The 144,179-nt window shown below is 37.9% G+C and overlaps 6 protein-coding genes across 9 annotated transcripts; 3 read left to right on the top strand and 3 right to left on the bottom strand.

Annotated features, from left to right (window-relative positions):
* The first annotated feature begins 41,316 nt into the window (after window positions 1–41,316).
* Window positions 41,317–46,192, top strand: fkbp3 (FKBP prolyl isomerase 3). 2 transcript variants are annotated; one of them, XM_063001389.1, is made up of 7 exons: window positions 41,317–41,433; window positions 43,099–43,200; window positions 43,342–43,440; window positions 43,796–43,931; window positions 44,974–45,038; window positions 45,135–45,232; window positions 45,944–46,192. In XM_063001389.1, the coding sequence occupies exons 1-7, from the start codon at window positions 41,329–41,331 to the stop codon at window positions 45,996–45,998; spliced, it is 660 nt and encodes a 219-aa protein (XP_062857459.1). In that variant the 5' UTR covers window positions 41,317–41,328; the 3' UTR covers window positions 45,999–46,192. The 2 variants fall into 2 exon arrangements, with proteins under 2 accessions (XP_062857459.1, XP_062857458.1); XM_063001388.1 differs by having other exon boundaries at window positions 44,971–45,038.
* A 495-nt stretch (window positions 46,193–46,687) lies between these two features.
* Window positions 46,688–49,722, bottom strand: faua (FAU ubiquitin like and ribosomal protein S30 fusion a). 2 transcript variants are annotated; one of them, XM_063001386.1, is made up of 5 exons: window positions 49,656–49,722; window positions 48,310–48,392; window positions 48,079–48,223; window positions 47,735–47,790; window positions 46,688–46,866 (listed from the first exon to the last, which is right to left on the bottom strand). In XM_063001386.1, exons 2-5 carry the CDS (start codon window positions 48,382–48,384, stop codon window positions 46,741–46,743), a joined length of 402 nt encoding a protein of 133 aa, XP_062857456.1. In that variant the 5' UTR covers window positions 48,385–48,392; window positions 49,656–49,722; the 3' UTR covers window positions 46,688–46,740. The 2 variants fall into 2 exon arrangements, with proteins under 2 accessions (XP_062857456.1, XP_062857457.1); XM_063001387.1 differs by having other exon boundaries at window positions 48,310–48,389; window positions 49,656–49,716.
* A 2,422-nt stretch (window positions 49,723–52,144) lies between these two features.
* On the bottom strand, window positions 52,145–62,592 carry prpf39 (PRP39 pre-mRNA processing factor 39 homolog (yeast)). Its single transcript, XM_063002277.1, has 14 exons — window positions 62,479–62,592; window positions 61,416–61,918; window positions 61,203–61,328; window positions 57,886–58,004; window positions 57,629–57,796; window positions 57,018–57,189; window positions 56,511–56,618; window positions 56,221–56,385; window positions 55,699–55,825; window positions 54,975–55,243; window positions 54,417–54,601; window positions 53,503–53,577; window positions 53,266–53,377; window positions 52,145–52,568 (listed from the first exon to the last, which is right to left on the bottom strand). Exons 1-14 carry the CDS (start codon window positions 62,489–62,491, stop codon window positions 52,488–52,490), a joined length of 2,223 nt encoding a protein of 740 aa, XP_062858347.1. The 5' UTR covers window positions 62,492–62,592; the 3' UTR covers window positions 52,145–52,487.
* Window positions 62,593–66,035: 3,443 nt separating this feature from the next.
* On the top strand, window positions 66,036–69,010 carry arf6a (ADP-ribosylation factor 6a). 2 transcript variants are annotated; one of them, XM_063002275.1, is made up of 3 exons: window positions 66,036–66,101; window positions 66,725–66,958; window positions 67,187–69,010. In XM_063002275.1, exon 3 carries the CDS (start codon window positions 67,796–67,798, stop codon window positions 68,321–68,323), a length of 528 nt encoding a protein of 175 aa, XP_062858345.1. In that variant the 5' UTR covers window positions 66,036–66,101; window positions 66,725–66,958; window positions 67,187–67,795; the 3' UTR covers window positions 68,324–69,010. The 2 variants fall into 2 exon arrangements, with proteins under 2 accessions (XP_062858345.1, XP_062858346.1); XM_063002276.1 differs by lacking the exon at window positions 66,036–66,101 and having other exon boundaries at window positions 66,640–66,958; window positions 67,190–69,010.
* A 12,871-nt stretch (window positions 69,011–81,881) lies between these two features.
* Window positions 81,882–94,400, top strand: LOC134320085 (E3 ubiquitin-protein ligase pellino homolog 2). Its single transcript, XM_063001385.1, has 6 exons — window positions 81,882–81,978; window positions 89,300–89,429; window positions 89,582–89,683; window positions 91,049–91,243; window positions 92,152–92,337; window positions 93,398–94,400. Exons 1-6 carry the CDS (start codon window positions 81,905–81,907, stop codon window positions 93,989–93,991), a joined length of 1,281 nt encoding a protein of 426 aa, XP_062857455.1. The 5' UTR covers window positions 81,882–81,904; the 3' UTR covers window positions 93,992–94,400.
* A 20,244-nt stretch (window positions 94,401–114,644) lies between these two features.
* LOC134320084 (homeobox protein OTX2-like) lies at window positions 114,645–117,209 on the bottom strand. The gene is made up of 3 exons (XM_063001384.1): window positions 117,113–117,209; window positions 116,351–116,502; window positions 114,645–115,292 (listed from the first exon to the last, which is right to left on the bottom strand). The coding sequence occupies exons 1-3, from the start codon at window positions 117,207–117,209 to the stop codon at window positions 114,645–114,647; spliced, it is 897 nt and encodes a 298-aa protein (XP_062857454.1).
* Between the last annotated feature and the right edge of the window lie 26,970 nt (window positions 117,210–144,179).

Genomic DNA, 144,179 nt, shown 5'->3' with positions numbered 1-144,179 from the left:
CACACTGCATCAACTCGGTCTGCATGGTCGTCATCCCAGAAGGAAGCTGACGCACAAGAAAGCCAGCAAACAGTTTGCTGAAAACAAGCAGTCCAAGAACATGGATTACTGGAATGCCCTGTGGTCTGACGAGACCAAGATAAACTTGTTTGGCTCAGATGGTGTCCAGCATGTGTGGCGGCACCCTGGTGAGAAGTACCTAGACAACTGTATCTTGCCTACAGTCAAGCATGGTGGTGGTAGCATCATGGTCTTGGGCTGCATGAGTGTTGCTGGCACTGGGGAGCTGCAGTTCATTGAGGGAAACATGAATTCCAACATGTACTGTGACATTCTGAAACAGAGCATGATCCCCTCCCTTCGAAAACTGGGCCTCATGGCAGTTTTCCAACAGGATAACGACCCCAAACACAACCTCCAAGATGACAACTGCCTTGCTGAGGAAGCTGAAGGTAAAGGTGATGGACTAAACCCAATTGAGCACCTGTGGCGCATCCTCAAGTGGAAGGTGGAGGAGTTCAAGGTGTCTAACATCCACCAGCTCCGTGATGTCATCATGGAGGAGTGGAAGAGGATTCCAGTAGCAACCTGTGCAGCTCTGGTGAATTCCATGCCCAGGAGGGTTAAGGCAGTGCTGGATAATAATGGTGGTCACACAAAATATTGACACTTTGGGCACAATTTGAACATGTTCACTGTGGGGTGTACTCACTTATGTTGCCAGCCATTTAGACATTAATGGCTGTGTGTTGAGTTATTTTCAGAAGACAGTAAATCTACACTGCTATACAAGTTGTACACTGACTACTCTAAGTTATATCCAAGTTTCATGTCTATAGTGTTGTCCCATGAAAAGATATAATAAAATATTTGCAGAAATGTGAGGGGTGTACTCACTTTTGTGATACACTGTATATAGAGAGAGACGGTTGGAGTCAACTTGTTCGTGACGTCACATGTTTCACGAATTTCTGTTCGTAATCCGAAATTTGTTCGTACATTAAGTTGAAAAAGATGAGTTGAATCATCTTCAGGTGGTACCAACATTGGTGGATTTTAGCCTTATATTTATAAATGTCATCTGTCTTTTAAAAATGTTAAATCCTCCCATAAATTAATTCATTCATCAGTAGCCATCCTGGTCAAGTGGGCCAAATTGTGTTTAAAGCATATCCCAGGAACAGCTTGCTCAAAAGCAAAGATACACACCAGACAAAGCACCAGTCAATCACTGGGTATCACACTTTCACCAAATCTCACTTACTTACACGTAGAGAGAGTTTAGAGCGTCTAGTCCACCTGGTATGATGTTTTTGGCATGTAGAAAGAAAAACAAGGTCTCCAGAGGACACCCACACATACAAAGAAAGTCTGTGCCATCGTACTGCCCTAACACATCATCCCACACAGGCAAAATGATTTCAGAGGGATAATCTCTCAGTTAAATAGTTTTGAGAAAACTTGAGTTACCTGAGTCTCTGTGATGGAGTGGTGACATGGACTCTCTTGTTCAGGGTGTTTCCTAGCTTTTGTCCATTGAATTGTACCCACCGCAGGCCTGAATAGGATGAAGTGGTGGTACAATAAAAAATTTTCAGTTGAAAAGAAACCGACTTTTTTTCTATATCCTGTATATTTATTTCTGTTTTTCAGTCTGCCAATATGCCACCCATCTCCATACAAAAACTGTGCAATGATGTCATTAGGGCTGGATTTCCAAAGGTCATGTCAACCAACTAAAATTGTAATGTGATCATTTACAGCTTTTGTTTAGCCCCAAAGGAATCTGTGAGCTTGGAACGAATATGATCAATTAATAACTATTTGCAGTTGGCATTCTAGTTTATCCCAAATGAATGAGAATTCAGAACACTTTGCCAACCAGTCATTTTATTTCATACCAAAGATTAGTAAATCATTTCGTTATTGAACTTGCTTTGTGCATAGAGACATGTAGAGGGATAGATAGATGTCCCCTCTCATCCTGGACATCACCTCTTTCAAACACTTCCGTCTGGCAGGAGACTCAGGACAATAAAAACGAAAACAACCAGACATGCTAACAGCTTTTTTCCAAGCGCTGTGACAATTCCTAACCACAGTTGCTTCCTTGGTTAATACTTATTTAACAGACTAGATAGCACACGGACTGTTAACATGCTACATGTGTATTGTGTACTATTATGTGTACTATTATGTGTACTATTATGTGTACTATTATGTGTATCACCAAAACAAATTCCTCATATGTGTAACATACCTGGTGAAATGAAGTGATTCTGATTCTGAGATAGATGTAACAGACAGACAAGAGGGGGCGAACACATACACAGATACGTTATAACTGAAGTTTATTAATAACCAGACAAGACATAACACAAAACAAGACAAATGAACACAAGACCTAAGCTAAGCTAAATGCTAATCTAAACATGCATGAACAAAGCTAAGCTAAATGCTAACACTAATCTAAAGACACAAACAATGCTAATTCTAAACTAAGCTAAATACTAAATGTGAACTGAGCTAGTAATAACATGGAACAAAACAGAACTAGACAAGGCTGAACAGAGCTAAACAGAACTAAAGCTAACAAACAAAGGGTAAGGCTAACAAACAAAGGGTAAGGCTAACAAACACAGGCTAACTAGACGAAACAGAGCTAAACAGGCTAAACGGGACTAAACAAAGGCTAAACAGGGTAAATAGACTAAACAGGACTAGACAGAGCAAAGCAGTACTAACAAGACAAGGTGAATCAGGCAAACGGACAGAAGTCAGAGTTCAAACAGAGTTCAAATGCAAAGTCATAAACAAATCCAAAATAGTCTCCCAAGTCTGATTTTCCAGCTCCCCTCTTAGCTGCTCTCAGATGAGGTGCAGCTGGGCCTAATTAGCAGGGGAACCAATCATAAATGGGGTGTTGGCTCAGGACTGAGAGTGCTCCCAGAGAGGTGGGTGTGGCACATAAACAAGTCCCTCAGGAGAACAGAGGCTCCAATCGTGACGATAGATAGATAGATAGATAGATAGATAGATAGATAGATAGATAGATAGATAGATAGATAGATAGATAGATAGATAGATAGATAGATAGATAGATAGATAGATAGATAGATAGATAGATAGATAGATAGATAGATAGATAGATAGATAGCATTCATTGAACTGCTACTACAAAGTTGGAACAACACAATTTGCTATGATTTTTGTTATTCCCTCAAAGCTTTTTCTATTCACTTGAACTAAAGGGCCCAGCTCAATCCACTTAAGTTTATTCCACACAAGTTTATTCTGGATTTTAAACATTAAAATCGGTGCATGTGTCAACAGAAAAAAAAACATTTAATACACTTGTGCTTTACAGCAGTATTAGTCCTAAGACCCTGGGTTTGATTTTTGCTTTATTCTTGGTTAAATTCTCCAGGCAAAATCCTTTGTTTCACTTTTAAGAAAAAGCTCCATAAACTCTTATGTCACACTCTCGACATTGCAAACCCCAGTTATATGGTAATGCTTTAGAGGTTCATTTTTCATCCGCCCTGCTCCATTTTGCTGCATGCGACTGTTGCCTGGTGAAGGTTATAGTGCCAGCCTAAGGTATTTGTGTCCAGCTATGCTAAGTAAAGATTACAGGTAAAATGGATGGCATGGCAAAGACTGCTTTTGCATGATCAAATCCTCTGTTGTAACCCTGGACCTTTTTTAACTCATGGATTGAATATCAATTATGTTGCTGTGTCCTATTCTTGACCCTGTTCTTGGTATCCTCCTTCATTAGTGGCTGTGTCTCCATGAAGGATCTCTCTAGTTTTTCTGCACTATTTTTACAGCTTCTTGTTGGATTTTTGTCTTTTTTTATCTCTTTTTTTTATATTGTCTCTCTTGTTCTCTGCCATGCCCTCAGGACAAACACACTTTGTTCTGTTGTGTTTCTCTCTTCTCCATTTTCTATTCTGTTCTTCTGCTTAGATAAACCCTTCTGTTCTGTTGGATTCATCAGTAAATAAAACTTTTTCAGTCTACTTTGAAATATTGTCTTAACTCGAGCCAAGTGTTTAACCTTGTTTACTCTTCTAAGAAGTGGCTCAGAGACTGCTACTTTTTCACTGGGAGCACTATTAAATAGCCTTCTTTTGACCATAGTTTTGCTGATTGGAGTCTCTTGCTCTTTATTTAGTACAATCTGTTTCTGTGCAGATGTTGTTGTTCTGTCTATCAGTTTACAAAACATTATTGGCCACTCAGGCGGTGCAGCGGTAAAAACACACACTGGATCCAGAGCTTGGATCTCAAATACATCGTATCGAGACATGAACAATGACTGGGATTAAGCCGGATAGGGTCTCTCTCATGGCTGGTGCAGTTACGACCTCTGCTGGCTGATTGATGGCGCCTGCACAGAGATGGAAAAAGAGTGCTGTCAGGGTGTGACTCTCCGTACACAGTGTTGAGCTGCACTGCACTCGTCAAAATGTAGGTGCATACGGCATGCTGCCCACGTGTCGGAGGGGGACGTGGGTTAGCTTTGTTCTCCTCATTCAGATTGAGCGGGGATAGGCATTTGTGGAGAGGAAGCATGACGAAATCGGGCAATTGGACACACTAAAAGAGAGAAAAAAGGGAGAACATGCATAAACAAAATATAAAACAAAAACAAAGCATTATTTACTGGTCATGTTGTGGTCACATCTGGTCACTTTTGGTTTTTGGTCTATACATAAAACACAGGTGAACCTTGTATGTTTACAATCAGCCTTGTTAGTATACAATCACTAACCAGATGTTTAGAGTGCTGCTGCACCTGACACAATTCTAGCAGTACACCATATTATCTCATGTGGTTAGCGAGCGTCCCTTTGGGAGAGATCCAACAATTTTTGGGGTTTTCTAGCACTGACTTGAATAAACACAGTTACTGAATCATTCACTTACAGAAAAAGTACAGCTGCAAAAATAATTAAAATTGGACTGCCATTATTTAATTATTTACTGGGATTTTAAAGTCATGTTTTACACATTTTGGTTACATTAATGACAGAAACGGTAGTTACTCGTAACACTAGATTCATCAGTTCACAAGTTTAATGTCAAACACAGTCATGGACAATTACGCATCTCCAGTTGACCTCACGTGCATGTCTTTGGACTGCAAACATGCAAACTACACACTGAAAGGACCCGGACCGCTCCGCCTGGGGATCGAACCCAAGACCTTTTTGCTGTGAGGCCACAGTACTACCCACTGAGGGACTGCCATTACATACATGTACCACACAAGTGTACATGCATATTTTTTCCCTCACCTGTAAATGTGCTGCTTTATTGATAGGCATACACAGCTGCATGCTTGGTGAAATATTACACAATTAAAAATTGATGTAAAGATTGAGTTAAACACCGGTTTTGCTGTTCTGCTTATGATGACACATTTATTCATTCATGTATTATTATAAATTTCATACAGCAAAGGAGAGCGATCAATACAGCATTCTATTTGATATTGATTTTGGTGTACTCACCCTCATGCTTATGTTAATGTAAAATGAATGCACAGTTTGAGCCGAAATAAACAATGCAACATGATTAACTTCAGCATAAATCAAATATTTCTCTATGTAGGGAAGTTATATAACAAGTTCTGCATGGAAGCCGCTCAGGTGGCACAGCGGTAAAACACACTAGCACACCAGAGCTATATGAACAACGATTGGCTTGTTGTTCATACAGGGTGGGAAGCCGGATAGGGACCTCATAACTGATGCAATTACGACCTCTGCTGGTTGATTGATCCCTGCACAGAGTCCAGGGATAATGTAATCAGGGTGTGGATCTCTGTACACAAAGCTGATCCGCATATGAACTCGCCTCTTGAAGGTGAAAAGATGCAGTCGGCTACTGCACACATGTCGGAGGGGTCGTGGGTCAGTCTCGCTCTCCTCAATCATCAGTGGGGATTGGCATCAGTAGAAAGGAAGCGTAATGCAATCGGGTAATTAAATACGACTAGATAAATACTAGATACAACTGGGAGATAAATTGGGAAAAATGCAAAAAAAATTTGCACAATATTAGTTAATGCATTACACACTATTACACTTAAAGCATCTTTTGTTTGATCTACAGTATTTGAATAGTGACACAAAGCTGTATTTAATGTTTTGCATCACTTGTATACCACACTGTGCTTGAAATAAATCAGTCACTAATATGTTAAAGCTTTGAATGGGTGAGAGAAAAAGCATGCTCAGTAGTTAATGTAAGTTGAGCTACATGTAAAGTACATGTTTGAAAATTCATTTCCACAAAATGTCTAATTAATACAAAAATATAACTATAAATTGTTCAGCAGGCATTTTGTTGACAGACCCAGAGAGCAAAGGTGCCAGTTATTAACCCAATCAGGTCTTTCTTAACCCAGCTGCTGACCCAATAAACTAAGCAAGTGGGATGTAATAATTTGTATTTACAAAAAAAGAATGATACTTATTAATAATAAGGCAAGACTGTTACAAGTAATACAATGTGTGATTGTGCATGCTCTCTCTAAATCTCTTAAAATTACCCTGAATGAGGCGCGTCTGAAGTTCCAGCACGCTGCATTCAGGATGAGGCCATTGGGCAATCACTGCCCATCTGAGCTCACAAAATGAGCCTCAAATTGTGAAGAAAAAGAAGGCAAGTTTTTGACAGTCGATGTGCAAATATGAGGCAATAGAATCTCAATGAAGCCTGAAAAAGGGAATGCATAAATAGATTAGATTGAAAGTGCCTGAGCTGCATGGAAAGCAAATCTAATTATGAAGCTGCTGTGTCTCCTGATTTAGAAAAGGCAGCTCAGCTTTGCCCAACAGAATCAGCAGATCCACTCAAAGAGGCAAGAGTCATCGCTGATGAGACACAGAGATTTCAGGCAGTTATGAAATTAAATCCAAGTGTGGAAGTCAAAGATTCGAGGTCTCTTTGACACACGACGCGTTTCTGATATGAACCAAAGTAATACAAATTCACCAAACGTACTTAAGACACAAAGCACAGCTAACTCAATGAGTCACGCTGGCCCACATTTCTGTGTGTTAAACACGTATTTGAATCCTTTAAATTTAAGAGTACCTCAGATGGTATCTGTTCATCTCTTTTAGACAGCAAATAAAAATGTCTGGATGTGAATTAACCATAAAAAGTTAATTACTGCATGTTAAGTGAACCATGTCACAGGCCAATCCGGATAAGAAAAAACGGTTTTCTATCAGTTTGTTGCCATATTTCATCAGAAGTCTCTCTGGAGTATTTAAGAAAAGAATATAAGAATCTTGATGAGAATCAGGTGGGTAAATTGGAAATTGATTTATAATGAAAAATCAATTTTCATTATAAATCACTAATGGCAATATACTGGCGGCACGGTGGCTCAGTGGGTAGCACTGTTGCCTCACAGCAAGAAGGTCCTGGGTTCGATCCCCAGGTGGGGCAGTCCGGGTCTTTTCTGTGCAGAGTTTACATGTTCTCCCCGTGTCTGTGTGGGTTTAAAAAACCCATGCAGTCAGGTTAATTAGAGACACTGAATTACTATAGGTAAATGAGTGTGTGTGTGTGTGTGTGTGTGTGTGTGTGTGTGTGTGTGTGTGTGTGTGTGTGTGTGTGTGTGTGTGTCTGCCTGCGATTGTCTGGCACCTCATCCAGGGTGTTACTGTGCACCTTGTGCCCATTGAAAAGCTGGGATAGACGGTTAAGAAAGTGAGTGAGTAAGGGTATTACAACTTTCCATCCCTGTGCATATCACCACTATATATTTTATCCTTTATAATCTACATCCACTGAGTAAGTAATGTTTAATCATTAAAAACAATTTTTGAGCAATAAACTGTTTTACATTTTAAAACATAAATGCACAAGAAACATTTAAATCTTTACACTCATGTTATTTAAAAAATTCCACGTATTCCTGCCATCTCATATTACAAATCTACTTAACTGCTAATGAACTACAACAGCAAGCGGCTAGCTCGGTAAAGGCTAAGATGTAAACAAACGGCTATCTTGTTTTATCCAGGGTTGCACTGCTGTTTATGTCAGTACAGGCAGTGGGTGCTTTATTTCCAGATGGCTAAATCATTCATCCATTCATCTACAGTATTTATTCAACCTCACTTGTGGTGTTGACTTGATACAGCTACAATATATGTAAAATACAGGTACCTTGAAGGTACCTTTGCATTTAAATTTTATATAGTGTGCACTTTCATTGCTGTATAATGCTACTGGGGCATATTTAATTTCCTTTGGGATCAATAAAGTATCTATCTTTCTACCTATCTTTTTTTCTACTTTATTTATGCATTTTCTCCCATTTTCTCCCAATTTAGTAGTTAATTTGTCTTCCAGCAGCTGCTGAGGGAGCCCTGATTCTCCTCCGACCCTTAGCAGAACACTTTTTCACCCGTGCATTCTGCACAGGTGCCTCTCTATCTGCCAATCAGGGTCCTTACACAGCGTTTGAAGACCCCACCCACATAGTCCGGTCATCCCGCCCTAGCAGAAATGCTGCAGGCACTGCCAATTACGCCTGCTAGATGGCGCCCAGCCGACCGGTAGCAACGCCGAGTTTCGAACCGAGGAGTTCAGAATCTCTGCGCTGGTGATGGAGTGTTTATAAATGTGTAAGGTTAATTTGTGATGTTTTACTTGTCATTTAGTGTAGTTTGTTTTTGTTTATTCACGGTCCAGATGTGTTTTTGGTTGCCCTAACCCATTTGTGTGTGGAAAGGCATGGTTAATAGATCTGGCCTTCTCCACCCTTAATTTCACAACAAGAGCAGATTTCCTTTTTAATAAAAGAGTGCAAATATTTCCTTACACCTCATCTTGGACTTTACCGCTGCCACACTTAATTAGCTTAAATATGTCAAAGTTAAACATGCTAAGGATTTCATTACATTAATATAGCCTTTAGAACTGATTGATTAAATATTCTAAGCCAGATTGACAGAATTGCTAGAAATAAAGCTGAACATCAATTTGAACTGTTTTTCTAGTCAATGATATTGTCACTGACACATCTAGTGTGTAGTATCTGATTTGAAATGCATGCAACTTAGTAGGCCAGGCTAGCTCTTAGCAATTCTTAGTGGAGGTATCATAAGCACAAAGCTAACATTTGTATGTAATCAGCAAATAGCAGCCCAGCTAGTTTTTAATAACCATCAACGATATAGGGCATGTGGGTTTTATTACTGTAGTGTTCATTTACATGATTACATCTCATGAAATTTTAATATGAGGAAAATATACTGTAATATACAACAAGCTACAATACACAAAATGCTATTATACACCGATCAGTCATAACATTAAAACCACCTCCTTGTTTCTACACTCACTGTCCATTTTATCAGCTCCACTTACCATATAGAAGCACTTTGTAGTTCTACAATTACTGACTGTAGTCCATCTGTTTCTCTGCATGCTTTGTTAACCCCCTTTCATGCTGTTCTTTAGCATCACCCCCACAGGACACTACAGAGTAGGTATTATTTAGGTGGTGGATCATTCTCAGCACTGCAGTGACACTGACATGGTGGTGGTGTGTTAGTGTGTGTTGTGCTGGTATGAGTGGATCAGACACAGCAGCGCTGATGGAGTTTTTAAACACCTCACTGTCACTGCTGGACTGAGAATAGTCCACCAACCAAAAACATCCAGCCAACAGCGCCCCATGGGCAGCGTCCTGTGACCACTGATGAAGGTCTAGAAGATGACCAACTCAAACAGCAGCAATAGATGAGCGACCGTCTCTGACTTTACATCTACAAGGTGGACCAACTAGGTATGAGTGTCTAATAGGGAGGACAGTGAGTGGACACGGTATTTAAAAACTCCAGGAGCTGCTGTGTCTGATCCACTCATACCAGCACAACACACACTAACACACCACCACCATGTCAATGTCACTGCAGTGCTGAGAATGATCCACCACCTAAATAATACCTGCTCTGTGGTGGTCCTGTGGGGGTCCTGACCATTGAAGAACAGGATGAAAGCAGGCTAAAAAAAAGTATGTAGAGAACAGATGGACTACAGTCAGTAATTGTAGAACTACAAAGTGCTTCTATATGGTAAGTGGAGCTGATAAAATGGACAGTTTTAATGTTATGGCTGATCAGTTTGTGTATATATATATATATCCCCAATATTAACATCTGAGACAGTAAAGTGACATTGTTGTACAAATACATTAATTTAAGGTGGAGCTTGATGCACATTGTAATTGAATTTTAGGGGCAATGTAATAATTAACATTCATTTACATTCATTATATGTCATTAAATAAAAGCTAACTTGTATTTCTCTCAAGGCTTTAACACAGTCTCTAATGCATGTACATAATTGAAATATGTAGCATCCTAATGGGTCATGTGATTCAAATTAAATTGGTTGGGTCACATCATTTACATTTACATTTACATTTTCAGCATTTAGCAGATGCCTTTATCCAAAGCGACTTACATTACAGTTACAGTATACAGTCTGAGCAACTGAGGGTTAAGGGCCTTGCTCAAGGGCCCAACAGCAGCAACCTAGCAGTGGTGGGGCTTGAACCAGCAACCTTTGGATTACTAGTCCTGTGCCTTAACCACTAGGCTATGGCTTGCCCTATCACAACTACTTAAGCACATTATAGAGTATCACAGGGATTTACGCCTGATTGGGTGGGTGTAATGAAAAAAAAAACAACCACTTTGGTTTTACTGAAATGAAACAGCTAAGAAATCCATTCATTTACTTAACAATCTTTGAACCAACCTATCATTGTTATTGTGGTATGTTGTCTATCTAGGGAACACAGAGTACAAGGCAGAAATGCCTTTTTTTTTTTTTTTTTTACAATTTAATCATTGCTAATTTTAAACCAGGGTGTCATTAGAGCACAGTAGGTAGCACTGCCTCCTCAAATAATAAGAGCCTAGGTTTGATTCCCCGGGCAGGCTTCCAGGATCCTTTCTGTGTGGAGTTTGGATGTTCTCCCTTACCCCTTTCCCACCGACGCAGATCCGGCTCCGTTATGGTTCGCGAACTTGATTTTGAACCGGTTCCGCGTGTTTCCACTGAAAAAAAGAGGTTCCAGAACTAATGTTCTAATCTGGCACCACAGAATACCCGGTTTTTCAGTGCGAACCGTGACGTCATCTGTGGGCGTGTCACAGTGTAGAGCAGGGGTCCTCAAACTTTTTAACCAAAGGGCCAGATTACTGTTCTTCAGTGTTTCGGGGGGCCGGACGGCAGGTGAAATAGTAAACACGCCCAAAAAAGCTATTTACTATGTATACTGGATGTATTGTCTGTGCTTTGTATAATTGTAGTTCATAATGATAATGCAGAAATTGTATTTATTTTAATAATTTCCAGTATCCTACCTCATACAGTGCTTCCTTAAAAAATCAGTGTGAACTGTGAGCCTGCTTTTGCCCGACGAGAGTAAGCATCAGGTTCCATATTTGTTACTGCCAGTCATAATAGCTAATAAATGTGCGCCAATCACTCCCCTCATGCTTGGAGTGCCACCCGTTGGATCGCTGCCGTATAATCTACTAAAACTCCGGGTGGCCAATTTTTGTTTCCTCTGTTATTTTTTTCCCCGTTATAATACTGTGAGTTCGAAGATGAACAGTGACCAGACCACATGTATTGCTGCTGTGGTTAAAGGGGCCGGTCAAATTAAAGCATCGGGCCGTACACGGCCCGCGGGCCGTACACGGCCCGCGGGCCATAGTTTGATGACCCCTGGTGTAGAGGTTTGGGTAAACTACTTTTGCGTTAAACTTTCATCTTTTAAAGTTCACCTGATCCAGTTTGCCGCTGATATTTGCTGATATTTTCAAATGAGATGAACTGTGTGATATGACGTGGTAAAAATGACCCGGACAGAACGAATAATGCTTAACGTGAAAAATAAAGAGTAACGTGGCTTGTTGTACTAAAACGAGGAGCGATGCATTTGGGCAGCACAGAGCACTTATAATCAGTAATAACAGAGAGAAATTGAGTGTTTCTGTGTCGTACTTTTAGTACATTAAGCCACGTTACGCTTTTTTTAGGTGAAGCTTTTTGCGGATTCAGAACCCCAAGCAGCATAAACACCACACGTGAAGTAAAAGTGAAGCTAAACACAGATACATGTGGAACAAATTGATGTTCATATCATGGAACTTTAGTGATGTTTTATCGCTCAAGCCGAGCGCTGAGCAAATCGGCTATTTGCGCCAAGGGTCACGGTGAGAGCGAAGCGCAAAATGCTTCTCATGTCAATAAACTTAAGAAAACGACAAACACGTCTACGTCTTCTTATCACCAATAGTTGAGCAATGCTTTTTTTTTAACAATAGCACAAATGCTTGCACATAATCTACACACTCCGCCATCATGTTACTACTCTTTACTTTTGTTGATGACGCAGGCTTGGTTCCCAAAGACTGGTGGAAATGCACGTCGGTTCTCTACAAAACACAAAGGTTTGAAGAAACTTGAACAGAACCGGTTCAAGAACCAGGGTTCTTTTGGTGGAAAAGCGCTACCTGTGTCCCCATGGGTTTTCTTCCGGGTGCTCTGGTTTCCTCTCACAAGTCCAAAGAAGCGCAGTCTGACCAGTTAGCGTACTAAAAATTGCCCCAATTGTGTGTAAATATGTGTGTCTGTCTGTCCTGTGATAGACCGGAGACCTGTCCGAGGTGTATCCAGCCTTTTGCGTAATGAATCACATCCACTGTGACCGTGACCAGGATAAAGCGGTAATAAAACAGACAATAACTGAATGAATAATTTTCAACCACTACTAGAAAACAAAAAATGACTCACTCAGCTACATCTGAGCAAAGCACCACTCAAATACTTATTCATTTGTATTTGCAGGCTGTTCATCACCGTGCAGATAAGGCATTGCTTAGTGTCCCTTCAGGCAACAAGAAAAGCATGTAAATGATAGAAAACTACACAGATGAATAATCGTTTTGCCACCACCACATGAAGATTAGCTTCAGCTTGACTTTTCAAGGAAAAAATCTATAATTTAGGGCAGAGCAACTGGAGAAAAAACAGGAGCTGAAAATTATTGTTTTATGATTTTTTATGAAAACTATTTTTCAAAGCTCCAATTGTTTAATAGAAACCTTGATTTCAACAAGCCAGCATTATAACTACAGCTGGCAGTACAGTAGAATGGGTTGTATGATTGGCCCTGTCAACCATTCAGTTTGTCTATTTTTTCGCTTTGCTTGACTCGACCTAGAGCTGCGTACGTTCAGCTTTCAACTAGATATTCAACATTTTAGTTTGCATGTTCTTCCTGTGTCCGTGTGGGTTTCTTCCCACATGTCCAAAGACATACAGTCTGACCAGTTAGAGCTACTAGAATTGCCCCAATTGTGTGTAAATATGTGTAGTAAATATGTGTGTCTGTCTGTCCTGTGATAGAATGGCGACCTGTCCAGGGTGTTTCCTGCCTTTCACCCAATGAATCAGATCCACTGTGACCGTGACCAGGATAAAGCGGTAATAAAACAGACAATAACTGAATGAATAATTTTCAACCACTACTAGAAAACAAAAAATGACTCACTCAGCTACATCTGAGCAAAGCACCACTCAAATACTTATTCATTTGTATTCGCAAATAAGGCATTGTTTAGTGTCCCTTCAGGCAACAAGAAAAGCATGTAAATTACAGAAAACCACACAGATTAATAATCGTTTTGCCACCACCACATGAAGATTAGCTTCAGCTTGACTTTTCAAGGAAAAAATCTATAATTTAGGGCAGAGCAACTGGAGAAAAAAACAGGAGCTGAAAATTATTTTTTTATGATTTTTTTTATGATTGTTTAATAGAAACCTTGATTTCAATGAGCCAGCATTATAACTACAGCTGGTAGTAGAATGGGTTGTATGATTGGCCCTGTCAACCATTCAGTTTGTCATTTTCTTTGCTCTGCTTGACTCGACCTAGACCTGCATACTTTCAGCTTTCAACTAGATATGCTTACCAAATACAATACAATTATAGAGATACTGTAGAATGACAATGCCCTTGTGAGCAAAGTGAAGTCCACAGAAAAACTGTTCGCCAAGTTTGGAATTTATCTGGCCTTCAAAGATTTCAGGTCAATTTTTTTGTCTATTGTAACTCCAGATTTGCTCATTATGAGACTCTGAAGCTGGATTTTAAAATAAAATAAAGCTGCTTTAAAATAATGTTTGTTGTATTAAGCACAATACAAAAAAATTTGACTTGACTTAATCCCTATCCAACTGTCACATATCCAGCCTGTCTATGCTCCTGGAGTTTGTGTATGTGCCACGCCCCTCTCTCCAGGAGCACAGGCTGAAGGCAACGCCCCTCAATGTGATTGGTCCCCTGCTAATTACCCACAGGCATATAAGAGGACAGCTGTGGGCCTGCTAGTGGGGACTATTTTGATTAGCTTTGCCTTTGTCATACGTTTGCTTCCTAACACATGTTCTTTTGGTTTGACTCTGTCGTGTCGGTTTGATTTGCCTTCATCATGTCGGTTAATTTAAAGCTCATGTTTGCCCTTGTCTGTTAGTTGTTGGTTCATGCTTCTTGTTAGTTCATGCTTAGCTTTGTTCATGTGTGTTTAGCATTAGCATTTAGTTTAGCTTAGTTAGGTTCATTGTATGTTTTTTAATTAAATTTTAATTTTAAATTTTCTAATTTTCTACACTTTTTACATTTCTATTTTTTGTATAAATATATATTTTATTTATTTTGTAACTACTGTGGTCGAGCAGTCACAAAAGCATTTCACTGCCAGTTGTACTGTGTATGACTCTGTATGTGACAAATAAACCTCGATTTGATGTTTAGATTAGCATTTAGCTTAGTGATTAGCATTAGCATTTAGGTTAGCTTTAGCATATGTCATGTTTTAGTGTCTTGTCTTGTCTTTGGTTATTATTAAATACATTCTGAAACATCTCTGCGTGTGTGTCCGCCCCTCTCGTCACTTCTAGCCCTAAATTCGTTACAGAAACATCTTTGAGATTAATTGGAACACCAATTGTTAGTCAGGTCTTTTTACTTTACATCAGTGCCTGATCTCACTAATGCTTATAGCAGAATAGAAGTGTCCAAAAATAAATTCAGATATGGCAATAAACAGGGACCAACTGGTTATTATTAATAATTTTGGAATAGGATATTCAGCAGGCTCATGTAAATGTGATATTTGGGAGTCCTTATATTTGTGAGGGGTTTTTTTTTTTTCAGAAAAGATTTTTTTAATTTGTACTGAATCAGGTAGGAACACCCGTTGGTCCTTAATAAAAGTGTTCACCAGGTGCTAGTCCTTGCCTTAAGAGTGCAATTAAGCTTATATCCAAACATGCACCTCGGAGATGTAATCAGCACTAAGTGCAAAGCTTCATTCCAAACCAAAATTCATGCACATCTAGTTAGCAATAAAAATCAACCTAAAGTGTCATCCCAGGTGTATCAACATGTCATCACAGTATGATCCTGATTTACTATTGTAGTCACACACATGACGATGATTACCCCAAATTATCCTTTCATTATGAATCAGACTCTTCACATTTTCACATTAGTCACAATGAAGTCAGATATTTTGCTATAGACAGTTAAAGGTGAAGGAAGTATAGCATGATGAGATCAAAATATCAAAACATTACATGCAAGTCATTGACTGAGACTTATCATTACAGATCTTGACGCTTGTACTTGTAAACTGTAATCATAATGTGTTATTTTCTATTCTTCCCATTACCACAACTGTTGTAGTTACACCCTTTTGCTCCAGTGAACATCTTGCATTTACAACCCCAAATCAGAAAAAGTTGGGTCAGTATGGAAAATGCAAATAATAAAAAACACAGAGTTTCTTATATTTACTTTGACTTTAATTTGATTGCAGACAGGATGAACCTGAGATATTTCATGTTTTATCTGCTCAACTTCATTTCATTTATTAATCCATTCCTGCATTTCAGGCCTGCAAAACATTCCGAAAAAAGTTGGGACGGTAAAGCATTTACCACTTTGTAAAGTTGCCATTCCTTTTCACCACACGTAAAAGACATTTTGGCACCGAGGAGACCAAGTGATTTAGTGTTTCAGCTTTTATTTTGTCCCATTCTTCCTGCAAACACGTCTTAAGATGTGCAACAGTACGGGGTCGTCGTTGTTGCATTTTTCGTTTCAAAATTCTCTACAGATTCTCTATTGGGGACAGGTCAGGACTGCAGGCAGGCCAGTCCAGTACCCGTACCCTCTACTTCCACAGCCATGCCTTTGTAATGTGTGCAGCATGTGGTTTTACATTGTCAAGATGACATCTTGAAGGCAGCTTATGTTGCTCTAAGATCTCAATGTACAGTACTTTTCTGCATTAATGCTGCCATCACAGAAGTGTAAGTTACCTTTGCCAAGGGCACTGACACAGCCCCATACTATGACAGACCCTGGCTTTTGGACTTGTTGCTGATAACAGTCTGGATGGTCCTTTTTGTCTTTGGTCCGGAGTACACGGCGTCCAATTTTTCCAAAAAAAAAGACCTGGAATGCTGATTCGTCTGACCACAATACAAGTCTGCACTGTGTGATGGCCCATCCTAGATGCCTCTGAGCCCAGAGAAAACTACGCCGCTTCTGGACATGGTTAACATAAGGCTTCTTTTTTGCACAGTAAACTGTCTGCAATCAAATAAAAGCCAAAGTAAATGTAAGGAACACTGCATTTTTATCTTATTTGCATTTTCCATACTGTCCCATCTTTTTCTGATTTAGGGTTGTATATTTACAGCATTTGGGCAGATGCTTTTATGCAAAGTGACTTACAATTGTGACCCATCACAATTTCAGCACGCAAGCATTTAGGGCCTTGCTTAGGGGCCCAGCAGTGGCAGTTTGTTGGTGGTGGGGCTTGAACCGACAACCTTCTAATTACTATTCCAGTACCTTAATCGCTGACCTACCACTGCCTTGAATATTGAATTATTTTTTGGCATATAGCAAATATCAAGACATTTACATTTAATTCATGTTATTTAAATGATTAAATTATATAATAATAATCTGATTTGCTGTAAGACTTATTAGTAACTTATTAGCAATTATCTAGTTGGCCGGCTATCATGGGATAGCCAGTTATCAAGAGTAGATTATTGTTTTATATTTGCGTATTTATGTTTATTAATAGTTCAGCTCCAGCTCAGCCCTATCACCTAACTTCACTTCTTTTAATGTCTGTGTGACGTGTGGCATATTATTAGCATATCTGCTTGTTTTAAATGCTGCATTAATGCTACTTTTTCAGTAAGTGAGTGAATGGGTGAATTAACCTGATCAAGATAAAGATGTTAAACAGTTACATAGTTATTAAGAATAGAATAGAATAGAATAGGATAGAATAGAATAGAATCTTTATTGTCACTATACACAACAATTAAGACATCTTTCTAAATGGGCGGCACGGTAGCTAAGTGGGTAGCACTGTCGCCTCACAGCAAGAAGGTCCTGGGTTCAATCCCTAGGTGAGGCAGTCTGGGTCATTTCTGTGTGGAGTTTGCTTGTTCTCCCCATGTCCACATGGGTTTCCTCCGGGTGCTTCGGTTTCCTCCCACAGTCCAAAGACATGCAAGTGAGGTGAATTGGAGATGCTAAATTGTCCATGACTGTGTTCGACATAACCTTGTGAACTGATAAACCTTGTGAACTGATAAACCTTGTGTAATAAGTAACTTCTTGTCATGAATGTAACCAAAGTGTAAAACATGACGTTAAAATCCTACAAACAAACTTCTACCTAAAAATAAACAAACAAATATCTTTCTAAATGAATGTATTTTTATAAGTATAGCTTGGGATTTATTGGGGAAACAAACAAAAAAACGTATTTATTATTTTGCTAGATTAGCATGGTCATGTGTTTACCAAATATTGACAGCTGCTTACCAAACTGCGAATAGTTTAAAATGTGTTATAGAGTTCATTCAGGTTTTAGAACACAATGCAATTCTTGTTTGTGTCCATGTTTCATTACTAAATCATGAGTTCTTGGTTTCTATTTTTGTGTATTTCTGAGGGTTCTAACCTTAGCCTGTTTGTTTGTTATCCTGTTTGTATTACTGAGTAGATAGTATGCTGGATTCTACTTGTCTTGTCTGTCTGTTGATTTTTTGCTTTTGTATGTGCTGGCAACACCAATGCCTCATAGAAATTCCCTAATGAACCAGCTTGTTCATTGAACCACTGATTGTTGCATCTTTTATATGTGTCTGTCTCTCAGAAAGCTTTGCCCTTGAGCCAGACCTCAGTTCCACAATCATCTGCAGATCCAGGGTGCGCAGACAGCTGTGAACAGACGGCGAGCAGCTTCAGCCTGAGAGAATCTGCTAAGCAGATGATTGATTACTATTACATGCTGTCTTCCACACACCGAGATGCTGCATAGAGTACAGAGAAGCAGAGTTTCCTCCACCGAGTCCTCTAGACCTCAACCTCAGATCAGGTACGCACATCCTGTTTATTCCCATCTGTTTTCCATGCAAGCATTAAAGCCAGTGGTCTCTTAGATAAGGCATGATGAATGCAGATTGTTCACAGCCCGACAGTTCTCATTAGTCTAGCACAAAGTTAGAGCTAAGCGTGACAGGCCATGTTCCGCATTACTCCTCCTCATGCCACAGGTTCAGGGGAGTAGCAGAATAATTGCTGCACTAAGGACAGTTTCAGTTGTGGGGAGGAATCGAATCAACTTATACAATTTCATCAAACAACAGTTTTACATTGATCGTTGTGTGAATAGTGTAGGGGTTGATGATTCAGGCATGTAATCAAGGGTAACTAATGTCTCTACTGCTCATTTAATACGCTGAGTTGGTTCAATAAGTGCTTTCTTCGCTCTGCTACATGTGGGTTACATTACAGTCTATGAACAGTAAATGAAAATAAATGTCTGCAGAGGGGGTCAGTAATGCACTACATTTATTTTATTACATTTAAATCAGTAACCTTCTCAAAAGCCACACAGCATTGGTCCTGAGACATTGGCTATATTCCTTACTTCAGTAACAAATGGTTGCAAATGAGACTTAATGTGTCTAAATGAGACTTAATGTGGCATTTTTTAGAATGGCTTTATTTTTTGCCACCCAGCTAAAAGGCCAGCCTTGTATAAAAGCTTTTGAGATTGTTGTTACATGCACATATTGACCAATCTCATCCATGAAGACATAAATTGGCCTTTTGGTAGCTTCCCTAAATAATGTATTCCTGGCTCAGGCATCCAATTTGAAGTGATGGCTCAATCTGATGGAGCAATACACTTTTCATTTCCTAATAATATTGTAAATGATTCTCAGAAGGGTAGTTAAACCCTCCAAAATCTGTCTCCTATCTTGTGCTTCTCCACAACTTTATCCAGGAACGATTTTAAAAGCACCATTCCAACCATGAAGAATTATTTTGTGTTACAATGCACCTCTAGTGGTAGACTCCTCAAAAACATCTACTTGTATTGTAAAGTAATTAAAAGCCCTACATTTAATGTCAGGTGAGCCGTAGCCTAGTGGTTAAGGAACTGGATTAGTAATCAGAAGGTTGTTGCTGTTGGGTCTTTGAGCAAGGCCCTTAACCATCAATTGCTCAGACTGTATGCTGTAACTGTAAAGTCAGTTTGGATAAAGGCGTTTGCTAAATGCAAAAATGTAAATGTGGTGAGGTGGGGGGGGGGGGGGGGGTTGGTTATTAGACTGCTGATCAGAACGTGATTGGATGTGCCTATGCAAGTTCACTTAGCTAACTCTGACACGTTATTTGGGATTGAGGGGTGTAATGTGTAAACTACAGCTGGAAAAGTACGATTTAATTAATTTTAATCTTCAGATTTCATTGTTACAAAGGTTAGGATTTTGACAGAGCATGATGGTGTTATGTAGGCTCTGCAAAACATCACAGGGAATTTCATAAAAGACAGAGACTCAAAGTGCAGCTTAACTCTGTAGTGAGAGATAATTAATAAATGTAATGAACAAAGTCACATGTATTAGGTGCCTAATTGCTTTTAAATACATGAGATTAGTATAACTTTATTACATTTAAATTTGTCAAAAAAAGCACTTAAAACTTGCCTGAATATAAAAAAGTGTCTAAAGTAAAAGATTGCCTCTTCTGGGCAGAAAAAAAAAATGTTTTTTATGGCAGATGAAATTACTTAACTGAGACGATTACAATTTAGATAGAAAGAATGCTGATTCATCTGACCACAATAAATGTTTCCACTGTGTGATAGTCCATCCTAGATGCCTCAGAGCCCAGAAAAGTCGACACCACTTCTGGACATGGGTAACATAAGGCTTATTTTTTGCACAGAAGAGTTGTAGGTGGCATTTGTGCATGGAACTCTGTATTGTAGTGCTTGACAAAGGTTTGCCAAAGTAATCCCTCACCCATGTGGTTATATCAGCTATTGTTGAGTGGCAGTTCTTGATGCAGTGGGTTAGCTTCGTTCTCCTTAATCAGAGCAGGGATCGGCACTGGTGGAGAGGAAGCATGACGCAATCGGGCAATTGGACACGCTAAAAGGGAGAAAAAGGGGAGAAAGTGCATAAACAAAATATAAAAAATAAAATAAAATAAAAAAATGTATGCTATTTCTTATAGTAAAACTACTTCAAGTTGTTACTCTGCATAAATGGCATTGTATTAGTGGCGACATGTATTACGTTTTGTCAGTTTTAAATTATGGTAATTATACGGCTTTTCTTTTCTGCTATCTAAACATATCTAAAGATATTTTCTTATTTTAGTTATGCTAAATAAAAGACATACATTTGTTTTTTATTCAGCACACTGTTAGTGCACTATACCCTCTTTTGAAGGCATAATTGTGTACAGTATGTGACAGAGGCAGACTGCACTGTATTCCACCATGTGGGTTCTTATTCCACTAGAGTCTAATTAAGTTCTTCAGTCAGTGCCAGGATAACCTCATGTGTGATCCACCAGCCTCAGAGAGGATAATGATGCCTGAGACTTAAGTGGCTCGTTGTCAGAGGTCACCCCTGCTCGTCACCCCTAACTTCTTCTGAAGAGCTTTTTTTCCCCTTTCAGTATATTTGCCAAACAGTCTCACTGGGCTACTCTGGATATGGATAAACTGTAGGGGCAAGAAAAGTGAAGGATATTTGGCAACCCTCAAATACTTAAATAAGGTTCATGAATTAATCAATAATAGGACAGGATAAATGAAGCTAGTGGTGGGAGCCAAGCACAAGTATGGGGAAGAGGCTGGGAGCCCACCGAGCAGGCTCGGCTAAATTAATCATTTTCCGCAAAGCTCTAGTTTAGTCCTGCTGGATGAAGGGCGACTGATGTCAACACTTATCACTGCCAGCACCTGCACAGACTAAACACAAGGCCATGCACATGAATAGAGAGCTCAGTCTTTGAATATTTGCTGTAATGTCATGCAAAGGCTCTACAGCAGAAATATGTAAGTACACATTTTATCTGCTAAGATAAAGAATTTTACTTAATTACTGATTAAATGACTTTAAATGAGATAATACATGTATGTAGTTAATAAAAGCTAATAAAATAATCTCGACATCATAAAGAATCTATACATGGATATGCCATTTGGAAATGCTAAATGTCCTCCTGCCTTTCCATAAAAGCAAGGTAGCTAGAACGCTTGTTTAAAGCAATACAGTGAAAACCTTAATACTGCTTATTGGTTTTGTGAATAGTGTACTCCTCTACAATTAGTCTTATAACAAAATTAACAGATGATTTTTTTGCAAATGTACTTAAGTAAAGGTCCCCAAGCCACTCAGGTGGCGTAGTGGTAAAGTACGCTAGCACACCAGAGTTGGGATTTCGAATACATCGTATCGAATCTCAGCTCTGCCTTCCGACTGGGCTGGGCGGCTGCATGAACAACGATTGGCTGTTGTTCAGAGTTAGAGGGTAAAAAGTTGGATCATAGGTCTCATAACTGGTGCAACTGCTGCCCCTGCTGGCTGACTGATGGCGCCTGCACAGGGCTGAGGAATAATGCTGATGGGGGTGTGGCCCCCCGTACACAGTGCCCGTCGGTGTATGAACTCGACTCGTGCAGGTAAAAAATGCAGTCTGTACTGCCTGTACGTGCCAGAGGGGGCGTATGTCAGTTGAGAGGCGTCCTCAGTCAGCGGTGAGGGTGGAATCAGTATAGAGGAAAAATAGAAAATTCAAAAAAAGTAAAGGTCCCCAGATGTAAAATTACCTTTATACATACAGTACAATTTCATTATTAATAATAATTTATTATATATGGGGCGGCACGGTGGCTAAGTGGGTAGCACTGTCGCCTCACAGCAAGAAGGTCCTGGGTTCGATACCCAGGTGGGGCGGTCCAGGTCCTTTCTGTGTGGAGTTTGCATGTTCTCCCCGTGTCCACATGGGTTTCCTCCGGGTGCTCCGGTTTCCTCCCACAGTCCAAAGACATGCAAGTGAGCTGAATTGGAGACACTAAATTGTCCATGACGTGTCTGATATAACCTTGTGAACTGATGAATCTTGTGTAATGAGTAACTACCGTTTCTGTCATGAATGTAACCAAAGTGTAAAACATGACGTTAAAATCCTAATAAACAAACAAACAATTATTGAATATGTATCATATAGCACTCAGGTGGTCTATTAGCTAGGCCACCACAGCTGAGATCTGGGTTTCAGCCGTGCTTTCGCCTGGCCAGGCGTCTGCACAGACATGATTGGTTTAGTCTGGGGAGGGGATGGTTGAAGCCCTGTGATGGATTGGTGCTCTGTCCAGAGTATACTTGCCTCATGCCTAGTGAATTGTGGTGGAACCAGGCCTGCCGCAACCCTGATGAGGATAAAGTGGTTGATAAAAAGAAAAAAAGTGTAACATAGCAAATTTTGTGTTAACATCTACTGAATCACCAACTAGCTATCACTATCTGTAGTCAACCATATATATAGTATTTTCCTATGCAGTCTGTCATCCTCGGCTTGCTGCTGGCCATGGAGGGACATTGAGAGTCTCAGCACTTTTCTGTGGAAAAGTACCTAAAACAGTGGTCTCTCACAAGGTTGGGAAAGAAACCTAAACTCCAAATATCCATCCAAAAAATAAATAAATACACAGAGCTGCCAATAATTATTAGCTGCTGAAACATAGGTGACACTGTCCACAGTCAATGCGCTTTACATTTAGCCCCAGCGTCTGCTTAGTTTTGTCAGTCTGATTGGCAACTTGACTGAGATGTCAAGTCGACTCCAAATCCTGGCGAACACGTGAATAGTGCTTCTCCAGAACTTCCTGCGTTCTGGTGGCGTCTTCAGGCTTCTTTATTCAGTATTATTCTAATTGTATCTATCCAACTAATAGCTTGGCATCCTTTTTTATTTACCTTCAGCTCTTCCAAACATAAGACTATTTAACATTAATAAAATTTCATAATTTAAAAAAATGGCGTCTCTTCCGCCAATCAGGGTCCTTACACAGCATATGAAGACCCACCCACCCACACATAGTCCGGTCCCCACCCTGCAGATACGGTGGCCAATTAGTATCTGCTGCAGGCACTGCCAATTATGCCTGCCAGGTGGCGCCAAGCCAACCGGTGGAACCGAGGAGTTCAGAACTTCGGTGCAGCTGTACTAGTGTAATATCCCACTGCGCCACCTCGGTGCCCTAATAAATATAATATTTTAATACATTTAATTCATACAATTTTCTGTGAAAAAAATATATATATTTTCAGACATAGAAAAGAAAAAGTTGACAAAATTAATAAAATATCCCTTACTAGAAAATGTTAACTTTTCAATTAAAAATAATAAAGAGGACTTGTGTTTTGCATATAAATAAAAAAATAGAATGCATACTTTTTAACATTATTGGTGTCTTTACTTTTACTGCAAGTAAATAAACAGAAAATCATCACTAAAAATACATTATAGTCTGTGCTGTACAGAACTACAAGACATCCATCCTGAGTCGTGTATCGACTCTCCTGGGTGTCATTTCCACACTATCTTATATACAGTAATATATACACACACATTCACACTAATACACACAAACACAGACACTAATATGCACACAATCTTCCATCCTGACACCACTGCTGATATTGGTGTGATTAGAGAGCAGAGGCAGAAGAGTGGGGCACTGGAGGGTTGAAAAGAAATGGGGGTGTAGATCCTTTCTAAGGCTGTAATTTGAAAATGTCTGCACCATGGTGAGAGCAAATAAAAACATGAAGTGTAGCGTGTACGCTGTTATGTTTACTTCATTTTAGCACATCAGCAATCCTGCTGCAATGAAATAAAACTGGTCTGGTGCCTTAAAATGAACAGTTTCGGCTGCACATCAACGTTTTTCAACTTAATGACTTTAGAGATAAATAGATATTACAGAGCAGACCTTAGATGGAGCTGGGCTCTCAGTATTTAGGTGCAAGCAAAAAAGCCTGGGTTAGGGTAAAGAAAAATATATACACCGATTAGCCATAACATTAAAACCACCTCGTTGTTTCTACACTCACTGTCCATTTTATCAGCTCCACTTACCATATAGAAGCACTTTGTAGTTCTATAATTACTGACTGTAGTCCATACATACTTTTTAGCCTGCTTTCACCCTGTTCTTCAATGGTCAGGACCCCCACAGGACCACCACAGAGTAGGAATTATTTAAATGGTGGATCATTCTCAGCACTGCAGTGACACTGACATGGTGTATGAGTATGAGTGGATCAGACACAGCAGCACTGCTGGAGTTTTTAAATACCGTGTTCACTCACTGTCCACTCTATTAGACACTCCTACCTAGTTGGTCCACCTTGTAAATGTAAAGTCAGAGACGATCGCTCATCTATTGCTACTGTTTGAGTTGGTCATCTTCTAGACCTTCATCAGTGGTCACATGACGCTGCCCACGGTTATTTTTGGTTGGTGGACTATTCTCAGTCAGTTCACTGCAGTGCTGAGAATGATCCACCACCTAAATAATACCTGCTCTGTGGTGGTCTTGGGAGAGTCCTGACCATTGAAGAACAGCATGAAAGGGGGCTAACAAAGCATGCAGAGAAACAGATGGACTACAGTCAGTAATTGTAGAACTACAAAGTGCTTCTATATGGTAAATGGAGCTGATAAAATGGACAGTGAGTGTAGAAACAAGGAGATGGTTTTAATGTTATGGCTGATGGGTTTATATCCTACAGTAAATAAATAAACACAATTGGAAGACAGCTAAACTGAACACTTGAGATATTACGTAGTAAAAATGGTTACTCTGTCAATCAATAACTGATGCAGCTTGCCCATTCCTATTATATTTTTTTTTATAAAAAAAATCATAGGTATAATTGAATATTATTTTGTGCATACTGTTGTGTGTACCCTCCCAGCAAAGTTTAAAAATTGGGTTGTGTGAATACCCTCCAGCTGCAGGTGTCCAATATAACTGGTTAAAAAATGGAAATGTATGAGGAGCCCACATAATACTGAGTGCATCACAGCAAGGCCATTTAATTAACCTCTACTGCAACACTGTTTTTGGCTTCATGGCCATTTCCAGAGCATAGCTTCTGCAGCTAAAATACAGGTATACTATTACTATTAAACCTAACCCTGTTTCTGTAATCATTCCCATGTTGATAAATGATTAAAATGCAGCTCCTGTGTCACCTCATATTTATAACCCATATGTATACTAAGCAGCAGGAAGTCATGCATGGTTACCTAAAGGTAAATATAGATGTAGTTTTTGTTTGAGAGATTGTTTTTAGAAGGAAAGGACATTACTCTTTACCTATTTATAGACTTCAACAGCACATATAAATCCAGTCATATAATCTTAATAGTGACCTCACAAGCCAGTAATAATTATTATTTAACTATATGGTTTATAGTTTTCTTACAATTAAGAGCACATTTCACTCTAAAATGCTCTGATAATCCTCTGAATTTATTGTTCACATGTATGTAACATGTTTAAGTCCTCTAGTTCCAGTGGCAGCCAAGCAGCCCCACAACATTATGGATCCTCCACCATGTTTCACGGTAGGTAGGGTGAACTTTTCTTTAGTCATCTATAAACATAACCCTGGTATGCATTGTGAAAGAGCTCGTTTAATTTAATTTGTCCATAGAACATTTTCCCATAAGGATTGTGGTTTGTTCATGTGAGTGTAGGCACTCTTTTTATGCCTTTCTTTAAGCAATGGGGTCCTTCTTGGCCTTCGCCCATAAAGCCCTGTTGTGTTCGGTGTGCTGTGTATGGTACAGGTTAAAATCATCACTCCTGATGTTTTCAGCTCAGCCAGGAGTTATTTGGATGTTGTATGTTGTTTCTTTGCCACATTTTGTACAATCACATTTTGTAAGGATCTCTCATCAATTTTCCTCTTTTCACCCCATCAAAGAACAGCAAACTTCTTGATAACATTTTGAACTGTTGAAGCCTGGAGTACCCTTTAGACTGCTTGTGCTTGGTGATAATAGCATTTCTGCTCTGCTCAGACAGCTCCCATGTGTTTGCCATTGTAAACAAGGGACAAGGAATAAAAGTGGCCTTTTAAGCAGCAAAGCCACCATTCACAGGCTAATTAAAGTCATGTGTGCACCAAAATGGGGGCAGGTGAGAGTAATTTAATTAATCACAGGTGTCTGATCTTGTCTTTGGTTTCAAACTGAACAAAGGCCGCCATTAATCATGTCCTGGCATCATTTTCAATTTTGTATCCTTTTTCCTGCCACATTTTTGTGTCTTGAGCTTTTCTGTATCAAACATATGAGTTTATATAAATCCAAGTACAGTAGACCCTTGATGTTTAACATTTAAAAAAATGTTTTACCATACAAACATTTTGGGTTACGAACAATCTTTTTCAACTTAACGTACAAACAAATTTCGGATTACAAACCGAAATTGGCGAAACACGTGACGTCACGAACAAGTTGACTCAGACCGTCTCTCTCTTCTCTCTCTTCTCTCTCTCTCTCCTCTCTCTCTCTCTCTCTCTCTCTCTCTCTCTCTCTCTCTCTCTCTCTCTCTCTCTCTCTCTCTCTCTCTCTCTCTCTCTCTCTCTCTCTCTCTCTCTATATATATATATATATATATATATATATATATATATATATATATATATATATATATACAGTGGGGGAAATAAGTATTTGATCCCCTGCTGATTTTGTAAGTTTACCCCCTTACAAAGACTTGAACAGTCTATAATTTTTATGGAAGGTTTATTTTAACAGAGAGAGACAGAATATCAACAAAAAATCCAGAAAAAAAACATTAAATAAAAGTTATAAATTTATTTGTATTTAGAGATACATTGATACATTTGTATTGAGATCATTGACAAGCTCCTCCCGTGTAATTCTGGACTGACCTCACCTTTCTCAGAATCATTCTTACTCCACCAGGTGAGATCTTGCATGGAGCTCCAGAGTGAGGGTGATTAACTGTAATCTTGTATTTCTTCCATTTTCGAATTATCGCACCAACAGTGGTCTCTTTCTCACCAAGCTTCTTGCTGATGGTCTTGTAGCCCATTCCAGCCTTGTGCAGGTCTACAATCTTGTCCCTGACGTCCTTTGATAGCTCTTTGGTCTTGCCCATGGTGGTCGAGAGATTTGAACGGAAGAAACTGATTCTGTGACAGGAGTCTTTTATACAGGGACAGGACTAATTTGTGTGCCTCATGGGCACATAACCGGTCTGTGGGGGTCAGAATTCTTGCTGGTTAGTAGGGGATCAAATACTTATTTCCCTTAATTAAATACAAATTAATGTATAACTTTTATTTAATGTTTTTTTTCTGGATTTTTTGTTGATATTCTGTCTCTCTCTGTTAAAATAAACCTTCCATAAAAATTATAGACTGTTCAAGTCTTTGTAAGGGGGTAAACTTACAAAATCAGCAGGGGATCAAATACTCATTTCCCCCACTGTATATATATACATACAGTGAGCGAACATTCGGACATTCTGTGTTTTCTTTATATTTTGTAAAATTCTATATTAAAATGTCCCCAGAGAAGGTGCAGAGAAAGCGCAGTTTTTTGTTGTTGTATAATTACTCCTGCCAGTAGCTGTCACTGTGTATCAGACAGAGGGGACATTGAGTAAGAGAGAAGAAGGAAGTTATTCTTTCGTGAAATTACACCTACAAAATACAACACTATTGAAATAAAGATGGAAATAATAGAGAAATATGAGAGTTACTGTTGTTTCTGGTAGATACAATGTATTATGGTGTATGGTACAGCACACGTACTGTACTGAAATGTGATGTGTGTTTATGGACAGTACAGTACTACTGTGTATTGTTGTTTATTATTGTTTGTCACAGGAATGTCTATTCTATAATTTAAGATTTAAGGCAAATATACTGGTATTTATAACAAAAAAGACCATTTAAGACATTAGAAAGGTTAAGTAAGGGGGTGGTTTGGGAGGTCTGGTACGGATTAATTCTATTTACATTATTTCTTATGGGAAAAATAGGTTTAACTAATGAACATTTTGACTTAAGAACAGCCCTTCAGAACCAATTAAATTCGTAAGTCAAGGGTCCACTGTACTTAAAATTCGGGGGTGCCAATAATGTTTACCAGAACTGTAAACTTTACCTATTAAGCAAATGATTTAATTACACACCAAATTAAGCTGATCCATTTGACCCAACCTATTGCCAACGATTGTCTATAAGGATTGCTGTGTGGTTAATGTTAGGTAAGACTTAAATGATTGGAGTGTTTTTTAAAAAATTTTTGGAGTGTTCATATGTTTTGGTAATTTATCGTAGGGAGGTGAAATAAAGTTGCTTAATTGAGAAATATATCATGATTAAATGTAATAACTGTATAAAATTAACAACACCCAGTTAAGGCAATTTGATGGGGCTATAAAAGGTATATTAGTAACTTTATTGGGCTTTCTGTCCGCTATGGCCCTGCTTTATTACTCTTTTGTATAACATACTCAAAACTCATATCTAATATTTGGAAGAAGCAACTTTCTTTCTGCCACAGCCCATAAAACTTTGACAAAATCGCTCTAACACTGGACAACTCCTAGCCCTTCCCTTTTCAGTCTGCCTTTCACTCCTCTCTTACGCTCTCCCAGGAAGTCTTCAAGACTGTTTCACTTGATGGATTAGGCCATCAGTAAGAAATAATTAAGAATGTGCTGGAGGCTTGTTGGATCGAATACAGCATCAGTTCAAGAGCAAGGGTCAACTCCTCAAAGCTACATCTTTCTGTTCCACTCTGTTAAAGTGTAATAGAACTATATTCATTTACCAAACTCTAAATACAAGGTTAAAGGGTAATGGGGTTTGGGTGAAGATGAATAAGCAGTGAATGCAAGCACTATACACCCACACTTGATCCTTTGTTCATGTGAAATGTACCACAGCTATTTGTCGCTGCTAATTAAGTTCTTATTGTATAAATTCAATAAACAAGTTTAAAAATATGGAGTTGTAGATTGCTTGGTTTAGGTTTCATTTAAACAGTTTTGCTTTACACTGTGCATTTAATATGCTGTTTACAAAACACAGGATGATAAGGTACAAGTTTTCTAAGACCTAAGTATTATTTCATTTAATTAAAAAAAAACTAACTTTCAAAAAGTTCCAACTTTCTCACTGCATCTGTCATATAATTTATATAATATTATATTTATGAGCATCTTTATTGGAGACTTGCATGAAAACCCATGAAACCATGCTTCCAGGGGACTTTGGATTAAAAGAAGTTGCAGCACCACTTGCAGCCATGAAGCCAGACTGATACTGATTATGGAGGTCATTTTGCATGAGAGAAACGTGTAAAGGATTGTAGATACCCCATTCAAGATCTAAGGGCAGAATAGAGAGGAGTGATATTGGTCTGTGTGTATGTTTGTGTTGTCTAGTGTGGGTTTCTTAAGTAGGGGGATAACCTTTGCCTACTTGAAAGCTGTAGGGACAATGTTAAAAAGTTGTTGATGATGGGCATGTTGAAAAATGTGGTCATAATAATAAATTTGGTCAATTATTTGTTATGCAGAAGACAAGGACCTTGAAGAAGACTTGGGAATGGTTTAGGTCAAACCATAGCAGACACTCAATTTAAATCAAGTAAATCTTGACCCCTAATCGACACCATTTAGCCCTGCAGACCATTCAAAATATTATCAATGCAAAGTTTAAAGGTCAACATCTGCTCTTATGTGGGGGTGAGTAAGTGCCAGTGGCATTTTTTGCATTTTTCTCTCAATTGTCCTCCCAATCTAGTCATATCCAATTACCCTATTGCATTTTGCTTCCTCTCTACTGATTTAGACCACCACTCTTGGCCGAGGAGAGCTTTGACAAACAGACGCCCCCTCCGACACGTAGCAGTAACCGACTGCATCTTTTCACCTGCACAAGGGAGAGTCACGCACTGATCCTCATTATCTCTCGTTTCTGTGCAGGCACCATCAATCAGCCAGCAGAGGTCGTAATTGCATCAGTTATGAGGAATCCCCTCCAGCACCCTCCCTACAAACGAGCCAATTATTGTTTATGTAGGTGCCCAGCGAAGGAATCATTAATGCTGAGGGGTAGAAAAGCATTTTGGAGCAGCATATGTAGAGTGCAGACGACATGTTTTTCCATTGAAAATGTATGAGGCATAATAAGGCGCAATACACAAACTATTTAATATCAAGCAAGAATGGAAAAAATCCTTTTTTAACTAAAACAATGGTGTCCTCAATTCCCAAACAATTACAGAAGTTTGTTAAAAGGTAACAGTGGTAAACATGCCACGGTCCAATTATTCTGGAATGAGCATAACATTTCTCTTTGTACTGTTTTCAAATGAATACAGTTTTTATGTAAATTGCTGCTGCCTGTGGTTATTCACATTTATTTCCTGCTCCAACTTTTTTAGAATTAGGTTTTTAAAAAGTTAGTGTTGTTTTAAACTTTTGACCTGCTGTGTATGTAAAACTTGCAATGAATGAACAGAGGCACAAGGAATGTCAGTTATAGGAGTATAAATGCCTGTCTCACAATTTAGTTTTTTTAATAACTGTGTTGGTTTATAATTTGGTTATAGTTGTGAAATGCTTTGGTTACACGTTCATCAAAAATCTTTGGCAGTTAGCACACTCTGGTCTTTTTACACAAAATAAATTCTCATTTCTTTCTGCCTTTCAGATGGAATTAGACACCTCTTTGCTCAAAAATGTGTTTTATTTCATATCTTATACTGCTATTGTGCAACAACGGCTCACAGAAAAGAGCAATAAATGACAATAAAAAGCGGTAAAATGAATCAAACTTTGTAGTAGACAGACACAGTATGTGCTCACTTGAGACGTCTGTCTTTCTATTTTTAGTTTTCTATCAGCAAGTCGTACTGCTTCATTTGTGCTCCGCACTGACAAGCAGGAGTGAGACACCTTGCCAACCTAAAAAATCATGTCTGTTTTTTCAGACATTTCTCCAGCTGTCAAGCAAGGCTATCTCTCACCTACCTATCCCCGGTGCCACTGTGTTCCTGCAGATAACACTCAACCTGGCCTACCTCCTGTTCCAACTGTGATCAGGGAAACAAAAATACATAAATAAAGAAATAAATAAATAATAAGGCCATTGGCAGGTCACACCAGTCATCAAACATTGATATGGAGCTTACTTCTTATCAAATGAGAAAGAGAAAAGCTTGCTGTCACGCTAGGGAAATGGAGGAGATTTGGAAGAGAGGAGTATTAGCATGGGTGGTAGAGCAAAGCAAAACACAGTTCTCTGTTTACCACATGTTTCACACTCGGTGCACAGGGACTATCGCTGAAACTCTGGAGATGAAACCCTGCCTTTGCTTTGTGCACTTTAACAATTTTAGAGAAGCACAGCAAGGCAGACTGAAGGGGAAAGGGAAGGGGAATCTGTATGGACACTGAATCATCCTTCTTCAATAACTGCTTTATCCTGGTCTGGGTCCCAACAGATCCAAAGCCAATTTTGAGAATACAGGATGCAAGGCAGAAATACACCCTGAATACACCCATTCACTTACTAATGTAGAAAAGCCAATCCACCAAATGCTGTATTTTGAAGGTAGGCAAAAAATACACAGAAGCAACCCATGAGAACACCAAGAGAACATGGCAAGCATCTTACTGGAGACTGGAGATGTACAGTATAACAAGAGCAAACACACTGCACTTAATGACAGACTGAAAACAAGAATCAAACCCAGTTCCTCAGGTCCCATGTTCCTCTGTGCAAGACTGATACAAGTCCCAAAATAAATAGCAGAGAGGTCAGGATTTTTTCTTCAGCCACTACAAAACCTACACAGTGAAAATCTCTCCTCGTCTTGTGGACTAATTGTGTAATTTATTGGACTAATTGGTGGACTAGTGGACTAATTAATGTCATTTGCTCCTAAAATGCACAATTACAAAGAAGACTTGTAATGCAGCAGGTAGACAATGAACCCAGAATTGCAGAAAACTTAACGAAGGCAGAATAAAACTCTTAAAATAAATCAATAACTGACTAGACCAAATGATAAAACTCGAGCAGTAAATGAAACAAAGCCAAACCATTAGCTGCAGCCCGAGGCTGGACTCAAGAATAGAAAAGACAGGCAAGAGTATAACAAGAGCAGACACAACACAGAGCAATGTGATCGCCAGAAAACACAGGGACAGACTCAAAAAGAAACATAAGAGCGCTTGGGTGCAACTCCCCCAGCAGACACTTACCAGGGGAACAAGGCAGCAGAACTCGAAAAATATGCAGTGGCTAAAAAACCCAGAAAGCTGTCATGGCACCCAAGGGAAAAGTCAAAGTATCCTGAAAACTGCTACTGTTTACTAACCGAGTTCCCAGAAATCAGAGCTGAAAAATACGTACTAGCAAGGGAGCCAGTGGAGGAGAGATTAACTCTGGGACACTTATAAAGCTTTGACCCCAGGTGTAGCAAGTGACCTTTAATGAGGCACAAAAATTTTTTTAATATGTAGTTCAGAGAGAACTACACTTTCCATCAAACTGTGCCCCCCATCTGCCAGCAAGTGTGGAACACCTAGGGTCAAATAAAAGTAGCAAATTCAGATAGACCAGCACTAGACCAGCACTACACCACATACACTAGAGCTGACTGAAGTACTGGGGTTTATTCAGCTGTCACATTGCAGATTTTTGGTGCCTTGAGAATTGTGATTAATATCATGTTAAATCTATTAATCTACTAATCACAAATGATTTACGCTAATTAGACAAAATAGTTCACTTATTTTAATAACATTTTAAGAGGTGAGAGTAATCTAAATCCCCAGAGGAAACCCACAATGACAAGAAAAACCTATAAAACTCATCACATATAAAACTCATCACATGTAAAACTCATCACAGACACAGACTGAAAACAAGGATCAAACCCAGTTCCTCATGTCCCATGTTCCTATATGCAAGACTGATACACATCCCAAAATAAATAGCAGAGAGGTCAGGATTTTTTCTTCAGCCACTACAAAACCTACACAGTGAAAATCTCTCCTCGTCTTGTGGACTAATTGTGTAATTTATTGGACTAATTGGTGGACTAGTGGACTAATTAATGTAATTTGCTCCTAAAATGCACAATTACAAAGAAGACTTGTAATGCAGCAGGTAGTGTTGCAGCCTCACAGCCTCTGGATTAACTGTGACACTGATCGGGATAAAACAATTACTGAACATTAATGAGGCAGCACGGTGATCCAGTTGGTAGTGTTGGTGCAGTAAAAATCCTCACAAAACAGGGTTTGATCCTAGCCTCCGGGTACTATCTGTACGCCATGCTTTGAGTCTGCGTTAAGTAATTCAGTTTTCTTTCAAATCTAAATAACATGCAAGTAGGTGGATTCCCTATATTACGTAAATTTGTTTATTATTGTTTATTAGGATTTTTTACATCATGTTTTACTCTTTGGTTGCATTCACGACAGGAACAGTAGTTACTCATTACACACAAGATTCATTACTTCACAAGGTTATATCAAACACAGTCATGGACAATTTAGTGTCTCCAATTCACACAGGTTTAACAAATAATTTATGCAAATCAATGTGAGTGGGTGGGTCGGGTGAGTGAGTGAGTGATGTGAAAGTGTGTGTTGTGCTCAAACAGACTGGCACTGTTCAGGTTGTATTCCAAAACAGATTTTCACGGTGCCTGACTTTCCGAGTAAAGAACATTATTGTCATATTTTTTCTTTTTCTCTTTGATGCCAGGTTACCTAAACTATGGCAGCTAAAGTATGTCAACACCACAAGTTTGTTGGAGTTTGTTGGACATCCCATGTTAAAAGCATGTGTATTAATATTTAATGATTTACCTTATCAGTGTTATTAAATATATGCTTATTCCAAATTTAACTGCAAAATGTTTTTAAAGGATGGGATCAAAATATTTTATTTTATCGAAAAGGTTTATCCCTTTTTTAAACAAATGATCCACAAATAATCCAGCAGTTTAAGAACATTCCAATACAAGCAGGTGTAAGGTTTGAATGTATTTCAAGCTCTACAGTACATAATATTATCATAAGCTTCAGATCCATTCTAAAGCTATATTCTATACTCAAGACCAGCCTGCTTCTATGATGTATAACAGCACATGGTCTTGGGAATTTATTTGATTAACCATTATCTCAAAACATCATTTTCTCTGCATCAACAAATATAATTTATAACTGTACTATGCACACATATGTCAACAATGTCCAAAAATGTTGCTGATGTCTCTGGGCTCAAGCACACCTAAATTTGACTGGTGCATTGTTTGCAACGAATGCAAGTTGAGACTGCAAGGCCAACAATGCTGCTCCTACTAAATGTGAAGGGCCCTGGCGTGCTCCTACTAGATGGGACTGGAACCTGGTGTGCTCCTACAAGATGGGACGGGAACCTGGCGTGCTCCTACAAGATGGGACGGGAACCTGGCGTGCTCCTACTAGATGGGACGGGTATCTAGCGTGTTGCACCAAAAATGTCCAGAACTTATAATGTCCATCTTTACAGACTGGATTGAAAAATAAAGAACTCCTCCAGGCCACCCAAGAAGGATGGGTCCCTGTTGAGTCTGGTTCCTCTCAAGGTTTCTTCCTGTAATTTTTAAGGGAGTTTTTCCTTGCCACTGTCGCCCTCGGCTTGCTCAACAGGGGTAAAGTTGATTTGAGATGATGTTCATTGTAAGAAGCGCTATATAAATTAGTCTGACTTGACTTAATACACATAACTTATTCTGTCCAATACCTGCACATCTGGACATTATAAAATTATTCTAATTCTAAACTGAAACGTTATATGCTCTAGTCTCGTCTTCCTTAATTACTCTAGATTATAAATGTCTTTTTGTATTTATTTTTAGGCTTTTCTTGTATTTATTGTATTGTTGTCTATCTGCACTGTGTATTGCACTGTCCTGCACTTTTGTTCTATGTTGCACCCTGGTCCTGGAGGAACGTTGTTCCATTTCAATATGTACTCGTATACAGCTGAAATGACAATAAGGCCTCTCTTGACTCTTGACTATTGATGTGTTTGCATACATGACATCCAAAAACCAGCCAAGGGACCACCCAGAGTGTTACCAGCATTAGGTTCAAATACCATAGTTAGGCACTGAATTGGGGTGGGCTGGTACTAATGGTATGGGTAACTTGCACAAGAAAGTGCAACATTAAAACCACATATATGGTAATTCCTTATTATTTTTCAAATAATTATTAAATATTGTTAAACGGTAATGTGACAAACTTGAAAAAAACATTTTTCAGGCATCAGTTTAAATCATCGACTGATTAAAAATCATATACAATATTGTGCTTTTGTGTTGTTGTAGTTAATACTAATGACTAGAGATGGGACGATCGATCGGCTACGAATCGGTATCGGCCGATTTTTAATCAAAATATGCTATCGGCGATCGGCGATATTTCCTAAAAGTAGCCGATCCGATCGTGTGATATATAAAGATCACGTTAAGTTAACAGCTCAGTGGATTGATCCAGACTTTGAGCTACGAAGCACCAACCATCACATCACCATTCATCAACCATCGTACAGAAACCATCGTGAAAGCTCTTACGATGTAATTTTGCTGATTGTAATATTTACTTTAAAAAGATAATTCAACCCGGTCACATCTGAGTCGATTCTATCAGCACGTTATATAAACTCCTGGTTCACTTTGGTAAATCGTAAGCGGTTCTTACTTGTGATGTAGATGCGAACAGAAAACGTTACAGAGCCAATCCGAGGCAAAAGTTTATTCATTACCAAATTCGTTAGTTCAGGATCATCTGCTGAACTTTTAGAAAACTTTTAGCTCCTTAGACGGAACGAGTCTGACTAATGTAAGAGAGTCACACAAAAAAACACGGAGAGATAACTGAGAAGAGAAACTTACGCTTCACATAAAAACGAATCAACTCATGAATCAATGAATCACTTATAGCGATACTGTGAACTCTGTGTCTCTGTAACTCTGTAACTGCGTCTCTTCTAAAGGCACAAACACACATGCGCGCGCGCGCTGCTCCGGTTTATCTTTACTGTGAGGCTCTTTTTAAGTTTATTTACTGCTAATAAACCCCCAAATCGGAGATCGGAATCGGTGCCAAAAACCCCGATCGGTCCATCTCTACTAATGACGCAATTTACACATCACAGAAGTTCAGTTCATAGATTTTAGAAAAAAAAGCACCGTAAATTTGAGTGAAGTATCTAAAACTTTTCAGACTAAGGTTACCTTAGGGTTCAAACCCAAATTCTTTTCTGACTTTCAGCTGATGCAAGCTTAGGCAAAAGAAATAAAGAAATGTGTAATTCAGTGAATAAATCTATGACAGATTTAAATGGGGGTTAAACTGAAATCTGTTAAACACTTAATAAAATGATTTTGCAGTTTTAGAGCTGACATTGAAAATACCGTTCTGCACAGAATTTATAGTTAGGGGACTTTGTATAAACAGTGAAAAAAACTGACTGTAGTCCATCTGTTTCTCTACATGCTTTGTTAGCACCCTTTCATGCTATTCTTCAATGGTCAGGACCCCCACAGGACCACTATAGTGCAGGTATTATTTGGGTGGTGGATCATTCTCAGCACTGCAGTGACACTGACATGGTGGTGGTGTGTTAGTGTGTGTTGTGCTGGTATGAGTGGATCAGACACAGCAGCGCTGATGGAGTTTTTAAAAACCTCACTGTCACTGCAGGACTAAGAACAGTCCACCAACTAAAAATATGGTAAGGTGTAAAAAAAAAAAAAAAAAAAAAGTGGTACAACTAGGTAGGAGTGTCTAATAGAGTGAAAAGTGAGTGGACACCGTATTTAAAAACTCCAGCAGCGCTGCTGTGTCTGATCCACTCATACCAGCACAACACACACTAACACACCACCATGTCAGTGTCACTGCAGTGCTGAGAATGATCCACGACCTAAATAATACCTGCTCTGTGGTGGTCCTGTGGGGATCCTGACCATTGAAGAACAGGGTAAAGGCAGGCTAAAAAAGTATGTAGAGAAACGCATGGACTACAGTCAGTAATTGTAGAACTGCAAAGTGCTTCTATATGGTAAGTGGAGCTGATTAAATGGACAGTGAGTGTAGAAACAAGGAGGTGGTTTTAGTGTTATGGCTGATCAGTGTATATATATAATTTTATGTCATTTATTTAGGGTTTTCTTTGTGTTATCTGTATTTCATTAACATCTCTGAACAATTAACTCCAGTGCTTGGCTAGATTTCAGACCATATGTGGACTAAAAATCCATTACCAAACAGCCTGTGTAAACACAAAATTGGCCCAATAAAAATAGTACCACATTCCCTTAAGGTTTGTCTGTGATTGCATGTTTAAGGACACATTTCTTTATAAAAGCCCAGAGAACTTTTGTGTAAAGGCAGCCATGCTTGCTTTTTATTTTTTGTGCATTTTCTCCTCATTTTCCTCCCAATTTAGCACACTCAATTTTTTGCCCTCCGCTGCTGAGAGATACCAGATTGCATCCAAGGAGAGCATGTCACTGTACACGCCTCTTCCGACGCCTGTACAGCCCTCCTCTTCTCGCCCCTGCATTGTGCACAGGCGTCTCTTCCGCCAATCAGGGTCCTTACACAGCGTAGGAAGTCCCACCCACCCACACATAGTCCGGCCCCCACCCTGCAGATACGGTGGCCAATTAGTATCTGCTGCAGGCACTGCCAACTATGCCCGCCAGATAGTGCCCAGCCGACCGGTGGCAACAGAGAGTTTCGAACCGAGAAGTTCAGAAACTCGGTGCTGGTGTGCTAGCGGAAAATCCCGCTGCGCCACCTGGGCGCCTACGCTTGCTTTTTAATAAACTGCAGGGCATAATTAATAAGAGTAATGATTTTAATCATTATTTTCCAGCCCCAGCTTCTCCACACTCGTACAAAGCTGGTATGTGGCAGATTTTTCAGCTGCAGTAGCTCAACCTTGAGAATGTAATCGAGTCATAAGCAAGAGGTCAGGGTGAGGAGCTAAGTCACTGCATGCCCTAACATTGAGTTACCCTGCTGAACTGTAAAAATCTGTTTCAGTTCTCCTCTAGGGTTCAGCTAACACAACAACCTGTGTGCAGACACTCTGAGCAATTGTACAAACACAAATTTGACACTAGCAGCTACAAACAAGACCCTGTACATCTGAAAATCGTCATTTTTAAGGCAGTGTATAAATTAATGCACATTTTAAAAAGATTATCTCCTGCCATGCCTCTAAATTTGAATCTTCACGTTTAAAACATTGAAAAGCAGTAAAAATCTGTGTGCCTCTATTGCCCCCATGTGCTTTGACCAAGGAACAGCAGCAAGAGGAATAAAAGCTGAAGTAATAAACCTGTAGTGCTGTAATGCTACAAAGATTTGTTTTAAATTTTCTAATAGAACAACATGAGTGGGCAGCACAGTGGCTCGGTGGGTAGCACTGTCGCCTCACAGCAAGAATGTTCTCCCCGTGTCTGCGTGGGTTTCCTCCGGGAGCTCTGGTTTCCTCCCACAGTCCAAAAATATATATTATATATACTATATATATACGTACTTAAAACAGGATTACACTAACAGAAAAAAACATGGTATAAAACTAAAAATATAAAAACCTATAGAACTATAGAATTAAAAAGAAGCAGCAAAAAGGCTAATAGCTGTGGTCACAGTAAGGTGCAATTATGCAATGTATATTTGTGTATGTAGAAGCAGTCATTGTTAAGGTGATGCTGCTTGCTGCTGATGCATCTTTGGGTCATTCTATAATTTGGGGTACATTTCACATCACCAAAAAGTACAAAAACAATGTTCTTTCTCAACAGAACAATCAGTGGTTCAAGTTAATATATTCCTTTAGTGTAACATATCCACTAGTTGCAAAGCTTAAACATAATTATTTTTTATTTTATTTAAAAGGGCAAGTAGATGTAGACTACTAGGTAACTTAGTTGACAGGTAACATAGTTGACAATTTCCCTATATTGACCCATAACTTCAGTGGTAGACCTTGCCTGGCTGACCACATGTCATTTCTTGAACAGAGTAATGTCTAATTTGAACATACATTTGAATTAAAATTATAAATAAAATTGTAACCATAACAATGTATGTAACATATTTGACGGTCAATTAATATACTCATTGACAATATTCTATTATAGATAAAATATTTTTAAAAATAAGAGGACATTCACCACAGTGTGTTCAATATACCCTCCACAGAGATGAATGATATCATGTAATGCTGGTCACATAGTTTTAGAACAAACCATGTTTGAGTTGCTGAGTGGAGTTCTGTTAGTAACATAGTTGACAGAACTTTTGCGGACATTAATAAATTAAGATATTTAAATTATCTAAAAGAGAAACTCAATTAAAAAAATATTATTTTTAAACTATAAAATATTATTTAAACTATTGAAATAAATAAAAAATAGATGTTGTTGCCCTTAATAATTGTGTATCATTATTTTGAAACCAAGGCACCCTCAACTTAAAAAACAGACACAGCAAAAACTGTTCATTTAGGAACATCATGACAAATTTCAAGCTAAATGAAGCATAGGATGCACATCATGTTTTTGTGATATTACAACATGTTTTCCATTAACAGGTAAAATATGACATTTTTAACGAAAATAGTTAGAATAAATATAATTATTATCATTGGACATGGAATGTACCCCAAATTATAGAATGACTCCTTTATTTCCAGGACCAAGACTCATTTGTAGCCACACCTGATGAAACCCTTAAGTACAACAACTAAAACTGGTACATTGCTATTTATTTCTATAAACTGGTACTTCACATTACTATTAACATATTAGTCCTTGTGTTCCACTGATGTTGTATTATTATGGTATTTAGTAATGCAGGTATTTAACACAATGTGCATATATAATTATTAATTATTAGGTATTTTTGTGTACCTATTTAAAATGTACAATAGATTTGGGGTTAAACTAAATAACCCTCAATCCACTTTCATTACATAGGGTGCCATGCTACAAGCATGATCTTATACAAACCAACAAATATGAAATTAATTTTATTGGCAACAGTGCCCCCTATTGTGCAAACAATTAATATTGAGGTTGTGCCCAAAGTCTAGGATGATTAATCCTTAAAATATACTGTGTATAATACAGACTGTAAAGCTAAAATCTACCCCATTTATACCTCGAATACATAGAAGACTTTTTGTATGTATATCCATGGCATTTGGCGTATGCTTTTACCCAGAGCCACTTACAACTTTGAGCAATTAAGGGTTAATGGTCGTGCTCAAGGGCCCAACAGTGGCAACTTTGTACTGGTGGGGTTTGAACAAACGACCCTCTGACCACTTAGTCCATTATCTTTTTTAAGGAGAATAAGTCTACTTACCACAGACCATTCAGGACCCGTAGGATGGAATCCTGGAGACAACTGGACGTACTCTTTATTAGATCTGTGAAGTTCTTCATGTTTTAGATATTTTGTCCACTATATTATATACTTTATTAAATCCTACAATGGGATGTTTGGATTTTCAAAAGTACGGAGGATTGCGTTTCAAACCATACAGAATCCTCCTCAATAGTGTGCTAAAATTGGTCCACTACCCATGGACTCGTTACATACTATTTAGTGTGAAGCGTATGATTTGAAACAAACCCATAGCAAAGCATAAGACTCATGCTGATTGGCTGTTTCGGGTAAAGTCAAAGTTAAAAGCAAAATGGCTGCTGAACCGACACGAGAATGGAGCGATGAGCAGCTGAACAGTGATGATCTACCAAAAAAAGATCTGATCAAGTTTCTACAGGACAATGCATCACATTCGGTACTTACAGTTCAGATTCATGCCGACATGTTTTGCATTAAACAATACTTTAAACTGATGCACTACTATTGTAGGCTAAAGTCGGGGGTCCATATATAGGCTGCATCCCAAATGACTTCGTGCTCCCTCGCTAAGTGCACTACGTGTAATAATGAACTGGTGGATTAGATGCCTATAAGGTGCACTTGAGATTCTTGGTAAAGCTTTTTGAACGTCAGCCTGGTTCAGTGTTTTGTGTTATAATGAATCCACATAAACATGCAGTGTAGCAAAGCTGTTGAACTAGATTGTCCAATTCGAAAGACAAACAAAATTTACTTATTAAATATATATTAGAGGACGTCACGGTGGTTCTAGAGACCTGGATTCAATCCTCCCTTTAGTCCCGTTTTCTCCCATGTTCTCGCTCAGGTAACTTAGTTTTTCTGTTCATCTCACAGAATCACGCAGAAGGTGGATTGGCGTCTATAACTTGCCCTTAGGTATGAGAGTTGTATTGTGTAAGCGTTGGTTTATTCTTGCTATGGATTGCCGCCCTACCCATGATTTGTTCCTGGCATGTGGTGAGTGTTTTGTGGTGTTGCAGGACGCACTGCTACCCTGACCAGGAGGAAACAGTAACAATGAATATATAAATCTGCATTAGACATTGTTTATTTATTTATAAGGATTTTAAAGTCATGTTTTACACACTTAGGTTACATTCATGACAGAAACGTTGTTACTGGTTACACAAGATTCATCAGAACACGCTGTTCACCAGAGCTGAGATCTTGAATACATCGTATCGAATCTCGGCTCTGCCTGCCGGCTGAGACTGAGCGGCCACATGAACAACGATTGGCCTGTTGTTCAGATAGGGGCGGGATTAAGCCGAATGGGGACTCTCTCTCAGACTAGTGCGATTACAATCTTTGCTGGCTGGTTGGTGGTGCCTGCACGGAGATGGGAAAGGAGTGCGGTAGAGGGTGTGGCTCTCCGTACACAGCGCTGTACTGCACTGCACTCATCAAGTGTAGGTGATAAGACGTTTGATTGCTGTGCACGTGTCGGAGGGGGTGTGGAGCAGCCTGGTCCTCCCCAATCAGGAGCAGGGACCAGCATTAGTGAGATGATGATTGACAGGCAGAAATTGGATGTGCTAAAGTGGAAGAAAAAGGGGAAAAAAAAAAATTGTAATGTCATGGACAATTTTCTATCTCCAGTTCACCTCGCTTGCATGTTTTTGGACAGTGGGAGGAAACCCATGCAGACACGGGGAGAACATGCAAACTCCATACAGAAAGGACTTGGACCGCCCCACCTGGGGATCCTATCATTTATCTGGGCTTGGGACCAGTACTAAGGGTGCACTGATGTGTCCATCCTTTCCCCCAAGGTCTAGGTTCATGTAATGCCATGCTTCTTCTGTATTTGTAAGCCTAACGCAGGATTCAAACCCTGGTGGCTCTTACCATTACGGTACTCAAGCATTCAGTCTGTTGACTAAAAACCATGTGCTCAAGACCCAGTGATGCATAAAATCTAAGCCAGTACTGATCTAAAACTATAGGTCTGTAAAACCCTAACACGAGTACACAGAATTTACGTGATGCATTCTTAGTAAAGCATTTCAATAATGTTTAATATTGTGCACTGTAGAGTAATTTTTCTCTTTACTTTCAGTTTCTTGCTGAGCACAAGCTTCTGGGAAACATCAAAAATGTTGCAAAGACTGCAAAAAAGGAGCAGCTCATTGTTGCCTACAACCAGTTGTTTGATGGCAAGGTATTATATAATATGCAATTCTCATATTGTTTGGGGACTATTTTTAATAGATTTTATTTTCTGACATTTTATGCACTAAGATGCAATAATGATTACATCAGCATATGATGACTAGCTAACTGTTTATGCTGGTGTTTGCAGAGGTTTAAAGGTACAGAAGTGGAGCAGGTGACTGAAGAGGTGAAAGCTGTGAAAATTGAAGACAAGCCCAAAGAAGCAAACAAAGACGTTGTTGATGAGGTATAGAACTGATTTACAGTCATTCATTCTCACTAACTGCTTCCAGGTGGGTCTGGCTGTAGCTGGAAACCCCAGACACAAGGTGGGAACACACGCTTGACATTGTGCCAGTCCATCACAGGGCAACACACAAACTTGGCCAATTTATGTTAGGGGTCGAGGAAACTAAAGTACTTACTAAAGACGAAACTTACTCGGGTAGGGAGAGAACACAAATACAAAGAGGACTGAACCCAGCACCCATGTTGCCACACTACCTGCACCACTGAGCCACCCATGAACGGCTTTATGACATGCTATTAATAACTTGAATATAAAACTAACATTGCTTACACAATTGTCTGTCTCTGCACAGGGTCCACCCAGATTCACAAAGGCAGTGTTAAAGAAGGGCGACAAGACTAACTTCCCGAAAAAGGGTGACGCAGTGTCCTGTTGGTACACAGGCACACTTGAAGATGGCACTGTTTTTGATACCAACATCCCTACAGGTTCTACTTTCTTACTTACTGTATTTGCACAACTTGGGTTTGTAAATGCTTAAAGGTTTTTACAGCCTAATCTCTACTTATCTACAGCATCTGTTGCACGTTTGCATTAAAACATTAAACAAGTGTGACACATTTAACTGTCCTGAAAAAAGTACCTTTAACTGAAGTAAAGAGCAGTTGCTGCAACAATCATTAAACTTTTCTTTGAAGTTATTTTACATTAATCACGATGTAACCCAACTTAAGGTCATTCAGACTAGCAGCAGATTTTAAGATCAGCAGTATTATGTAGGGGTTAAATAATTGTGGCATGGTAGTATTAATATCCTGCTACTGTAAAATACTTATCATTCATTTTCTTTGTTTATTTGCTGTATCATTCAACTGATAAAGACTTTGTCAGTTTAGAGTTATAAATCATTATTTTCTTGGGGTGGGGTTAAATATTTCTGATTACAACTCTATAACTAGGCATAAGCCATGTTCATACAACTGGCCTCTGATGAGCTTCATGCAGATTGGCTTAAAATCATTGCAGCTGCTCTTTAACACAGCTATTCAATAAGCAATATTAAACCATTTAAATGATTTGTACACTATAAGGTTTGTGAACACCTGACATAAGCATGTTGAATATCCTGCTCCAAAACCATACTCATATGAAGTGGCCCCCATTCCTCCAGGAAGGCTTTCTACAATATTTTGGAGTGTGTCTCTGGGTATTAAGTTTAAACAAAATTTGTTAGGTCAGGCACTGCTGTCACATGAGATTTCATTCCCACAGTTATTGTTCCAAATTCCTCCAAAAGGTTTTAAATGGGGTTGTTGTGAGGACTCGCCAAACTTGTCATGCCCCGTCTTTATGAATCTTGCTGTTTGCACAGGGACCCAGTCATGCCGCAACAGGAAAGGGCCTTCCCCAAACTGTTTTAACAGGGGAAAGATTTTTATACACTGTTGGGCTGGTAAACCCCTAAACTCAAGTGGAATACTCTTAGGCATTTGGTGGACAAAAACAAATTTCCACTTTTTTTTGCAGCAGCACGGAAGAAGAAACAGGCCAAACCACTTTCTTTTAAGGTTGGGACGGGCAAAGTTATCAGAGGGGTGAGTTGTATTTATTTATTATGTGAAAATATTTAATATTTAAAAAAAAGTATTGACTTTTTTATTATTATTTTGACCCTTATCATTGTCATGTAGTGGGACGAGGGACTCCTGACCATGAGTAAAGGTGAGACTGCACGGTTGGAAATTGAGCCAGAATGGGCCTATGGTAAAAAGGGTGTTCCTAATGCCAAGTATCCTTTCATAGTGGCTGCAACACTTTACTCTTAGGACTTGACGTTTTAAGATTTACATGTTTGAGGGAGAGATTCTACATGACTGTGCACTATAGGAGCTGTACTTGTAACAGAACTCATACAAAAATAAATACCAAGGAATACAGCTAGCTGTTAGTAATGTTTATAAATGGGAGTTTAAAGTCCGTATGTAAAATAGATTATTTAGTTTTTTTACTTCTAAATGTCACTATCTTAATTTTGACCAGCACCTTGTTTATTTCATTAGGATTTTGACGTCATGTCAATGTTTTACACACTTTGGTTACATTCATGACAGGTAATTACTTAATTACACAAGATTCATCAGTTCACAAGTTCAATGTCAAACACAGTCATGGACCATTTTGTATCTCTAATTCACTTCACTTGCATGTCTTTAGACTGTGGAAGGAAACCGGAGCTCCCGGAGGAAACCCACACAGACACGGGGAGTACATGCAGACTCCACACAGAAAGGACCCGGACCGCTCCACTTTCTTGCTGTGAGGTGACAGTGCTACCCACTGAGCCACCCACCAGCACCTAGTTTAAAAATGTGAGGGGTTAGAGCTATTAAATTGTTATTCTGACTTTTTTTCACGTTTTATCACTTCCACTTTGTCAAGAGAAATTCAACTGAGTTTTTGCATTTTGGCTTGAATTCCTCCTTAACAATTTCCAAACCAGAATACCACCAAATGCCAAACTTACTTTTGAAGTTGAACTCGTATCCATTGATTAATACCCAGATGACACGTCCCTAGACTTCCTCTAATTTCACCAGTGAGGAATTAACCAAGTCATGCTTGTGGAACAAACAGAACAATAATCAACAGTAAACACTTCAGTACTTCAGGTGGAGTACATTATCTGCTCTGATGGTGTCAACATCGTTATGTCCATTTGAGAAGTTCCAATAAACGAAGTGAACTTAAATGTGTGTTAATTCATTTTTCCTAATTCATACTCAATATAAAGTTGTTTATAAATTAGGCACAATAATAAACAGTAGAACTATAACTTTTGTGTTGCAACTGCAGCATAATTTTTTTGTATTCATATTTTCATTTAACCTCCTATTTGGCTCAACTGAATTGTCAGCAGCACTGCTTTAGTGTTCATATAAAGTCAATTATTTTGACAGTAAATCTGGACATGGTGACAAACTGTGTGTTGCATAAAATCAGGCTACTCAGAATGGAACGCAATTTAAAACATGGATTCTTAATTTCCTGGATTTTTTTTATTTAACATTTTTTAAAACATAGAAGGGTGGCTGTGCTGCATTTGACTTACTAGAAAAAAATAACATTCCATAACTCCTGCATAGACAACATTTCATGCTTTATTTTCTTTTAATGTGTAATTTAGTAAACAACCAGTTTGGTCCCTGTAGAAACTGAACTTTGTGTAAACCAAAACACAAACAGCTTTATATTGTTCAACCAGAAATTTTATTATGAACAGGTTATCTCCACAACTACTTAGGAGTTGGCATTAGGACCCTTCTTCTTTCCGAAGGTGGGCACTACATTGACAAAGCGACGGTTGTACTGGATGCGGCGCTTAGCGCGGCCAGTCTTCTTTTTCTTCTTCTCCTGTTTGTCCACCTGAAAACAGCAAATGAGAAAGACAATTAATATTTTACATTATACTTCTGTGGCTATTCATTGTGAAGCTATTTGTAAAACATGATAGGAATGACTAACATGGTTTACATGTAAAGAGAACTTCAGATAAATCAGATTAACATTTTAACACCAGGTTTAACTGCGCTTCAATCTGTGAAAAGATTTTTGGAAATGGTATTTCCAGGAGTCAGTTTTAAACAGCATTGCATTAGTAGGCAGTAGTGATGCTGTGAATTTACTTAGTAAAGTGGCAGCATCTTATCAGTCTTATAAATTACTTTAGATAGACGTTTCCTTCACATCAGTCACTGACAGCTTTACAGCTACTGATAGTTTCTTTGTAGATTTTTATGGCTGCATATTGGTGGCCAACACTGGTCCCCATACTATCTGTTTAAATCCAAACAGACAAAAACTGTTCCAAATTATGCAACCACACTAAACATGCAACAATTAGTGCACCTGTACTTTTTACATTCATCATACACATTTTACCCACAGCAACATAAACCAGCTGTATGACTCAAACAGCTAAGTGTTAAACCCCTTGCTTAAACTTGAAAAATTAAATAAATACAAACAAGCTTTATCAATAAAATATACAAGCCTTAAATGACTTGACTGCAGGCCTAAAATTTATACTGCCTAAGTGATCAAAGTATGATGTTTAAATGACCATATTAAGCAATATGATGCAGCTATCACATCAGATAAATACAGTACATGGACTCTTTCCTGAATCTACTGCACAAAAGCACCTTGCTAGTGAAGACTAAATGACGATTTTTTTTCACAGCCTTACACACCCATGTTATTGTGGCACATAAAAAGTAGCCTTAGCACTCACCTTTGGCGTCTGTCCTCGTACCTTACCAGCACGAGCCAGGGAACCGTGGACCTTACCTAGAAGAACACACAGTTAGTATGTTTCCTTCAAATATACAATTAACATTCAATATCTATCAACAGTGGCGAGACTGGTAAGAGAGACAAAGTTTAAAACTCAATAGCAAGTTACATGTTACAAGTCATGTTTAGATAGTAAAAATGTATGCTGTTCACTTAAAGTATACAACCTTTTTAAATGGTAATATCATGAATTCTTTTGACATTAGAAATAAACCGAGTCAGAGATAAATTATTTTGTAGGCCTTCTGTGTAAAATATACAGGTCAGTAAACATGTACTTGCCTCCCAGAAGCCTGCCAACCACCTCCAGAGTGCAGTGCTCTGAAATGCCACAGCTTACAAGAGAAGCAGCATCTTCCAGAGGGGTGCCAGCCAGCAGAAGCACCTGGTCCTCCACAGACACACCCTCCAGTGTCTGAACATGGGCCTAAAACAATAATTTCAGTCAGCTTTCTTCATACAATCAAAGTGCATCTGGAAACCATCGGGATGTGTGTATCTGTAAAATCTTACCTTGATGTCCTGGACAGTCTCCTGTCCGGTCACCTCAAGGGTGTGTAGGTCCTGTGCACGCACAAACAGCTGCATGTTGACTGCTTTTGAGAAAAAAAGATGGTCAGATGAGCTTTATAACTACAATTAAAACAACTTCTTGATTAACATGTTTCGAAATTCAGTAGGTGTTATTTTCTTGGCAAGTTATTTGGACCCTTTAACCTTTTTTTTTTATTCAATATTTAGTTTGTTATGTGAAATATCAGCTAAGGTCTACTAAGTGACAATGGAAACAATGTAAAACTTTGCTAAGGAACTCGAATAGAAAACTTTTAAAGGTCTTGACTTTATAAAAAGCATGTTTATGTAGTTAGGGTCATTGGTCACAAGCATAAGACTTCATAACCACCTTTTTAACTTGGACTACAAAGAAATATTAAGCATATTACAACTCAAATGATATGCTTTTAGGCTTATTCAACCGTTTGGCTGGTAATAATTGGACATGGTCATTGTGGGTGATAAGATTACCAGCCAGGGTGCATCACATTACAAAATCCCTAACACCTATTAAAGATATCTATTACAACTATTTAGTAGGTGTAGTATTTATGGAATATCTTCTTATTTTTTTAAAACTGACCAGAGATATAAACATACAAGCTCGCTATAGATAGACATTGTTGCATTGCAATGGGACGCCAATGAGTAAAATGTTCATTTACTGATAACTTATAACGTTCAAACTTGGGACTAAACAAGTGTAGGATTAAACTGGCTTTAGGATTGTGGACTAGCGGGTAGCTTTCACTTACAGTGTTGAGTACAAATGGGCTTAGTGTTCAGCTTCTATTCGTACTTTATCGATGACAGTAACACTAATATCTCTACACAGTGTTTTTAATCTCAAAAGCAAAGGGGATAGTTTCACTGTACCAGAACTCGTGTACAGAAACCGGATCATATTGTTAATTATGGCCACGTTTCCTGCATAGTTTAGAAATTTGAAGGATCCATTATTAAGACTGTTTAAGTAAATGCTCTACTCTAGACAGACGTGTAAATCATATTGTGGGGAATAAAATAACAGTATTTGCTACAGTACATAAAGTTAGATTTTGTAGAGAGCTTGACTAATGTGCTGTGTGCAGAGTTAGCTTTAGCTGTTAGCACACACCCTGCATTACTCTACCATACAGACAACACGCGGTTAAAAAACACTAAAAACGCCCTTAAAATACCGACACACCATCCAGAAAACTAACAAAACACATATTATAAATGTAAAACATCCACTTCTGCCTAATAAAAGGTGAATTTAACCTTAAAACACAAAATTAAAACGATTTTGAACGAGGCCTTACATCTGACGATGCTAATCGCTCCACACGCACCGAGAAAAGGACTCGCGCATAGTCCGCTCTGCGCATGTGCAATAATAAGAATGCTGGGAAAAGAGCTACGTCACTTGTAGAAAACGCTCAGTGTTCCTTATCCAAAGTTTAAACTTAAATAAATGAATGAATTTATCTACATTAATGAATCCATATTCAAAGTTATTGAATTCAGACGGGATTTATGTTGTCAGCCTTCTCTTAATATTATCCAAGTATCACATTCATTGTTGTAAATGTATAAATAATAGACCAAATTTCAACACGTTTCAGGCCTTTATATCTCACATTAATACATTAAATCTCTGTAAAAATGTGAAGGCAAGAAGTACCTTAACACTGCTTAAAAACTTCTCTTTCTCTTAATGTTTATAAAAATGATTAAATTGTATTATTTATAAATGTAGCTATTTTTAGTTCTGTTTTATTTTTATTACTTTTATTACATCGAGCAATTTTTTAGTTATTATGTGTACTTTGTATTTTGGCTGTGATTTGATGTAATCTTATATAATATATGTGTGTTTTTCAATAAAGTTGTTAAAATCCTTATCCAAAGTTTAAAATTAAATAAATGAATTAATTTTAAAAATCCCTATCCAAAGTTAAATCATTTTGCACCCGACTTGGAATTACCTGTTCAAACCTTAAATTAAAGTTATTTTATATCATTTTATAATAATAATAATTCAAATAAACGTCTGAAAAATATAGTTTATTTTGTATGCCATTATTTCGTTCATAAACAAAAAAAAACACTCTCCAGCTTCACAGAGAGTTTTATGCTTCATTATTTTGACTCTAAATGATTGTTAGGTGTTATGTTATCTGGAGAAAAAGCTTTAAAAATAGTGATTTCCAAGATGGCTTTTAAAGGTTTAACCTTGAAACCTAGCAAACACTAACACGGCCCAACGTTACGACCATTTACCATTCATATTGTTCATTAATTGTCTCACAGCAAGAAGATCCTGGGTTCGATTCCCAGGTGGGCAGTCCGGGTCCGTCCTGCATGGGTTTCTTCCAGGAGCTCTGTTCCCTCCCACAGTCCAAAGACATGAAAGTGAGGTAAATCGGAGATACAAAATTGTCCATGACTCTGTTTAACATTAAACTTGTGAACTGGTGAATCTTTTTTACATGTGCACACAGTGACTGAGAAATATTTAATGGTGGTCTAATACTTTTGAACAGTACTGTATGTATGTATACAGTATATACACAAACATACTGTATACACACATGTAATATACACAAATGCATACACATACAAATGTATTGGGACTATAACAACAAATAATTCACATCTTTTTTGAGAATTCAGCACTTGTTGTTTACTGAAGTCTCAAGGTTTCTTCCTGTAATTTTCAGGGAGTTTTTCCTTGCCAGTCGCCCTCGGCTTGTTCAACAGGGGTTTTTGTATCTGTTAGTCCTGGATTTTGTAAAGTTGCTTTGAGACAATGTCTATTGTAAAAAGCGCTATATAAATAAAGTTGACTTGAAGTTCAGGATGTGATGAGAGAACACATTCAAATGTCCAAGACACTGCTCCTGTTTTACCTTTCTTTGTTTAGGTGCTAACAATTTTCTTTTTACTGCTTTTTTTATTACTCCCAATTTAGTGTGGGTACATTTGCCTGACACAGGCACAGTCCACCAACCCCTTCTTATTTGCCCACGCTGAGGTGGATTCATACATGAGGCCAGTCATGCCTGTTCCTCCACTTCAGTACAGGTGCCTCGGGCTACTAACCAGGGTCCTTATACAATGTTAAAGAATCCACCCCTTTTTTGGTCCGGTTTTTTTCCCACCCAGTAAACTAGTGGCCAAGTGTGTCCACTAGTCTTTCCACAAGTGTGTTATGTCTTAATCATAATCTTAATCATCTAAATATAGAATCATCTTATTGATATCATGTATCCTGTACCAGAATTACATTCATGCAGTCTTTCAAAATCATACAATCTGGTGTGTGGGCACTCCTCATGCACGAAATCCATCTCAAGTAAACCACATAAAGGGCCTGCATGTTTAATCTACTAAACAAGGAAATTACAGTCTTTTTACAGTAAGCCAAACAACTAAAACCACACATTTTTTGGAAACCAGTTAAAGAACGTCATTTGATTTCTTGGACAGATTTGCTTGCTGTAGCTGTCTAGAACATGTAGTTTTTAGGATTTTAATGCTATTTAACTAGGGTAAACCACAGTTCCAGACTAAGATTTTTCTAAATTTTAAATAACCTTAGCAGCAATCTAATAATAATTGTTTAATGAAGCAGTAACTTTGTCTCCCCTGCAGAATTGTTTTAGTTTTAAAATATTCTTGGGCTGCCCTGCATGCATAGCAGGTTTAAGATCTACCAACATTTACTTCTGTTAGTTACTTCTTTGAAAGTTTTATTTTACCTTTATAGTAACTATGCTTTATAAAGAAACATAAGCCGACAACCCAGTAAAACCAATAACAGTCTCAACCACCTCTTTATTATGAAATCAGGTCAAAATAAAAGCCTTTAATTCACATTTGGCTCTGAAAATGTGGCATTTAAGGGCAGAGACAGTTTCAAAGAAGTATTCATACCCCTCAATACAAATGTAAATCTAATAAACAATGACATTTCAAAAGAGATGACACTAAATCAAGCTAAAATTCAACTTCACACTTTCACAGAAGGACATTTCATTTCCAACTCATGCTCAGAACACAAAGTAATGAGTCATGAAGGTATCAGAACGTCAAGAAAACGCAGTGAGAATAGGTAAAAACTTTTGTAGCTTTGTTCACAATGCAGGTCATCATGTGGGGGGTGGGGGGTAGTACTGGTTATACTGTCCATACTGACCCCAGGTGTTTTGTGTTCCCCAGGAATTGTACTGCTGTAAAAGAAGAAAAAAGGTTTGTTCTAAATAACGTTCAACTATGAACAGAACAGTATTTCATGAATCCAAAATCTATCTATTCAAATTACATTTTGTGCAACATTTTCCTTTTTTCTACCAACATAAAAGTATCCAACTGCCAGTTGCATCTCTCCTTCACTGCTGCAGATCTCCTATCCTATCCAAGAAAGGTCATGCCTAACAGACCACCTCCAACACACACGCAGTTCCCAATCACTTGTCTCTGCATTCGACCAGTCCATAGCACAGCTAAGAATTAAACCAACCAAGCTTTCTCTTTCTAGTGTTTCAATTTAATTTATTCAGCTCAGCTAAAATGTGAAAACACTGGATGTCATGGTCTACTTTATGCTTATTTTGCACCCACCAAGTATTTCTAGTGCATCATGACAAGAAACAGCAATCACTCGTCATGTTACAGGCTCAAAAATCTAATCCTAATGTCAGTCACATTTAGCTAGCCAGACTGCACTTTCATAAATGTATTCTCACAGCCTGGAGATAAAAATAGATGTAAAATGGGGTTATTAGAAGGAACAGTTTGGTCAGAAATTTAATTGACCATTTTATTACTTTAAATGTAAAGTTTTAGCTAATCAATGACATTTTTCATGCAACCTTAATTTTGACAAATAAAAAAAATGGGTCACATGAAACCCATGTAAACACATACCTGATACCAATTGTTATAATTGTATCCTTGGGCAGCCTGCATGTCAGGTGTCATTTGGGCTGCTGCTGCTCCATCATCCATGCGTTGTCTCTTTGAATCTGGTTCTTCAGATCTATGTATGTGAACATGTTTAGAAAACTTAAATTAGTTTCATTCAGTTTTTTTAATTCAAACCAAATTGAAATGTCCAACAAATAAAACAATAAATAAATAAAATAAAATCTTAGGCTAACGTACCCATTCTCTGCTTTTCTCTTTGTAGACTCTTGCTCTTTCAGAAGCTTCTGATGATAATCATACGCAGCTACAAGCCTAAACAGTGAAAAATTTTGGGCATGTATGAAATTGTACCAGAAAAAAAGAATTTACTCTTAAGTGGCTCATATGCATTAGGGATCCCCAAAGCCTATGAATAAGAATTGGAAAAGTGGTGCAGCTGTAAGTAATAAGTGATAATAAGTGACTTGGCCAGGGGAGGAAGGACCAGAGCTAAATACGTTTGATGGACTGCACCTGAACCTCATTTGAGCTACCTTGGTCTAAACTGGTATTTTTGGCAGCATTTATGCATCTTTGTCCTAATCCACATGTGTGTAACTTTCCTGTATTCTGGATATTAATGGGCAACATGCATTTTAAATTGAGTCCCAACCCATATCATTGTCCTATACACATGAAAAATTAGTACAGCACCAGAAGTGTAACTTATTTTGAATACTTTGGTTTCTAGACTTATACATGCTTAAGCAATTTAATCAACACATATTGCCCATATCTACACTTAAACAGCTAAATTTGGCATTCTTTGCAGCGTCACTTATAAAGCAGTAGCCTTTGGATCACTAAAAATGGCGTAAGCAATTTCAAATGAACAAGTAACACGTTCAGGTACATAGTAATAATAAAAGTATGGTTAGCACTACTTTTATAAAGTCTTGTTTTGCAGTACAAGCTAATGCTGAGTGTAATCGAAAATATTACCTATTCTATGAATAGGCTTTTTAGACTAAATTCGTTATAATAATGCTTAAATTCTCAGCTACATGAGCCACAGTTTTTAATTTTAAGCCCACATGCCAGCAATGGAAAAGTGTAGCAACACATCAAAGAAACACACCATGGAAGAAGTGACAATTAAGTAATGAACTTACGTGTTTATATCACTGCCAAAGTCCTCAAGAAATTCCACTTTCCGCTGAGAAAAAGTGACACACAACTCTAAAGGCATTGAGCTGTTAAGCGCTTGGTCAAAGCATGCCAGAATCCCTGCCTCATTCTGCTGCACATCTCCACTGTACTCCAGCTCCAGAAGGTTCAGGTACAGCTTGGGACAAGTCTGAAGAAAAACCCACAAAATGACATATAAAAGTTGGTAAATAAAAGGTAATGTTTAAAGACCTTCTTAAATGCATTAGACTCATTGGTGGAAAATATTTAAAAGTTAACAAATAAATAAAGCTAAACTATGCATTCTGACAGCAATGTCCCTTATTCACACAAACACACACAGGAATGTACAAGTAAATCACCAGGTAGGTGTAGGGTAAGCATGATTGCTTAAATCCAAGTAAATGACTGTTCAAACAAATGCTGGTTCCATGTTGGACAAGACATTAGCACAAGACATTGCGGACGATAAAGGGGAAAACACACACATACGCAAACAAAAGATGTGTGATGTCTGAAGGTGTAGCTGAAATCAGTTTTACCTGATCTTTCTCGATGGCCTCTAGCAGTACTTTTTTAGCCTTTTCAATACTCCTTTGGACTTTTACAAATTGCCTGGCTAGTTTTACAGAGTAAAAAGATGATTCGCTGGCGTTTTTTGCATTAATAATGGCATCCTGCAGCAGAGCCTCAGCTTCAGCCAAGTTTCCGTGACGCCGCTCTAGGCTTACACGCCGTAGTCGCACCATGGCCAGCCCAGGAACTGCCTCCTCTAAAGCCTTCAGGATGCCTCGAGCCTCCTCAACGCTCCCTGAAAATGCACAAAGTTTATGGTTTAAATACAATAAAATGCAAAAAGTATATGGAATACCAAAGCAGAAGAGTATTACCTGTGCAGTCCTCCTCAGGCATGACTTTAAAGATATTTAACCTGTCTACAGTCTTCCTCATGATGGATTGTTCAAATTTAAAGTGGTGAGTGCCATGGGACGCCAACATGTGCACAATACACTAAGACAGGACTGGGTGGAATTTAGACACTTAGAAATTAAGTGATCTTAACATCTTTGAAGTATGTTACCTTCTGGTACCAACTAAAATACTACCCTGTGCACAATTAACCTAGGCATCAGGAACAAGGCTTCATGTGGTGATTTAAAACAAGGACAGCCTAAGGCCTGCTGGTTCTCTAAGCAAGCACAACAAGCAGTACTATGCAAATAAAAATATTAATAAAGGTATAAAATCACTATAGGGAAAATCTACCTTGTTGCTCTTCAAACGCTGCCCAGAGAACATGGATGATGGTCTTCTTGGGTAGATGGATGGTGCATGCTTTCTTGAACACATGTCTCACTCCTTCGATGCTGTAGCTCTCAAGGTACTTTGCATACTTTAGAAGTAAAGAAGGAAAGAGTGGGAAATAGACAGACAAGGAGTAAAAGGTAGAAACGGGGGAGAAAAACAAAAATTAAGCTTTTATTTCAGATTCCTGCACCAGTGAATTTCCATTTGACAAGATCGTTTTGAGAATTTCTGTTTTAAACCCATCAGCACCTTTATGGAACCAATAAGATAAGTTTCTGTAAGGTAGTGGGAGACGGAGAGATGCAACGAGATGCTGGAGTCATATCTTGTGTGGCAAGCTGGCCATCCCCTAATACAACAAATACAGTCAAATATCAACGTTACACGCAAAGAGTGCAGGAAGTTTTACTGAGGAAGTGAAATCGTTGATTGGGGGGGCAGGAAGAAAGTAAATATCTGCAAGCTGGGAGCTCAATTTACCTTTAGCCAGAACTCCTCGTAAAGGGCACAGGCAATCAGGCAGCGCTCAAACAGAACCACAACACGCTCAGGTGTCCCGTTCTCAATCTCAAAATCCAGATACTCCCTCCAGTTAGTGAGCTGAGTCTTCTCCAAGGGTTTCACATGGAAATATGGCCGTTTGATCTATGCAGAAGGTTTTAAAAAAAATTGTAGATGCTTAAAGGCAAAACACTTTTAATCATACATTTAAGAACCCTACGTTTAAGTAAATAATTTAACTACTAGACAAGAGATATGCTAATACTTACCCCTTCTTCAAAGGCCCAACGCTTGCTAACTTCATGCTCATTCTGGTTAAATATCTCTTGCCGTGTCTCAATCACCTTATGCCGCATGTTCTCAATCTCTGTGACTCTCTGAAGGAAAAAAGAAATTTCTATGAACATTCACGCAGTAACAGATCCAACTATTCTCGAGTGATGAGCAAACTTCATGTTCAGCTACCAATGGGTTACATCACCATGTGTTCGAGAGACATAAGCAGCATCTTGCGCTGAGATAAGTACGGTATGCACACGCTGCACATCAGCTGTGGCCCAAGTTGTACTGCTGGGCGGATTGACCATTCCGTCACGGTCCCATCACACATTAAGACTCTGATTGGATGCCAACTTGGACCCTCAGGTATTCAATGGCTGCTAACGGAAAAAGACCTCTTCAAACCTATACACACTTGCTTCTCTTCAGGATCAGGTAGGATCCTCCCTATCTCTGGCATGTTTAATATTCATACATACTGAGGCTTGGCCACTTACCTTGGCTGGGTCAGGAAGGTCTTCTGTGCCGGGTGGAAGCTCCTCATCAGGGGTTTGCTCCTCTCCCTCTCCAGTGGGCTTATTGGCAGCTGCCAGCTCCAACCGCAGTTGAACAAACTCCTCTTCAGATAGGAAGTGCTTAGGATGATTGTTTTGTACATGATCTTTAAACCTTTAAACAAAACCACAATGTGCATTTACCATGAAATGTGCTGTTTTACTTACTCAGAGAGCAGAATCAGTTCACAAATCCAACCAGTCTTGTTTCATTTTTTTGTTATAACTAGAGCCTGCACAATGTCTGTTCGGTTCTTTGGGACCAAAGGGAGAACTAAATGCAAATCCGGATTTAGGGCTGTTTAGTGAGCTGGGAAAAAATTGTGTTTGTTAAAAAGTATGTAGAAATCCAACTGTTTATTAAAAAATTAAGTGTACAGGAGTAAGACCATACATGAAATATATAGCCCTCCCTAATCAAATGTACTACACACAGACCAAATAATTAAATCACTACCACTGCCTAACCTAATTCAAAAAGCCAGCCAGTAGGAATAGTTTTTCTCCAATGTACACAATGATTATACAAGCAAACAAAGACAATTCTAACTAACCTTTGAAAGTGCTGAGAGTACAGCTGAGTTGGAATACCCAGAATACGGTCATAAACTGCAGTAACATTGGCCAGGTTATTCTGCTCCGTTTCCCAGGTAATATAAGCATTCCATAGACGATCTGACCCAAAGTCTGTACCCGCGGCAAGGACTGCATGCTCGTATGCCCTGAAAAAAAAAAAAAGTTTAAGATTCTCCTTAATTTAACCATTTATTTATTTGTTTTGGTTGGAGAACAGGTAAGAAGGTATACTTACAAGCGTATGCGGTTCTCTGCTTCTCCATCACTGGTATCTTGGTTCTCCTTTAAGAAGGTTATGTAATGCAGCCAAAGGTCCACACTTAGCGGGATGGCCTGCAGACCTCTACGATAGACCTGAGAAAGTGAGTAAGATTTAGCAAATAAAGAAAATTTCATGCAAGTGCACAACATAGCTTTCTACTGATCAACACAGATTTGATTAGTTGGGACCAAATGAAGAAGTTCAATGTTTATTACAATTTCCATATACATTTTTTTAAATAATAATAGTAATGTCTTCGTTTTGATTATGTCAGCGACATGCTGGAAAACTAATGTCACTTTAAAGTGACAAAATATGAATCAAGGAAATTTGTTACAAATAAGTTCATCCCTACATCCCTGCATAGTTAGGAATCAAGAAAAAAACGAACAAGATGGGACACAATGTTTATAAAAAATGGACTTTGTTTGCAAACCTTAAATGTGCCAATTTATGATTATTCTCTCCATAATACAGTGGGGTCAAAAAGTATTTAGTCAGCCACTGATTGTGCAAGTTCTCCTACTTAGAAAGATGAGAGAGGTCTGTAATTTTCATCATAGTTACACTTCAACTATGAGAGACAAAATGAGAAAAAAAAATGAGGAAATCACATTGTAGGATTTTTAAAGAATTTATTTGTAAATTATGGTGGAAAATAAGTATTTGGTCAATAACAAACAAGCAAGATTTCTGGCTCTCACAGACCTGTAACTTCTTCTTTAAGAAGCTCTTCTGTCCTCCACTCGTTACCTGTATTAATGGCACCTGTTTGACATGGTTATCTGTATAAAAGACACCTGTCCACAGCCTCAAACAGTCAGACTCAAAACTTAACCATGGCCAAGACAAAAGAGCTGTCGAAGGACACCAGGAAGAAAATTGTAGACCTGTACCAGGCTGGGAAGAGTGAATCTACAATAGGCAAGCAGGTTGGTGTGAATAAATCAACTGTAGGAGCAAGTGTAAGAAAATGGAAGACATACAAGACCATTGATAATCTCCCTTGGGGTCAAGATCTCATCCCGTGGGGTCAAAATGATCATGAGAACGGTAAGCAAAAATCCCAGAACTACACGGATGGACCTGATGAATGACCTGCAGAGAGCTGGGACCAAAGTACAAAGGCTACCATCAGTAACACACTACACCGAGAGGGACTCAAATCCTGCAGTGCCAGGCGTGTCCCCCTGCTTAAGCCAGTACATGTCCAGGCCCATCTGAAGTTTGCCAGAGAGCATATGGATGATCCAGAAGAGGATTGGGAGAATATCATGTGGTCAGATGAAACCAAAAAGGAACTTTTCGGTAAAAACTCAACTTGTCGTGTTTGGAGGAAGAAGAAAAACCCAAGAACACCATACCTACTGTGAAGCATGGGGGTGGAAACATCATGCTTTGGGGCTGTTTTTCTGCAAAGGGGATAGGACGACTGATCTGTGTTAAGGGAAGAATGAACGAGGCCATGTATCGTGAGATTTTAAGCCAAAACCTCCTTCCATCAGTGAGAGCATTGAAGATGGAACGTGGCTGGGTCTTCCAGCATGACAATGATCCCAAACACACCGCTCGGGCAACGAAGGAGTGGCTCCGTAAAAAGCATTTCAAGGTCCTGGAGTGGCCCAGCGACAGCCCCAAAACATCACTGGTCTAGAGGAGATCTGCATGTAGGAATGGGCCAAAATACCAGCTAGTGTGTGCAAACCTGGTGAAGACTTAAAGGAAACGTTTGACCTCTGTCATTGCCAACAAAGGTTATGTTACAAAGTATTAAGTTGAACTTTTGTTATTGACCAAATACTTATTTTCCACCATAATTTACAAATAAATTCTTTAAAAATCCTACAATGTGATTTCCTGGATTTTTTTTTTCTCATTTTGTCTCTCATAGTTGAAGTGTACCTATGATGAAAATTACAGACCTCTCTCATCTTTCTAAGTAGGAGAACCTGCACAATCAGTGGCTGACTAAATACTTTTTGACCCCACTGTACATTAATAGTATATTCTTACTGATTCAGACTAGGGATGTAAATCTTTTTCTATAAACCAACGATCAGCAAGCATCAAGTTTCATAACAAGTCCATGTTTATCTTAATGTTCTACTGCCAATTTCAGTATGTTGTGCTCTTTTTAATAAAGAATAAGCAATGTACATTTTTCATTAACCACTTTATCCTGGTCAGGGTTGTGGCAGGTATGGTTTCACTAGGAAACACTAAGCTGAAAGCAGAAAAACCCTGAACAGGGCCTCCCCCAGACATAAACCATCATGTCTGTGTAGACGCCTGTCTAGCCAATAGCACTACCAAAATTCAAACATAGATCTCAGCAGATGTGGGCTAGAATAATATACCTCTTCTGTCTTATTACCACAAAGTCTCAGTCTCTGCTTTTCAATTTCTTCTTTTAAAACTCAGAAAATGTACATTTTCTTTTAAGTCTTCCTTTTCCCTTATCCACCCTAAGTATGTGGGTTTTTTCCACCTTGGGTATAAGAAAGGAGCTATAATAACCCAAATGATTGTTTTATAAGATACTCAGACTTTTGCCTTCATAGTGGAACATGCAAGATAATAATACTACAGTCTCACATGTGCACAATTTAACATTTAGTCATACTTCATAGTGAACCAAAACAGCTTTCTTCGTTTGTGATTTCAGTATAAATACATAAGTGTTCAGATTAAAAATTACAAATGCATTTGTACACAGAGCTGAGACACAAACACAGAGGAAGTCAAGGTGCCTTTCAAATCTGCCTTCTTGCTCTTCTGCCATCTATAAATCCACTCTTAATTGTAATAAGCCAGCTGATGGAAATGAATTTACATGGCATTTATAACCAACAACATTAATTGAAAAAATTACCTATTAGTTCACCGGTTAATCAATTACATCTAAATAATAAATGTATTCAACATGGCTTTATTGTTAAAAGCTTTTCTTCACAAGATGAACTTGTTTCAGTTGGAACTGTTTACAGAGCTGCCCTCAGCAATAAGAATATGCAAAACTGTGCTTAATTCAAGGTTTATGTTCGTTAAACCCGCTTTCTGCAATTACCTCACAAGACTAGTACACTTTATGCACAAATTCTGTGCTGATTGCAAACTCAGGCAAATATATTTGTTAATTCTTGTGATCACAAGATTTTCAGATTGATGATTAGTGTACAGTAGAATATTTGCAACACATTCTATAAAAACAGAACTTAAATAGCAGCACTGCCACATTCAAATCAAGTGATCAGATTTTTGGAGGACCTCCAGAACTCCAAATGCCTTACCTCATCTGCTACTTGAATGCAACCATGTTTTTTCTCGATGTCTGCATATTTCTTCCAGTAGCCATAACAGTATGGATAGTGTAGAAAAAAGGCATCAAATGCCTTTCTAGAAGTCAATAGGTTGTTCTGGAAAAAACACCACACATTAGCTTTTTAAACTTCAAGAAACATTACTTTGTGCTTGATATGTTTACTGCCTTATGTGAACCTCACCTCTTGTTCGATATGCTGCAGGAGGTAGACCCAGCCATTAAAGTCTTCAGGGTTGTCCTCTACTACTTTATAGAGTCTCTCAAATTCAGAGGGAACAGGTTCTTCTGGCACCGGGGCAGCCTCAGCTGCATTTTCCACTTTTTGAGCATCCTCTAGCTCCATATTTACAGGGCTTTCAGTGCTGTCAGTGCCGCTCGGCTGCTCTAGCTCTTTAAGACTACTTTCTGAATTGTGTCCATTCGTTTCTAGCTGATTTTCAGTGAATAAAGTAGTATTATTGGCCTGTTCCATGACATTCTCCTCAGAGAGACTAGATTTTTGCTCTGCTGTTGATTTTAAACACCCATTTTCTGAGATCTGCTGGTCCGTAGTGGCCTGGTTTTGTCCTGGATCCACTGACCACTCCGAATCAGAGGCTTGCATTTCCATAGATGTGGCACCCCCGTTTTCAGGAGCATCTGCACCAACCATTCCAGTCATGGTCTCATCTGGCAGAACCAAATCTATAAAATTGCAAAAATTAGATGAATGTCAATACTAAAGTTACAATTTACACAGCTTTAAATACAATTGTGTAAATCAATTAAACCTTATAACGACACCATACCGAACCTGACCACATACAAGTGTGTAATATTTAACACTTTATAAGTTCTATTACCTGTACTATAGCTACATCTATCCACTTAGCCTTCTACAAAACCGAACGTGTGTAGCTAGCTACTTAGCTACCTAGCTACTCGTTTAGCTGGCTAAGTTCTAACCACAACAAACAAGCTAATACTTTGTTGTACTTTTCATATAACAAATAAAAATACTAACCTTATAAGGCGTATTAAATGATTAAGAATTATATTGCAGGTCATTGATATTTAATGACACAACAATATCAAAAATGTTAGCTGGCTAACTAGCAACACTTACGCATCGTATGCAAGATGAGGCCTACTGTACTAGCAACACGGCTAAAGCATTGCGTTCATTGCAAGCAAATCCAGCCTTACAAACACTACAGAAGTCATATTCATTTTAAACACAATTATGTAGTATGTAAAATACTTACCAGAGGTTTCCATTAATTTGAGTTCTAAGCAGAGTTTCTTTCAGTTTTTAAAGTTATGCGTGAAACAACATGTGGTCGAGTGAGCGAGATCTCTCTACACAGCCTCACCACAGAAGGACGGGAACGTTCTGCGCATGCGGACTATGTTCGCAGTTGCTGGAAGGCGGGCGGTATTTGGTGTGAATGAGTTGGCATGGCTGGGTTTTGCCAATGCCATAATAGTGCGTTTTGTAGAAGTGCTTGATGTTTTACTTAAATGGATTTTGGTATTAAATATATTACCAGTGCATGCATCAATTTTAAACACATATTTTTTGTTATGAATATAAACCACAACAATATAAATTCAGTATTATGTTCAGTTCCTGCACAACGGTTGTCACTTTCGCACACTTGGTTCACTTTAAATTACTTCTATTTTTAAATTATATTTAAGCTTTTATTATTTCAATTTTTAAATTTTTGTATTTTTCTGCACTTTTTAGATTTAAAAACATTCCTATTTTCTTGTATAAATATATATATTTTTGTCTACTTTGTTTATTTTGTAACTACTGTGGCCAAGCAGTCACAAAAGCATTCCACTGCCAGTTGTACTGTGTATGACTCTGTATGTGACAAATAAACCTTAATTTGATCTGATTTGACAATGTTTTAGCATAAACACTATGTGAGTCAAAGAGGGACCTTTGTACTTTTGGCCATAACTTTAGCAAATGTTGATCAATTTTTAAAATTCTTTTAAGATCAGTGGCATTATGTTGTTTGGAACTTGCATTTGCAATAAAACAGATAATCAACGTTGAATTTGCTCATAAATTGGCAGTTGTAGCCTAGTGGTTAAGGTACTGGACTACTAATTGAAAGGTTGCTGGTTCAAACCCCACCACTGCCAGGTTGCCACTGTTGGGCCCTTGAGCAAGGCCCTTAACCCTCAATTGCTTGAACAGTATACTGTCACAGTACTGTAAGTTGCTTTGGATAAAAGCGTCTACTAAATATAAATTGACATTTTGGTGTTAACAGCTGAAGTTGTCATGTATCATTAATATGAAGATATCACTGTGAAAATTATTCACAAGGTATTGTAGCGACATGCTACAATGTGGTGAGCGATATAACAATATCAAATTTAATTCTAAATGCAACAGTGAAATCATTATTTGCAAAGGTTATGGGTAAATGTACAAAGGTTCCTTTTAGACTCACAGTGTAGATGTTTGGACGAGATAAGCTACAGAACCTTAGCACCTAAAACATCTCTGTCAGAACAGTTGGTGAAGTTAATTGAACCACAAATCATTTTCAGACTAGTGTACCACACATGATTTACAACCTGGCCTCACGCAGCAGTCAAGTGTTGCATGATAATCTAACAGCAGGAATAATAACTGCTCATTGATCAACAAGCAGTGACCTCTAATGCAATAATTTAGGTTTATTCACCACTGCTAAAGAGAGTTTTGGCATGTGTGAAAAAAGAAGGGTTGGGAGCATCATTGCTTCTCTGCAAACTACACTGAGGCGTTTTTAAGAAGTCTTCAGACAATAATCCTACTAAATATTAATTGAGTCAAAACTGAACCACAATGCTGCAAGAAGTTATTTATTAAAGCTAATCTCAAATTGTCAACAATGTTAATAAGTTGTGGTTTTATCATTATAGATCTACAACAGCTTAAGTATACATTATGCTTGGTGACTATCTGTTAAGTATATTGGCATCCTGGTGCCACAGCAGGTAGAGTAGTTAAGTAGCTTAATAATTTTCACATTAAAATTTTCAAAATTAGTAATTGGTTCTGTTTATGTAGCTGATATTTTGAGTGTGATTTTGATTTGAGTGTGAATGGTGCTCCTGACTGAAGTGACTGCCTGCTAAAATTAAATTATGGCATGCTGAACATTTATTTTTATTATTATTTAAAAAAAATATTTTGCTAGATTTATTTGCCCAAACCACTGGTATAAGATATCAGTTGGGGTGTTCTTCCTACCTTGACAGAGACCACTGTCCATATGCTTTGTAATAGGAGTAGTTAAACTAGCCCTATTTATATGGACACAGAGAAGTGAACCAGCTACAGATAATTATATACATTAAGCAAGAGTTAGGAGGACATGGCACAAAGTTGCATATTATGGTACTTCTACACAGCCAAGTAAATACTTTAAGTTGCTGAATGATTATTGTAGATTTTGCCAAACTTGAGTTTGGTTTAATCATTCTGTTACTAAAAATGTATGTAAACTTTTAACATAATTTGTCAAACGTGTGATAAATTGATATTACTGTCCAGTATTTCCGCCAGAATAAACAGGTGGCAATCATGTTTTACACACTCTGGTTACATTCATGACTGAAATGGTAGTTACACAAGATTCATCAGTTCACAAGGTTATATCGAACACAGTCATGGACAATTTTGTATTTCCATTTACATTTTTATTACATTTACATTTTAGGCATTTAGCAGACGCTTTTATCCAAAGCGACTTACAGTACAGTTACAGTATACAGTCTGAGCAATTGAGGGTTAAGGGCCTTGCACAAGGGCCTTGCTCAAGGACCCAACAGCAGCAACCTGACAGTGGTGGGGCTTGAACCAGCATCCTTCTGATTACCAGTCCAGTACCTTAACCACTAGGCTACAGCTTGCAGTTCACCTCACTTGCATGTCTCCCCAAGGAAACCCACACAGACACGGGTAGAACTTTACACAGAAAGGACCCGGATCGTCCCACCTGGGGATCAAACCCAGGACCTTCTTGCTGTAAGGCGACAGTGCTACCCACCTATAGCCACAGTGCTGCCCTCGGTAGATGAAGATCATTCAGATTTTAAAAATGTATTCAAATACAGTGGTAAGTTACAGCTTTTCTCAATAAAGTGGAGTTGCAGCCTACAGCGGTTAAGGTACTTGACTAGTAATCAGAAGATTGCTGGTTCAAACCCCACCACTGCTTAGACTGTGTACTGTAAGTCGCTTCTGATAAAAGCGTCTGCTAAATGCTGAAAATGTAAATGTAAACCACATAGACTATCACCTAGTAGCATGTCCGTAAAAATCTGTTTGTCATTTAACATCATAATCACACAGAGATATAATCAGGGGCGGCTCGTTCCTTAGGGCGATCGGGCGACGCACCACCAAAGGGCGAAAGGGAAGACATTTTTCTATCACAGCTGTGACTGTTCTGGAGTCTGTCTTGCCTCTGAATATCGTAGTCCAATCAGCGTCGAGTTGTGTTCCATACAGTACCGCCCTTTTTCGGGGCGACATCAGCCTAACTGAAAATCGCCCCAGATTGCTCTCATAGACTCTCATATTAAGGCACTTTTTTTCCGAACTGCAGGCGCTGCAATACATTCTGAATGAGTTCCGGGAGGGCTCGCACTTACGTGCTTGCGTCACACGTAACCTGGTGTCGCGATCTCGTCACCATGACTACCATCACCTCAGTTCGGAGCAACTCCATCGTGTCATTAAGGGAAATGCCATTCAGTCGTCGTAGTAATCAGGATAAATTAGCAACTAAAGAATTAGGGCCACCCAGACCAAATTTAAATATCAAGTATCTACAAAGGGGGGAAAATCATATAAGTAACAAGTAAATTACAAGTAAGTAATGTAATTTTTAAATTGTGAATTGTGATTGCACTTATTGTGTCTCCCCAATTGTTTAATTGTACTTCTTTATTTATTGCACATCAGCCCCGATGCCCCGATCTTTATTCTGGATCTGCTGCACCTAAAATAAAATGCTATCTGATGAAGACTGAATTAAATTGTTAGGGTGAATGCTTAACTTAATTTTATGATTAATGGTAAAGCTGGTCTCTCTCCATGTTCAAAGTTATTTGTGAGGGCAAACTGATAGATGACTTAAGATGTTAATTATTTAAGCTTTAATTTACCCATTGAACGGGTCACCTTGGCCATCATCGCAACAATTGTCCCCCCTGAGAGATTTGGCAGGACCCGCCACTGGATATAATATATATTTTAATTCATTTAAAGTTAAGATAATTTGCCCTAATTGTGTAAGTATGTTTTAGGGAGATACTTTTACTTTATTCGAAGCATTATTTAAAATGTACTTGACGTCACCGCGCCCCGCCCTTTCACGTCACATGACGCCACCGAATGGTTTCCTCTGTGTTGGATCATCCAGATATTAAAACACATGTGATTTTAGAACACGTTATGAATCTGTTATGTATTTAGGATTTTTTGTTTCGAAGCGATCTGACGGTCACATCGGAGCCGTTTAGAAGCAGATATTCGGGCCTGAGACAGACTGCTGCGGATTGTATGAGCGTTGGAGAGGAAGTGGCGGGTGAAGCAGGTCCGCACCTTTTCCGGTAACAGAGCGCGGCTGAGCTGCGGGGCTGAGATCTGATCTGATCCGGTCCGATCTACTGGAGAACAGAACAGAAGAAAGGGATCAGATCTGAAACACCCGCTTTATTATACAGGTAGGGTGAGTTAACACGTCAGATCGCTGTTTGGGTTATTGTGTATGTGGAGAGTGGAGTAGTGAGCAGAGCGGGCTGGTTAAAGTTAGTGTGTGTGTTAGTGTGTGTGTGTGGTGTGTGTGGTGTATGTGTGTGTGTGTGTGTGTGGTGTATGTGTGTGTGTGTGTGTGTGTGTGTGTGTGTGTGTGTGTGTTACCCCTCCCTTTTCAACCTTCTCTTGTGTTTCAGAAGAAGAGAAGAGCGGCACAACGGAAACTCGGATGAATCAATGACCTTTGGAAGACTTGTACAGCTTCCAGTGTACGGACATGATGGTCAGGATGGTCAGAATGAAGTCCTGAAGGGGGTCAGAAAGCCGGTGCAGAAGGAGGAAGTCGAAACTACTGCTGGCTGTGACCGGGCTGTGACTAAACCGCTTCTGAATGAAGTCTGTCATAGCCAAGGCTTCTCCTATTGTGCTGTGAAGAAATCTGGATAGTCCTGAGGGCTGACTGGAACATACCAACCTGGGCTTGGAAGGGTGACATGAAATAAATGTTAGGTGTTGGTTGTCCTTTTGTTGAGAGATTCAGAAAAGCTACACGCTCACCTTTTTGACAGTGTTTCACTTTTTAGATTCAACGACTGAACAGCTCTTGTATTTAACATCAACACAGTTTTACTCTGGACCATTTTTGTAAACTGTAACTTTTTGAAACTGTTACAGTATCTAAGCATTGCAGTTTTACACCTGGAAGTATTACAATAGCAAATAATCCAGCCAAAGTTAGGCTACATAACCAAAACCTTCCTTGTATTTTCTTCTTCCACAAACGTAATATATGCACAGCCAACAAGATGGGGAAAATGCTTTCCAAGATTTTTGGCAACAAAGAAATGAGAATATTGATGCTTGGACTTGATGCAGCTGGTAAAACCACCATTCTTTACAAACTAAAATTAGGACAGTCGGTGACCACTATTCCAACCGTCGGCTTCAACGTTGAAACAGTCACCTACAAGAACGTAAAGTTTAACGTCTGGGATGTGGGAGGTCAGGACAAGATCCGACCCCTTTGGAGGCACTATTACACAGGCACGCAAGGCCTCATCTTCGTGGTGGACTGCGCTGACAGGGATCGCATAGACGAAGGGAGACAAGAGCTGCACCGCATCATTAATGATCGGGAGATGAGGGATGCCATTATCTTGATTTTCGCCAACAAGCAAGACCTCCCGGATGCCATGAAGCCACATGAGATACAGGAGAAGCTTGGTTTGACCCGGATTCGAGACAGGAATTGGTACGTTCAGCCTTCGTGCGCTACCACAGGTGATGGACTATATGAGGGCCTGACCTGGCTTACTTCAAATTACAAATCTTAATGTACTGTCAGTTAGACTGGTCAGTGCAAGAGATGATACATAAAGTAAAACGATGCAAGAAAAAACAGAAGCATTTAATGTTTTTTGTTGTTGTTGTTTATGAGTCAGATGAGTTTCCTTGTAATTCTTTTGACTGATCATGCCCTGCAACAGTTTCTTTTACAGTACATATTTTTGCTAGCTCTTAAGTTTGCTTTTCGCAGCATAATTCCAATACAAGCAAATCATACTCATTGTCTTACGTTATCACAAAGTATTTTTTTAAAAACTATGAAGATGTAGATTTTTTTAATCATTGAAAAAGTTTGGTTTGATTGCTGATATTTTCTTTAAACCACATAACTCTTTTTAGGCTGGTATTCTGCTTGCATTTTGCATTAATGGAGGCCAGGTTTTGCCCATGAGTGAGGTGGGAGTACAAGGGCCTTTTGCTGAAGTTTGCAATTCAGCATTTCTGGACTGACCTTGGACCTCTGAAAGTGTTTACTAACCTCATGACTCTTAGTCACCTACTCTTACATGGTGCTCTGGATTCTGGCCAGTGAGTAGCCTACAATATCCATTAACTGCCCAATGCAATCGGACAAGCTTATTTTTGTTTTTATTAAATTTAATAATTGCTTTGATGTATGTCAATCGATTTGTTATGCTAAAGAAATAATAAAAAATTATATCCTTGCAATGAAATTGCAGCTTCTTGAGATGAAACCAGCATGACTTCAGAAAAGTTTTGTTTTTTTAAAACCCCAAATTAAAAAAAAAAAAGTGTATGCCTGGTCATTTTCATCTGAATTTCTTTTTGTCAGATTCTGGCCAGAGATTAGAGACAGATATTAGAGATTTTTTTTACACTACCAGTTGCTCTATCAGTCTTCAGGTTCCCAGATTAAAGCCATTTTTGCGTGCAGTAGTATGCACGTTTCCTTATAACGTTGGACCAATATCTTCTATGTTGTACTTATTTTAGTTTTATGCAAAAGATAGGTGCTACATAGGCCTGTTGCATTATATAAACACTTAATCTCAATCATTTGAGATGATTGTGATTACCACACTCATTAGGAAATATGCATTAACATACAGCATGTTAAACGTTGATAGCTTTAATTATAATTATTATTTATTTTTAATATAAAATGACTCATTTTATTTTAGTAATTGTTGATCAAATGCCTTTGTATGTTTCCATTTTGTTTAAGGTCAATTTCATGAATGTTTATATTGACAGTACTGTGTAATATATATATATATATATATATATATATATATATATATATATATATATATATATATATATATATATATATATATATATATATATATATATATATATACAAATATTAGGGTAGCATAAAATGTAATTCACACGTGAAGGCTTTACACATAAGTTCACCAGGTAGCACCCACATGTAACAACCTGGTACATGTGATGTGACATTAATTCTACATACAATAGATCTGGCAAACTCTATGTTTATATGCTTTAGATTATCACATGCATCTTTAATGTGCTTAACTAATGCACTATTACTTTTGATTTACTTACAATGATTCCTTATGACATCTTACTGGGCTACATGTAAAGCTTTTATATTTTAAATCACATATTTGTTTCTGTTTGGTATTGATTTTACGTCACAAAATGATTAATTAGTTATTACTTTTGTTAATTTTGTATCCTAGTTTATGTCATTTACATGGACTGCATGTTTTGTGTATGGTTAGGTTTACATCATCTTTATTATAAAAACAACCAGACAATTAATTTTAGGTAATATTCAGCCTCTATGAACTGAACTGATATGTTGAGGATTTGTCATGCCATATGAAATATTTCTGCAATATAGAAGCACTATAGGAAATTCAGCCTGTTTGTAACGACTCACCACAAGTTATAGAAAGGAAAAGTAAATTATGGATGGCATAAATGCTTTACAAGATAAGTGAATGCTGTGTTTCTACTTTGGTAAGTTTCAGTCAACGAACTATTTAGCTTAATTAGGTATAGGGTCATAATACAGACTTCCTATGGTAAGGTGCAGTTGCATGTGCAAAAACCCCTCACCCATGTTACCCATCAGAACAGTTGGTTGTAATGCTTCATCCTGGTGTCTCTTTACTATGTTAATATGTAAAACACTAGCCTTAGTATTTATCTTACCCAGTAACATATTAGCCTTTGTTCACTCACAAACTATTGTGTTATACTAAACGATCTGGTGTGCTTTTACACATAATGCCAACTCAGTAAATTAACCAGACGTATGCCCTGGTTAATGCAGTAGCATAAGCTGCTGTATTTGTATTTAAAACCAGTAAACCTTTGCAGAAATAACTGCTATGCCACATGCACTGACAATTCTGAATGTTTACAGATATATGAAATATGTATTTTATTTGGTTACCATCAAGATTAGATGCATAGCCTTTTTGTGATATGTGTCATTGCTCTCCAGATTTACTCTACTCCTATCAAACCTAATACAGTTTGTAAACTTATTGTCAAGTCATCCCAGTTGGATCAGATGATTATGGGTTGGTTACAAATCAAATCAATACATTGTGACTGAATAATGTGAAACACTCTTTCTGTAGTCTATGTTGAAGTATGTCTTTGTAAGATGACCTTACAGTCTACAACAGTGTACAGTCTGTGAGGAATGCCTCAGTACTGTTGCCTATCACTAAACGTATTTGTTTAGTGAAAGTTGCCATGGAGTTTGACCCTTCACTGTGTTGAAAGAGCTGCGCCGGTCAGATAAAGGTTCTTTAGACTTTGCTGAGTTATTAAATTCCAAAACAACTGTTAAAAGTACATCTTTCTGGAGATACTATATAATCTAAAATATTATCTATCTAGCTAACATTGATAATGAGACATGTTGAAAATACCAGTTTCATACATATTATCTTTGTGTGCTATAAACAGTGGTTTGCAGGTAAGGCTCTGGGACCTTTGGGAGTCAGTGATGTGGTGGTGGGGAGTTTTTGTAAACCAGAATGAAGATTGAAATATGTTAATCGAAACATGATACATGACAACATGACAGCATGACACATCACTTGTTAATGCTTGAGTACAAAGTTTATAAATAGCCAAATAGTAAAAATGTGAATTCTATTTGTCACATAAAAAACAGACTCACTGGCCGCTCAGGTGGCGCAGCGGTAAAAACACACGCTGGAACCAGAGCTGGGATCTCGAATACATCGTATCGAATCTCAGCTCTGCCTGCCCGCTAGGCTGAGCGGCCACATGATTGGCCTGTTGTTCAGACATGGGCGGGACTAAGCCAGATGGGGTCTCTGTCTCTCATAACTAATGCAATTACGATCTCTGCTGGCTGATTGAGGGTGTGTCTCTCCATACACAAGGCTGAGCTGCACTGCACTGCACTCGTCAAAGTGTGCGTGATAAGATGCATACGGCATGTTGCCCACGTGTCGGAGGGGTTAGCTTCGTTCTCCTCAATCAGAGCAGGGATCAGCATTGGTGGAGAGGAGGCATGACGTAATCGGGCAATTGGCCGCACTAAAAAAAGGGAGAAAAAGGGAAGAAAATGCATAAACAAAATATATATAAAAATAGACTCACTGAAATAGACTCAGAAATTACTTTCATTACAACAGGAAACTTTTGATATCAAAACTCTTTAGTTACCATTAAGTTCATCACTTCTGCTTTACATGTAGAGAAAAAAGGCTTTGCAATGATCACACATCTTTAATCATTTGAATTAGTAAATGAGGCTGGGGGCACAGATACAACAGTATTTACTGTTTATCCCACTTTGCAGTGCCTCAGCCTAAACTCTACATACAGTGTATCTCTGTATTTCTGCAAATATTTCATTATATCTTTTCATGGGACAACACTATAGACATGAAACTTGGATATAACTTAGAGTAGTCAGTGTACAGCTTGTATAGCAGTGTAGATTTACTGTCTTCTGAAAATAACTCAACACACAGCCATTAATGTCTAAATAGCTGGCAACATAAGTGAGTACACCCCACAGTGAACATGTCCAAATTGTGCCCAAATGTGTCGTTGTCCCTCCCTGGTGTCATGTGTCAAGGTCCCAGGTGTAAATGGGGAGCAGGGCTGTTAAATTTGGTGTTTTGGGTACAATTCTCTCATACTGGCCACTGGATATTCAACATGGCACCTCATGGCAAAGAACTCTCTGAGGATGTGAGAAATAGAATTGTTGCTCTCCACAAAGATGGCCTGGGCTATAAGAAGATTGCTAACACCCTGAAACTGAGCTACAGCATGGTGGCCAAGGTCATACAGCGGTTTTCCAGGACAGGTTCCACTCGGAACAGGCTTCGCCAGGGTCGACCAAAGAAGTTGAGTCCACGTGTTCGGCGTCATATCCAGAGGTTGGCTTTAAAAAATAGACACATGAGTGCTGCCAGCATTGCTGCAGAGGTTGAAGACGTGGGAGGGCAGCCTGTCAGTGCTCAGACCATACGCCACACACTGCATCAACTCGGTCTGCATGGTCGTCATCCCAGAAGGAAGCTGACGCACAAGAAAGCCCGCAAACAGTTTGCTGAAGACAAGCAGTCCAAGAACATGGATTACTGGAATGCCCTGTGGTCTGACGAGACCAAGATAAACTTGTTTGGCTCAGATGGTGTCCAGCATGTGTGGCGGCGCCCTGGTGAGAAGTACCAAGACAACTGTATCTTGCCTACAGTCAAGCATGGTGGTGGTAGCATCATGGTCTTGGGCTGCATGAGTGTTGCTGGCACTGGGGAGCTGCAGTTCATTGAGGGAAACATGAATTCCAACATGTACTGTGACATTCTGAAACAGAGCATGATCCCCTCCCTTCGAAAACTGGGCCTCATGGCAGTTTTCCAACAGGATAACGACCTCAAACACAACCTCCAAGATGACAACTGCCTTGCTGAGGAAGCTGAAGGTAAAGGTGATGGACTAAACCCAATTGAGCACCTGTGGCGCATCCTCAAGTGGAAGGTGGAGGAGTTCAAGGTGTCTAACATCCACCAGCTCCGTGATGTCATCATGGAGGAGTGGAAGAGGATTCCAGTAGCAACCTGTGCAGCTCTGGTGAATTCCATGCCCAGGAGGGTTAAGGCAGTGCTGGATAATAATGGTGGTCACACAAAATATTGACACTTTGGGCACAATTTGGACATGTTCACTGTGGGGTGTACTCACTTATGTTGCCAGCCATTTAGACATTAATGGCTGTGTGTTGAGTTATTTTCAGAAGACAGTAAATCTACACTGCTATACAAGTTGTACACTGACTACTCTAAGTTATATCCAAGTTTTATTTCTATAGTGTTGTCCCATGAAAAGATATAATAAAATATTTGCAAAAATGTGAGGGGTGTACTCACTTTTGTGATACACTGTATACACCCAACACATGCAAGCTACTTTGTCACTACATAGCTAGGACTAGAACTGCAACTTTCTAGCAATCATTGGATTATTGACTGATTGATTCAGCTAATCATGTATTCAGACCAGGTTTGAGAAATGCTGATCTAATCAATTATAATGGAATATGACTATCAGTTACTTGATGTTACAATGATGTTACAATGATGTTACAAAGATTAGTCAATATTTCAGAAGTAAATTCATATACATGTCTGGGCATGTGACCTAAAAGAAAGGAGTGAACTATTTTTCTATAATTAAAAGATTATCTATCTTCCTTGTATGAAATACAGTAGCACAGTCCACACTAAATTGAACAGCTGTTTTATTATATTCGCTCAGGCTGGGTGGATTTGTGCGAAGAAGCAAGCAATTCTGAAAACAATGAGGTTAGTTCCCTATATTGTTTACTTAGACAGCCCTCTTAGTTTTTAATTGCTTCCCATTTGCTATGACAGTACAAATGAAGAATGCTGGCTAAGTTTGGTGAGGAAGTACTTGACTGAGCTACACAGAGCCCAGACCTCAACCCTACTCAACACATTTAGGGCAGATTAAAATGCCAGCTTCAGCTGGTATTTTAGCCAAGCATTAGTGTCTGGTTTTACCAATGCTTTTGTGGCATAATAGTGAATAATTTCAGCCATATAGTGCTGAGCCATTAAAAAACACTTTTTCGTTCATTTAGAGTAGCTAGTCCACCATCTACTTGTTATAAAGACTCCTCATAGACAGTAACTGGAAACGAGGATCAAACCCAAATCCCCAGGACCCAAGTTGCTGTGCAGCACCTGCAATGCCAGCTGCACCACTGTGCTGCCTTTAGAGTAGGCAACATGATAACATTTAGGAATAAAAATCAGCAATACCTTTCCTTTTTCTTCTCCACAAAGTGCTTTTATGCTGAAACAATACATGTATAGAGGTACAAAATACTACCTGGGGCTAAACACACATTAATATGGTTTAAAAAAAAACTTGTATAATATAGAAGTCTGTTTTACATTTTATATGTTTGTTTGTTTATTATGATTTTAACGTCATGTTTTACAATTTGGTTACATTCATGACAGAAACGGTAGTTACTCATTACACAAGCTTCATCAGTTCACAAGTTTAATATCAAACACAGTCATGGACAATTTAGTGTCTCCAATTCACCTCACTTGCATGTCTTTGGACTGTGGGAGGTAACAGGAGACCTCGGAGGAAACCCACGCAGACACGGGGAGAACATGCAAACTCCACACAGAAAGGACCCGTACCGCCCCACCTGGGAATCGCACCCAGGACCTTCTTGTTGTAAGGCCACCGTGCTGCCCACATTTTATATGATTATAGTATTAAATCAAAGCATGTGTTGGTGTTCTGGTTTATTTCCCCAGTAAAACTGAAACTAAAGAATCAATTCATTACTAATTCAAATGTAGCATGGTAGAAAAATGTTTTACATTAATCCCAAGTTTATACACCAGCCTATGTTATAATAAATTGGTTTGCAGTGCTTGTTAGAAAAGAAATTTCTTGTGCCAACCCTTGTTGTAATACATTTGGAGACTTTGAACCACAGTATATTTTCATTGTCATTCCATTTAAATGACACCTTGTCCTCTCCCTTGAACAGGAATACAGCTCTTAGAAACTGAAGGCTTGGTCACACTAACTAGGAAGTGGGCTATTGTTTTAGCCTTTATTCAACTTCAGTAACACCAGCAACACAAACAACCACATTGTATTTTTTCACTGTGCTTGGCTGGATTGCCTGTTAAAAATGCCCTTCCCCTGTTACATATGCAAACAATTATAAGGCCTTCGGGCCTTCATGCTGACAGTTTACTTTGTGTGTATGTGTGCTTTGGAGTGGGTGTGCATGAGCATGTGACATCCACCAGACACAGGAAGTGATGTAAACAGCTTTGCTTTAAAAAGCAATAATTATCAACGCTGTTATCTAGCATGACAGAAGGTGATGTGCAGTGTACTTGTGGCAGGGCACACAGTCAGGCAGGAGCTAAAACAGATGGGTCCATTGTTTGGCACTCTGTCTGAGGGCCAGAAGTGTAAGCCTCTGAACTCATGACATAAGTGTTTATTAATTTTGTGTAACAGATTATGTATGGCACGGGTTAAAGTTAAACGGAATTTACACATTTTCTCTAAGTAAAATCACACAAATGTATTCTGTAATGCATCTTAATTCATTACAACATTCTGAATGTTTTGCCAAGTTTGCCACTACTGTGAAATAAACTGAGACCATCACCAGATGCACACAGTGCCAATTGGCAGGCTGTTTTAGTCACAGAATGTGCAGAGTTAAAAAGGAAACAGTCTGGCTGAATTACATTCGGCTTTCAAACAGGACCAATTACTCAGATCACTGGGGTTTCAGGGTCCGCCCTGTGTTTGTTCGTTTTTGTGTTTTTTTTTCCTTGGAAGGGCTAGCATGACCTCATTTGTTCAGTACAGAGAACAATGGGCCTTGTTGACTTTCAGATGGCCTATTAGGCCCTAGGTAAAAGAATGGACCCTAAAACATAATTTCACCCAGCTAACAAAATATAATCAGACACAAATGTATTAGCCTGCACATCTGCAAGCATGGCTGAATTAGTCCCAGCTTATCAAGAGCTGATGCTGGCCTACCACCCATGGAAATGGGTAGAAAGAAGCACCAGGGAGGGCAAGCACGGGTATAATGCTTTACCACAGTAGCATTCAAAATGTGGATGACAGTGACACAAACCAATGTCTACAGGGTGTCTTGATATTGAATTGAAAGTGTTTAGTAAGGAAAACACACATGCTATAAGCAGCCAGGCACTGGTGCACAAACAGACTTTAAATTAAAAGCTCGGAAATTCAGTTAAAGCTTGAATTTCCATTGCAATAGTAAGTCAGACAAAAACTAGCAAAACAGCCCTATTTTAAAGTTATGTCCACTAATAAGAAACTAAAACATATACACAAAAAGAGCACTGGAAAAAGGCATTGTAGTACACAGATATATGGGCAAACTTTAGCGATACGTAACAAGAATGCAAGAATGGGAATAGCACCCAGGTGCCAGATGTTTAAACCAAGGTAGAGCAATACTGTGACTAAAAAGCCACTGAATGAGAGACATGAAACTATTTGCAGCCCGCAGCGAAGAAGGTGGATAGAATAGGGATAGTGCAAAACTGAAAACTGGAGGTCACAATATGACAGACTGCTCCGACCTTCTGCGACAAGCCATTTCTTGGAATAACACACTCTAAAGAAAAACAATAGATAATAGGCATTGACATTGATAGAACATGCAAAATTTTTCATAGACAGTGTTCAGAAGCTAGGATTACATGATTAAAAGGACATCAGAACCCATGTTGCTGCGCAGCACCATTCTACCAGCCACACTACTGTGAAAATCCTGTGTTATGCATTCCAAAGCTAAACAGCTTTATTTTTACTTACAGTGAAAAATACAGAGCTAGTTCAAGTGTCAATTTAATTCACTCATTCATGCATTCATTGTCTGTTTTACAACTGCTGTATCCTGGTCAGGGTCACAGTGGGTCCAGTTTACTGGGTAAAGGGTAGGAAACACCCGAGACAAGTTGCCAGTCCATCACAGGGCAAACGCACACACACATACGTACGTAGTGCAATTTTAGTAGCTCCAGTTAAACTGATTGCATGTCTTTGGACTGTAGGAGGAAACCAGAGCACCTGGAGGTAACCTATTCAGACACAGGGAGAACATACAGACTCCACACAGAAAGGACCCGTAACTCCAGATGTTGGTTGTTCTGGTTTATTCCCCCAGTAAAACTAAAACAAAAGAATCACTTCATTACTAAGTCAAATGTAGCATGGTAGAAAAACGTTAATGTTTTACACGAATCCCAAGTTTATACACCAGCCTATGCTATAATAAATTGGTTTATAGTGCTTATTAGAAATGAAATTCCTTGTGCCAACCCTTGTTTTAGGTCAGTTTTTCATTGTAATACATTCAGAGGCTTTGAACCACAGTATATTTTCATTGTCATTCCATTTAAATGACAATCGTACACCTTGTCCAGTTTACTGGGTGACAGGTAGGAAACACCCTAGACAAGTTGCCAGTCCATCACAGGGCAAACGCACACACAAATACCACACACAAAAAATAAATTTTAGTAGCTCCAGTTAACCTGATTGCGTGTCTTTGGACTGTAGGAAGCACCTGGAGGTAACCTATTCAGACACAGGGAGAACAGACTCCACACAGAAAGGACCCACACCGCTCCACCTGGGAATCAAACCCTGGACCATTTTACTGTGGCTACAGTGCTACCCACCAAGCCACAGTGCTGCCCGAGTGTCAATTTATTGTATGCAGTTTTAGGGCCATATTAAAATATGAACAAGTACTGTTTAACTGTTTTAAGTCTAGTTTAGTAATGGAACTTTTACTGTAATCTAATTCTGTGCTCATGTTTTTTTATTTTTATTCATTTATTGATTTTTTAACATGAGTGTTGTGAGGTGTGACAAAATGATCTGGTAAACCTGTTGACAGAGGCAGAGCTTTTTAGAGTCAGTGTGTATAACTAAAACATGTGATCTGCCCTACAGGGGGTACTAGTGTGGAGAAACAGGAAATTCTCTCAGCAATTCTCTATCTATTCACCAGTACTGAACTTTAACATCATGTCACAGACTGTAAATAGAATTATTATTCTATATCTTAATTAAACACTATCAAATCAAATATGACCTGGATTGTCCAATAAATCAGACCCACCACAACCTTGACTAGACAATGAATAAATGAAAGAATGAATAAATTTATTAAACAGACAATTAATTATTGAATGTATGAATGAATGAAGGAATATAATCTGGAATAAGACAATACCATTTTATTTATTGAATGTTGTTTAAATGCAAGTTAAATACTATTTAACAGTTTGAGACCAAAACTAAAGAATAGAATTAGTTTTTCAAATGAAATGGGGGAGGGGTCAGCTCGCTCTGTGTCCCTTTTTTCCCGTTTTGTAGTGACTGACTGCTGCTTATACATGTAACACACATGTACGTACACCGACTAGGCATAAAATTATGACCACTGACAGGTGAAGTGAATAACACTGATTATCTCTTCATCACGGCACCTGTTAGTGGGTGGGATATATTAGGCAGCAGGTAAACATATTATCCTCAAAGTTGATGTGTTAGAAGCAGGAAAAATGGGCAAGCGTAAGAATCTAAGCAAGTTTGACAAGGGCCAAATTGTGATGGCTAGATGACTGGGTCCGAGCATCTCCAAAATTGCAGATCTTGTGGGGCGTTCCCAATCTGCAGTGGTCAGTATCTATCAAAAGTGGTCCAAGGAAGGAACAGTGGTAAACCGGCGACAGGATCATGGGCAGCCAATGCTCATTGATGCACGTGGGAAGCAAAGGCTGGCCCGTGTGGTCCGATCCAACAGACGAGCTACTGTAGCTCAGATTGCTGAAGAAGTTAATGCTGGTTCTGATAGATAGATTTTCTGATTTGTTGCGTATGGAGCAGCAAAAGGGCAACCAACACAATATTAGGAAGGTTATGCCTGTGTTATTTACTATGTTATGCCTGATCAGTTTATATTGTACCTTTGTTTTAAAATGAAATTCCCATTCAGTTCTGTTTGCATGAACTTACTTTATTCTATTTCTGATAATTATGCGTAACTATGGAAAACACAGTCAAATGCAGTCATTTACATTATTCATTTGACGGCCATTTTTAAACAGCACAGCTGAGGACTCGGGGGCTGTCTCAAGGGCCCAACAGTCACAGCTAAGCAGAGCCAGAATTTCAATGAAATTTGCACAAAAGTTTTTGCTTTAGCTCCCAAACTACAGCTGCACAAAATACACATTTTGTTTTATTAGCTTTAAATAATCTGTTTTGTAGATCAAACAAATGTGTTAGCCAAATGGAAACAAGAACTACAATATGAGTAATCAGGAATTAAACAGCACACAAATGTGGATCTCAATATGGACATCAGAAAAAATAAATGCAACATGAAATGTATGTTTTAACATTATTCATTTTGATTCATGTATTAATAATTCTCGCCACTTTCATTCATTTTGGTCAGGGTCATGGCGGGTCCACTGCCATCCAAAAACACTGGGCCTACTGTAGAAAATGGCACACTCAGACATTTACCCACACACCTGGTCTTAATTAAAAGTAACCAGTCAGTTCACAGAATATCCTGGGGGTCGTCTAGATGTTTTTTGGCAAATGTAAGACGACCCTTTGGGTCAGAAACAGTTTGTGCCTTGCAACTCTCCCATGAATGCCATTTTTCCCAGTGTCTTTCTTATTGTGAAATCTTGTACATTAACCTTAACTGAGGCAAGTGAGACCTGCAGGTCTTTAAATATTTGTCTGGGTTTTTTGTTAGCTCCTGGATAAATCATTGATGCATTCTTGGTGAAATTCTGGTAGACCAGACACTCCTTTGAAGGTTCACCGCAGTTCCATTTGGGGATAATGGCTCTCATTGTGGTTCCAGAGCCTTAGCAATGGCTTTGTAACCATTTTCCAGACTGGTATATTACACTGAATTTGTTTCACATCTGTATTTGAATCTCCTTAGAATGTGGCATCATCTGTAGCTTTTTGAGACCTTCTAGCCTGCTTCACATTGCCAGACAGGATCTATTTATGCAATGTTTATCTTCAACAGATCTGGCTGTAATAATGCCTGTGTGTAGCTAGTGAAGCAATTTAAAGCAGCCAGCCCGTCTTCTGCATGTTTTTTAAAGTTAGGATGGTATTATAAAGCTTAATTACTTATGCAGACAGAGGAAGAACAACTAAATCATACCTGCTGATTTAATCCATTATTAATTTTTAATTCACATACACCAACTGGTCATGGTGGTCCATTGTGGGGTAGCATGTTTTTGGGAGATAATAAGAAACCAGTCTACTCAATGAAAACCCAGGTAGACATAGAGAGAATGTGTACAACTCCCAGTAGACGATACCCAAAAGCTAGGATGGAAAACAGGACATTAGGAACACGTTTTGTGCAGTGCAGAACCCACTCTACCAGCTGTGCCACCACCTGTTATTTTATTAAGCTTAGACTTAGTGCTTTATTTCTGGGAAACACCCAAAATGAGCAGGGAAGGCTAATGGAACTCCCTGATTAGGATTGGGAAACACTGCTGAACGTCAACGTGGCCATTGAAAAGACGTGTAGATCGGTGTGTGCGCCTCCCAGCGGACATGTTACTATTTACAGGTTCAGACGCAGGCTTTCCTGTGTGTGGTGTGTAGCACTGAACGCAGAATAGGATCAGACTATCTTAAGATCTGGATCAGCTCAGAGTGACTAAAATAATGTGCACAAATAAGCAAATGCATCATTAAGTTTCCCGTGCAGATATGAGAATGATGAAGGTCTGATAATGTAGTTCATCTGGAGAGCTCGATGATTCTATGAATGGACCATGCTAGTTTGGAGGATCACGACTAATGTTAGAGGTTCGATTCGGTCGAGATGTTTGCTTTTTGGGAAAAACGATTGCAAACAATATTAGATAACATGTTACTGACGTCAGAGAATTACAGTCATAGGATTTCGTGTGATTTTAAGCAGTAATTTATTACATAGTACTCTGTAGTGTAGTATCACACACTGACGTAATGGTGAAAGGCAAGATTCACATTGACGGCGTACCATTCCGATACTTGCGGGGGTGACAACACTGTCAGAGAAATACTGTAAGAAAACAAAAACAAACCTTTATCATTGATTAGTTTGTAAATATTATTATTAACATATGTAAGTTATATTTCTACAACCAGCCCGGGTGTAATGAGGAAAAGAAGTTGTTTTTAAGTTGGAGCGAGGCTTGGGCACACCTATGAAGGTAATGGTACATTCCACTCCGCCGCCAGTCTTTTTTTCCATCCTCCAGCAGTTGGAATATCCGTTCTGAACTGTTCCAGGTTTTCCTGTGATATTAAACAGACGAGATGTGTCTGGAGAAATCAGTAAACGCTGCCCGGCACCTATCCTGCTGCTAAACCACAAAACACTCGATATTGTGTTTGAATATATTGTTCCATGTTCGTTTGTGACCGAGAAAGAGTACAAAAAGCGACGCGCTTTCATTCCCATGTTGTCGCCGAATCAGGACGAACATGCCCGCTCCAAAGATCCGGTAAAATACGGTGAACTCATCATCCTCGGGTGAGTAGAGCTGTTATCTCATTATCTCATATCCCTGTTCTAGTAGAGTGTGTTAAACTCATTTCCTATGGAGGTGTTCTTATCCACAAAAGCTTGTAGGAACTGGCTTAGCTAGCATTGGGTTCAGCTTCAAGTAGCCCAGCATGTGACTAGGGCGAAAACTGCACTAGTAATGGTACATTATAAATCATCTAGCCTAGTTTTCTAAAAAAAAAATATATGTATTCATGTGAACTGATTATGTAATTACTCAGGAATATGTATGACTGCCTTGTATATAACATATTAAAGACAGTAAAATATACACAAATATTAAATAAGAATACAGAGACCCACCTGCCTGGTTTTATAAAGTGTTCTTTTGGTCCTACAGAATATACATACATAAAAATATAAACATGATGACATTGCATTATCTGCTAAAACTACTCTCTGGTTTATCATTTACAATATATGATATGATATGATAAGATAAGACTTTATTGATCCCCTTAGGGAAATTAACTTGTTACAGCAGTATGAAGACAGGAAAAACAGAAAGAAATACAACTAAGTGAAAATATTTCACACATAGTGTGTAGTCATTCAATCTCATGTAGTCATGCACTCCCATGCAATATAAATAGGCCAAAACCAAAAATGCAGAATGAAAAAAGAAGCTTTTGATGGTCTTAACCATAAAACACAAGTTGTAATTGCTACTTTTTGCCATATGAATTGTTTAGGATAAACTGTAATCATGTAAATTCATTAATATAGTGTCCTTGTACACTAAAGTACATCATGATATTGACTCAAATGGTTAATGAAACAAAAAAGTTTTCCAAAATGTAAGTTACCCAATAAAGGATCATGAATCCTTAAAGTTATGTTATGCAGGGATGACCGTCTGAAATGAAACTTCTTAAAGACTGGGGAAAAGACTACAAAAACTGTAAGAGGATTTCTCTTTTGAAAACGACAATTACCAGTAGATGCTGAGGTATTTTAAAGGTATTTTCTTGTTTAAAAACATCAGATATTGAATGAGAATATTGAAAGTTTTATTCAGAAAGGTTCACCAAAGTTGTGAAGCAAAAAGTCACAATGTGAAGACTTGACTGCATTTCCAGATTGGTTAAGCACGGAGTAAGATGTGTTATGGTGTGTCGAGCCTTTTCAGCTGCCCATACTGGTGAGCAGCTTTACTGTAAGAAGTTTACCATTTCGAGTGGGTAGCGCTGTCGTCTCACAGCAAGAGGGGCCTGGGTTCGATTCCTGGCTGTGCAGCCAGGGTCATTTTTGTATGGAGTTTGCACGTTCTCTCTGTTTTAGTGTTGGTTTCCTTCCACAGTCCAAAGACTTGCAGTCAGGCCAATTGGAGCCACTAGAACTGCCATAAGTGTGTTTGTATGTGTGTGTTGGTGTGTTTGTGTACTGTGCTGGACTGACAACCTGTTCGGGGTGTTTCTTGCCATTTGCCCTATGAATGAGACCCACTGTGTCCCTGATCAGAATTAAGTTTAAAACACACAATGAATTAATAAACTTTTGTTAAGATTGTTTAAAGCTTAATGTTTAGGCTTGGCCTGTTTTTGCATGTATTGAGGACAGGTGATGTACTGATACCACTATCCATATTAGACCAACACTGGCCTAGCACGTTACTACTGATTTTGAGACGGATTTGACATTGTTAGTTGATCCACTGATGCATTCTGTGAATAAAACAAATGTACCTTTATGAACCAAAAAGACGAACATTTATTCATTCAGCAGGTACACATATTTAGGTTACAACATTTGCAACAGCTGAGGGTACCACATTGTAAAATACCCAGAGTAATCTGTAAATATTCATCATTTGATTAGAAACTATTGCTGGCTAGTGTGGTCCAACCCGTGACTAAAAGGTAAATGTTAAATTGTAAATTATTTAAGTGCATGAGTAATAAATACAAAAGTAAAAAATGTAAAACAACATAAAATAACAACATTGCAAAAAGCAAGAACTCGAGATGTACACTTAAATATTTTTTCAACATGAGGTTGGTACACTATAAAGAAACCCTGATATTGTGAAGATAAAGTAAGTAGAAAGGATTTTGTTTGTGCTGGTTGGCTGAATATTGTATAACCCTTATAGGGAAGTTCTTGTGACAGTTCAGTTTTGTCCAGTTTAAGTTTCAGGTTGCGTGTTTCTATCCAGGAAGGATGTGTTAAAATGAAGTAAATCTATTTATTTGGCTATAATAGGCTCCACTCTTCTGGGAAGGCTTTGCACAAGATTTTGAAATGTGTCCTGGAGAGAAGAAAGGGTAGACGAAAGTGCCTATCTCAAAATCAAAATCAAATCTTTAATTCATTCCAAAGATGTTCAGTAGAAATATGATGAGGGCTCTGTGTAAACTATGTCTTTATGGCCCTCGCTTTATGCACAGCAAAAAGGGGTTTTCCCAAACTGTTGCCACATAGTTAAAAAGCATAATATAACCTGTAATAGATTTTTACACAATGTACGGGTGTAGTGCGGGGGTTAGTACAGGGGGTCCACATACGTTTGGCCAAATATTGTATGCTCTAAAATCTAGGAGAAGGACAGAGTGGAAAAATAAGTAACATTTGTGCACCATTTGGATAGCGTTGGTATGAAAAGTCATGAAATCTGGTCAGCCATCTGCAAGCAAGTCAATCTGTGCGATACTGTGGTGTATTAGTGCTGTTTTATAGGTACACTGGGTAAATTGTTAACAGCTACAAGATGAACTTCAAAAACACTTGAACAATAAAATAACTTTTTGAGCATATTAATTTCTTGAAGCAAGAGGTGCAGGTGCTGGCTGGTGCTGGGTCTGGACCTAATTACCTCTGTCTCTGCAGTATTGGGCAAGAGCTTGTAAAATGTTGTTACTGTACAAAATTGACCTCTAAACACTGTCTTCACTGAAAACAGCCCTGGTGTGCTGACTTTGCTTATAAAATAGGTTAAATACTAACGGTCAAGTCATAAAAGGACATAAAGCCATGTTGCTACTGGAAATTTTGTTTGCTTTTTCTGTTATGAACTCTGCATCCTGTATAGCATTTTTTTTTTAAACCAAAGGTTGTGTCCCAAATAGGGATGCATCAATACCATTTTTTCCCAACCGAGTACGAGTACAAGTACATGTATTTTTGTACTCGCCGATACCGATACCGATACCTATTTAGAATGATGCAATCTGGAGCATTATGGAATAGTGTAGTTTTTAGTGTAAAATAGTGCAGTGGAACAGTTGCTTCGGTTGCCATCACTTGTTAAAAAAAAAAAACCACCGCACAGACATCATTGAGAAAGCTTCTGACAAGCTAACGTTAACGTTCATTAATAAACGCACGTAATTAACGTTGTGCACATCATACATGCGATGCGATTCTGCTGATTGAAATATTTACTTTAAAAGGATAATACAGTCCGATCCCATCTGAGCCGATTGTATCAGCACGTACATTCGTGGTTCACCTCGGTAAATCGTAAACGACTCTGAGTCGGCTCCCGCTCTGTGGTAATAACCAGTATAATTAAGCCTGAGCTTTATAAGGTAAGCGAGTCACACAAAATGTTCTGTAGTAGTTGGTGTTTATTTACAACCGCATCATTCATTATAACAGTAAACACGGATAATTGACTGAGAAAAGAAACTTACGCTGCGCTTAAAACGAGTCGATTCATGAATCACTTGTATCGACACTGTAAACAGAGTATTGAACACACACACGTCCTGTAACAGCGGTCGCTGCTTTTGTAACCGGTTTATCTTCGCTGTTAGCTCTATTTCAAAGGGTTTTTTTTTTTCTCAAACGGAACTAAATAACATTAAACGTGTATGTGAGCGTGGTCAGTGAGAATAATTCAGTCTGTCTCCTGTGGGTGAAAATTAATTGCTTTAGTTTTAGAAGTGAAAAGATCTCATAATGTCACGCCCCCCCCCCCCCCCCCCCCCCCCCCCGGTCAGGCACTCGCGCCCCACAGGTTGAAAATCCCTGCGTTAACGCAGCAACGTGCACTAGGTACAAGGTATCGGATGTTAGTATCGGAGCCTCGTTTGCGAGTACGAGTACGAGTTAATGAGCGCGGTATCGGGCCGATACCCGATACTAGTATCGGTACTCATGCATCTCTAGTCCCAAACCACATGCTTGGTACTAAATTAAAAAAACAAATTAGTAGTAATACCTTTGCTATATTTTGAGGGTTATTTTTACACATGGGACCACTGTTTATCTGCCTCAATAACACCTAAAAGAGCACTTAAAAGTTCGAGCTCAAACCCTTAACAATGCACACATCTTTGTCCACTGGGGGCAGGGACAATGCATTTTGAAAACGCCACCCTCTGAAGCAAAGTGACCGTCCAATATCCAATGACTCCAAAGGCCTGTAACGAAGAGATCGTAACCCCGGCTTAACGCTGGTGTTGTAGTTGGCAGACTTCTTTGGTTGCAGTGCAAATTAGTGGGTCTTTTTGCCAGGTCTGTCAGGATGTGATAGAGTAAACAATAGGGGAAATGAAGCCTTATGTGTTGTTAGGAGTTTAATTATAGTTCTGGCTGCTCTACAGAGTTTGTGATAAGACATGCACACCATAGTTTTGATGTGTGTTTTCTGTGAAACAAATTGCTATTCACATGGCATCTGATACATTATAGATACAATAAACCTAAATTGGTGTCCTTTCACAGCCCTACTAATTGCCTGTATTCAGTGTTTCTGTAACGAGTAGTGTGAATGATGCTAGTGTGGTTCTGTATTGTAGTGTTAAATACGCAGGCAGTTAGCTTTAAAAAAAAATTCTTAATATTGCTACCTGTTAGCCTGTGTTTGTGCTTCTGCTTTTAAAACTGACACCTTACCACTTAAAAGTTTGTAGCTGATTACATAAAAGAAAAGCTTTACATAATGTGAAGTTATTTTATCTGCCAAATTCATGTTTCAATATAACAACATGTAATACCACACACTGCTTTCCCAATAAATTCCAATGAAGTTGTAAATCAGGTTTTATTTGAACTTTAGGCTAAATCCATCTATGTAGTGAAACATGTTCAGGCAATGACATGCCCCAGAAATGAATGACTGTATTGTTTATAAAGTGTAAAGACTTAGAGCCCATAGAGATGAAAAGTTGTATGGATTTTCAGTGTTATGTCACATATTAACATTAATAGTGTATAGTAGCAAGTAGCCATTGTATTGTCATTCTAAGGGATACCACTTCCATCAGGATAGGGTTTCCTTTCTGTGTGGAGTGTGCATGTTCTCCCTATGTCTGCGTGGGTTTCCGCTGGAAGCTCTGGTTTCCTCCCAAGTGAGGTGAATTGGTGATATAAAATTGTCAGTGACTGTTTGAAATTAAACTTGTGAACTGATGAATCTTGTGTAATGAATAACTACCAGTTCTGTCATGAATGTAACCAAAGTGTGTAAACATGACGTTAAAATCCTAATAAATAACTGAATATATCCATCCGGATAGGATGGTTTCACTATACTGGTCAGGTATTGCTTTGCAGTAACCTGTGGGGGCTGCACGGTGGCTCAGTGGGTAGCACAGTCGCCTCATAGCAAGAAGGCCATGGATTCGATCCCCACAGTCCAAAGACATGCAAGGGAGGTGAATTGGAGATACAAAATTGTCCATGACTGTGTTTGACATTGAACTTGTGAACTGATGAACCTTGTGTATCGAGTAACTACCGTTTCTGTCATGGATGTAACCAAAGTGTAAAACATGATGTTAAAATCCTGATAAACAAACAAACAGTAACCTGTGGGGACAATTGAATTACAACAATTTGTTGCTAGTTTCTATGCCTGAAAATGTTAGCCAAAAGTGTCTCTACAATTAGTAAAATTGTAATATGTAATACAGTTATGATCTTTGTACACAATGAAAGGTCTGTGTATACATTTATAGAAATAGGGACATCAAATCGATGTGTGTTTCCAAGAATTACTTGGGAGATATAGGTGTTGCATAAAAGTTTTAGTTTTGTTTTCCAATCATAAAAAGATGTGTGTACATGAGGATCTGAAACCATTTCTTGTAATAAATAAGCCAAAATAGGAAGTCAGGGGCTGGGGAAGGGGCAACATCCAAAATCCAAGGCTGACCTTGTTTCTTTATATATGTGCTGCCAATTTGTAAATAAAAAAATCAAATCTAAATCATAATGTGGTGCAAATATGGCAGTATATTTTGAATTGTAAAATGTATGTATAGTCACACCTCTGCATATCTTTACTTAGGTCTTTTGGGTCAGCATGCAAGAGGTGTTTGAATATTTCATTGTTTGTGTCTGCGTGTCTGTCTGTGTGTCCGTGTGCCTGTGTGTGTGTGTGGGCATCTGTGCATGTGCAGTCATGCAAACACTAGTTCTGCTGTGCTGCTCCTCTGTCTCTGCTGGCTCACTGTGCAGTGCTGACCAGTCTAGACCCAGTCGATGCTTTTGCACCATCTCTCACCTTAAGCAGTGCAGATATTTTCTAGACTGTAGCCTAGATCGCTGCAGAAAACTTTTCATGATGAAGACCGATGAGACCTACTGTAACAGATCTCAATTTTTTCTCTGGCGTCATATTTTGTCTAAATATTTGATTAACCTTCACAACCGAACTGTAATGAAACGGATTTGCGTAAACAAGTATTAAAACTTGTGATTGCCCTTGGGGCATTTGGAAGCCTAAAACAGCTGAACGTCTCTGCAGTTTCCCAGGCTCTGCCTCACTTGTGCTGTTTCTGCTGTGAGCTGCAGGGAGAACAAAAGAGTCTTTCTATGACTGCAGCAGCAAAGTGGAGGCTGCAGAAACCGGATGCCTAACTGAGTTCTGGATTCGAAGCATTTAGATCCCTTTGAGACACACTACCCACACATTGGAGTTATCTTGTCCTGATAACTTTAAGCAGCACGTGCAACTTGGATTGTTTAAAAAATCTTAACTGAAACCCTCCTATTACGTTTATATTCTCACTTTATAATCCAAGAACTAGACCAGACTTTCCCTTGCTAATTTTACTGTAACGCATGTAGTCTAACCGCTCGGCTCATGACTAGATCAGACTTGTTTTTCAGTAATGCTGTTTCTTTTGTGGACAGATAACGCCCAAAAACCTGTAATTGGACAAAGGTGTATTGTTACAAACCGATTTGCCCTTGCTTCTAATAGCCTGCTTCTTATACACGTGTGCTTTAGGGGAATTTGGCTGTTTATGGTTACACAAACAAATCATATTTACTGTCAAGCAAAATCAGTAATCCGTAAAATACAAGTGATTAATGTACTGTGCTACTTAATTTTCAGCTACAATGGCTCCCTTCCTGGTGGGGATAAGGGGAGGAAGAGAAGTCGCTTTGCTCTTTACAGAAGGGCAAAGGCTAATGGTGTCAAGCCAAGTACAGTGCATATCCTCAGCAGCCCACAAGACAGCAAGGTAGGTGGTGTGTGTAATTTAAAGAAAGAGAAGATATACAAGCAGATTTGTTAGAATTTGTTTAGATGTTTACATTAAAATACAGCTTTAATGCATAACAGTAATGCATCAATGCTTCGTTATTAATAAGCTGATGTGACCTTTTCTTTCAGGCGGTTCATAGCAGGGGGCAGCACAGCATCTCCTTCACTCTCTCCAGGAATCAGACCGTGGTGGTGGAGTATTGTCATGATGAGGACACTGATATGTTCCAGGTGAGGTTCTGGAACACCCAGTATAGGAATTTAAATCTTGACAAATTTTCTCTTAATCAATAATCGACAATCTCATAAAGTCTCATTAAAATAAAAAACATCTCACCAAGTTTCATATCAACAAGTATTGTTTAACCAATAAAATTACAGTTGTTTTAATTGTTTGTTTGTTTATTAGGATTTTAACATCATGTTCTACACTTTGGCCACATTCATGACAGGAACGGTAGTCACTTACCACACAAGATTCATCAGTTCACAAGGTTATATTGAACACAGTCATGGACAATTTAGTATCTCCAATTAACCTGACTGCATGATTTTGGACTGTGGGAGGAAACCGGAGCACCCGGAGGAAACCCACGCAGACACTGGGAGAACATGCAAACTCCACACAGAAAGGACCCGGACCGCCCCACCTGGGGATCGAACCCAGGACCCTCTTGCTGTGAGGCGACAGTGCTAACCACTTAGCCACCATGCCACCCAAAATACAGTGTAACATGGCAATCATGGCTGTAGAGTACAACAATAAAATGAACATAAACACGGTGAGCTGAACCAGTTCAGTTGCACAGTTAATTACAAGTGCTAATTAAACACACTCATCACAAATTAAATATTAAAGCCTTTCCTCATAGCATAAGTATAGTTATTATATGGGACACTTGGGTGGCGCAGTGGTAAAATACACTAGCACACTACTGCTGAGATCTAGGGCCAGTCTGGTCTCTACACAGAAATGATTGTAGTTCCTCCGAGTCCCTCAGACACAGCTAGTATTGGGTACCCACACAGCCATGCTAAGTTCCATATAACTCCACCCCCTGTGCAGACATCTGGACCAGTCCTGTAGATCTCAGTGGAAAGAGACCTCATCCAAACTTCCCTCATTCAAACACGGCTAGTTTTGTCTGTGTGGACGCTCAGCCAGTTTGGTGACTCTGCTGAGATTTTAATTGGCAAGTTTGAATACTCTGTGGTGGTGTGCTAGAGTGTTGAACCACTGTGCCACCCGAGCGCCCTTTATGTAGCTTTTTAGTAGTTTGTACAACAGTAATTATAAGAACAATCATCATGCTGCTCGCATCAGTGACATTGTCTGCCTTAGTTTACATTTATTTGTCAGGCTAAAGGACACGGATTAGTAATTTTCAAGTACTATTACACACAAAAACATAACAGGTACTTGATTAGTCCGCTGCTATTATACTTTATTTCCTTTTTTGAAATTGACCATAGTTTATGATCTAAAATTACAATTGATTACAAACAGTATTAAAGGTTACTGACAAAGTTGCCATTTTGCTGAACACTGCACTTTGTAAGTTGCTAATAAACAACTTTTCCTGTCATTGTTTCTAGATTGGTCGTTCCACTGAGAGCCCCATAGATTTCGTGGTGACGGATACGCCGGGAGGATCAAAAGAGTGTGAGGACTCTGTTGCCCCCAGCACCATCTCGCGATTTGCCTGCAGGGTGGTGTGTGAACGCAACCCCCCCTACACTGCCCGTATTTATGCAGCTGGGTTCGACTCATCCAAAAACATTTTTCTTGGGGTTGGTATTACTCATGGAGAGTTTGTGTGCTCATAAAACAGTGCATGAAACAAACATGGAGTTTTCCATTGTGTTTTGTTAGCGTCAGCAGCATGGAGTGAAGTTTAATTGGACACTCCCTAATCCCTAGTAAATGTTACCTGTTGAAAATGTAGCCAGTTATTTTAACCACCCAAGAACTAAAAACATACATGAGTATGCACTGAATCTTTTGACTTGCTCTCCTCATTTGTATTTAAACTAACAAACGATGTGTTAAAAAGTGTGAAGAAAAATGAATGTGTTTTTGTTACAATGATTTATAATAGATTATATAATGTGTGAAGGGAAAAACCTTTTAAGAGCTGTTTTTGAACATTCAGTTACCTGGTTCAATCAATAGTTTCAATAGAGAGGAATGTCTTGTTGTTTATATGTATGTGCTGTTTGGAGCAGCTCTGTGAGCTGGTCCCTCTTTATACCCTCCATGTGTGGCTGTAAATCCTCTCTAGGCCTGTTTGGTATTAAGACCCAAAAAAGTGTCCAGATTTAAGAAAATAATTAGTGGAGACAAGGAACAGACTGTTACAACCAGAACGTCTGTTCTTAGTTGTCATGATTGTTTAGCAGTCAATTTTTCTACTCATTTATACTCCAACCATTTAACATCATTAAAAAAGGTTCGTATAAATGAACCATATTGTAGTAATTTTACTTATATATAAAGCCTGTAACATCGACTCCCAGCACCATTGACTACTATTATTTCTCTGGTCTGTCAGTATTTTGGTTCAATCTCTGTTGTCTGTACTTTAATCTATGACAATAAAACAATGCCCATTATTGTTCATGGCCATAATGTCAATAACAAATAAAATTTATTGATGGGATGATAGGGAAATTTTGTTTATAGATTGTTTTTTGTGCAGGAAAAAGCCACCAAATGGAAGAACCCGGATGGTCAGATGGATGGCCTCACAACCAATGGTGTGCTGGTGATGCATCCCCAAGGCTTTCCAGAAGAGACGAAGCAGGGCATGTGGAGGGAGATTTCTGTCTGTGGAAATGTCTACACTCTAAGAGAGACCAGATCTGGCCCCATCCGTGGTCAACTGGTATGTAAAATCCTATAACATTTAAAATCCCTTAAAAATCTATAGTCCTTAATTAATCTACACAAGTTCCTAAATAAAAAACAAGTTATAGCAACAAAAAATAAAAAGTGTTTAATAAACGTTTTAATTTACCCCACTGGAGCTTTTTTAGGCCTTTCTTTGGGCACAGAAGCACAGTCGTTCTGATACAGGAAAAGGCCTTACAAATGTTGGAAACTAGATTGATTTTATAGTTTTGACTGAATCACCTGAACCCAATAAATAAGCGGGATGTTTACTTTTGGTTATGTATTTTATATTCAAGGAGCTTGGGTGGTGCAGTGGCCCTACACGCTAGCTCACAACTGCGTCTTTGACTGTCACAAGTGTTTTAAATTCAAATCTCTACAGTGGCTATCGACCTAGCCAGGAATAAGTTTCTGTATTTGAATCTTTTTTTTAAAAAGTGTGGCATTACTTCTAGCCTGACGGGTTTCAGTTTTCCAAGAAATTTGACATGTTGACTGATGGGTCTGAGGTCTTTTTCATTCCTCCTCTTTTCCAGCTTTTCTCTGGAAATTCAAGTGATTTTGTACAATTTATAACCTTTAAACACACAAAAGTTCTTAAATTCTGCCTGTGTTTAAAAAAACATCTAATCCTGTGTTACAATCCTGTCATCTTCTGCTGAATAAAATTAACTTCTTGTTGTGTACAACAGTGAAAGAATTTTGAAAGTTAACCAATATTTGCCGAATTTATGGGCAAAGAGCACACAGTTAAGCCCTATTATTAAATAAAAAGACCTGTACATAATAAGCCTACATTAATATATTTCGCTGTGAAAATATGCTTGTACTACGGGACAGAAGTAGTATTTTGAAGTAGGCAATATGTTGTGTACTGCCATTAATTATTTTGACTCTATTACTACGTAGAGACTGTAAAGTAACTGAATAAGACTGTAATAGCTAGCAAAGGTTCTATAAATGAATCCATATTTTGTTAAATGTGAAAGGTGAAGAAAAACAAAGCACATCCAATATTTGTAATCCCCCCAATATTGACTGTATTGTTTCAGGCTCATGGTGAGAGCAGTGCCCTGAGGGATGGGTCTCTGGTAGACCTGTGTGGTGCCACTCTGCTGTGGCGCACAGCTGAAGGCCTCCTCAAAGCTCCCACTCTGCGGCATCTGGATGCACTACGGCTGGAGTTGAACGCGGCTCGTCCACAGTGCCCTGTTGGCTTAAGCACCCTGGCTTTTCCCAGCCTGCCCCGCAGCCACAGCCTGGAGGAACGCCAGCCCTGGGCCTACCTTGCTTGTGGTCACGTGCACGGGCGACACGACTGGGGTCAGCGGCCCGAGCACACCCGTGAGCGCGAGGGAGGGGCAAGCACGGGCGGCAGGCGGGAGTGCCCGTTATGCCGAACGCTCGGGCCCTACGTGCCCTTGTGGCTAGGCTGCGAACCTGCTTTCTATGTGGATGCAGGTGCCCCCACCCATGCCTTTGTGCCCTGCGGCCACGTATGCTCAGAGAGGACGGCTCGGTATTGGGCCGAGACACCGCTACCCCACGGGACCCACGCCTTCCAGCCCATCTGCCCCTTCTGCTCCACCCCACTGACAGGCACGCCTGGTTTCACCCGTCTCATCTTTCAAGGACCGATTGATTGATGAGTGGCCACTGGAGGGCAGTAAGCAGGACTGAGGTTCTGTGGAGAGACGAGAGTCTCTCAGGAGTGTGTTCGTACTGTAAATACACATGCTGAAAGTAAATGCTAATCTACCATTTTTTTTTCTTTAATGGATGCACACAAGTAACTCAGTATGTGTACTTTGCATTTGAATACAGCCCTGATGTAGCCTGGTCAAAACACTACTGGTTTCATCTGAATTCTTTCACAGATTCATTCTGGCACTGACTGACTGGCAAGTCTGATCGCTGGCTATTGTAACATTCTGATGAGGGCAATTTATGTTTGCAAATATGAAACAGAGAGCTCGTAGGTGGATAGTAAAACTCAGTTTAGGACTTAAGCACATTTCTTTGCATGCATACATAGCTGGGGAAAAGTATTGGCATTTTTCTTCTATTTTTACTAATTTGTCACACTAACTTACCTTTGACTAAGGTAGTGAGTCTTTTACATTTTTATGGAGGAATTTTGCCCACTTTTCTTTTCAGAATTATTTTTAATTCAGCTACATTGGGAATGGGGTTGTGCATAAACAGGCCAATTAAAGTCATGATTTCATTAGTTATGACATGTTGCTCAGGTCCTGTGGAAGCAAAGCAGCCACAGACCATCACACCACCATGTTTGATTGTTGGTATGATTTTCTTATGGTGGAATGCATTTGTAGTTTTATGCCTCATATAACAGGACTCATGTCTTTCAAAGAGTTTCACCTTTGACTTATTACTCCACAGATTATTATCCCAAAAGTCTTGGGGGTCATCTAGATGTTTCTGCCAAATGCGAGACGAGCCTTTGTATTCTTTTTGGTCAGCAATGGTTTGCAACTCTTCCTTGACTGCTATTTTTGCCCAGTGTTTTTCTTATTGTGGAATCGTGTACATTAACTTTAACTGAGGCAAGAAAGGCCTGCAGTTTAGATGTTTGTCTGGGTTCTTTTGTGATTTACTGGATGATTCATCAGTCTTGATACAAGTCCCAGAGCCTTTATAATAGTTTGATAAAAATCAGCTCAGTTTTTTTTCTGAATGTAACAAAAGTGTGATTTGCTGGTGGTGTTTAACTGCACAATCAGACAGTGCCAGACAATCTGTGAAACTATAAAAAACTGTATCAGAATCATTTAGGGTATACAACTGAAGTATAATAACCACCCATTGCATACTAAATACTGGGCCTCTGGATGCTTGTTATAGGTTACTAGCAAGTTAGATCACATATTTTTAATGTTTTAGTTTTTAGAATCTCAGGACAGGAAATGAGAATTTGTGCTGCGTTAACCTATATATAAAAGATTCAGGACCCTGACACACCAAAAGTAGCTCTCATATGTTGGTTGCCATGAAGCATCAGTAGCAGATTTTGCTGATGTTGCATTGTCTTTACATCATAATTGTACTATTTGGACTTTAGTGGCCTTTAGCTGCAGTTAACCTTGTTGAAGCAGTCGAGTTTGAAGCTGAATTAGTGTTACTGCAGGAGAAAAGGATAGAAATAACCAAAGCAAAAGCGTTTTACTTTTTATTTAGAATTTTCTGGTCACATGCTATAACAATATATTTTGCTAATAATAATAATTGTCTGAGTAGACCAAAATTTTACGTGGACTGTTAAAACAGGTTTAAAGGAGTGGGGGTCATGGTAACTAGTCATGGATGTCCAAAACTGCATTCTCTCACAATAAACAGCACGCCAAAATGGTTAACTACTTCAGGTAGTTGGTATACAGTATTAAAATATTGGCAAAACTGGCCGATGAAAAGCTTATTCAGTTATTAGTTTAATTGAAAAGGAAGCAGTTGGTTAAAAGGATTGGCTTTGTGTGTTGTTTTCACTTTGTGCATCATTAAAGTCATCAAAGCAGTCGATGGTCTGTTGTTTTTGAAAGAGCAAAATGGGAAAAATTTTTTTTTAAAACAACAGCAAAGTCGCTGACATTACCACTTTGGTCATCTATCTAGCTTTTGGCATGACTGCTTCTTTATACTCCTTAGCACAGTAATTTGCAATTTGTGCTGTATCCATTTTTTGGTATACTCTGTCTTCCAGTTTTTGACCATAAAATAGTTCTGCCTTCAAATGTGTTAAATTAATTCCTTTATTTCATATCCAGCATGTAAATACTCATGAGCTGTCGACAATTTTAGTGTATCAAAGTGCTGCTTTTACACAGTGTGATGCTACACGAGGCAATATTATGATTAGTTAATGTTGATTCCTCATGGTCACTTGTGGTGTGTCAGGGCCCTTACCTTTAGCCTTTTATCAAGGGAGTGAGTGTCCATACTTTTAATGGAGTCCCTCCTCCCTGCCTTCCTCTTTTCCTTATATGTGGTCCCTTCTACTGCTTTCTTAGTACATGACCTATGATGTCACTGAACTTAAGACACTAAAAAGGTATCCCTCTCTACAACACACATATTAAGCAATAAACATTCCTACAGTTAAGCTATAGCTCAAAGGAAAGATGCAACGACTCAAGCGTGTACTACCTGATTCTAGCTTACATGTGGCTGCACTTGGCCAATTTTCTTTCTTTTTTATTTTATTTAGATTGCTCTTTGTATCATATGATTGTTTTAGGGTTTAAATGACAGGTGAAGTTGTAGCTACATTATATACAGTAGTAGTTTTAAAAAAAGTCAAGATATCTTATTTTTGTACATGATTGTGTTACTGAACTTTGACCCAAGGTCAAGTTTTTATATACAAGTGTTACACAAAAATATATATTATTTTAATGTGCAAATATGATTTAAATCCTGGAGAGCTCACAGCAGATAAGTATGCCTCACTGTGTCACACTCCAATATAGCATAGGAAATATATTAACCACTTCCATGAATGTACTATTTTAGTGCTTCACTAATATTTCTGCTCTCTCTGGTGCTATCATTGAATTTAAACGATGCATATATATATATTTTTTATCTAAAACAGTACTGCACTCCTGGAAGGTATTTGGTCATTTAAATGGGAAAGAAATCACTAGATAAAATGCCCGTACACATGCAGGCCTTGCACTGTGCATGTCTAAGATAAGCTGATCACAACAGAAAGCTTTGTAAATGCAGGATGTAAAGACATAAGCTTTCCTTTACCTCACTTGCAAGAGACCTCAATTTAGCATATTTTTATATTAACAAAAATAGAACATGTTTTTCACTTTTCTTGCTTGTTGTCATGACTGTTTCATACCTGAATTAAATTGGTAGGGGCATGTCGATTCTCTAATGTTTGATGCATTGAATATGTTTATTGAAATCACACAGCATTTACTTTAATGTACTAAATCAAAGTTTTAAGATTTGTTTTAAAAAAATGTATTAGTTTTGCTAATTTTAGTCCAGTGATTGAGTTAACTTGTGTATCACCTTTAATTTGTTTGCCTCTTACTGCTAATTACAGAAAAAAGGAATCACTTTGGGTTAAATATTGTCCAAGACATAAACTATAGTAATCTAGTACACAATGTATGGTGCACACTATTTGTGGTGTACTTATTGGTGCATACTATGTAAGTGTGGTAGTTTTTCTATTTAAATGCAATCATCAGCAGAGATTGACAGATTACAATTTGCTAGTGTGAAACCTCTCAAATAATGTAGCAGGAAAGAATCTCAAGCAGGCTCAAGCAACTGGTGCTTTTAACAAACCTATAAGAAATACATATAAGAGCTTAAACATTTGGGAATATATAGTGAATAATTATATTATTAAAACAAAGAAATGCAACCCAGTCACTAACATTTTAAATTCAATTATACGTGATTTAACGTTAGTGGTGCTACCACCTCACTATGGGCAAGTAAACAAACAGCTTTACTACTATGTTGCTCATACAGACCTGGAGTTTTCCTAACAACTTGCCTATGTGCATGTGAACCTGTTATTCAAATGAATGCAAAGAAATTGGATTTTGTACCTGTAAATGTACTCATTCCATTTATTTTATAAAAACACCCACTTTGTTTTCGACTGAGGTCTAGTTGTGACCATGACTAGACCCTAGTGTCTTCCAGATTGTGTAGAAATGCTGCACTGCCCCATTTTTAACCTGCAAAGGGCTCTTACTCTTACTGGCCCCTGCAGACTGACAATGGGTGTCCTCAGGTTAGCAATAGTCAAAGTTTACACTCTTCCCAGGGTTGTGTACACTCAATTGGCAGGACACAGTAGTGTGACAGACCTGTGTGTTGGTGTGATAGTATGTACAGTATAATCAACTCCCTCTTCTCACAGCAGGATCTTGTTTGAGAGAACCAAACATCTGGAGCAGATTTGATGCATGAAATTATTTAATGGTTTAGTCTGAGGTCTGCTCTACAGTTCTTGAATATTTGCTTTGAACTACATCTTATGCAGGTCGCTTTACAAATATACATGTACTTAAACACCCAAAACAGTATTTTAAGCCACTAATGTTAAGCCAAAATGTTTAACAGGGTATTAATATAACCCCAAACACATTGCCAGATACCATAAAATGTGTTTAAGATTTGGTTTGGTTATGTTAGGAAGGGGAGGGTGGTCAGTATTGTTGTGTGTATTCTAAATGATGTGAAAATGGCCGCACCTTGTGTTTGACCACTGTACAATGTCTATTACTGACAAGTGACCTTTTCACTGTAACATTCCATAAATCAGGCCTTAACAACCAGCTATCCAACCACAGTGAAAACAGATAACAAAACGATGCTTGAACCCAAGGTGCACCAACAATCAAAACTTTAATAAAATGTTTCCAAATGTTTTGGCTTTGTGTTTTATCTTTTGGCAATGTAATATTTAAAAAAGAGAAAATCATACAGCAGCTTAACCACTTTAGCTTCACTGGCACACACATAATTGTTGGTAATTATAAGGGTGGAGTGGTGATGCAGCTAGTAGATTGGTACCACTTAGCAACAGCTGTCAAATTTGTCACTATCTGTGATGGGTTTTGCAGGTCTAAGGTGAATTGGCTGCTCTTAATTGCAAGTAAATCCCTGTGATGCCCTGTGATTAAATTGTTCCTTGTCCAGGGTGTGTCAGTGTTTCTAGGTGGTGCCATGACTGAGAAGGAAGAGCCAAAAAATAAAAAAATAAAATAAAGTTTGTAAAAAAAAAATAAATAAATAAAGGAAATCAATTATATTTGCTATAATTAGGCACACCTCAATGTGACATGTAAATGTATTGCACTATATGAAAGGTTGCTGGTTCAAGCCCCACCACTAACTACCTGGTTTCCACTGTTGGGGCCTTGAGCGAGGCCCTTAACCCTCAATTGCTAAGACAGGATACTGTCATAATACTGTAAGTCGCTTTGGATAAAAAGCGTCTGCTAAATGCTGAAAATGTAAATGTAAAATACAATTTGAGTCCTGTGAACATGAGTTCAGCTCTTGCCTTTGACCACTATCTGATGAGTTTTTTCATGTATCCATGTGGTTATTTACTCAGGTTTCATCTTCTCATGCTGAATGGGCATTGGCTACTCTTAATTGACCCTAGGTGTAAGTGTGTGTTGCAATGATTTTGTCCACAGAGCATTCTGACCATGCATCAAGTGTCTCCAGGTGGTATCGAATCCAATGCCAGTTAGTAAGCGATTGGTAAAAGTTAATGAAGGAATTTCAACATTTAAAAGCTCAGTATGTATGAATACCAGTGCATATACAATTCAGAAACGTCTCTGTGGCCTACTACCATCCAAGTCAAACATTTGACTGCTAAGCTCAAGAGTTAACACTGGCCAAAGTTATGTGGATACCCCACCTAATAATTTAAGTGTTTCAGGCAGCTACACCTGGCAGGTTTCATTTATAGGAACTTAAGTGACCTGCCAAGAGCTTTGGCTTTAACCTCATTAAACACTTTGGATGTCTTGAGACAAGCTTCTTGTCCAACATCAGTACCTGACCTTACAATTTATTTTGACTAATTGGCAAAATATTATCTTGGACACTTTAAAATCTTGTAGAAAACCATTCAAGAAGACTGAAGGTAGTTGCAGAATGGAAGACAAACTCCAAAATAACAGCTATAGTTTAAAATGATATGTCCAACAAACTTAAGCTTGGACGTCCACACATTTTTTACCGTATACTCTAGTTAATTGCTATTCTACTATGAGTGGGTTAGTCTTGATTTTCATTCATTTAAGCAATTAAAGAGTGGCCAAACCTCTCAAAACAAGTCGTAGCCTAGTGGTTAAGGTACTGGACTAGTAATCAGAAGGTTGCTGCTGTTGGGCCCTTGAGCAAGGCCTTTAACTCTCAATTGCTCAGACTGTATACTGTAACTGTAATGTAAGTAGCTTTGGAAAAAGGCGTCTGCTAAATGCCAAAAATGTAAATGTAAAACAGCAAAAGATTTAGTTTTTCTTAGGTAGGCATTGCTAATGAGCAACTGCTTATAAGGAAGAGTGCAAGTTTTTGGAAACCTCATTGTTTAGTGAGTGATTAATCTACAGTATCTGCTTTTATCTTCATAAAGGTCATAGGAGGTTCAGAGCCACTTCCTTATACATTTTCTCTTGTAAAGTAATTGCAAAGTATTGGTTTTAAATCAGTTATGTTGTCCTTTAACAACATTAGAATTTGAATATGTATGTACACAATCTGTACACACTGAAACACTCCATAAAGTACATAAAATCTACGTTTGCATTTTAAATTACCCACAAAACAGAAATGTGCAAAACTCCCTAATGTGAATTAAGAAGGCTTGTATGGGGACCAGTGGGTAGCACTGTCGCCTCACAGCAAAAAGGTCCTGGGTTCGATCCCCAGGTGAAGCAGTCCGGGTCTTTTCTGTGTGGAGTTTGCATGTTCTCTCCATGTCTGTGTGGGTTTCCCCTGGGAGCTCCGGTTTCCTCCCACAGTCTAAAAACATGCAAGTGAGGTGAATAGGAGATATACTGTAAAATTGTCCATGACTGTTTGACATAAAAAAGACTTGAACTGATGAATCTTGTGTTACTAGTAACTACCTGTCCTGTCATGAATGTAACCGAAGTGTGTAAAACATGACATTAAAAATAAATGAATGTATGGGCACCTCTATATCCTGACCAGACAAGGCGAAAGTCCATTACAGGGCACCACGCATTACACATTGAAGCAATTAAGAGTAGCAAATTTACCTTTTGCATGTTTTGGAAAGATAACAAACCAACACGGAAACGAAGGAACATGCTGATATCCTCATGTACACTGAGTAAACTGTGGTGGAGCCTGAACCCAGCACCCATGTTACATCACTCACACAGAACAGACCCCCTAATTACCTTTAATCAGAGGTGGATCCGTGGGCGGGGCCACATGGATATTGAAATCTGATTGGCCCTTGAAATGTCCCTGTAAGGTTAATTGTTTTAGAGAACGTAATTGGCTGAATTTTGTAAGATTTGCAAACACATTCATTTGATTTCACCGCGAGATCTTTTTAATTACTTTGTAGTGGCTGCAGTGCGCACGCGCACACACAGACACACCAAGTGCCATCAGGTCGTTGTGACTGACCAACAACCTTGTTTTTACCAACTAAGCTTTATGGTAAGTTACGATTTAACAGCATATCTAACGTTTAAATGAATATTTACCTGAACATTTACTTTGCCTAATGTTACACAGCTGTGTTACTACTAGTTAGCTAGCATTACTAGCTGAAGTATCGATTTATATTAGAGGAAAAGATGTCCACGTTTATTGTTTATTGTTGGGGCATAAATGTATGAGTAAATTGAAATGACCTCTGTATTGTCGACCGACTTTTTTCTTGAACTTAAAATACACTTAAATCAATCATGTACTAAGTTATTCTAATTTGTAAGTGTGGGGGTTCGATGTAAAATGAATTAGTCTTTTACTAAAATAAAGCAGGATGAAGACTGAATTGTTACAGTTACACTTTTTCTCTCCTAGCACAACACCCCCCTCTACAGTCAAATCATGTCATTACATCAATTACAAAACACAACTGCCGTATTTCAAGTCATTAACTCGATTCATTAAACCCAAATTATGTTACTGAAATTAGCTATTATTTATCAGACCTTTATCCATCCAATAAAAAAAAATATGCCCGTCCACAGAAATCACAATAAATTACTGAAACGCAGTTTATAAATAGATACAGGGAGGACACACTTCTGTAGACTGCATGTGTGTTATTGATTGGTATGGGCCAGCAGCAAGGAGTTATGTATAATACCGGACTGATATAATACCGGTTTCCCTATAAAAATACAAAATACAAAAAATACAAAAACTTGTGTAAATACATAAAAAACAAAACTTGCCAATACTCAACAAACACCAAACCATGTTCCCACAAGACATTTCCTGCACCTTACATTATATTTACTGTCTCAGTGTCCTGTTGATTACACAAGGCTGTAGAGCTAACAGTAAACAAGTTATGACTGTTTAACATGTATAAAGCTCACTGGACACTAATAACACTACTACATATCTTTGACCTCTCTAAGTTGAGTATGGCCCATTTGTGGCCCTGATTGTGAAATATGGGCAACTACTCTTTTTAATTAAAACAAATGTAAAGTAGTTTTTTTGTTACAGGCCACATTTTCTTGCAAATATTACTGATCTTGAGTTCTAGAGAAATTTAGGTACTATGCTATATTAAAACAGCTCTTAATGGGAGCCTGAAATGATTGCACATTACAACTGAATGTCCTCTTGTAATATCAGCTCCTAAATAAACTTTGCTCTAATGTTGTTGGGCATCTTTGGTTTTACGTGCAACTCCGAAGTGCCCACATTTCTCTTTTTTGTAATATAATCTAAATTGGCCATGTATTCGTTTATATTTGGTTAATGTTGATAGTTCCGGTACTTTAAATAGAAAAACCTGAACTAAATCCATGCATACTTTATACAATACGTATTTTATATGAATAAACACTAGTTTGTCCTAGTTAGAATTAGCCCACTGATTAAAAGCACTGGGCTACTTACCGGCCGCTTGTATGTGTCACTAGATGGCACTATAACAAAGCACTTTGTAAACTACTCGTTACAATGTTAAATTAAATCTTAGATGGAGTATTAACACTTTGGAGTTCAATCGTGTTTTTATGAAAATAGTATAATCCTCTTGTATCTATCCTATCTTTAACTAATTGACAAATAACATTGCCAAATGTCTTGGAGGAATAACAGTCTCCACTTTTGATTTTGGTGCATCAGTGGGTCAAAAAAAGCACTTGTGAGGTCAGGAACTGATGGTGGATGAGCTGATACACAAAACCATTCCAAACATGTCTTTATGGACCTTGTATTGTACACAAGGGCATATTCATGCTAAAACAGAAAAGAGCTTTTCAGTAAAGCCAGGAGTCCATGATTTTATGTAGTTTTTTAAAATAATGTCGATAAGAACATAATCAACAAATTTTGACAACTTACACACAGCACAGTGCACTGGTTATTTAAACTGAATAAGATGGGCCACTGTTGGGCCCTTGACCCTCATGGCTTCAGGGTGCCTTTTGATGGCTGACCCTATGGTCTGACCCTAGCTTTTAAATGAGCTGGAATATGCTATGAAAATAATTTATACTTTCAGTATTAAAAACAAGAGTGAATAAAGTCCAGAATAAATCCAGAATTTCCCAACTTTTCTGGGAATAGCATTTGTACTCTAATTATATATTAAACAGTAAATTATATACCATTTAAAGACCCAGCACGCACAACATTTATTTTGTGAATATACTGTAGTATAGTGCCTGTATTATGATTTTCATAAATTACTGATTACAAAATGTGTTTTTCAAAATTTTACAACCAAATGACACATTTTCTTTTTCTTTTCTTTTTTTTTTAATCTACAACTGCAGATTCACAGGAATCCAAATGCTTTTGTTTCATAGTGAATTCTTCAAAAACAGCAAGCAGTCAGTCAATTAGGAAAACTAAGAAAAGAGATCAAGCATGAGGTAAGTCAGAATGAGTCTGAGGTACTGACTGCTAGAGATTTGTAGCAGAAAGAATTCATCTCCCTACTTTGCATTTCATTTGCATCACCACACTGGCCAATGGGATTGGAGCAGAACTGGCAGTTGAGGAGGATAAATAAAGACAGAATGCCATCGGAGCCCTCATTCCTCTCTCATGTTCATAATACCCTTCTTTCATCTCTTCTTCCTTATTCTGTTCCTTTTCCTGTCATAATGCCCTATTCTTTCATTCTCCCTCACCAGCGTGACTCCGCTTCCTGTAAGTAGGTCTCTGTAAAAGTCATACAGCTGTGAACGGGAGATAGAGCATAAGAAATACAGAAGAATAGTAATGCAAAATATAACCTTTTTGAAATTCACAAATGTGTGTATGTTCAGTAATGAGTACCGTCATCATCTCGAGTCACAGTAAAAATGTATTGCATCCTCTATGGAATAATGCTTTCACTACTATTCGCTATCATTTTTAAACCTTACATGTCTGTGAAACTTGTTTACTTTTCATAGAGGAACAAATGTGAGTTGTTTTTTTTTTTTTTTTTTTTTCATGCATTTTCTCCCCATTTTCCTCCCGATTTAGCGCACTCAAATTTTGTCTTCCGCTGCTGAGAGATACCCGATTGCATCCGAGGAGAGCATGTTGCTGTAAACGCCTCTTTCGACACGTGCACAGCCCTCCCTTTCTTGCCCCTGCATTCTGCACAGGTGTCTCTTCCGCCAATCAGGGTCCGTACACAGCGTATGAAGAGCCACCCACCCACACATAGTCCGGCCCCCACCCTGCAGATACGGTGAACAATTAGTTTCTGCTGCAGGCACTGACAATTATGCCCGCTAGATGGCACCCAGCCGACCGGTGATAACACCGAGTTTCGAACCGATAAGTTCAGAAAGTCGGTGCTGGTGTGCAAGCGGAATATCAAGCTGTGCCACCTGGGTGCTCAAATGTGAGTTGTTAATGTTTTAGAGAACAACTTGTTCCTTGTACCAGTTATAGCGTTTTATCAGGTACACCTGTCATATCAGTACACATGTAAGGTTACATTTACTGACTGTTGCCCAATGCACAATTTGTAAGCTGTCTTTAACAGTGACTACCAAAGGACCATTACTGACCAGATACATTTTGGGTTGATGCATTATTCACACGTTCTCACAGTAAAGCACATCAGCAGTGTCAAGAAAATGTTTATATTTACTATAAGTGTTGTCAATCACACAGTATATACAGTATTTGATTTTGGACAATTCTTTTATTTTAAACTTGCTGTAAACCATAAATAGCTTTCAAGTAGCTGAAGTGTGTTTACCTAAAATGTTTTCCACAAGTCAAAGCCACACATGTGCAACACTGCAAATTACTCAGTGTTGAATAATCAGTTAGTATTAATTCAAGAAACAGCCTAGTCAGTTTAGTTAAGGACTATACACTGATCAGGCATAACATTATGATCATGTCCTTGTTTCTACACTTACTGTCCATTTTATCAGCTCCACTTACCATACAGAAGCACTTTGTAGTTCTACAGTTACTGACTGTAGTCCATCTGTTTCTCTACATACCTTTTTAACCTGCTTTCACCCTGTTCTTCAATGGTCAGGATCCCCACAGGACCACTACAGAGCAGGTATTATTTAGATGGTGGATGATTCTCGGCACTGCAGTGACACTGACATGGTGGTGGTGTGTTAGTGTGTGTTGTGCTGATATGAGTGGATAAGACACAGCAGTGCTGCTGGAGTTTTTAAATACCGTGTCCACTCACTGTCCACTCTATTAGACACTCCTACCTAGTTGGTCCACCTTGTAAATGTAAAGTCAGAGACGATCGCTCATCTATTGCTGCTGTTTGAGTTGGTCATCTTCTAGACCTTCATCAGTGGTCACAGGACGCTACCCATGGGGCGCTGTTGGCTGGATATTTTTGGTTGGTGGACTATTGTGACAGTGAGATGTTTAAAAACTCCGTCAGCGCTGCTGTGTCTTATCCACTCATACCAGCACAACACACACTAACACACCACCATGTCAGTGTCACTGCAGTGCTGAGAATGATCCACCACCCAAATAATACCTGCTCTGTAGTGGTCCTGTGGGGATCCTGACCATTGAAGAACAGGGTGAAAGCAGGCTAAAAAAGTATGAAGAGAAATAGATGGACTACAGTCAGTAAATGTAGAACTACAAAGTGCTTCTATATGGTAAGTGGGGCTGATAAAATGGACAGTGAGTGTAGAAACAAGGAGGTGGTCATAATGTTATGCCTAATCGGTGTATATACTACATTCTATAACATTTAGAACACAAAAATACACTTAGCTTCTTACATAATAGCTTTTTAAGTTAATGTGAGTTTTGCATGTCTGTGTGGGGTTTTTTTGGGGGGAATTCTGGTTTTTCCCAACCTCTCAAAGTTACTGCTGTAAATTGCCCCTAAGTGTGTGAGAATGTGTGTCAATGGATGGGCATCATGCCCACGGTGTGTTCCCACCTTGCGTCTGTGTTTGTGGGTTGTGCCGAACCCTGAACAAAATTGGTCAAAGAATAGAATAAGATGTGATTTTGGCTGAATTACACCTCGTAAACTTAAGTAGATCTACCAGAAGACTGTTGTACAAAGCTAAAGCAGGTTAGGAATTCAACAGACTGATTGACAATATAATGCTTATTTTAAGAACTCAGTGTCATAGGTTATATACAATAGTAACTGTTCAAGTAGTAGTTAACTTTAAGACATGTGGGTGGTATTGGATTGTTGTGTGTGTGCGTGTTATGACAAAAAGGAAACCAGTAATGAGTGTGGCATAATTGAGGTCAGACAAAATCAATGGCTTCCATAGCTAGCTGCCCAAGACCATGACATACTCCTTTTATGCTTAATTAACTTTCTGGTCTAAAGAGGTCATATTAGGGGGGAGAACAGAACATCTACATAAAGGTCTACTTTTATGACTAATCTTGCTCTAATTATTATCCCTTCTTGTTATAGTCAGTTTTGCACACATGATTTTGCACTTTAGTCTGGACACGTTAATGATGACAGGACATCAAGGTATACCAACAGTCAGTAAGTTTGAAGAAGGCTTCTGCAGTGATCAATGCATTATTATCAGCATTATTATTATTAAAACGTATAATATATACTTATGTCACATTTTGCCATGTAGATAAATATGGATGTTGCTTAAAATCACTGTGTGTATGTTTTATAACTCTTTTATTTATCTTGGGTAACCATTTAATCCTAATCTGAGCCCTGTTGGTTAGGGTGCCAGATTAGATTACCCAGAACCTTTTACTGTATGGTGCCCACACTGTGTGTTGCTCCAGCATGCCATACCATATCTTCCGACAGAAACCTGACAATTTAAATGTGTATATGAGAAGTAAATTGTAGTAATACTAAATTTTCTATTTTCACTATTGACGTAAGTGTGTCTGTATGGTGTTTGTTGTGTTTGGTGTTTTTAATTTGTTATTATTTTTGTATTACACCATGACCCCATTCCCTCACCCTCATCACTCATTTATTTGTCATCCTGAATCAGACATGTTTTGTTTTGAATGTAGGCCATGTGGTTTGTGTTGTTCACATTTACAAAGACGTGTAGACTCCACATTATGACCTAGACATAACACAACAATAACCATATACACATTGCAAAAGACAAGCAACTACTTTGGGGATGTAATACAGCTGGAGATTGTTAATTGAAAATTCAGTATATGTTTTTGTCCCATAAATATCAAAACAGAAACTTATGAGCATTAAATTTAGCATAAAGGGAAATTAAATTAAATTAACTGAATGTTTTATTAATGTGTTTATTAAAAAGTACAGACATAACCCAATGACAAGTCATTCTTTCTGCGCATGCTTGATATAGTGGAGGGATTGTTTTAGTAACTTAATATACTTTTAGTGCATATATCCACTTCAAATGTACACTGGTTTGGCGAATCCTAACCCTTTCTTGTTTACTTACTTACCACCAGCTCATGGAATTGTGTGCACATTGCACTTTTAACTGGAGCACTAACTGGATGATAACTGTGAAAACTGGACATTAAAAAAAAGGGCAGGAAGAACTTTGGTGCTGGTGAAGACTTTTAAAAGTACCTTGAGTGGAAAAAAGGACAAAGAAGTGGATCCTCAACCAAACCCAATCTCTCATACAAAGCACAGATAAATAACTAAAACTCTCTTATTTTGGGCACAGTATAAGAAAAAATCTATTGGAAAAGACAATTATGCTTGGAAGAAATGGCCAGCAACAAGATGGATAGATACAATTAGAGAAACAATGGATGATTTATTAAAAACTCTGAAGACCCAAACAGAAGATGGGAAGTTCTAAAGAAACATTGTACATATGGTTGCCCGAAGTTGGAAATGACTTGACGGTCCTTTTATACTCTTGTTTGGATTAATAAATACAAAGTCAAAAGTCTGTACGTAGTTTAGTAAGTAGATATTTGCCCTGAACGTTTAATAAATAACAAAAGCAAAGCAGTTTAAATACTTGCCTCCCATCAGTGTACAGTGATTTTAATGTATTTAAGTAACTTAAATATGATGTATTTATTCTATTAAGTGAAAATTATTAATTAAATGTCTGAAATGGGAAAGTATAAAGACTAAAATGCAAATAACTCTCAGCTCTCATTTGTGTTGTCTAGCTGTCAGATTAAAATATAAAAGCCTGTGCTGTAAGGGCTCATTGTTAGTCCCTGTGGCATATTTTCAGTAGTGTATTTTCACTGTGACGCATATAATCTGCGTGCATCCTAAATCCCAGAGCAGGTGGTCAGGCGTGTGGCCGCCGCGGGGTGCAGAAGGGACACGCTCACCATGCTTCAGCAGGCATGGGGGCAGGACCATGCCACACTTGTGCATGCTGCCATACACACTCTTGCACCATCCTGGTCATTGCACACCCACTCCCACATACTCCCCATTAATGAAGTCTACAAAATGAGACCCACACGGCATAAGCAGTGCCGCCACGCCAGCATTAGGATTCGCAGGCCTGCACGTGCCAGTATTCATAAGCCTAACATTCACATGAGCCAGACATACAGAGGGCTATCCACAGTCAGAAACAGGTGGGCCAGAAAAAGAGGGAGGGTTGGGAAGGGGCATCTGTTGACAAACTCCAAATCAGCATCTCTTGTCTATGACCTCTCCATCTGTTCATTTGTGTTGGGTTGAAATTCAGGATTGCATAATTATTTATTCTTACTTCTACAGGAACATGCCCAATAAGCCGAACAACTAATGTAGTCCATGTTAAGTAGTGCATCATAAATTGCTGACAATGACGATTTAATTTAGGTCAGCTGGATCCCTCACAATCCTGTTAGCGAAATACAAAGCAAACTGGTGAACGTGTACCAACTTGACTTAAAAGGCCATTGTCAACAGGTTTACATCCATATATCTCATTGACAAACATTTGCAGGAATGAGTCAAAGGAGCTCAGCTTTTAACAGAGGGGTCATGGGATGCCATTTTTCCAGCAAGTTAATTTGTCAGTCTGCCATACTAGAGCTGCCCAGGTCAACTGTCAGGCCAGTACAAAGACATTTGCCTCAAATAAAATGTAGACAAAGCTTGCATGTTTTAAATGTTTTAAAATGTAGTGGAACATGGTTTTAGCAACAACATGGGGAGTGGGGGGGCTAACTTAATTTTATTGGATTTCTGTTCAGTGGCAGGGTGTTTGAGTGTCCATAACTTTTGTCCATATAGGGTAGTTTGGTACACACCTCAGTAAGCAGGAATTTATGTTTACACAGAGTTTAATACAGTGCTGTATTTACAGTGTGTTCCCCAAACCTGATTTTCTCTCTTTTGAAAGGTTGTCACATTTAAATGTTCAAACATTAAAACCATCTCCTTGTTTATACACTCACTGTCCATTTTATCAGCTCCACTTACCATATACAGTAGAAGCACTTTGTAGTTCTACAACTACTGACTGTAGTCCATCTTTTCTCTACATACTTTTTTTTTTACCTGCTTTCACCCTGTTCTTCAATGGTCATCACAGAGCAGGTATTATTTAGGTGGTCGATGATTTTCAACACTGCAGTGACAATGACATGGCGGTGTGTTGGTGTGTGTTGTGCTGGTATGAGTGGATCAGACACAGCAGCGCTGCTGGAGTTTTTAAATACAGTGTCCACTCACTTTCCACTTTATTAGACACTCCTACCTAGTTGGTTCACCTTGTAAACGTAAAGTCAGAGACGATCGCTCATCTATTGCTGCTGTTTGAGTTGGTCATCTTTTAGACCATCAGTGGTCACAGGATGCTGGCTACAGGGCGCTGTTGGCTGGATATTTTTGGTTGGACTATTCTCAGTCCAGCAGTGACAGTGAGGTGTTTAAAAAAAAAAAAAAAACTCCATCAGTGCTGCTGTGTCTGATCCACTCATACCAGCACAACACACAGTAACACACCATCACCATGTCATTGTTACTGCAGTTCTGAGAATATATATATATATATATATATATATATATATATATATATATATATATATATATATATATATATATATAATTTTATTTACTTCCCCGTCTTTGAATTTTAAATTGTCCCTTTACTGGCTACAACTTTGCAGTATGAACTAATATCAGACAATCACACATGAGATATTTCTCCCATTACAGCCATTAAATCTCTGACACAGTTTTTATTCTCATACACATGTAATGATTTACCAGTAGCCTCAGGCTCTGATCCAGTGTTGATCTGTTCTTTGAGTGTATGCTCAAGCTCTATAATCCCAAATTAATGTTTCCACACTTGCCCCTCCCTAGGTCTAGGTATTAACTTCAGGAAAGCCTTTCCACCCAAATAAAATTTGGTTTTTACATATGTTAAAGACCTGTAATCAGCTCACAGCTTGGGTTTCCTTGCATGTTTTTACTAAACATGAGTATGTAAGGATAACCAGCACAAGGCTGTCGTACTTGCTTTACTAAGTAAATATTGTTTGTTTATTTGAGGTATAATATACTTACATTTTGAGCTTTTATCCAAAGCGACTTACAGTACTGTGACAGTATACAGTCTAAGCAATTAAGGGTTAAGGGCCTTACTTAAAGAGCCCAACAGTGGCAATCTGGTGGGGTTTGAACCAGCAACCTTTTACTTATCTCTTATATTTATAATTACATGTATATATTGGTTATAACCCATACTACTGCTTCTACTACATATATTCATTCATACCTATATATACATATATCTTGATTATCATAATGTGTATGGGTAATACATATATTTGTATATATTATTAATAAGAATATATAGACTACTGCTGCTATTTTTAGTTATATTTCAAGTCAAGTATCGAACACACAATTGCACTTTTGCATTTTCTTGTATTTTGTATATTGTATACATGCACATTACATTTTTATTAGTTATTTTTTTTCTTTTGATTTTGTTCAGCTACTGGAGACCAATAATTTCCTTCGGGATAAATAAAGTGTCTGTCTGTCTAATCTATCTTGTCTTATCTATCTAATCTATCTATTTTACTAGTCCAGTACATTAATCGCTAGGCTACAACTGCTTTTAATACTTTTAATATTAACTTTTAGAATTTAAATGTACCTTTAAAAAACAACTTTTTACTACTACTACTACTACTGTTTTGAACATTTCAAAATACAAATAAGGGGATCATGGTTTGTTATGTAAACATTTTTTAATCAGTTCAAAAAGAACTTTTTCTCAATACAAGATTGCAAATAATTTCACCATCTACTCTGCATAATACTGAGTAAAGATTCAGGGAGTTTGGAAAAATTGCAGCCCAGAAGCCACTGTTAATTGTCCCTGTTAGATTCTTAATAACTGGTAAATATAGCCACATGGGGTCGGTAATGCTTTGGAAAATCAATCAACACAGTCTGCAGCTGCATCAAAAAATGCAACTTTGTTATGCAAATCTGAAACATATTTTCTATGTGGAGACGCCATTAAGTTCTCTGGGCTCATTTTTTGGGGTAAAAACCGTCAAGTTCCGCAGGACTGGATGATTGCATGTGTGTAACGTTGTTTCAGCAAAAAAAAAAAAACACCAAAAAACTAAACATTCTACTGATTGCAGAATGCAAAAAGGTGTAAAATAAACAAAACAATTTTACATTTTAAATTATGCTGTTGTTGAAAAATATGTAGAATTGTATTGATAAATGTAACCACTAATGTTATTAAAAATAGCATCTAAATTTTGCCTGTAAGGTGTAATATTGGTGTTTAAAGCTTATTAATTTATCTTAATTCTCTACTAAAACTTTTTATTACCTTCATTGGTCACGCAACGTTTATACGAGTATAATTAATTAATCGTTTTTTTTCTTTTAATTGTTTGTTTTGAAAGCATTTAAATTCTGTTTTAGAAAGTCGTGGTGGAGTTGTAATAGAAACAAGAAAAAAAGTTTTTCTTAAGGGTTAAACTCTATCTAAAACTGAGCTCTGCTAAAGTGTGTCAACAAATTATAAAGTAAATTACATTAATGATTAAACCTTTTTGCTGCCGGTCGGGCGTCTCTCATTGAGCCCAGTTATTCCTGGAAAATTGCACCGCCGCGACTCTGACCAGAAAAACATTAAAGTGAAATAGAAAAAATTTGAAAGGTTTTATAATGTGTATGGGTTTTTAAACTAATATAAAACTGAAATACACTTCATAAGATGTATCCCTTAAATACATGTGTGTTTGAAACGCATTTATAGTGTCATGAATCGCCATGTACAAAACATAACGTCTAAATGTCTAAATGAATGAATTTTGATCTGTCGAATTATTGAATATATGTAGATTTTAGTCCTAGAGTCTTTTTTATTCAGTTTCTGTCACGTCAGTGTTTTATTTCCCAGTATAAACTTAACGTTAAACATAAAATTGTCCTGATGAATGAACTTCATAATGAAGCCGTGCTGAGGAGAAAAAAATGTAACCACGTCTTTGAACGTTTATAAGTGACTCGTGTCCACTTTGCATCGTAGCCACATTTTTGCTATAGTGTAACATAAAAACCCTTTGGGGCGGCACGGTGGCTCACAGCAAGAAGGTCCTGGGTTCGATCTCCAGGTGGGGTGGTCCGGGTCCTTTCTGTGGGGAGTTTGCATGTTCTCCCCCTGTCTGTGTGGGTTTCCTCTGGAAGCTCCGGTTTCCTCCCACAGTATATAATACAGTACATGCAAGTGAGGTAAATTTGAGATACAAAATTGTCCATGACTGACGTTAAACTTGTGAACTTATGAATCTTGTGTAATCAGTAATTACCTGTTCTCTTATTAATGTAACCAAAGTGTGTAAAATATGACCTTAAAATTCTAATAAATAAATAAAAACCCTTTAAAGTCAGAAGCAACCAGATCAACAGGAATGGTTCCAAAACACATTAACCTATGTTTTATTTATAATATTTAAACAGTATTTAAACCCCTTTATTCTGCAAAATAGATACACAATTCCATTTAATTTAAACTTGTCAATGTGGTGAGAGAGAGAGAGAGAGAGAGAGAGAGAGAGAGAGAGAGAGAGAGAGATAACTGAATAACATGACGTCTGTGTTTTGTCATGAAAAAGACAACTAAACACTCCAAAATACGATGTCTTTACAAACCACTGGGTTTTACACTAGCAAAATGGTTTAGAAGTAGGCCTATACGTTCATTGAAATAAAAAACGTGTGAACTTGTTTTCTTTAAATGTGTTTAATTAAAAATTGTATTTACAGAAAATAAATTAACATCATCATCATCAAGGACTACATAAAACACTATAAAAATACTGCCTTTATTAACATAGCCCATGTGGCCTACAAGAGTTTACAGTTAAAATAGGTTACATTTGGACAGAATACAAATATTTACACACAAAAACATATAAAGCGATTGTCTTCTACAACATGACCCCTACAAACTAACTGAAACCTTGTTTTAAATATTATAAATAGTGCATATTGAATGTTTTCTGTTTTAAGAAACACTGAAATGGTCTGTCTATGGAATAGACCAGTAACATAGACTATAGTCTTAGCTGGTTGGTAGCTGATCTAGTGCTGTTTGTTTTATGCTGAATTGATTTATCATCAAGCACTGGGTTATGAGAGTATTTTATGATCCAAAAACACTAATATTTAGGTTTGATACTGAGACCTGAAACCCCAATTGAATGAAAAACTGTACATACCAGCATGCTACCATTTTAATGGATCTGCTATCTTTGAGCACAAAACCAGAAATGGATCTAAAACGACTATTAGATCAGTATTTGGCAACGTAAGCCAGATCAATAACCGGTTACTGGCATATGCTGTTTACGTTTTTATTTACATTTTCAGCATTTAGCGGACGCTTTTATCCAAAGTGACTTACAGTACTGTGACAGTATATTTTGTCTAAGCAATTGAGGGTTAAGGGCCTTGCTTAAGGGCCCAACAGTGGCAACCTGGCAGTGGTGGGGCTTGAACCAGCGACCTTTTAATTACTAGTCCAGTACCTTAACTGCTGGTCTACAACTGCCCTATTTTCTTATTAGTAAATTGGTGTTTGTTTGAACAGGAACAGCCCAATAAACATTCTGCAAATGCTGACATGCTGTAACATTTACGTGTCTTCTAGTAAACTACAAAACTTGGAATTTCCAAGAAGATTGTTGATCTTTGTAATCCACACAGTCAGTATTGAAGCTAAACTTCCAGGATGCACTTTGCTCTTTATAATCTAAACTGTCGCACGCGTTGATCCCGAGACCGGATGCAGTATAGCCCTGAGCAGTGAGTGAGCATGGCGGACTCATGTGATTACTGACAGCGCTGGTGTTGGTGGGGCTCAGGGTGGATGTGTTGACACTCAGCTGGTGGTGCACAGACCCGAAGTACGGGCTGCAGTCCATTCCGCTGAAATAAGACGAAGTGGCCGCATAGGTCTGGTTGTAACCGGACGCCTGGGTGTAGGTGAGCGGGTAAGAACGCTGCATACACGATAAAGCAGGGGGAGGTGATGATGAGGAAGAAGAGGAAGAAATCGGCTCTGAGGTGGGAGAAATGGATGCAGGGCTCCATATGGATACCGGAGTGCTGGTGGACAAAGCCGGTACAGAAGAGGAGGAGGAGGTGGTTGTGGTGGTGGTAAACGAGGCACTGGTGCTGCTCTCTGGGCTTGTTTCTCTGACTGGGGAAGACTTCTTATTTACTGGTCGAGTTTTAGTCTGTGTGCTGGTCGGTGTTTGCTGCTGCTGGCGACACTTTGCTCTTCGATTTTTGAACCAGACCTGTCGAATTGTGTCAAAAATAAATATATAAGGATTATTTAGATGCTCATACAAAGCATTTACAATAACGCACCAATCTGAAAGATTGGTAGAAAACATGTAAAAAGTTATTTAACTTAGCATTTCCTATCACTTTAATGAACAGTCCTAGTCAAAACTCTTCACTGAAAATAAGAACTTTTTAATTCACACAAAAAAGAAAATGTGCACTTTGTTTCTACCCTTAATAACTTAGGAGTTTAGGAGCTACACGGAGCTGTTTTAACGTGTTCTACATATTATAATAAAAACTGTAATTTAAAAAAAAAAGTACTTTTTTTGTATTTTTAAAGTAGATACCATTTGTTTTACATTGACTTAACACCAACAGACTAAGCATATTCTGTTTTGATGAATTAACTAAAGCATTAAATAAGTGATTAAGACTCTCCATTTGTAGTTTTCCATGTAAAATGATGTGAAATTAGGTATATTTTTAGGCCATTTTTTATCTTTGACTAAGTGTCTACACTTACACACAAAGTAATAGGAATAGCTTATATCATTTTTTGTAAAAACTAATACTAACCTTATTTTTCGAGGCTAACTTTATGACGCAACACCAATGCACCAATCCTCTTTAAAATACAAAGTATATATTTTTTAAACAATTACATAAAATTCTGTTCATTTCAAACACAAAACAACATTTGTAAAAGTATTATGTTCTTCTTTATGAAGTTTATTTTGATTGACTTTCTTTTAAGATAACACAAACTTTAATATAAATATAATTTGCATTCATACGACTATAATAAACAATATTGATTGTCATTTTGGAGTGTGTAATATTACTGTATATAAACAAAGGTATCTTGAAATTTCTAGTATAGTTTTACCACAATAATACAATGTTATTGAAAATGAATATGTGAAATTTCCTTACGTTTAATTTTTTTTTCCATTTGAAAGAATTTCTAAATATAATTATTTCTAGCCTACAATCCAGGGGTTAGTCTGTCAAATGAATTAGACAGTATAAATATTTAAACCAAATTAAACTGTAGTTCGTTTCTTACCTGTACCCTGGATTCTGGGAGGTTAATTTTCAGTGCCACCTCTTCGCGCATGAATATGTCCGGATAGCGCGTTTTAGTGAACAGTGTTTCTAACACATCCAGCTGTGCGCGGGTGAACGTGGTGCGCTCTCTTCTGTGTTTGCGGGGGGTTGCTGTGGGAATAAAATATATTTTTAACAAACACTGATGTTAAAATATTCCCGGATAAACGGATAAAATGACGCGGTTTTTTTCTGGTAATTCATGAACAGTTGACATGATCATTTGGGAGCTGTACTAAGTTTACAAAGTATTTTTGTAATGTTAATAATCAAAATGAAGCAGGTAAAAATAACAATAATGTGTATTTAAATTAAATTATCGAAATATGCAAATCTTTAAGTAAGAGTTCAAAATGTAGAAATATATAGCATATGTTTCCAAAAAACATTACACACTACATTAATTTTAAACTTAAGGTAGCAGTTAAATGTGCATCACATGTCTGCAGTGTTTCAGTAATATATGTATTTGATGTAATAATATGAAACAAATGTAATCTAGGATTTAAGGGGTTGTTAGATTAATTTAAAGTTGGAAGCCGGAAATTGGAAAATAATTGGAAATAAATAAATATAACTTAATTGTATAAACACATGTGACTTTTTTTATATAAGATAAATAACACAAAAGCTATTTACAATCAGCCAAAATATGTAAAATGTATTTCTGAGACTCATTTTAATTACTACAGTAAAATAATAAATTGTTTTTATTTTTTACCTTGAAAGCCAACAGATGGATGCAGCAGCTCCATCCCTGTAGTAGACAGACTGAGCCCGTTTACTGTGTACGGTGATTGTTTCAGGTAGGACATCATGTTTACTGGGTAGAGTAGCTCTTGGGTTCACTGCTATTAAACACGCCAAACTCCCAGTCGTGTTTCACCAGTTCCTTTCGTGCTTAAGTGGCGCTTGTGGACTGGACCACAACAAACATCGCAGCTGAGTGGGCGCTCAGGCTGTATGTAGTAGAAGGGGGCGGGGTCAATTATATAATCCCGCCCCTTAACTTAAAAAAACCCCCAAAAAACTACAATTTCCACTAAAAATACACTGAGTAAAATTACCTTACACACACACACACACACACACACACAATACTTACATTTGTTTGTTAATAAATGTTTAAACACTTTAGGTGGAATGTCAGTTACTAAGTTTCTTGCCTATTATGGGTTTACAAGCCCATATATATTTAAGTCAATTCATTTGCATATATGCATGCATCTGACTAATTTAATTATTTAAAAAAAAAAAACGTATTAAATGCTAATAATAATTTATATTACATACATAATATAAACAAAACGCAAAACTAAATATATTATTCCACAGTGCGTTATACAGGTATATTAGAACATATTCTTAAGGCACAAACGTAATAATGTTGGACAAATTTATTTAGACATTTAAAATAGAGTAACTGTCCGACCTTATATGCAGATAACTCTCAGAAATTAAGTATAACACCTGACATTCACTGGTGAAATAGATTATCTTGTTTTTAAAATGTTTTACAGTTCAAAATTTGTTTAACAAATATTACAACATTTAATTAATTATTGCAGTTACATTTTCTATCTACATAAATATTATTACATTCCACTTTTGAAACTCTTATAAAACTTTATCTTATCACCCAGTGGTGGGATAAACTAATTTAATCAAATAAATATATGGCTTGGCTGTCTATCTTCTGTTGATAAAATGTCCCTTTTTTTTGCGGCCTATTTTTAACGTCATGTTTTACACCTTGGTTACATTCATGACAGGACATCAGTTCACAAGTTTAATGTCAAGCACAGTCATGGACAATTTTGTATCTCCAATTCACCTCACTTGCATGTCTTTGGACTGTGGGAGGAAACCGGAGCACCGGAGGAAAACCCACTCAGACTCGGGGAGAACATGCAAACTCCATACAGAAAAGACCCGGACCGCCCCACCTGGGAATCGAACCCGTTCTTGCTGTGAGACGACAGTGCTACCCACTGTGCCACCGTGCCTCCCCACATAGTGTATTAGCTCCACTACCTGACATACCAGCAGTACAGCGCGGTGTGTTCGCACAGTCCACTGAAAAGCGCACACACACTGAGACGCAACCAGGCGCAGCATTTACATACTGGCCGTGGGGTTTCAGGACAAGCTAATTGTCTCCAAAGTAGACAGCCTGATTGGGGGCCATTTGCAAAGACAAAGGCTACTGTTGACCAGATAAATAATGGCGATAACAAAAGCCCCTTCGGCGATAAACAATGAGCTCCAGCTGTAAAGTCCGCTCACTTCGTGTTGTGCCTCTGCTCACATGCAAGCGATGCGATTTCATTTAAATCTTTATTTCGTGTACATTTGAATAAGGTGTCATTAAAATGCTAACAGCAGCCTGGGTAATGACAAGAAACTTGCGGGGAACTTCGGGGGTGATTTCAGTCAGCACAGACACTCCCCGGCTAATTCCTACCTAATTAATTACACCCGCTAATTAGATTTTCCCCGAGAGACTTAAAAATGTGTTGATTAACAAGGATTATTCAAACTTAACCAAAACAAACAAACCATCGTCTCAGTTAAGAACATATCAAATGTCCAGTTCCCCTCATTTAACATCTCAGAGTACAGAAAGAAAACATCAGTTGTTAATTATTAAATGGTTCGTGTTATTTACAGACTATACATTCATTAAAAACTCAAGACTTTATCCAGTAGTTTAATTAGATTGGATGCAGTAAACAGTAAAGTTAATAAGGAAATCGCTCATTTACAACTACTTAAAATTAAATTCAGTGAAGAGCTCAATCTAAACAACAACCACCGAAGTTAATCTGTAACTTTAAATCAAAACATTGTCCACCAGTTGCTTTAAATCCGCCCAACAATAATTGCTCTGTATAATAAATCATAATGAGTTAATGCGGCGCGCACGCGCTGCCCTGATTACGAGACCTTGCGCGCGACAGCGCTCTGCTCGAGACCTCATTAATGTCCTGCGTCACCAAAATACACAGGCTGCATTGTTTCTGTATTAATAACGGCCTGCACCCTAACCCCTCACCCTAACCCCTCACCAGCCCCCAATTTAACTTTCCCAAGCCTAACAATAACAAGTCTACATTTATCAGGAACTGTTATTATTATTATTATTATTATTATTTTCACTGTTGTTGTTTTAAATGTTTACGCAAATAGTCTAAATTAAAAGAAAATTAAAATGAATACAAACATAATAACTAACAAATATAATGTAATTATATAAATAATTTTCACTCACACACACTACAGTCAACTTTTAGTACTATAGTATAAACTGGAGATGTCTGGGAGCAAAAACTGTCTGACTATAAAGCTCTAGACAAAAACAACTTGACTGGTCTGTACAGAACCCTTACCCTAACTTCAATACACACATTTGGGATGAACTAAAATAACAAACGTGTAGCATATTATGTGAGTTATATAGTCATTCATTAAACACAACAATGCTACACTAGCTCACCACCACAGAAACCTCACATCCCTCCTAATTGCTTAATTCAAATGTTATAGTCTAAATTAAAAGAAAATTAAAACGAATACAAATACTGTATAATAACTAACAAATATAATGTAATTATATCAATAATTTATAATACAATAACAGTAGCAACAATATTAATAGTTAACATTTCTTACCAAAACATATTCTTCTCCTTTTTCTTCTTTTTGCTGTTATTAGTGTGATTGCAGTAAGGCAATCACACTATTGTTATTTATTGTTGTTGTTGTTAATGATGATAACACATCAGACAATAAATAAATTATCTACATATATAAATAACAAATAGTGCAAAAACTAACAAATTCTAACTATAAAAATTAAGAACAAAAAGGTCTAGATTATATCTCACATTTAGATTCAAATTAACCCATATAGGTAATTAATAACACAGTTTTGTAGACTATTTAAAAAATATTATTACTTAATTTTATTTTATTTTTGTCATTGTGGTTTTAAATATTAAACATTAAATTAAAACAGATGGTAAAATGTGCTGCGAATGTAAATTTTGCAAATGTTTAGGAATTGAGATTTTTCTAAATTAGATTTTTCTAATGAATTATTTATAGCATTATAATATGTTAATAGTGTTTAATAATAATGATGATAATAAGGGGGAAACTCAGTGTAATTAAACGAGTTCATGATCTGATAACGAATAAAAACACTCTTTAGTGAATAAACATTTAGTGACATTATCATGGCGAGGTGAAGTTCAGGCTTTGGTTAACACAATAACCCCATACTGCGCTCATTACTTAACAATCATTGATTTCTCCATGTAGACTAAATGCATCGTTTGCTCATAGGTGTGAATAACACAACAATGTTACACGTAAAACGTCTGGCCTGATCTACTGATGAAATTCAGTCCAGTGATAACCAATTCATTATAAACCAATTAATAATCAGACAGACTGGGTTATTTTTAACTGATCCCAGTTTTCCAAAATGTGTTATAGACATAACACAATTGAAATATTTTAAACACATCAACATATAAGGTAAAATCGAACAGTCCAGTAAAAATTATATTCTGAAAACAAGATTCACTAAATTCAGCTGATTTGTTCGTGCCCATCAGGTCTATATATATATATATATATATATATATATATATATATATATATATATATATATATATAACCATATTAAATGAACATAAGAGTCTGTTTAAATAAAAGACTAAATTGTGTTTCAGTATGGTGGAAATTTAATTGAACTGACTAGTGTTTTTCATGGGGGCTCATTAGTTGGTAGAACAATTTATAACTGAATAACCCATATAGTCCTTTCAGATTTGCTTCTGTAAATGAGTTTAACCTCTGTTTACAGTTCAAGACAAAGCCTTTAAGGGTTCTTCCAGAGGGACAAACTGAAGAACTCTTAAGGGTGCCTAATGAAATGTACAAAGTGTAGATTCAGGGAAAAACTTGAGGAAGAGTTCCCATGCTTTATTTACAAAAACCTGCAGGATTTATTATTTTTGCAGTTCAAGACTTATTTAGTTTAGTACTTTGAAACTCTACAAATATATCAGGAACTGCTTTGATCAACCCCTGTCCTTCATGGTATTTTTTGTTTCTAAATAATATTCTGCGTATAGTATTAAGCAATCAATAAAATAAGCAGCTTAGTCATGCTGCAGAACCTACATACCTAGAAGGCAAATGGGTGTTTGCATTTGTCTGCTGTTTATATTCTTGAAATCCCCCTACACCAACTTAATAATTTGTAAAGTATTTTATAATTTTCTTAACCAAATAGAACCCATATATGTGCTGTTCTTTAGAAAAGGTTACTTGTAAATTAGGAGATAATGTGAGTGTGGATCAGGGAGGGATTATAGAATATAGTAAGGCAACACCCCAGTAAAGAAATCCTACTGTAAACATTCCACCTACTGTTCTTAATTTAAGCCTGTGTAATGTCTTCCATTAACATGCACACACAAATACAAGTGAACAAATACAACACGTTGTACATTTTACTTGCTGGTGTGTCAACAAAATGTATCAAAATGTTTAAACTGATTAATGGAGTGGCTGAAAGAAATATTGAAGTGCCATGAGATAGTAAAGGGTAAAGTTAATCTCGTCTGAATAGTTGTCTGGCTGAAGAGGTGACGCCACAACAGTTTCTCCTTTGCTTTCTTCTTTTTACTTTCAATCCATTCATTCGCTCTTTTTTCCTGCACCCCTTCCATGTGCTTCTCGCTAGTTTTCTGCCTCCTTATGCTTTTTAATTAGAAGGTCCATTCTACTGGCCTAATCCTCTCCAGACCAACAATGCAAAAGCCAGTCTTTGAACAGCCGACCTAAATCCTCTAGTCACACACACACACACACACACACACACACACACACACACACACACACACACACACACACACACACACACACACACACACACACTACAGTCAACTTTTAGTTCTATAGTATAAACTGGAGATGTCTGGGAGCAAAAACTGTCTGACTATAAAGCTCTAGACAAAAACAACTTGACTGGTCTGTACAGAGCCCTTACCCTAACTTCAATACACACATTTGGGATGAACTGAAATAACAAACGTGTAGCATATTATGTAAGTTAGACAGTCATTCATTAAACACAACAATGTTACACTAGCTCACCACCACAGAGACCTCACATTCGTCCTAATTACTTAATTCAAATGTTGTAGTCACATCTACAGTATTGCTAACAAGTGTATAAAATCAGTGATGTATAAAAACCTAAATGCCTCCAGCTTTGTAGGAACAGATTGGAAAAGTTCTTTTTGTGTTAGCATGACAGTGTCTAATAGACACAGATTCCTACAGACACTCTTGGTGCTGTTGTAGTGGCCTGGTAAGTAAGACAATGTCCTTTTAATGCCTATGGTTTTGAAATAAAATGTCCAACAAGCTTTACTTGAAACAAATAAACTGGAAAACAGTCAGCTAAATTTATTTGAAGGCTGGAGTATCTAGCTTGCTTTTGAGTTTTAAAAGAGTTGGCTGTACATTTAGATCTTCAGGCACCAGGTCAGGTTATGTTTAGCATCTTTAGAGGTTGCAGGTAACCAGCAGACAAAAGCATGGCACTGAAATAATTTACTAGGAACAATTACAGTGACCTGTAAATGAAGTTTATTTATTTATTTACTCATTGTCTGTTTTACCATCATATTAAGGGTCCAGTGGGTACAATTAATCTGGCAAAAGAAACACCCTGGACAGGTCACCAATCCATCACAGGGCAAACACACATTCACAGTTAAGGGCAATTTTAGTAGCCTTAATTAACCTGACTGCATGTCTGGACTGTGGGAGGAAAATCAAACCCAGGACCTTTTTGCTGTGAGGTGTTTGTCAATGTGTGTAAATTGCATCATACTTTTTTTCTAAATAAAATTAGTATTTTAAATGAACTGTTTGAATTCAAGGTCAAGTAGAATTGCTCTAACAAACAGCAATCAAGTGAATGGTTGTTTAGTCTCAGCTTATTGCAATATATTTAATTCTGACAGCTGTGTACTTATATGCACAAAATAGTGTGTGGATGCCTAACCTGTTCATTCATTTTTGAGCATCTCTTAAGAAAAATGAAATATGGAGTCTGTTCAACCTTTGCTGCTATACAAGTATTCAACTTTTTGGCCAAAAGCTTGTTCCAGATGTTTGGACATATAAGTGCTTCAATTCTGACACTGATGTTGACCAGTAAGGCCTGGCTTGCAGTCAGCATTTATTCTAAAGATGCTAAATGGTTAGCATCAAAGTTATGTGCAAGCTAGTCCAATTAATTCATGTCTCAGGATCATCAATACATTTATTAATGTGTCTGTGTATTCTGGCACTGCTATAGTGAAACAGAAAAGGGCATAATTAGAAGGACACAGTTAGTTTACATTGTTATTGTATACACTTGCATTACAAGTTTCCTAATCTGAGACTAAGGTGCCAGGCCCAAACTTTTAAACAGAAAGGACATGCTGTCCACATTCTATTATTTGTTTTATGAACCCACAGAAGAAATGTATATCTTTACAGACAAAAAACTAAATATTCACTAAATATTTTTTTAATATCCAGTTAATATCCAAAATCCAGTTAAGGCCCATGTTCATTAAAAGATTGGTTTTGTCCGTGATACAATTTCTATTCTATAAAAACAACCAGATTTGCAGGTCAGTTTAACAAGTAGTAGTCAATCCAGCACCCCAGGCCAAGGATTCCCTTTCACCTTTTGTGAGCAGTAATCTGTGTATCTGAATCCTAAACTTTAGTAAAAACCCTGTAATACTGGTATTTTTGTAAAGCAGCATTTCTCCCCATGAGAGGAAAAATCCTGTTGGCTATTCAATAAATAAATTGTTCTAGTAATAATGCCGTTAGACCATTGTGCCATGGATCCCTCCCCAAAAACACTGTTAGCCAGGCTTTGTTTGGGCTGACGGGTAAATGTTAGCTTGAAAGAAATTGACATCGGGAACGGCGTGAGAAATGTGTGGGGAAAGATGGCTGTCATGGATTTAGCTGATGTGGTTTGAAAATAAAATAGAAAAAATATATCCCTAAAACAAAAACATAAAACTAATTAATTGCTTGTGCAGGCTCCATAGTTTATCAGTTGTGTATTTTAAGTGATTTTGAGTGTACTGCTCTTGGTTTACTCTAAGAAGGATGATATGTAAAACACCATAGAAGTCAAACTCTCGGTCATGGAGATACCTCATGCACTTTTCATGACCACCACCAACAACAACAACATGGGAAGGTGGAATAGAAGCAATCCCCTACTTTGTACCAACTTATTATCTTTTCCCACATGAATGTTAAATAGTTTGGAAAAAGCCCCACTTCACACCCCCTCCCATACTTTGTGGACCTGTCCTTGAAGATCCAAATTAGATGTGAAGAGTGTGGCGGTGGTAGACACATTGTCACAGGGGGCCTGCTTTATGAGCAATACTCCAAATTTCTAAAACACTAATTGGCTTTGATAGGCCATTTACAGACAAGGCAAACTAAATTGATCTTTTTTCCCCCTATACTTTTTTCTTACTTTGTTCCACAGATCAAAGTGTCTTATTAATCTGACTCTACTCTCCTCTGTCAGTCAGCTCTGCTGTTAGATTTTAGGTGTGAAATTCAGCTGAAGCAAAGAGGCTGGTCATAGGGATTGCTCGTTTCAGATAAGGTTAGTATTTTTATTATTTTGATAATTTTGGTATGGTATCAGTGGGAGAGATAACCAAGACTAGCATAAAGACTTATCTCACATTTACCAAAACACCCTGATGACCTCTAAGCCTTTTAGAAGAATGAATTTGTGTATTGATGGGTCAAGCAAACCTTTTTAGAAGACATTGGTCCAGTTACATCCTGCGTAAAGGTAATACAGCACTCCACAATATAAATATCATACCAACAGTCAAACATGTTGGTATTGTGATGGTCTGAGGATGGTTTTCATGTCCAGTTACCAGTCTGTGATCTAAAGTTTAAGTGCAACTGAGTCAAGTAACCTCACAAAGATCCAAAACGAAACAGAAGCAAGTTTCTGTAGTCACAGTCCGAACCTAAAAAACCATTAAGATGCTGTGGCAAGATCTTTAACACACAGTTCATGATTAGAAGACCTTTAATGTAGCTAAATTAAAGCAGTGGTAGCTTAGTTGTAAAGTTACTGGACTAGTAATTAACTAGTCTTGAACCTGAGGTCTTTATCTCCTACTTGCTTAAATGATTTGGTTACAATTGTAAGTTGCTTTTTATTAATGCCATAATATGGTGTGACATTCAAAACTGAAAAAAGGGGCAAATAAATTTTTACTGGTAAAGTGTATTACTTGCTTCACCCATCAGTGGTAAATATTTGTAAAGTCTGTGTTCTGGTTGTGCTGTCTTATTAACTTTATTAATCTTATTGAAAAAGTTTTTGCATTTTTAAGCTCTGTTGGAACATAGTTATCTGATTAATTTTGACTAAATAAGTACCAGCATTTTAGTTGCCTCAGTGTTCAGATTAATACCATGTATTTTTGTGAATGTCTGGGATTCATTTTTGTGAAGAAGCTTCTATCCAGAAACTCCAATCCTGCTCATCTTCTCCTCCAGTGCAGCTTAAAATTGCAAGAGAATGTATACTGTCCTAGTCCCCCTGCCGTTTTCTGAGTTTAAGAACAAGAGAGGTTTAATCCTTATTGTTCAGGAGGCTAGGGGGTGGCCAGGGTCCGGCAGCTGTAAAATGATCCAACTGGCATCCCTTAATCCCCCCTGTAACCCCCAACTTCTCTCTCTACCCACCTACACCCCCTAATAGACCACATACCCGCCCAATATCTACTATACGTAATAAGATGTCCCTCAAAGAACAAAAACATTAATCTAAAAGAGGTTCAGTAGGAGCAGTGCAGATTATGGTAAGACATATCACAAATCAAGATACAGTCGGGTACAGTGTTGTGCAAGTCAGGCACTTTTACCCATTAAAGAATGGTCCTAAAAGCAAATTATAAATTAAATAAAATGTATATTTTGTATTGTCTTGCTTACTACAAGACTATCTGTGAGTAGAAAAGCATTGCTGATTGAGTAGCTGTAACCTCACAAGTATAACAGTTTATTAGGTTAATTAACAGAGTGACAAAGAATTAGACCTAAATAAAATTCACTTTTACCGTGTGGTCACATTTAAACGGCTGCACCTTTTTAACTGCAGTCAAATTATTGAAAGCATCATTTACATTAGTATAGTAGTCACAATCTGAAGTAAAACTGACCACTTTACATGTCATTTCTGATTATATTGTTTATTTATAAAACCTGTGGGTTTTTTGGATCCTAAAACCCTAACAGAAATGGCTTGTAACACATTCACTCATTATTATTTAGCAGGTAAAAAAGTGTGTGAGTGGGGGGGGGGGGGGGGGATAATTTTTGTGTGTGTTTGGATGCTTTGCATCAGTGACACGTGTGCCATGTTTCTTATGCTATATCACTTTGTTTTCTCTTTGTGTTATTTTGCTTTGTAGCCCTCAGGCTTATCTATCTTAAGCAGATGGCTGATTTGGACATGCAAACAGTATGATTTGTGTCTATGATAAAGACGTCTCCTTTCCTCGTACACTTTCCCTTACACCCCCTGCCAGCTTCATCATCTTGCTACCTTCCTCTTGGGAGTTGGAGTTGGGACCCTTTTTTACTTTGTGCTTTTGTATCCTCTTTTAATAAACACACCCACTTTCTTAATTTTCTACTTTCTTAATTATTACTATCCTCAGATCTTTCCTGTCTCTTACTCTTTCCATCTTACTGTTGGTTCCATTGCAATGGATTCTCTCTTTTCTTATCTTCCCCCTTCTCACCGTGCCCGCTGTTGCCCAATTGTCTCTCCTCCCTGCTGTGTTGGCGCCCGTCAAAAAGCCCCAGGACGATGAGACAGTACAGAGTCATGAGAGTGCCAGGACTGTCAGGCATTTTTCCTTTTCGACCTTGCATCAGTCTGTCATCATCTTCTTGTATGTTTTCACGTTCACGACCAAAAGTAAGACAACCTAAACTGAAAAGGTTAGATTGGGACAAGTGTCTACATACCTGTCTTAAAAATTTATAGTCTCTTCTCACTGATCACCTAAGCAATATGGACCTAGTTTACATGAGCTTTCATAAATTCACCATTTTTAAATTAGCACTGTCAATGGCTTACATAATGTTGGTAGCTCACAATTCAGGAGCTCTGAGTTTGATCCATGTCCAAGGGTACTACCAAAGTTAAATGCTTCCTCTGTGTACTTTGATTTTTCACACCACCATTAGTTACAGATGTTACACTAAATTGCCTTTATGTGGTAGTAAATATAAATAGAATACAGTGCGTCCAGGGTATATTCCCACCCTGAGCCTGGTGTTTAAAGCATAAAATCCAAGATAAAGCAGTTACTAATGCTTCTTTTTCATGCATGGTACAAAATGAGCTGCATCTAATTTTAAAACTCTCTATGTGGAACCTAAAGTGCTTTTACCCAAGTATAAGTGCTATTGCTTAAAGGAGGCTATGATGTCATTTTTTACACTGAGAACAAATACTAAATGGTAACTGTAAACAATGATGCTTTGCCTAAATATTTTTGTGGTTTTTCATTTTATGCAGCCTTTATTATTATTATTTTATTATTATTTTTACATCATCACTTTGCTGACATCTGGAACCCATGTATTACATTCACTAATTAAAACATTTAAAAATTAAACAGCATTTTTATTACACATACTAGACCCTGTCTTGTTGCACTTCATCACACGCTTGAACCTCATCTCAACAGTTTTTCTTTGACTAATCAGCGGTCATTACTATGGTGTTCTTGGTCAAGAAGAGGATAAGAAGGATAACCAAATTTAGCACAAGTACTTATGGGTACAGCACAGGTCATTTTCACAGCACTGTAGAAGCTGTTTCCATTGACAAAAGTATTTGCCCTTTAGCTAATAGATTTCTCAATTGTCATATTTCTGTGTTTCAAATGTTCCAGCTAATTTTTAATGATCATTCCATTTACTGATGATAAAGATTCATTCAAAACATATACATCGATCAGCCATAACATTAAAACCACCTCCTTGTTTCTACACTAACTGTCCATTTTATCAGCTCCGCTTACCATATAGAAGCACTTTGTAGTTCTACAATTACTGACAGTAGTCTAGAAGAAGGTCTAGAAGATGACCAACTCATACAGCAGCAATAGATGAGCGATCGTCTCTGACTTTACATCTACAAGGTGGACCAACTAGGTAGGAGTGTCTAATAGAGTGGACAGTGAGTGGACTTGGTATTTAAAAACTCCAGCAGCGCTGCTGTGTCTGATCCACTCATACCAGCACAACACACACTAACAAACCACCACCATTTCAGTGTCACTGCTGTGCTGAGAATGATCCACCACCTAAATAATACCTACTCTGCAGTGCTCCTGGGAAGGTCCTGACCATTAAAAAACAGCATGGAAGGGGGCTAACAAAGCATGCAGAGAAACAGATGGACTACTTTCAGTAATTGTAGAACTACAAAGTGCTTTTATATGGTAAGTGGAGCTGATAAAATGGACAGTGAGTGTAGAAACATGGTTTTAATGTTATGGCTGATCAGTGTATATCACCCATGTAAAAAAAATAATAGTAACCCCAGACCATCACACTACCACCACCATGTTTGTTGATGTTCTTATAATGCAATACAGGGTTGACTTGATTTCAGATGTGACAGTGCCATGTCTTACAAATGTTCCACCTTTAGAATCAGAATCAGGCTTTATTGGCCAAGTATGCTCACACATACAAGGAATTTGTTTTTGGTTACACAGATGCTTGCAGTGCACGAAAAATACAGTAAAGACAATCTTATTCACACAGCTCACTCTCTCCTGAACACACACATTCATACCCGTAAACATAGAAAACTGACTTTACACTCATCTGTCTTTAACTCATCTGTCTGCAAAATATTATTCTAAAAGTCTTAGGGCTCATCTAGATGTTTGTTTTTGGCAAATGCAAGACAATCCTTTGTGCTCTTTTTGGTCAGGAATGGTTTGTAACCTCTTCCAAACTTGTATATTTAATAACTTTGTTTCACATCTGTATTTAAATCCATTTAGAATGCAGCAGTATGTGCTGCTTGTTGAGACATTCTAGCCTGCTTCACATAGCCAGACAGGTTCTGTTCAAGTGAAAAAGTGTCATGATCTGAAACATATAACTGTGACAGAAATAGTTTAGACTGGGAGAGGCCAAACACTTTTTCACAGCACTTTAAATGTAGGTAAAACTTTATCACTAATAGAAAAGAGATGTAAGATAAATGAAGTCCTCTGCACAATTAAAATTAAAGTTACATTTAAAATAATAGAAGAAAGGTTAAGACTGTAAACTCATTTGTAATGAAAGTCTACATATTGTTTTGCAGCAATCAGTAACCAGTCATGTGAACATAAATTCTAAATCAAATTTATTTGTAAATTAAACTCTAAAGAATTGTAAACTTTTACTTTTATTGCCATAATTCAAAAACTGCCATTATATTTTCATTGGAAGTGGATTTTAAATTATTATGTTTTTGCTCTTTTCTTATTAATCACAAAAAACACAGATACAGTAGAGAAAGTGGTTTTTAAAGTATTTCAAACTAGAACCCATATTGGTGAAGACAATGGAAGTGGCGAGTAAGATCACATGGTAAGGGTGGTCATTTAGAACTGTGTGTAAGGCATGAACATGTGGTTGATCATATGATATGTTCACTAGAGGAGGTCATTGTCAGCACCTAAGGATCAAAATGAGACACAGCTGGGAGCCTTATTCACACATGGACAGAGATAAAGAATTACGGGAGGTCCAGTTCACCCATGAACAATGTTAGGTATGTTGTCTCAACTTTGTCATTCTTTGGACTAATCACCAAAGCTGTGAACTGGAGAATAATCTTTGTTTAAGATGCTTAGACAAAAGTATGTGGACACTTTACCCTGGTTAGCTAAAAACCCCATTTTCAGTTTCATTTGGTAAAAAGGTAACACGATCTGTGAATTGTTAATTTTTTTTAATCTTGATTTTTCTTTATTTTACTGACAAATATTATAAGAAAATATTCCCAGTGTTCTAATGACCAAATTAACTGCATTTTGTAAATATAAAAAATGTTTGAATTTGCCTGCAATATATCCAAAATCTGGGACAGACGCATGTTTACCATTGTGTTACATCATCTTTTGTAATGGGACCACTTGCCGCAGAGACTGGCAGGGGACACAGCTTACAGAATCATGCATGAAGGCGCAGATGACTGACAGTGTCATTTTCTTTGGTCAGTCATGGCATCCAATTCCAAGCCCAGAGAAGTTGGTGGCATTTCTTGATGTTGTTATATGGCTTCTACTTTGTGTTAGAGAGTCTTACAATGCGTCTCCAGGTGTAGTGATGAACTATTTTTACTGACAAGAGTTTTATTAAGTTTTTCTGTATTTCAGAACTTTTAAATGTTATGTACTGTAGATGGTAAAAATCATTAAATAATTGTTTTGAAACTGCTGGATTATTTGCTTATGTAGTGGAAAATCACTCATTCTTTTCAGTTAGACTTCTTTAATTAGAATAGCACTTATTATACTCATTTCCCTGTGGACAGTTACAAAACAGGTGTTTTGCCCCTGTCCCAACTTTTTTGGAATGTGTAGTGTATGTTTACAAAAGTCAAAAAATTTGATAAGGTTTTTAAATACATGTAAAGGACAGTTTACAACTCACTGGGGCGGCATGGTGGCTAAGTGGGTAGCACTGTCGCCTCACATCAAGAAGGTCCTGGGTTCGATCCCCAGGTGGTCTGGGTCCATTCTGTGTGGAGTTTGCATGTTCTCCCTGTGTCTGCGTGGATTTACTCAGGGTGCTCCGGTTTCCTCCCACAGTCCAAAGACATACATGTGAGGTGAATTGAAGATACAAAATTGTCCATGACTGTGTTCGATATAACCTGGTGTGAACTGATGAACCTTGTGTAATGAGTAACTACTGTTCCTGTCATTAATGTAACCAAAGTGTAAAACATGATGTTAAAATCCTAATAAACAAACAAACAACTCGCTGCTTATTTGTTTTGATTTTTATCCACTGTCCCAACTTTCTTGGAATTGTTTTCTAATCATATGATATGTATTGTAGTAAAATTGATGATTTATTTGGTGGACAAACCATTTTTTATTTAGCAGTGGCAGAAAGTAAGACACTTTTTCATAGACACTGAACCAGAGTGCTTTAATTTGGCTAGAAGAATCTGGCAAACATTGTAGAACACTTGCGACTGATTAGAGTGGCTTTTGTTCTGCTTCAACCCCAAACTTTTTCTCCCCCTTAATTAACTTATCAGAAACTATTTAAAGCCCCTGCCTCCTCAGGACATGTATTGTATTGCTCAGCATGACATGTACAAACATAAATTGAGATGCAAAACAAGGCAATTGGGTATGACGGCAGCAATCAAAACACAAGTCATACACCACCAACAACTGTACAAGGAGTAAATTAAACTGTTTAGCTTAAACATGCCTCAACATTTGTTTTCTTTAATATGTTACGATTAAAGAAACAGCTTGGACTGAATTACTCTTAAATGTTATTAATTGTTAATGAACTGCATGGTGGTACATTAGGTGGTGCAGATGTTGCACAGCATCATGTTGCACAGATTCCAGCCTTACCTCAAGTGACTGTCTGTACTGTCTCTCACCTCACAAAACATGGCTGTAGATGGAATAGTTGCTTTTAATTGCCCATAGATCTAAGTGAGTAAATGAGTAATGTGCCCTGCAATGAACTGGCGTCTTGTTGAGTATTCCCGCAGTGTTCCATTGTTTTAGACCTACCATGACCTTAAATAAAATAAAGTCGTTACTAATAATGATAATAATAATATAATTTTTAGTTTGGATGTGACAGAAATTTCAAAAACATTTGTATTAAAAATATGCCTTGTATTAAAGCTATGCCTTTTGATAAACTGGCACCGAGTCCAGGTTTAAGCCGGTTCAAGCCTTATTTAAATTATCACAGCGAGGCCCTTAACCCTCAACTGCATGCATTGCTTCGGTCAAGTGTAAGTTGTTTTGGAAAAATGTCAGCTAAAAGCCATAAATGCTAAATGCAAACACATTCAGGGCAGTAGTTGTCCCACCATAACTGCAAGGTTGCCACTGCTGGGCCCCTGTACAAGGCCCTTAACCCTCAGTTGTTACAATCTAAGTTGGTAGCTTTGGATAACAACATCTACTAAATGCTGTAAAATATTATCATTAGTGTTTCTGCAGAACGTCCTGTCTTCTGTTTGGGTCTTCAGGCTTCTTAATAGTTAATTGTTAATAAAAAGGCTGAGAGATAATGTGAAGCAGCCTAACTAGGAGGACAGGGTTCCCAGATATCCCAGTGCCATGATTGTGCTCTCATGCCCGGTCACAGGCTGCTAAGTGAGAGAGAAAGTAATTAAGGAGAGCCTGCTCAAAATGATAGGCCTCCAAAGCAGATTAAAAGAGGGGAACTGATTGTGCATGTCTGATTCCCACTCATCAGAGAGTTTTGAGCATGAAGGCTTAGCTATCAAAGGAAAGGTTACTCACATGAGTAAGCGTATGAGTGTCTACTCACCTACATCAGTACACACACACACACATTGTTTAATGCACTGTTTGCTTTCGTTTATTAAACAGCCAGCTCTAGAATTGTAGCCAATTCCTGGTAAATTAGCTTAGTGTTTCATTAACAATTTTAGACAAATCTAACCTTAAAAAGAAGTAATTTTATCTGAAGACTGTTATGCATAATATATAAAATTGTTAATAAAATTATAAACACTTACCAGCAAAACAGAATTCTATTTTTAAAACAGGAGACTATTTTTTTTATTTAAATTTAGTTATTTGTCAAGAACCTTATTTTGTCTACTTTACAATTAATTAACTAAAAGTAAATTAATTTAAAACATTAAAGTCAATTAATAAAATAATGTATTTTGCTTGATCTCTGAGAAGCAAAGGATACATTAAATTAACGACCAATAATAAATGAAATAAAATGAAAATAAATGTAAATGGGGGAATGTAAATGCAACAACACTGCCCCCGTCAGGGACTTAAGCGGTACTGCAAACCAATTCACAAAAACAAAAGAAAATGAATAACTAAAAATAATACAATAAATTCAATACAATACAATAAAATTTAAATCTGCAGTTTGGATCAGACTAAAACACTTATTATTTACAGTACACATGCACGTTTTATAGAAGTTTTTTTTTTTTTTTTTCCTTAAGTAGGTTTGAAATAAACTGAACATGATTTTTTTTCTGTAGGGTATAATTTTGCAGAAAGGACTTTTAAACCATGGCATGTTCTTGCCAGTCAGCTCCTAACTCACTTATAATAATCAGTAAATTAAATCTTTTGCGGCCTAACTGGATTTGAGTGAGGCGATATCAAGTGAGCCCATGGTGACTTTTATATTATTTTTTCCCAAAGGCTCATGGGTCATTCCTACAATTTGGTGCCTTTTGTGTCCCCAGTACTAATCATTGTATTTATTAAGTACATTTTAAACAATACAATTTCTAAACATCTTACTGAAATAATGAACACTTTCAAATACTAAACACAATGTTTTCTACCCCCCCCCCCCCCCCCCCCCCCAAACTACTGTATATACATACTGTTATCTTTTATATACCAGAGGTTTTCCTATGTCCCCAGTGCTGTACATTCTGATTTAGTGATGGATATATGAGGTTTAATCATGAAAATATCTCACTCTTTCATTACTGTTTAAAAGGTTTTGCTTAAGTCCCTCTTTTTTTCTTTATGAGTTTCATTTTATTGCTGATTATAAGGGTTTTTCACACGTCCCTCACGTTGCTGTCCACCCTGCTATCTCTTACTACTCTCTTAAAATTAAGAGCTGTTTTACATACTGACATCATTTCCTGGAGCTCACATGATCTTTTTGGAGGGAAAACAACTGTGGAAGATGAGTGGAAGACTAACTCCTCATTTTAATGTTGTTTTTTCCACATTTTATCCTAAAAGTCTTATATGGTCAACCATAACATGTCCACCCTGTTATGGGATATATGAGAAAAAGCAATACGATTTGATGGTTTTAAAAAAAAATCATACTAAAAAGCAGAGAATTCTTCGTCTGAATTCACTGTTATGCTAGCATGGTTTTGCTTACTCGTTATCTAATGGCTAATTTTATGTCAGAATGTCCACCCTGTTATACAACCTAATACGTAACAGGGTGGACGTCACAGTGTGTAATTGAGCTTGACCAGTATTAGTTTGGAAAAGTGTAACATGTCCTTTTTATAATAAAACATGAAAAACTAATTAAAACAGTGTTTCATTTTCAAAAAGTTTTAACATCCAAAAGGCACCCAATCCCAGGAATGACCCTCATAATGACTTGCTAAAGATGTCTGGAGCAGAATCAAATACATTGTGCATCCGTGTGGACAAGTCTCTGAGACCAGCGCGACTGGTCCTCCCTTTAGCTAAAGAAAATGACTTAGCTCTATACCTATAGCCTTGCATTTGCACCAGCAGTGGCACTGCCACAAAGTGCCCAGAAGTCATGCCTTTTCAGTGAGATTGGTATGTGGTATTCAATGGCCGAGGGAGTAGTGGCCTGGAGTGGAGGTGGACAGTGATACAACAAAGTTGGCTAACTGATGCTAATTAAAACCGAGCAAAGCAGCCTGTCAGTTAAAGTGTGCTTTAATTTGTTTTATCTCATTCACAAACATTATCTTCCAATAAGCTGATTTAGGAATGACCACTGGTGACCAGTGAAAACTAAACACTGCTGCACTCCTACAACTTTAGATTCTTTATTCTGAGATGACAGCAAAAGAAACAGTATCAGCTAGCACTTTGAATTACTATTACTTTATCTACAGTCTGGTGTTATTACAACATGTGCATTCACCATATTCCTATATAATCAAATTCTAATTATATACAGATATAATCAGAATTTGACTAATACACAGTATTTACTGTTCAAATAATCCATAATTGCGTAACATTGAGGTTTTTAATGTAACAGAGACTAAAAATAGACATAATGAAAACAGAAATAGCATATGTAGAAGCAATGTGTTTATAACTGTAAAGGCAAGTTGTTAGATTGTCAGAAAGCATTAGATATGACATTTATCAAGCATTAAGACTATATTACAATAATACAGCAAAATGTACCTTAAACAGCACAGCAAATACAGTATTTTATGCTATGTTTTATCATTTACTGTAGAACCATGTGTATGCATTAATATACACCGATCAGCCATAACATTAAAACCACCTCCTTGTTTCTACACACACTGTCCATTTTATCAGCTCCACTTACCATATAGAAGCACTTTGTAGTTCTACAATTACTGACTGTAGTCCATTTGTTTCTCTGCATGCTTTGTTAGCCCCTTTCATGCTGTTCTTCAATGGTCAGCAGTCCACAGGACCACTACAGAGTAGGTATTATTTGGGTGGTGGATAATTCTCAGCACTGCAGTGGCACTGACATGGTGGTGGTGTGTTAGTGTGTGTTGTGCTGGTATGAGTGAATGAGACACAGTAGCGCTGCTGGAGTTTTTAAACACCTCACTGTCCCTGCTGGACTGAGAATTGTCCACCAACCAAAAATATATCATTTTCGGCATTTAGCAGACGCTCTTATCCAGAGCGACTTACAGAAGTGCTTCCATAGTAGACATTACCTTACTCTAGTTTAAATAAACAACAGTCCAAGAACACACATCTGCTAAAACCTGTAAGAACCAAAGTGGGTTTTTTTTTTTTGAAAGAAATGAAAGAGGGTTAGTAAGTAAGTACAAGTCAGCTTAAGTGCTTAGTAAAAAGGTGGGTTTTGAATCGTTTTTTAAAGACAGCAAAAGACTCAGATATATCCAGCCACAGCGCCCTGTGGGCAGCGTCCTGTGACCACTGATGATGGTCTAGAAGATGACCAACTCAAACAGCAGCAATAGATAAATGATTGTCTCTGACTTTACATCTACAAGGTGATCCAACTAGGTATGAGTGTCTAATAGAGTTGACAGTGAGTGGACTTGGTATATAAAAACTCCAGCAGCGCTGCTGTGTCTGATCCACTCATACCAACACAACACACACTAACATACCACCACCATGTCAGTGTCCCTGCAGTGCTGAGAATGATCCACCATCTAAATAATACCTGCTCTGTAGTGGTCCTGACTATTGACGAACAGGGTGAAAAGGTATTTAGAGAAATAGATGGACTACAGTCAGTAATTGTAGAACTACAAAGTGCTTCTATATGGTAAGTGGAGCTGATAAAATGGACAGTGAGTGTAGAAACAAGGAGGTGGTTTTAATGTTATGGCTGATCGGTGTATATATGAGCTTATGATTTCTTCTGATAAGACATTAAATAATTACATATTAAACACATTGTAAACATAATAGTTTTTTGTAACTGACATTAAAGGTGCTTTCTTTTACTTAAAGTGCTTAAATCTTAAGTTAGTTTACACACAAAATATTAGAACATTTCTTTGTACATCAAATCACATGTTTATACAAAACTGTAGCTCAGTAGTTATTTACAAATCCAAGAATATACATTATTAAAAAAAACATTAACTAAATGTGGGGTCAGTAAAAAAAAAAAAAAAAAAAGAACTTAATCAACCAAGGCAAATTTGATGTCTGAAGTTTAAAAACAATTACGGATATATAAAAAGAAATATAAAAAATGCATTTTCATCCAAATCAATTAAAACAATTTATAAAATCCTTTAGACTTTGGTAATATGAAAGCCACATTTTAAAATGTATCTGCTAGACTTACAGAAATAACAAAATATGTGATAAAGATAGAAGGCTGATTTGTCATAAATGAACTGGTATTATTATGTTAAGCTGATGTACCGAACTTTTGGCAAATGTTATATTTATCAAAACGACACACAGCGTTACAACCACATACGCTAGTTTATTTTAACACCTCAACATAATTGAGGTAATAATAGCCCAGTACCTAGACCAGTACATCCATTACCCAATTATCACTGCCTGACATCCACTTCTCCTTACTTGAATTTTAAGCACATACTTTTTACATGTGTTATATATTAATAATTCTCCTAAGCAACCGGTCCTGGTGCATATACACTCAATTCAACAGCAGCTGCACCCTGTTCAAAACTTCACTGCAACAATAGACACAAACTAAAGGTGGATTAAAACTTGACACCAAACTTCTCTTGGCTGATTAGCTACCTTTGGCAAAGGGGAAAGCTGAGTAAACATAATTTTACCTTGAAATATCTGCAGGGACAATACCTAGTGGTTTTCTGCCTTTTTGTCAGTTGATCCACACCTTATTGCTACAGTGGACAAAAGCTGGTCTTGTTGGCTGCACACATGCATTGGAGCCTAATGCAATTCATTGAAATACATTTATAGGTGGCTAACAATGCAAATAACAAACAACACAAATACAGTAACAAAAACCTGAAATTAACCTGGCCATTTATGTGATGTTCTTCTAGGTTTATACTTGAATGACAAATATTACATCTTAAATTTGGAGAACTATTTTAAATTCCAAATGTTTCAAAATAGTGGTTTTATGCTTTTGCATATGATGTAAAAATGTAGTTTTGTGCTTTAAACAGAAAAAAAATCAATTTTCTCTTAAATGACTTTAAATATTGAGCCTTATTTTCTACATTCATACCTAAATGTAGATCATAATTATTGTTTTAACTGTTTTAATCCTGTTAGCATATTGCTCTTAAATAAATTTAGGAAACAATATTATCTAGATGTTTTTAGATGTACAGGAACAATAGGCCTAAACTATAGAGGTATGCCATGTGTTTTAGACTCTAAGTGGCACATGGGCCACAGAATGAGACTCCTTGCACAAACATTTTGCCACCTGCTTAGGTTTGATGGACAAATACAGTATAACTAAGACATAAGATTATTAAGACATAGGTATTTGTACCACATTTGTTTTTAGCCTCAGGATTGTTTAATTGCTTATTTCAAAAGTCTGATTATGAGTTGTGCAAGGACCAATGTTGTGTCTATGTGTAAAATGCCCGTACAAATGTAAGTCTAGAATATTTTAGTATTTTGGTTACTCTGTTATGGTTTACGATCACTGCAACAGACTTATTATTATATTTAAATGGGTTCAAAATTCATCCTCTGAGCTGTCAGCCAGTAGCATTGCATGGTCATGTCGATGTCTTACTTCTGTGGGCTGCTGTAGGCAATAAAAACAAAACAGCAATTTACATGCTGTAGTTATACTGATCAGAAATAAGTATACATCACAGAACCAGCTTCTTACAATAGAAATGTACTTTTTAAAACATATTTTCTATTTATTTACCTTTCTTCTCTGTTGCTTGATGCTGTTTTTCCTCTTGCGATGGATCATCCTGATGCCATAAAGAGCCCCGACAATCAGCAGTGCCCCAGCAATACCAATGCCAACAGGTGCCAACATACCAGACACATAGCCAGCCTTAAGAGATTGTATAGGTTGTTTTATGTAATTGGCTAGTTTTTCATTATTTCCATTGCATTTCATTAGTTGGATATATCCAATTTTCACATGCACTTTGGTGACTTCTGACTTGCACTACACCCACACTGGCTGAGACTAAGAACACCCTGCGCCAACATGTTTGAAGCCACCGGCCATTGTAGGGTCGACAGAGGGAGTCCTGTTAAGAAAATAAGTTAAGTTACACTAAATTTCTTTTGAAAAATCACCTACCTTTTCTCGAATAAGCTCAAACCAGCTGCGTACTGCAAGAAAAAACAGAAATGTAAAAATATTGATTTTCTGACTTACATACACCTACATTTAAATTACTGTGTGTAGAATGAAAGAATGGAATCTAATTGCAACAGACTTTTTGTCTTTCCAGCAATCGAGAAAAAAAACAACAAGATGCTGAATTATTTGTAAAGATAATTCAGTAAATAAACCTCATGGATAAGTGTGCTTCACCAGTTAAATCTATTGCAATTGCAAATCTAAGCTGGAAGAACTGGGTACTAGAGTTGCAGACTTACTGAGGCCTTGGTTTCTCTGCCCCCAGTCTGGAGGAGGGGGAATAAGGCTGTAAGGAGAACGTGTAGGTGAATGCTCAGGGGCCTCAGTCAGCTCCTCTTCACTCTCATCTTCGTCCTCCTCTTCCTCAGAGTCATCCATATCTTCATCCTCCTCATCCTCTGCATTATAAATGGAAATGTATATGAGCACAGTTTTCATTTTGAGAGAATGTGTGTGTAGCTATAAGACCAAACCTTCAGAATGAAGTTCCTCCAGCCCTGACGTAGGCTTCAACACTGCTGTGTGCGTTGAGCTGATCTCTGTGACCTTTTGAGTGGTAGCTGACACAGGTGGTGACCAACGTGATACTACAGAAGTCAGGATAAAATCTGGATCTGGAAAAACAGAGGGATTTTTAATGCAAATGTTACTTTGGTTTGGTCCCTCAAGGGTACACCCTGTTTACAGTTGCATGTATTTTTTACATCCTAATTAAATATAAATAAAATATATAATATAATATAAATAAAAAGAAAGATTTTATTTCTTATCAGAAATCCATGGTTTTTTATACTTCTAAACAAGTTTTCAGTTGGTTTGATGGTATAGATCAAGTTAAAAAATATTTCCTTAAATATGAACATTCAGGAAACATACTAGACACCAAAGCATTTACACACCCTCCCTCTGTGGCCTCTCGGTCCTCTCATTGTGTTTTATGTCTGTTTCAGAAAAAGACCCACCAATTGACATTTGAGACGGCATGACTGTGTCCGAGGTCTCAGCTCCAGACATCTGCCACTGTGTGGGCCAATCAGAAGGTCCTGGGAGAGTCACATCATGAGGAGTCTGGTCCGTATCCATGGACACAGTTTGCTCTAGCTCTGCCTCTCTGAGCATCCCTGTTCCTGGCGCCATGGAGACAGACAGCTCAGATACCAGCACTGAGCTACTGGAAGGTGTGACGTCTTCAAAGATTAAAGGCAGGTCTTTAGAAGACATGGTCGCCTCAGTGCTCACGTCCTGGGACAAGGGCAATACACTTGCTTCTTCCTCTGCTTCAACAAAGACAAACAGAACACAGGTTGTTTAAAACCTAGTTTAAGTGTGCACCAGCAAGTTTAATGTCAAGTTTTACACTATATTAAACTTTCAATACTCCAATTCAAATGCTAACTAGCCAATTTGTAGTCACTGGAATCCAGATTATTTATTTATATATTGGTCGGAAGACAGGGTTACAGTCCATTGCCAGGCAACACACATTCACCCGACATACACCAATCTGCTCACAAGTGGACAATATAGAAAAGTCAATACACCTATTACCATGTTTTTGAGAGTTGGGAGAAAACCTTCTGTCACAGGAAAAACTTACAAAGCTGTTTTACAAAGACTTTTTGTTGCTTAGACTATCCAGGCTGCTATAAAAGAGTTTGCACTCTCATTTTCAGCGGCATTTTCAGAAGCACCTTAAAAAAATCAAAAAGCTATAAAAAAATATATATATTTTTTTACTACTCACCGTATTCTACACTGCTGTTCAGCACCATGTCTTTAATGTTAAAACCTGTGCAGTGTTATACATACGTTCTGATAATAATTGTAATATTTACATAAACACACATCAGCCATAACATTAAAACCACCTCCTGGTTTCTACACACACTGTCCATTTTATCAGCTCCACTTACCATATAGAAGCAATTTATAGTTCTACACTTACTGACTGTAGTCCATCTGTTTCTCTACATACTTTTTTGGCCAGCTTTCACCCTGTTCTTCAATGGTCAGGACCCCCACAGAGCAGGTATTATTTAGGTGTTGGATGATTCTCAGCACTGCAGTGACAATGACATGGTGGTGGTGTGTTAGTGAGTGTTGTGCTGGTATGAGTGGATCAGACACAGCAGCGCTGCTGGAGTTTTTAAATACCGTGTCCACTCACTGTCCACTCTATTAGACACTCCTACTTAGTTGGTCCACCTTGTAGATGTGAAGTCAGAGACGATAACTCATCTATTGCTGCTGTTCGAGTTGGTCATCTTCTAGACCTTCATCAGTGGTCACAGGACGCTGCCCACGGGGTGCTGTTGGCTGGATATATTTGGTTGGTGGACTATTCTCAGTCCAGCAGTGACAGTGAGGTGTTTAAAAACTCCATCAGCACTGCTGTGTCTGATCCACTCATACCAGCACAGCACACACTAATGGACAACCACCATATCAGTGTCACTGCAGTGCTGAGAATGATCCACCACCCAAATAATACCTGCTCTGTGGTGGTCCTGACCATTGAAGAACAGGGTGAAAGCAGGCTAAAAAAGTATGTAGAAAAACAGATGGACTACAGTCAGTAATTGTAGAACTACAAAGTGCTTCTATATGGTAAATGGAGCTGATAAAATGGACAGTGAGTGTAGAAACAAAAAGGTGGTCATAATGTTATGCCGGATCGATGTATCATCATATTGTCATATCACTTATATTTAAATGAAATATCTTTAATCAGTTTCATAGGACGCTGTACTTTTATACAGATTTGTTTTCACATCTAGCATTGTGGCTCTCTACTTATGATACTTTATCTTTAGGCAGCTTTTACTTTTTCTCAAGTGTATGACTCAAAAATAGAAAGTAATTAGGCTACTTCCAGTCCCCCAGTGGTTCCAAGTAGAGCAAGTAAAAATGTCTATTTTCTTTAGTTTACAATTCTATAATTTGAGTTAAGAGCAAGGACTGCAAAAAATCCTAATTGAACTAAAGTAAAGTTAAATATAACAAATCATTAATCTAAGTAAATACATACCAACAAATCATCTGCAGAAAAATTGGGACATTTTGTAAAACAAAATAAAAACAAGAATCAATGATTAACTGAGTTAATTCTCTTTATTTTACTAATGAGAAGATTTCCAAAATTTGCCACTGACCAACTTTCTGTTAATGATCTTTTAGAACTTTGACAATTCTCTCAAGTTTGGCACATTGTATTTTGAGCCATGGCCCATTGTTGCTTGCAAAGGCTGAGCCTTTGGTGGATCCCTTATACCCAATCATGTGACCCCAGCTGTTACCACCAATTTATCTGCTTATTATAAAATATTTTAAAATGGTGTACCTTGAATATTCTGTAAGTATTTACTCTTATTTCATCCCTGTAACTTGTTGTGTCCGAAATTTAAAATGTATTTATATTTACAAAATTCAGGAAAATTAACAAATCATACATTCTTGTTTTAATAATTTTTTAAAAAAGTCCCAAGTTTTCGAAAAATGGGGTTTGTATAAAGTTTACGAGACTGCAAGTAATCATTTCTGGACTGGTGGACTAAGCAAGATTTTGCAACATGATCTGTCTAATGATAAAGTTGGTGCTGCAAACATGAAAGTGTTTCTTATATCTCAAAGCTGTAACCTCGGCTTAAGGTTATTAATTGGTGAGATCTTTTTTGTTTTACCTAACCCACCTTTTTTATTTGTATTTTCTTTCTGCATTTCCTTCTTTTCTTCTTATTGTCATTTTTATTCTCTTTTTCAATTACCTGGCCAACTACACAACCCCAGCGCTGACTAAGGAGGGCTGCAGGCTAGCACCTGCCCTTACTGACATGTGTAAAGTCAAGTCCAGTGTTCTTACAGAGGGCTGTACCATGTATGGAAAGTCTAACTGATATTCCTTTAATGCCAGCTTGAACAGACCGCAGGGAGTCACTGTTGTAGCTGACATTAGGAGAAACCTTACCTGACAGTTCCTTCATCAACTCCAACTCTATCTGGTGGTGGGCTTGTGTATTAGTTGCATTTCTAACATATCTTTAACATTTTTTTGTGGAACAAATATATAAAAAAATATTTTTTTCTGACCCTGTATACCAGATATTTAATATAAAAATCTCACTCAAACTCAAAAATATTTTATTATACTGTAATAACATTTAGCGTAGCATATATACACCGACCTAGGCATAACATTATGACCACTGACAGGTGAAGTGAATAACACTGAATATCTCTTCATCACGGCACCTGTTAGTGGGTGGGATATATTAGGCAGCAAGTAAACATTTTATCCTCAACGTTGATGTGTTAGAAGCTGGAAAATTGGCAAGTGTAAGGTTTTGAGCGAGTTTGACAAGGGCCAAATTGTGATGGCTAGACGACTGGGTCAGAGCATCTCCAAAACTACAGCTCTTGTGTGGTGTTCCAGGTCTGCAGTGGTCCAAGGAAGGAACAGTGGTAAACCGTTGACAGGTTCATGGGCAGCCAAGGCTTATTGATGCACGTGGAAAGCGAAGGCTGGCCCGTGTGGTCTGATCCAACAGACGAGCTACTGTAGCTCAAATTGCTGAATTGCTAATGCTGGTTCTGATAGAAAGGTGTCAGAATACAACGGGCTGTTTTGGCAGCAAAAGGGGACCAACACAGTATTAGGAAAGTGGTCATAATGTTATGCCTAATCTGTGTATACTGTACCTAATAAAAACTAAACCAATTGTTGTTGGCCCTGTCACTTTATAAAAAACAGTTCTTGGTTTGCTACCTGAGGTTTAAATACAAATAATAGAAACACTTTGTATTATGTATTTTATTAAAGGCTTTACTAATTT

Source organism: Trichomycterus rosablanca, chromosome 9 (assembly GCF_030014385.1).
Source record: "Trichomycterus rosablanca isolate fTriRos1 chromosome 9, fTriRos1.hap1, whole genome shotgun sequence".
NCBI classification, from domain to species: Eukaryota; Metazoa; Chordata; class Actinopteri; order Siluriformes; family Trichomycteridae; genus Trichomycterus; species Trichomycterus rosablanca.
Note: the sequence above shows the minus strand (reverse complement) of the source record. Positions and strands in the feature narration are given on the sequence as shown.

Bases quoted from the DNA above. Each gene is read 5' to 3' on its own strand.
- arf6a (XM_063002275.1), top strand. From the start codon at position 67,796: ATGGGGAAAATGCTTTCCAAGATTTTTGGCAACAAAGAAATGAGAATA.
- prpf39 (XM_063002277.1), bottom strand. The intron at 56,619-57,017 runs GTAAGTGGCCAA...TTTTTCCTTCAG, and splicing joins ACCTTCCTGACCCAGCCAAG to AGAGTCACAGAGATTGAGAA. The intron at 52,569-53,265 runs GTATGTGTTTAC...CTTCTTTTACAG, and splicing joins ATTATAACAATTGGTATCAG to CAGTACAATTCCTGGGGAAC.
- fkbp3 (XM_063001388.1), top strand. From the start codon at position 41,329: ATGGCTGCTGAACCGACACGAGAATGGAGCGATGAGCAGCTGAACAGT. The intron at 43,201-43,341 runs GTATTATATAAT...TGGTGTTTGCAG, and splicing joins ACCAGTTGTTTGATGGCAAG to AGGTTTAAAGGTACAGAAGT. The intron at 45,039-45,134 runs GTGAGTTGTATT...ATTGTCATGTAG, and splicing joins CGGGCAAAGTTATCAGAGGG to TGGGACGAGGGACTCCTGAC.
- LOC134320085 (XM_063001385.1), top strand. From the start codon at position 81,905: ATGTTGTCGCCGAATCAGGACGAACATGCCCGCTCCAAAGATCCGGTA. The intron at 91,244-92,151 runs GTTGGTATTACT...TTTTTTGTGCAG, and splicing joins CCAAAAACATTTTTCTTGGG to GAAAAAGCCACCAAATGGAA. The intron at 92,338-93,397 runs GTATGTAAAATC...GTATTGTTTCAG, and splicing joins GCCCCATCCGTGGTCAACTG to GCTCATGGTGAGAGCAGTGC.
- LOC134320084 (XM_063001384.1), bottom strand. From the start codon at position 117,209: ATGATGTCCTACCTGAAACAATCACCGTACACAGTAAACGGGCTCAGT. The intron at 116,503-117,112 runs GTAAAAAATAAA...TTATTCCCACAG, and splicing joins TCCATCTGTTGGCTTTCAAG to CAACCCCCCGCAAACACAGA. The intron at 115,293-116,350 runs GTAAGAAACGAA...ACAATTCGACAG, and splicing joins TCCCAGAATCCAGGGTACAG to GTCTGGTTCAAAAATCGAAG.
- faua (XM_063001386.1), bottom strand. From the start codon at position 48,384: ATGCAGCTGTTTGTGCGTGCACAGGACCTACACACCCTTGAGGTGACC. The intron at 47,791-48,078 runs GCAAGTACATGT...GTGTTCTTCTAG, and splicing joins GGTTGGCAGGCTTCTGGGAG to GTAAGGTCCACGGTTCCCTG. The intron at 46,867-47,734 runs GTGAGTGCTAAG...TGCTGTTTTCAG, and splicing joins TACGAGGACAGACGCCAAAG to GTGGACAAACAGGAGAAGAA.